This window comes from Lepidochelys kempii, chromosome 12, assembly GCF_965140285.1.
Source record: "Lepidochelys kempii isolate rLepKem1 chromosome 12, rLepKem1.hap1, whole genome shotgun sequence".
Classification (NCBI taxonomy): domain Eukaryota; kingdom Metazoa; phylum Chordata; order Testudines; family Cheloniidae; genus Lepidochelys; species Lepidochelys kempii.
In genome coordinates this window covers 2151123-2273018 of record NC_136391.1, presented here as the reverse complement: position 1 = coordinate 2273018, position 121896 = coordinate 2151123, and the positions used below count along the sequence as shown (strand labels likewise).

Sequence of the window (121896 nt, the reverse complement as noted above, 5' to 3'; positions counted from 1 at the left end):
CGCGTGCATAGCCAAGCAGGGCACTGATACCTTAAATCTCCAACTAGAAGCACAGGGGTGCTCGAATACCTAAAAGTGGAGCACCCACAGGGACATTCCTCGAAGAAGACTATCATCAATTGTCCCTCTAGGCAGCTGTCCATGCCTTCAGATTTTCCTGTACAATCCCCAATCATTTCTACGATATCGTTTTGCTTTGTCAATATAAAAATCTGCAGCAAAATTGAAAGATGGAGGTCAGCGTAAGACAAATTGAATTGATACTGAAGCCACCACAGGGGACTCAATTTTCATATTACATTCACTAGAAGCCTCTATTAGTAAATATACTTGAAACTCCCACATCCAACCTGGAAGTCCTATCAGATGAAGGGATCCTTGCCAGAGTACACGGAGCCTTGTTTATATTCATCTAGATGGAAGCACATCTCTGTACCACACATTTCACAAGGTCAGACAGTTACATCAGCAGAAGCAGGGTTCTATAATGATAAATGCTTTATTTTTCACATCACATAAAAAGATAGGAACAAACTATCACACAAAAATAGATACAATTAAATGGAGATGTGTATATTTTACATTATCTTGTTTTTAAAGAGAAGACTCAAAGAAAATTCATATCCCTGCAAGTTTTAGAAAGGAAAGTTGTTCTGTGGATTTAATTAGTGACACCCTGGATCTGGTAACAGAAAAGATGCCGTTTACACAGGCTTCATGCAAGGAACAGTGCCCAGGGACAGGTTCCCCATGCAGGGAAACTGTCTTGCAACTTGTGTAACATTCTTGATAGTTTGTCTTTGGCAAATACAAACATGGGGATGAACATGATTTACATTTCAAGTCAGAAAATGAAATGTCCTTACTCACAGGAACACATGTGGGCTGAGAATCAGTCTGCATACTTGGCACTCAAACCCTTGGCTCACCCCACACCCCACCAACTCTTTATGGGGAATTCTGGTTCAGACTCACATCTAGGATGTGAAGAATTGTGCCACAGACAAGGATGACGGGGACCACTCTGTGACCCTCTGGTGAATCAAACCTCAGGAAATCCAACAGTTTTTATTACATTTGGTACAAAGCAGCCAACATTTTCTCTTTCTTTCTTTTCAATTCAAATGCTGTTCAGCCACCTGAGCCTTAGGCAAGGTTAACATGAATTGCAACTAGCATCAAACTGCACAAAAGTCTCCCCACCCCACCCTATTGCCAACTTTCTCCAGACAAAAGACAGTTCTACGATGTTTGGACTGGGCTGCGCCTAAAGAGGAGGCAAGGTTCATACTATATGCATATGAAAATGCAGAAGAGAAGTGTTCTCACTCCAGTCCCAAAACTATCTTCTCCATGGCAAAGACTAATGGCATAGAGTTGGCTTTACCTGATTGATGGAAAAGCCCCACCAAGCTTGTTTTGCCCAGAAGCCTCAAAAAGCGCATAGGAACAGCTGAGTAAGTCCTTTACAGGACATGTCCACAACATTCCTGGGAAAATGCCCATCTAAGTACAAGGCAGCAGCCAAACTGCTACTTAAAGGCCCTTTCATCATGGAGCAAGGGGAGGAGGACTGCAAAGTACAGGGGGAGTCTCAGAAATTCCTTTCCTTTGGGTCATTCTATGAAGTGGTTTGCAAGTCCCAGCACTGTGTTAATGCTGGGTGGGGGTGGGGAAGAGAGAGAGAGTTATAACACTGTGCAGCTGGAGACAGGCCAAGAGTGAGCACTGCATTGAGGCAGGCTGCCAGTTTGCCTGAGAATAGAAAAAACTGACCTTGGGATCAACTGAAGGAATAAGGACAGATACAAATTAGGGTGGGGAGAAAAGACAAAACACCAGTGCTCCAGTTCCTGAATGCACCAACATGAGAGATGCCGTGGCAGTTCCTGTCCCATAAACAATTCAGGCAGGAAAGCAGAGCCTGGGGTTGTGCTGTTGTGGTGGGACAGCAGAGAATTTGTTGGAATTGGTAGTTTGTTAACAGCACATTTTGGAAGCTCCTCTCTGCGGAAGGCTTACAGAGCCTTTTTCAATCCCACTTGTAGAGCTTCACCATCTTCTCAGTGAGAGTGGCCAGGAAGTTATTGCGGTTCACCGTGAAAGGGCAGATGTCCAGCACAGGTAGGTCAGTTTGTAGCTTCTGCCGTAAGGAGCCACTTCCAGCATCCCATACCTGTGAAGTACAAAGGGTCAGGCACCATGGTGCTCTCCTCCCACTCAGTCTTGGTTCTAATGCTGTTGGTGGGAAGGAGCCCCTCCTCAAAGAAACATCCCAGCTAGCTCAGCCATTTTCCAACACCTTCTCCAGCCAGGAAAGACTCACTTCTGAGCCACTAAACTTGCCATTAGCCTCCTCTCGGGAAGGTCAGATAATCAGGGACATAGAATCATAGAATATCAGGGTTGGAAGGGACCTCAGGAGGTCATCTAGTCCAACCCCCTGCTCAAAGCAAGACCAATCCCCAACTAAATCATCCCAGCCAGAGCTTTGACAAGCCTGACCTTAAAAATTTCTAAGGAAGGAGATTCTACCACCTCCCTAGGTAACGCATTCCAGTGTTTCACCACTCTCCTAGTGAAAAAGATTTTCCTAATATCCAACCTAAACCTCCCCCACTGCAACTTGAGATCATTACTCCTTGTTCTGTCATCAGCTACCACTGAGAACAGTCTAGAGCCATCCTCTTTGGAACCCCTTTCAGGTAGTTAACAGCAGCTATCAAATCCCCCCATATTCTTCTCTTCCGCAGACTAAACAACTAACTCAGGGAAAATGGAAAGTGGGCAAGGCTGGTCATTTGTGATGAGGCAGTCTGAATTCCACTTTTAAAAGTTTTTCTTAAAACACGTCCCATGGCTCAGTAACCCTGTACAAAGTTCCTTTAGCTTGCATATATAAATGCAACACTTACTATTGCAAAAGTCATCTTCCAGACATGAACCAAATATGGCCAGTACGTGCTTCTCTAGAGTATTCCTGTTCTTTGATATAGGATTATGTGTACAGGTAACAGAAGATCTATAAACCCATGTAATTTAGGAATATTACATGCTTCATTAAGAAAAGATCTCTATTTATCAATAGCGTGTGTGTGTTCTGGTTACTCTTATTGGAAAGAATTTTAGTAATACTATTTAATGCATTAAAAAAAAGCTTGTGCACAGATTTTGCAAGGGGAGGGGATTTAAGTTAAAACTGATTTTTCCTAACCCCCACCACTGCTTTAATAATAGGATATGCAGCCTCTTACTTCTGTGACTAGTTTAATTTCAGCCTGGGTTCACTGTGACTATGAGCTACCAACTAGCAGCTCTTCCTTCCAAAGAGGATGGATCTAGACTGTCATCTGGTACCAGTGAGAACAGAACGAGGGAGTAATGGTCTCAAGTTGCAGTGGGAGAGGTTTAGGTTGGATATTAGGAAAAACTTTCACTAGGAGGTGGTGAAGCACTGGAAAGTGTTACCTAGGGAGCTGGTGGAATCGCCTTCCTTTGAAGTTTTTAAGATCAGGCTTGACAAAGCCCTGGCTGCGATGATTTAGTTGGGGATTGGTCGTGCTTTGAGCAGGGGGTTGGACTAGATGACCTCCTGAGGTCTCTTCCAACCCTGATATTCTATGATTCAGCCTGTGGGAGATAATGGATTGAGATGTACCAATTTCCCACCTGGCTGGGATCTACAAAGCCACCTGGCAGCAGTAAGAACCCTTGTTGTTTGTTTCATAGATATTAAGGTCAGAAGGGACCATTATGATCATCTAATCTGACCTCCTGCACAATGCAGGCCACAGAATCTCACCCACCCACTCCTGCAATAAACCTCTCACCTATGTCTGAGCTATTGAAGTCCTCAAATCATGGTTTAAAGACTTCCAGGTGCAGAGAATCCTCCAGCAAGTGACCCGTGCCCCATGCTGCGGAGGAAGGCGAAAAACCCCCAGGGCCTCTTCCAATCTGCCCTGGAGGAAAATTCCTTCCCGACCCCAAATATGGCGATCAGCTGAACCCTGAGCATATGGGCAAGATTCACCAGCCAGATACCCAGGAAAGAATTCTCTGTAGTAACTCAGATCCCACCCCATCTAACATCCCATCACAGGCCATTGGGCCTATTTACCATGAATATTTAAAGATCAATTAATTGCCAAAATCATGTTTCAGAGAAGACATGGAGAATGAACCATCTTCACTCCTAGAGATGATCCCTGCAAGTCAGTGTTTAGAAACAGTGGCAGGGTAATGTGGATGAAGCACTATAGCTTCTTGTGCTGTAACTGTTCTGTGGCTCGAGAACAGTAGTCTCCAACAGCTGTTAAGCCAGCTTTCCTCATTATTTTACTGCTCCCAAGGAAGGCTGGATGGACCAATTCTCTATCACACCCCTTATGTAACAAGAGGTTTGCTTTGGGGCTGTAGCCATAGCATTTTAACCATAGCTAAATGCCAAGGTACACTCTTACCTTGGAGGCTGAAGTCCTCCTTCAACCTCAGAACAGACACCGCACAGATGGCAGCAGTACAAGTCTTCCTCCACTGTCCCCTGCCAACCTGTCTCAACCCTAACCTGAAGAGACCACCTCTAGGAGGGAAGTTCACTCCCTGGTTTCCATAGACCAGATCATAAGAAGTGATGTTGCGACTCAACAGGCTTGAACTCTTCCCTGTGAGTTGGTATTGAGCTAGTGTGCCAGCATGCTGCTCCTGTAAGTGGCACTGTACTGGCCAGGTACCATTTGTACAACAGGACATTTTCTTTGGAGGAAAGTGTTAATTCCTAGGCCCTGGACAGAGTCTATCATGGCTAATTACATTCTGCCTACCTACATTCCTCAGGTAGGAAGCAGGCACAAGTTCACTACAGGGGCAACCTGCCTATATTTAAATTACCGTAAGGACACAGTATCTAGTTTTGTGCATTACTGGTTTACAGCCTGAAGCAGTATCTCTAAGTTGCCAGGGAGTTAGCCAGTCCCACAAGCAAAGTATGGAAAGTTAATGTACACACACACACAAACACCTCCCTGCCCACTCACCTGTTACCTACAATGCAAATTGCATCACACTGGATTTAACAACATGGGACAGATAAGGTTTCTCTCCTAAGCACTGCAATAAAACGCTGCCTGATGAAAATGAAAGGAAAAAAGAAATACCATGGCAGAGTTTGAGGCCTCATCGCCAGCGCACACCAAGATGCTGCCATCCTCTTCTGGACTCTGAAAGATGGCATTTTTGGTCAGCAGTTTGCAGGTGGGCCCAGCACTGAATGTCTGAACTGGGTGACAGGAGCAGACCATGTCGACAGATGCATCCGTCAGTTGGCTGCAGGACAGTTCCATCACCACACAATGCAGGCAATTGTTGCTCTTATCTGTGGGATGTAGAGAAAGGGTAACTCCACTGACAAGCTGAGTCACTTACCAAATACAGGTTTCAGAGTGGTAGCTGTGTTAGTCTGTATCAGCAAAAAGAACGAGGCGTACTTGTGATATCTTAGAGACTAACAAATTTATTTGACCATAAGCTTCCCTGGCTAAAACCCACTTCATCGGACGCATGCAGTGGAAAATACAGTAGGAAGATGTATATACACAGAGAAGATGAAACAATGGGTGTTGCCATACACGCTATAATGAGAGCGATCAATTAAGGTGAGCTAGTATCAGCAGGAGAAAAAAAAACCAAAAACCTTTTGTAGTGATAATCAGGATGGCCCATTTCCAACAGTTGACAAGAAGGTGAGAGTAACAGTGGGGGGTGGAAATAAACATGGGGAAATAGTTATACTTTGTGTAATGACACATCCACTCCCAGTCTTTATTCAAGCCTAATTTAACGGTGTCCAGTTTGCAAATTAATTCCAATTCAGCAGTCTCTCACTGGAGTCTGTTTTTGAAGTTTTTTTGTTGTAATATTGCCACTTTTAGGTCTGTAATCGCGTGACCAGAGAGATTGAAGTGTTCTCCGACTGGTTTTTGAATGTTATAATTCTTGACGTCTGATTTGTGTCCATTTATTCTTTTACGTAGAGACTGTCCGGTTTGGCCAATGTACATGGCAGAGGGGCATTGCTGGCACATGATGGCATATATCACATTGGTGGATGTGCAGGTGAACGAGCCTCTGATAGTGTAGCTGATGTGATTAGGTCCTATGATGGTGTCTCCTGAATAGATATGTGGAAAGAGTTGGCAACGGGCTTCGTTGCGATGATAGGTTCCTGGGTTAGTGTTTTTGTTGTGTGGTTGCTGGTGAGTATTTGCTTCAGGTTGGGGGGGGCTGTCTGTAAGCAAGGACTGACCTGTCTCCCAAGATCTGTGAGAGTGAGGGATTGTCCTTCAGGATAGGTTGTAGATTCCTGACGATGCGTTGGAGAGGTTTTAGTTGGGGACTGAAGGTGATGGCTAGTGGCGTTCTGTTACTTTATTTGTTGGGCCTGTCCTGTAGTAGGTGACTTCAGGGTACTCTTCTGGCTCTGTCAATCTGTTTCTTCACTTCAGCAGGTGGGTATTGTAGTTGTAAGAATGCTTGAGAGAGATCTTGTAGGTGTTTGTCTCTGTCTGAGGGGTTCTCGTCCCCTAACGCCCCTACTCTACTTGCGCTACATTGATGACGACTTCATCATCTGGACCCATGGAAAAAAGCTCTTGAGGAATTCCACCATGATTTCAACAATTTCCACCCCACCTCAGCCTGGACCAGTCCACACAAGAGATCCACTTCCTGGACACTACCATGCAAATAAGCGATGGTCACATAAACACCACCCTATACCAGAAACCTACTGACCGCTATACTTACCTACATGGCTCCAGCTTTCAACCAGACCACACCACATGATCCGTTGTCTACAGCCAAGCTTTAAAATACAACCGCATTTGCTCCAACCCCTCAGACAGAGACAAACAACTACAAGATCTCTATCAACTTATCCTTACAACAAAGCCCGTTGCCAACTCTGTCCACATATCTATTCAGGAGACACCATCATAGGACCTAATCACATCAGCCACACTATCAGAGGCTCGTTCACCTGCACATCTACCGATGGGATATATGCCATCATGTGCCAGCAATGCCCCTCTGCCACGTACATTGGCCAAACCGGACAGTCTCTATGTAAAAGAATAAATGGACACAAAACATTCAAAAACCAGTCGGAGAACACTTCAATCTCTCTGGTAACTCGATTACAGACCTAAAAGTGGCAATATTACAACAAAAAAAACTTCAAAAACAGACTCCAGTGAGAGACTGCTGAATTGGAATTAATTGGCAAACTGGACACCATTAACTTAGGCTTGAATAAAGACTGGGAGTGGATGTGTCATTACACAAAGTAAAACTATTTCCCCATGCTTATATCCCCCCCACATACTATTACTCTCACCTTCTTGTTAACTGTTGGAAATGGGCCATCCTGATTATCACTACAAAAGGTTTTTTTCTCCTGCTGATAATAGCTCACCTTAACCGATCACTCTCGTTATAGTGGGTACAGCAACACGCATTTTTTCATGTTCTCTGTGTGTATATATATATATATACATATATATATACACACACACACACACACCTACCTTCCTACTGTATTTTCCACTGCATGCATCCGATGAAGTGGGTTTTAGCCCATGAAAGCTTATTCTCAAATAAATTTGTTAGTCTCTAAGGTGCCAGAAGTGGCACCTTAGCAGATGACAGAACGAGGAGTAATGGTCTCAAGTTGCAGTGGGGGAGGTTTAGATTGGATATTAGGAAAAACTTTTTCACTAAGAGGGTGGTGAAACACTGGAATGCGTTACCTAGGGAGGTGGTAGAATCTCCTTCCTTAGAGGTTTTTAAGGTCAGGCTTGACAAAGCCCTGGCTGGGATGATTTAACTGGGAATTGGTCCTGCTTCGAGCAGGGGGTTGGACTAGATGACCTTCAGGGGTCCCTTCCAACCCTGATATTCTATGATTAAGTACTCCTCGTTCTTTTCGCCAAATACAATTTTTCCCCACTGTACAATAGCCTGTTCAGGAAAGGGCCAGAACTAAGCTGCAAAGAGACTAGAATCCTAATACAAACCCACTCAGGGTCACCACAGGGATGGAAGCCCTAGGCAAGAGGCATTGTGAGGCAAAAGGAACGGTCCATTTGCAGCCAGGCATACCAGGCTTCTCCTCCCAACCCCACTCTCAGCAGCATCTCTTTTGTATATGTGCAGCCACACAAAAAGCTTTACTGTGTCCAAGGGGAAGCATGGTACTAGTGTGTTATCCAGGCCTTCGCCTCTGAAAAGTAAAAGCATGATTTCTGCTATGCTCTCAATTCCCTGAGGCGCCAGCTTTCCAAAGCTACCACCAAACCCTGGCACCTCACAGGGGCTTATGTGGCAGGGCAGAATTACGGCAAACTGATAAAAGCACTGCATAAAGGGTGTTGTACTTGCACACAATTACTTACTAGGTCTGTAAGTTGCAAGGCAGTGCCGAGTGCTGATTTCAGTCTGAATATCGATGCAGCCTCCAGACTCTAGAGGCAGATGGTGAGGCCGGTAGGAGTTGGTGGCCTTCTGTTCCCAAAAGCAGCCTCCTTCTAAGGTCCCAGCTATTACCCCACCGTATGGCAGCGTGGTGGAGGCCATTCGGGGCAGGTAGGACAGGGAAACCACAGGACACCTGAAAGGAGAATTTGCAAGAGCGTAACGCCAGCACTTATAACAATAGAATACCAATTTAAATTTATTAAATATTTATGGATGTTCTTCTACATTTTTAATATTGATTTCAATTCCACAGAATACAAAGTGCATAGTTCTCACTTTATATTGCTATTTTTGATTACACATATATATGCACTGTAAAGTGATGAACCAAAAAATAGCATTTTTCATTTCACCTCATACAAGTACTGAAGTGCACTCTCTTTATCGTGAAAGTGTAACTTACAAATGCAGATTTTTTTTGGTTAAATAACTGCAGTCAAAAACAAAACAGAGTAAAACTTTAGAGCCTGAAAGTCCACTCAGTACTACTACTTATTCTGCCAATCTCTAAGACAAACAAACAAGTTTGCTTACATTGACAGGAGATACTGGTGCTTGCTTATTTACAATGGCACCTGAAAGTGAGAACAGGCGTTCGCATGGCACTTTTGTAGCCAGCGTTGCAAGGTATTTACATGTCAGAAATGCTAAACATTCATATGCCCCTTCATGCTTCAGCCACCATTCCAGAAGACACTTCCACGCTGACGATGCTTGTTAAAAAAATAATGCATTGAATTTGTGACTGTACTCCTTGGGGGGAGAATTGTATGTCTCCTGCTCTGTTTTACCCATATTCTGTATAGATTACATATTACAGCAGTCTCGGATGATGACCCAGCACATGTTCGTTTTAAGAACACTTTCACAGCAGATTTGACAGAACACAAAGAAGGTACCAATGTGAGATTTCTAAAAATAACTACATCACTCAACCCAAGGTTTAAGAATCATAGAATATCAGGGTTGGAAGGGACCTCAGGAGGTCATCTAGTCCAACCCCCTGCTCAAAGCAGGGCCAATCCCCAATTAAATCATCCCAGCCAGGGCTTTGTCAAGCCTGACCTTAAAAACTCCTAAGGAAGGAGATTCCACCACCTCCCTAGGTAACGCATTCCAGTGTTTCACCACCCTCCTAGTGAAAAAGCTTTTCCTAATATGCAACCTAAATCTCCCCCACTGGAACTTGAGACCATTACTACTTGTTCTGTCATCTCCTACCACTGAGAACAGTCTAGAGCCATCCTCTTTGGAACCCCCTTTCAGGTAGTTGAAAGCAGCTATCAAATCCCCCCTCATTCTTCTCTTCTGTAGACTAAACATCCTCAGTTCCCTCAGCCTTTCCTCATAAGTCATGTGTTCCAGTCCCCTCATCATTTTTGTTGCCCTCTGCTGGACTCTTTCCAATTTTCCACATCCTTCTTGTGGTGTGGGGCCCAAAACTAGACACAGTACTCCAGATGAGGCCTCACCAATGTCGAATAGAGGGGGACAATCACATCCCTCGATATGCTGGCAATGCCCCTACTTATACATCCCAAAATGCCATTGGCCTTCTTGGCAACAAGGGCACACTGTTGACTCATATCCAGCTTCTCGTCCACTGTAACCCCTAGGTCCTTTTCTGCAGAACTGCTGCCGAGCCATTCGGTCCCTAGTCTGTAGCGATGCATGGGATTCTTCCGTCCTAAGTGCAGGACTCTGCACTTGTCTTTGTTGAACCTCATCAGATTTCTTTTGGCCCAATCCTCCAATTTGTCTAGGGCCCTCTGTATCCTATCCCTACCCTCTAGCGTTTCTACCTCTCCTCCAAGTTTAGTGTCATCTGCAAACTTGCTGAGGGTGCAATCCACACCATCCTCCAGATCATTTATGAAGATATTAAACAAAACCGGCCCCAGGACCGACCCTTGGGGCACTCCGCTTGATACTGGCTGCCAACTAGAAATGGAGCGATTGATCACAACCCGTTGAGCCCGACAATCTAGCCAGCTTTCTATCCACCTTATAGTCCATTTTATCCAGCCCATACTTCTTTAACTTGCTGGCAAGAATACTGTGGGAGACCGTGTCAAAAGCTTTGCTGAAGTCAAGGAACAACACTGCTTTCCCTTCATCCACAGAACCAGTTATCTCGTCATAGAAGGCAATTAGTCAGGCATGACTTGCCCTTGGTGAATCCATGCTGACTGTTCCTGATCACTTTTCTCTCCTCTAAGTGCTTCAGAATTGATTCCTTGAGGATGTGCTCCATGATTTTTCCAGGGACTGAGGCGAGGCTGATTGGCCTGAAGTTCCCAGGATCCTCCTTCTTCCCTTTTTTAAAAAGATGGGCACAACATTAGCCTTTTCCCAGTCATCCGGGACTTCCCCCGATCGAATCTGAAGTGCCTTCCAAAATCTGAGAGGGACAAGGTATGGAGTATACTTTTAGAAGTCTTAAAAGAGCAAAATTCTGATGTGGAAACTACGGAACCTGAACCACCAAAAAAGAAAATCAATCTTCTGCTGGTTACATCTGACTCAGATGATGAAAATGAACAGGCGTCGGTCCACTCTGCTTTGAATCATTATCGAGCAGAACCCGTCATCAGCATGGAAGCATGTCCTCTGGAATGGTTTCTGAAGCATGAAGGGACATATGAATCTTTAGTGCATCTGGCATGTAAATATCTTGCAACACCAGCTACAACTGTGCCTCGTGAAGACCCGTTCTCACTTTCAGGTGACATCGTAAATAAGAAGCAGACAGCATTATCTCCTGCAAATTGTAATCAACTTTGTCTAAGTGATTGGCTGACCAAGAAGTAGGACTGAGTGGACTTGTAGACTCTAAAGTTTTACACTGTTTTATTTTTGAATGCAGGTTTGTTTGTTTTTTTAAACCACATAATTCTACATTTGTAAGTTCAACTTTCATGGTAAAGAGACTGCACTACAGTACTTGTATGAGGTGAATTGAAAAACACAATTTTGTTTTTTACAGTGCAAATATTTGTAATAAAAAATATAAAATGAGCACTGTACACTTTGTATTCTGTGTTGTAACTGAAATTAATATATTTGAAAATGTAGTAAACATCCAAAAATATTTAAAATAAATGATATTCTATTGTTGCTTAACATCACGATTAATTGAACAATTAATTTTTTAAATCGCTTGACAGCCCTACAATTTATTCCAGTGCTTAAACCACCCTGACACAGTTAGGAAATTTTTCCTAATGTCCAACCTAAACCTCCCCTGCTGCAATTTAAGCCCAGTGCTTCTTGTCCTAGCCAAAGAGGTTAAGGAGACCAATTTTTCTCCCTCTTCCTTGTAACATCCTTTGTACTTGAAAATGGTTATGTCCCCACTCAGTCTTCTCTTTTCCAGAGTAAACAAACCCAATTTTTTTCAATCTTCCCTCGTAGATTGTTTTCCAGATCTTTAATCATTTTTGTTGCTCTTCTCTGGACTTTCTCAAATTTGTCCATATCTTTCATGAAATGTGCGGCCAGAACTGGACACAATACTTCAGTTGAGGCCTAATCAGTGCAGAGTAGAGCAGAAGAATTACTTCTTGTGTCTTTCTTATAACACTCATGCTAATACATCCCAGAACGATGTTTGCTTTTTTTTGCAACAGTGTTACACTGTTAACTCATATTTAGCTTGTGGTCCAATATGACCCCCAGATCCCTTTTTGCAGTACTCTTTCCTAGGCAGTCATTTCCCGTTTTGTATGCGTGCAACTGATTCGTCACACTAAGGGGAGTACTTTACATTTGTCCTTATTGAATTTCATCCTATTTACTTCATAGTATTTCTCCAGTTTGTCCAGATCATTTTGAATTTTAATCCTATCCTCCAAAGCACTTGCAACCCCTCCCCGCTTGATATCGTCCACTATCTTCATAAGTGTACTCTCTGCGAAATCTAAATCACAGATTAAATATTGAACAGAACCAGACCTAGAACTGATCCCTGCAGGACCCCACTTGATATGCCCTTCCAGCTTGACTTTGAACCACTGATTACTCTCTGGGAACAGTTTTCCAACAAGATATGCACCTATCTTATAGTAGCTCCATTTAGGTTGTATTTCCCTGGTTTGTTTATGAGAAGGTTATGTGAGACAGTATCAAAATCCTTACTAGAGTCAAGATATACCACATCTACCGCTTCTCCACATCCACAAGCCTTGTTACCCTGCCAAAGAAAGCTATTAGGTTGGTTTGACATGCTGTTACTTATCACCTTATTATCTTCAAGGTGTTTGCAAACTGATTGCTTAATTATTTGCTCCATTATCTTTCCAGGTATTGAAGTTAAGCTGAGAGGTTTGTAATCCCCTGATTTGTCCTTTTCCCCTTTTTATAGATGGGTACTACTTTGCCCTTTTCCAGTGCTCTGGAATCTCTCCAGTTTTCATGAGTTTTCAAAGATAAGATAAATTGCTAATGGCTCAGATTTCTCCTCAGTCAGCTCCTGAACAAGTGAGACACTTGGCACTGATCACAGCACTAATCCCCAGGACCTAAGCACAAGAATAGCAGCCTCTGGAAGTCATTTACACAATACTACTCAACCTTTCTCGGTTATCCAATGCTAATTTTGGCTAAGATTCCTGTACTTCCCCACATCTGAACTAGCAAGGGTGAAAAAATCCAGAGAGGTAATGATCTTAGTGTTTCAGGGCCTTATGCAACAACTTTACTCTATCAAAAAAAAGAAAAAGTAGTCCCATAATTAGGGCCCTACCAATTTTACAGCCGTGAAATACATGTCACTTCCCTGTGAAATCTATCTCCCCAAAATCAGCTGGATTGGTTAGGGACAGGACTTGTCCTTCCCCTGCACGCCTGTTATCTGAGGGAGATAGGATGAACCTCCACAGGCAGCGCAGAAGTGAAGGTGTATCACCCTCACTTCTGTGCTGCAGTAGCTCCAGAGCTGGGCTCCAGGCTTCTACCCGCGCGCCCCACCCCCATGGCTCTGGTCGAGGCTGGGGACTGCAAGGGCTCTGGCTGGAACTTGGGGCTTCCACCCCTGGGGCTCCTGCCCGGGCTCAGGGACCTGGGCTGGGGGCTACCACCCCCCACAGCTCCAGCCCCCGCAGCTCCTGCCTGGGCTCTGGGTGCTTGAGCTCCGGGACCTCTGCTCCCTCTTACCCCCCCCCCACGCCATCTCTCCAGCCCAGGGTCAGGGACCTGAGCTGGGGGCTGCCACCCCCTGAAGATCCAGCTCAGCTTGTGGGGCTTCACCCCGGCCTGACTCCTTTCCGAGCTCCAGGGCTGCTGCTGCCAAAGTCTGTCCCCACCCCACCTCTTGGCGCTCAAGCTCCGGGGCTTCCACTCCCTCCTCCCCAGGGCGGCTGCCTGCCCCCCCCATGGCTCCTTCCCTGGGCTTAGGGAGCTTAGCTGGGAGCTGCCACCCAGGACTTGGGGCTTTTGCCCCGCATAGCTCCTTCCCTGACTCCGGGCCACCCAGGTTCAGGGCTTCTGTCCCCCCTTGGGGTTCCTGCCAGGGCTTGGGGCTTCAGCCCCCGTAGCACCTGCTGGGGTTCGGGGCTTCCATCCTTGGCTCCTGCCAGGGCTGGGGCACCCGTTTTTCAAATTATCCGGGGCCCCTGGGCATGGGCCCCATGGACCCATGCGTTAATCCAGTACTGGTCCTGACTAGTAGCTAGGAGCCCCTAGTTGGGGTGATCCCAGAAGCACTGGGGAGATCAGACCTACCTCCACCTCTGGGAGTCTCCTCCAGATGCAGGAAACTCAGCAGCAGCTGCCTTCAGAACTGGGCTCTGAAGGCAGCACAGACGTGCGTATAGTAATCCTGTAACCCCTCTACAACAGCTTTGGGATCCCCCCACAATCCTCTTTTAGACCAGGACCCCACAGTTACAACACCCTGAAATTTCAGATGTAAACATCTGAAATTGTGAAATTGACTAATTTTAAGACCCTGTGGCCATGAAATTGACCAAAGTGAACCCAGAATTTGGTAGGGCCTACCCATAATGATGGACATGTAGACATGCTATGTTCCAGAACTATGGGTAACAATTTACTAATCCTTGAAGAGGTGATCACAAATCAAAAGGCTGCAATGCCCAAAGAAGAACTTGCAAACACTTTAAAAAGACCTGCTCCACCATGGAGCTTACGGGAGCATCAGAGCCAAAACACTAAGGGAACCCTGAAGAAAACTATTTGTAGTTTGGCACTATTCCTGTGTGCTGGCTCTCCCTGGGAAAACCTTTTGTATGCCACTACGCATACACTCAGAACATGTCTATTAACGTGCTTAGGAACCAAACAACTTGTCCCTGCTACCTATGAAAGAACAAAGTAGGGAGTCACATTAACCCTATGCCCTTCCCAGAGTCTATTACCTTACACCAGTAGAAGTGCAATGTTGTGAAAAACATCTAATAGCACTCAAGTTTCCTGGTATAAGACTTCTCAGCATGCTCCAGCCATTGGCAAGCATGGCCTGTTTTAGTGTCCAAACTACACCACACAGCTCCCAGGGAATCCTGACCAGACATCTGTACTAACGTTTAATTCTCAGATGCAGAACTGCAGAGGTGACAGTATCTCAGATTGTTCCATCCCTGCTGCTAGTTCTGAATCTGCCCTGGTTAAGCCATGAGCCAATATTTTTACAGCTTACCGTTAACGTGCACAAAAGATGCTCTTTAATCAGGCAATTATACTCATCTGTTTAAGACGCTACATTTAATTGGCAGTACACTTGTGAAATTCTGGGATAGAGACTGAAATCATACCTGGACTTCTGAGGGGCTAGTTCCTGGACATGAGAGCTTGTGTCCCTTAGATCATACACCAGGATAGAGCCATTGACAAGCCCAGCATAGATATAGTTGGTATCATCAAGGCACCAGCAGCAGCTCCAGACAGGGCGGCCGGCATTGTACGTCTGGACCACAGTATTTGTTGTCAAACTGTGGAGGGAAAGGAATATAGTGACAATGCAAACTTATACTGTGGGATGAGAAGACTCAGTGTAACACACCCAGCTAACAAGTCTAGAATAAATCTCTGCCTAAGGAACTGAATAGGAGGCTGTTCCCCACTACAGATTTTAATCCCCATAGTCCAGAAAAGAATCTGAAGAATATAGATAGTATATCACTGTGAAACTGTCAAGATCTAGCATTCCACCAAAGCATATACAGATACTGAAAAAGGTAAAATAACTCCTTCTCTCTGACTTTTTGGTCTGATCCTGGGGAATAAAAATCACTTTATATTGGCTGCAGGGATAGGAGTATCAGACTGAGCTCCTAATTGCTTTGTTGGGAGAGCAGGGTTAAATTAGTTGTCTGGAAATAGTTAGGAGGAGAACGCATTGCACTGTGGTCCCAGAATACTGTATTTTCCAGAAATTAGGAGCCTCATTCATTAAGATTCTTCTCCCTGCTTAGTTATTCTCTTCTGCCTGTTTATCTGAGAGGGCTCAAGTTCTGAGAAACAGCATTTAACACCTAAAGGAACTGATTTAAGCTAGTGTTAGAGAGCAAATAGGGTAAACAAAACAGTATACGTACACACACACACAAATATGAATGTCAAAAAATTCTTAACAGTTTGCAGAACGCTGTCATTGGGGGAAGTGTATGCTGTGTTTGGGACAAGGCAGAGGAGCTGAAACAGCAGCTGAGGCTGGAGTCACTGAAGAAACTGGAAATTAAAATGGATTTTGCATGGAGGGACGTATCAGAGATATGTGGCAAATTGAGATTCAGTAGGGATGAAAGATAGAGATGATATCAAAAAAGGGAATCTGTAGAGTCATTTCACCCAAGACACCCACGACAAATATTTTGCACAGAAGGAACCACCCGGGGGCGGGCGGGGCAGGGCAGGAGGTCAGGTGACCCTGATGAAGATTCTAATAGTTAGGAACCAGACAACAGTGATTTATGCAGAGAACAATGTGTTATGTTTTCTTCCATGTACCAGAACAGGAGATGTAACAAAGGACAAAACACATCCTGGAGAATTATTAGGGATATGCAAATGGCAATAAGTGATTAGAAAAGGGAGGTTGACTTAGTCAAGCAACCTCAGGGACCAATGCAGGGAAAGCAAAGAGTAGGTTGAAGCAGGCAATCTTCTGAGAGAACATTCTGGTATCAAGCAAAAGTGAAGACTGGATACAACTTGTTAGAGACCAACTGATGGACGTATCAGTAGTGTAAAGGTTTGCGTATCAAGCATTGGTATAAATTCTGTGATGAGTGGCAACTACTTGCATTAGACTGTCTCCATTTATGCAAGAGTACCAACCTTACAGGCTCAGAACTTACACACTGGCTTTAAAGTAGGCAGGAAGGAGTAACTTGTTTAACTCAAAAATATCTGACATATTCCACCATATAGACAATAGGAATGGGAAAATTAGAATTAAATTAATCTTATTGCAAAACAACTCTACTTTTTTAATTATGTATACAGGTACGCCATGAGCATGAAGAACTGGAAGAGACATCAACCTCACAACCTAGAGGGCATAATTGTAGCCTGTCCTAACTGAAAAGAGAAACGTAAGTCGAGTAGCACTGGATCTCAAGATGTTTAGTCAGCCAATGAGAAATATCAATATAGGTAGTATGGAGTAAGGAGATAAGGAGTGACAAAAACCCCCAACACCACAATACTCAATGGGCATCTGCTACAGACCAGGACTGGAGGAATCCCACCTATCCTGTGGGATTCCTCTACCGCAGGGGTGGGCAAACTTTTTGGCCTGAGGGCCACATTGGGGTTCCAAAACTGTATGGAAGGCTGGGTAGGGAAGGCCGTGACTCCCCAAACAGCCTGGCCCCCACGCCCTATTAGCACCCTCCCTCCCACTTCCCGTCCCCTGACTGCCCCCCTCAGAACCCCGACCCATCCAAACCACCCTGCTCCCCGTCCCCTGACCACCCACTCCCAGGTCCCCTGTCCCTAACCTCCCCCCCCATCGAACCCCGCGCCCCGCTCCCTGTCCCCTGACTGCCCCAACCCCTATCCACACCCCCGCCCCCTGGGACTCACACCTATCCAACCACCTCCTGCTCCCTGTCTCCTGACTGGCCCCTGGGTCCCCTCTGCCCCTTATCCAACCCCCCCGCTCCCCACCCCCTTACTATGCTGCTCAGAGCACCAGGACTGGCAGCCATGCCGCCGCGCAGTCTAGGGCACTGGGGCAGGCTGGAGGATCTTGCAGCCCTGCCATCCAGAGCGCTGGCGGCTCAATGAGCTGAGGCTGCGGAGGACGGGGGGACAGCAGGGAAGGGGCCGAGGGCTAGCCTTCCCCAGCTAGGAGATCAAGGGCCAGGCAGGACAGTTCTGTGGGCTGGATGTGGCCCGTGGGCTGTAGTTTGCCCACCTCTGCTCTACCCCAACATGTCCTTTTAAGTCTCCCAGCACAGCTGTACAGATGTATTGTTCCTACATTAGTGGAACAGCAGTTCTCAGGAGTGCTGCTTAGTGCTCTTTCCATATACTTAGGCTGTGTGCAGCTCAACCTTGATTAGAAGTTTCAAATCAGAGCAACCTTCTGAGGAATAGGGGACAGAGGAAAACAGTAAAAACCCTGATCCTTGATCAAAGAGAATCAAGCAGGTAGTAAAAGTCACACTAGCAGATAATGCTACATCTGTGCCACAAGATACAGCTGATTTGTGCTGGCTTACTTTCAAAGCTGTACCCAACAGAGATGCCACTGAGAGGAGGCACCAGGAAAAGGTAGGGACATAATCCCTCCTTCATTAAAGGGACTAGGAAGTGAGAACAATTCATCACGATAATGCACACATTCCAGAGGACGGATGAAGTTCAAACTGAGATCTGTTCTCAACTCCCTGTGAGAAAGAAAAAATGGGTGCTCCAAAGCGCACACAGAGGTGAGCTAGAGATAAAGCCAAACCTGGAAAATGTGAAGGGCAGATAGGGCTGGCTGCCCCTGTTTAGCAGCACACACCTGGTAAGTTTGAGCGTATGGTCCAAAGCAGCAGACAGCAGCAAGCCATCTGTCCGATTACTGAAGGCCAGTCCCCGGATCTGCTTACTGTGGATGGGAATGTACTGACTGCTCTTCAGGTTGGCAGCACTTATCATCTTAAAGCCACAACCTGTCATGAAGAAAGGACAAAGCTGATCAGATACTATGTATGCTGGTGACTACATCAAGTTATTGGGGTGTCTGATTTTAAGCTATGGTCTCACTTCAGTATTTATGCTGAACTTGTGAAGTGTGCACAGGAAGGGTAGGTATCTTGTTCTGGAGATCAATCACTACAGAACTCCTTTTTCTGCTCCTCCATGCGTTCTGGTCAGTGAGACAGAACTCATGAGAATTTCAGCATTAGTATCATAATCTGTCAGTTGCTCTCGACCCAGGTCCTAGACATTCTAGCCAAATTAAACAAATCCCAATGTTCAGTGTGGCTGGAGCGCTATACAGGATGATAATGTACTTTCAAAGAATAGTTACAGGTAAACTGTTCACTTGTACTCTAGAAATGTCACTATACAGAGCTGCATTCCAATATTACTGAGCCAGAGAGCTGTCCCTACATAGAAGCTAAGATGACTAAGGTGAACTGAGAAGTTGTTCAGAAAGAGGAGGAAGTTACTCACCTTGTCCAGTAACTGACTTTCTTCGAGATGAGTGTCCTTGTGGGTGCTTCACTCCAGGTCAAGGTGCCTCCCTGTGCCTTCGATCGGAGATTTTCACAGCAGTTCCCATATGGGCCTCATGCACTGTCAGTGCTGGAACAGCACGTGCATGGCCCAGACTCCTCAGTTCCTTCTCTACAATGGAGCCTGCTCCAAACTCCGAAGTAGAGGGGAAGAGGTTGGGTAGTGGAGCATGCCACAGGGATGCTCATCTTGAAGAGCATCAGTTACTGCACAAGGTGAGTAACCTCTTGTCCTTTGAGAGACGTCCCTGTGGGTGCTCCACTCCAGATGACTGAAAAGCAGTATCTCTTATGATGGTCGGGACTGCGGATCTGGTAAGAAAGTGGTTGATAAGACAGCTCGACCCAGTTGGGTGTCTGATGAAGGACCATGCATGAAAGCATAACGTTTAGCAAACAAAGGTCCAACGCCTGAGTGGCCACCTTGCATATGTTGGAAAGCAGGACGTTGCGGAGAAATGCTATGGAAGTGGACCGGATCTAGTAGAGCAGTGGTTTTCAAACTTTTTTCCTGGTGACCCAGTTGAAGAAAAGTGATGATGCCCGAGACCCAACAGAGCTGGGGATAAGGGGTTTGGAGTGTAGGGGTGAGGGGTAGGGGGTTTGGGGTGCAGGAGGGGGTCAGAGCTCTGGAGTGCAGAAAGGGGCTCTGGGTTTAGGGGGAGCTCAGGGCTGGGGCAGGGGATTGGTGCGGGGGCAGCTCCCGGTCAGTGGGGTGCTAAGGCATACTTCCTGCCCATCCTGGCACCGTGGACCACACTGCGCCCTGGAAGTGGCCAGCAACAGGCCCGGCTCCAAGGCGGAGGTGCGCAAGTGGCTCCATGCAGCTTTCGCCTGCTGGCACAGCCCCTCCTCCCCCCACTCCCATTGGCCAGGAGCCAGTGCTTGGGGTGGGGGTAGTGTGTGGAGGCCTGTGGCCCCCCTCCTGCCTAGCAGCCGGACCTGCTGCTGGCTGCTTCCAGGGCACAGCGCAGTGTCAGAACAATTGGGGACTAGCCTGCCTTAGCTGGGCAGCACCACCAATGGAACTTTTAATGGCCTGGTCGGCGGTGCTGAGGGGAGCCGCCGTGACCCAATGCCTTACAGTACTGGGTTGCGACCCGCGTTTTGAAAACCACTATAGTACAGTGTGCCTTGATTGCCACAGGAGGTTGGACTTATTTCAATTGGTAACTGATGTATGCAGTACGATATCCATTTGGATAGTCTCTGGGTAGAGATCGCTTTGCCCTGAGATTGTTGAGCGATAAAGAGCCTAAGGATCTGTCTAAATGGCTTTGTTCTATCCTGATAGAAGGATAATGCTCTATGAACGTGAAGCATGTGCATTGCTGCCTCAAATACATTAGCATGTGTCTTTGGGAAGAATGTTAGTAGGTGAATAGGTTCATACAGGTGAAAAGATGAATGCATCTTAGGAAGGAATTTAGGATGTGTACAAAAGTGTAACTGTTTCTGAAGAAGGTAGTATACAGAGGTTCGGCCATCATTGCTCCGAGTTCCCCCATGCGTCTGCCAGATGTAAATGCCACTAAGAAAGCGGTTTTCATGGATAGGTGTAGAAGGGAGCAGATAGCCAAGGGTTCAAAGGGTTTGTACATCAAAGCTGTGAAGACCAGGTGTAGATCCCATGGCTCAGCCGGTGGTCTTATGTCCGGGTAGAGCGTTTGGATACCTCTGAGGAATCTTTTGGTGACAGGATGGGAAAAAAACAGTGGTGTTCTCTACCTTGTGGTGAAATGTTGTGTTTGCAACTCAGTGAATCTTTACTGAGCTAAGAGAAAGGCCGGCTACTTTGAGTTCTAGAAGGTAGTCTAGTATCAGTGGAAGGGGGTGGAAGCTTGAGGGGTGTGTCTGGCAGAACATCAAGTGATGAACCATTTCCATTACTGCAGAGAGGTAGTGAGCGTGGAGTGTGTCCTGCTATGTAATAAAACTGCATGCTTAGAACAAGTCCAGGCTAGTTTCTCAGAGAACCATTGAGTAGCCATGCTTTGAGGTGGAGCATCGCTATGTTGGGGCGATATAACTAGCCCCTGCATTGTGATAGTAGGTTGGGGAGTGGGAGAAGCAACATTGGGGGACGGACGGACATCCTTGTTAGAAAGGGGTACCACGGTTGCCTGGGCCATGTCGGAGGTATTAGAATGACCTGGGACTTGTCTTTCCTTATTTTCTGTACCACTCTGTACAGAGGTATTGGTGGGAATGCATACAGCAGTGTCGAACCAAGTGATCATGAATGTCTCTCCCAGAGAATGCTTTTCCAGACCTGCTCTGGAACAGAATGTTGGACACTTCTTGTTGACTGCAGTTGCGAAGAGATCCAGTTGGGGATAGCCCCAGCTCTGGAAAATGTCGTGTAGAGTGGTGTCATTTAGCTCCCACTTGTGATGGAGGGGGAAGGATCGACTGAGCTCATCTGCTGGGTGTTCTGAGAACCTGGGACGTGTGAGGCCGAGATGTGAATATTGTGTTGGAGGCACCAGTTCCAAAGTTTTATAGCCTTAGTGCACAGGAAGTGGGATCGAGCTCCCCCTTGACTGTTTATGTAAAACATACATTAGATGTTGTCGGTCATGACTGATCTTGTAGTTCTTGATGAGGGGAAGAAAATGGAGGCAGCCATTGCAGACAGCTTGGAGCTCTAGGTTTATATGAAGTGTGATTTCTTTAGAAGACCAGAGGCCTTGAGTTATGAGATGGTCCATGTGTGCTCCCCAGCCAGTGAGGGATGAATCTGTCGTGGTGATGATAGTGGAGGCAGGATCCTGCTGGAAGGGGACCCCAGAACACAATTTGAGAGGAAGGGTCTACCATATGAGCAAATCTTATACTTTTGAGGGGATAGTTAGCAGTCTGCTTAGTCTGTGCACTTTGGGTTTGTAAACTGTGGCTAGCCAGCCCTGTAGGCATTGCATGTACAGGTGTGTGTTCATGACAATGAATGTGCATGCAGCCATGTGGCCTAAAAGTTGTAGGCAGTCTTGAGGGGTGACCTGTGGGCTGCTTCTTACCCTCATGATGAAGGTTGCTCAGTGTGCAAAATCTGTCCTTTGGAAGTGATGTGAGACCTGTGGTGGAATCATGATGAGCTCCTACGAAGTCTAGCTGCAGGGTAGTATGTAAAGTAGATTTGTTTATGTTTATTTGCAGGCCAAGGCTGTGGAAGCAATGTACGGGTGTGTAGGTCGTTCGAATGTCTCCTGAACACACGGTTGGAAGCCAGTCATTCAGGTAAGGAAAAATAATTATTCTCTTTTTTCTGAGGTGTGCCATTACAACAGCTAGAATTTTGGAAAAAACTTGGGAAGCAGTTGAAAGACCAAAGGGCAAAACTTGTACTGGTAATGATCCATGCCCAACACAAATCTGAGAAAGTGTCTCTGGGGAGGGTGTATAGTGACATGAAAATACGCATCCTGCAGGTCGAGGGCTGAAAACCGATTTCCCTGCCCCAACACTGGAATCATCATTGACAGGGTAACCACCCTGAATTTCAGGATGAACATGTTTAGTTGTCAAATATCGAGAATAGGTCGCCATCCCCCACTTTACTTTTTGGTCAAGGAATAGTGGGGAATAAAATCCCTTCCCCTGCTGTGGAGTGGGGTACCTGCTCCACTGCTCCTGGTTGTAGAAGATGGTGCACCTCTTGACAGAGCACGTGGTTGTGAGAAGGGTCCCTGATGAGTGATGGGGAGCGAGGGTGGGTAGGGGGCATGGAGAGGAAGGGGATGGCATAACCCGATCGGATGATTTCTAGGACCCATTTGTCCGTAGCGATAGCTTCCCAGTTGGTGAGGTATAGGAGCAGACGGCGTCCAAAAGGATGGATGGTTGCAGTAGGCGCTGGAGTGGGTGGGAGGTCTTCTATACCCGCAACCAAAGCCTCAGATCTGCTGGTTTGATGGAGGGGGTTGAGGCTTCATTGGGTTCTAGGTCTATGGCGTTACTGTTGTTGTGGATCGTAATGTCTTTTCTGTTGCTGGGTGTAGGAGGGATATTCTGGGCCTTGGCAAGGCTGATAGCTGTTTTGTCTCATCCTTGTCCCTCTGCAACATATGCCTGCCACCTTAGTGTGGCACACGAGTCCTTCATGGTATGGAAGGCCTCATTCGTTTTTGCTGCAAACAGCTTCTCACCATTGAAAGGGACATCGTCAAAATTGTTTTGGTTAGGGTTAGGAAGGAGGAGGAGGTGAACCATGAGGATCACCGTGTGACAACAGCCGTGGCGGTGGATCTGATGGCTGTGTCAGCAGAATCAAGGGGAGCCTGAAGAGCCATACGGGATATTATCTGTCCCTCAGAGACCCCAGCTTTAAATTGTTGTCGCTTGTCCTCAGGAATGTCATTAATAAATTCCACAAATTTAGCATAGTTCCTGTGGTCATACTTTGACAAAAGAGCCACATAGTTCACCACCTTAATTGTAAGGTGGAAGATTAATACACTTTGTGGCCAAATAAGTCCATCCTCTTGCTCTCCTTATCAGGTGGGGTAGCCCGGAAATGTTGCTGTTTTTTTTCTGGTCGGCCGCCTCAACCACCAACAAATTGGGCGACGGGTGTGTACAGAGAAACTCGGAACCTTTGGAGGGGACGTAATATTTGCGGTCTGCTTTCCTGGAGGTTGGGGGTATAGTCGCGGGAGTCTGCATTATGGTTTTAGCTGGTCCCATGATGGCCCCATTGATTGGCAATGCTATTTTGGAAGAGGTGGTGGGTTATAAAATGTCAGTAAGCGCGTCTAGGTGTTCAGACACTTCCTCAAGAGTAATCTTGAGCTCATCAGCAACTCTTTTAAATAAGTCCTGGACGTGTGTGAAACAGTCAGCTGTTGGTGGTGGCAGAGGCATAATAGCCTTCTTGGGCGAGACAGATGAGTGTTTATTAGTTGGAGAGGTGTCAGGTGTGATATCCTCTGCTGGCTGAGCTGCTGGTTCATCTCGTAGCTTGGCATCATTGTTTGTGGCTGGGGGAGGAAATCTAAGATCCTCTCTGCATGAGGTAGGTAGAGTGCTACAACGTCTCTTATAAGATTCCCAGGGATTCCAGTATGGCCAATGGCTGGGGAAATGTATGAGTGGTCCCACTCAAGGGTGGCCATACTAGGGTGGGAATTCCCTGGAATATGAGGAGCAAGATCTAAGATGTCCCCCAGTCACAGGTGTCTTAACGGGAAGAATAGCATGGAGAAAAAATGCCGTCAATGTCCTCCTCACTCAAGAGGTGTGAAGGGGCAGGAGACAGTTGCGAGATAGTCCCGGTGAGAGGTCAGTGCCTAGTAGAGGAGAGACTGGAGTGGGAGCGATAGCTAGGTCTCTGTGGTGGAGAAACTGGGGCTGTGCAGTGGCTGGCAATGCTGAATGGTGAGTCACTATAGGCAGGTGAGGCGCCATGTATTGAGACTGTGCTGATGCAGGAGGTGCAGTCCATGCCGGCGGCGCTTTGGGCTGAGCTGATGTAGCTGCCAATGATGAAGGTGCTATAGACTCAGCGAGTGTCGTGCGCGAAGTCGGCGATGAGAAGTATGACCCAGGGAGCATGGTCGGTGGAGCTTGTGGTGTCGGCACCGCAGCAGTAGTTGGTGACATCAGTGCCATCACACTAGTTGGTACCGGGTTCTTGTTGGTGACCAACTGTGCTGCATTGGAGGCAGGCAACTCAAAGCCTTGAGCCTCGGCACCAGAGCGCGTGGCTGCTGACGTGTGGTTGGTGCCAGAGATGCCTGGAGAAGTGTACGTGCTAAGCCATGGAATGGCCAGCACTGACAGAGCCGAAGCAGTCAGCGATTGCTTGGAAGAGGTGTGCCTCCTGAGACGGGAGGAAGCCAGTCATTTCTTTGCCATTTTTTTATCCTGTGAGGATTTTGGTGGTGAATTCTATCGGAAAGAAGACTGCTGGCCTGAGTCCCATGAGGATCTGAGGGACTTTTCCAGGAGGATGAGCTTCAGTCTGAGGTCGCTGTCCTTGTGGGTCCGAACTTTAAGTTTACTACAGTGTATGCATTTTTGGAGTACGTGGGATTTCCCCAAACATTGTATGCACTGAGAATGGTCATCAGAGATGGCGTCTTTGCATTTTAGGCATCTCTAGAAGCCTGGTGAACCAGACATATTGGGAGTCACTAACTCTGAAGTAAAGAATTTTTTAAATTTTTTTTTATAGGAGGTAAGTAATAAACTTATCTAAATAAGTAACAAAAACTAATTAACTACTAGAACTGTATCTAAACAATGGCTATGAAGAGTGAAACTGATAAACTCTATCTCTGGACGGGGATGGTGGAGAAGGAACTGAGGAGTCTGGGCCATGCACACACTGTTCAAGCACCGAGAGCACGCAAGGCAGGCACTGTGTGTGTGCGGCCCATACAGAAACTGCTGCAAAAAAATCTGGGATCGAAGGTGCAAGGACGCACCTTCACCTAGAGTGGAGCACCCACAGGGACATCTCTTGAAAGAGAAGTTTAAGATCCCAAATCATTAACCACATAAAATAATTTGTACTTCAAGTGTCAGAGAATGTCAAAGCTCTTTGCAGTGAAAGCCGGTATGACTGTGTACCTATTTTACAGACAGGAAATAGCTCAGAGAAGACAAGCAACTTGTCCAAGGTCACACAGCAAGTCAGAAGCAGAGTTGTGACTACAATGCAAAGGGGTTCCCAGTCCTCTTCACCCACGGGGTAATACTGCCTCTGTACATATATGCACTTAGTTACAAACGCATTCAGAAACAATATTTGTTTGTTCCCACATTTACTGGCCAATCCACGCTTCCGAATCTGATGTTTTCTATATGAGAGATTGCATTTAAATCTTTTACCTGATTCCCTTAGGTGCTTGTCTCCAGCTCTTGCAAGGGTGCAATAGTCTCTGTGAGAGGCATCACACAGATCTTTCTGCACCCTTCCCAAGGGGATGGGATTTCAGAACGAAGAGGCAGAGCTGTAAAGATTAATTACTGGGAGAGTACAATTACCAGCTGCCAATGGGGAGGTAAATTACACTACTGGGAAAAAGCGGAGTAGGGGTCAGGTGGAATGTGGGAGTTGTATTAGTGAGGGAGCACCCCTAATCCACAGGGCGGTTGTGTGGGTGGGGTAGAGGAAGAAAGAGCAGAGAACATATTTAACTTTTTTAAGCCTGCAGATAAAATTTTTTTGATTCTTTCTATAAAACCCAGAGTGTCTTTAGTTATTTGCTGATTTACCAGGAATAAGTGTGGCCTGCGGAGAGGGCTGTGACACCACTAGACAGCTCAGTGAGTCACAGTAAGCCATAACCCGGCAGCTCCCTGACTGAGAAACCAGGAAGGCCTTCTCAAAGTGGTATTTGTGCTGGCTCTGACTGGAGGAGACGCAGCCTGGGAAACAGGAACGGGAGCTGCCAGGTTGCTGAGAGGCGCTAGCGCTGTGCTGGGCCATCAGTGCTTTCAGCTCCTGAAAAGAAAGGACAGAGTTTTACTACTCCCTTAAAGTTGTAACTCAGTGTGCTGTGTATTAGGGTTAGTCTACACTAGAAGTGCTGCAGCTGTGCCACTGTAGCGCATCTGGTGAAAAAACTTGATGCGGATGGGACAGAGCTCTCTCATTGGCATAATAAATCCACCTCCAAGAGAGGCAGTAGCTATGTCAGTGGGAGGTCTCCCACCGACAGAGCTGTCCACACTGGTGTGTAGGTCGGTGTAATTTCCTTCACTCAGGGAGGTGGCTTATTAACACTTGAGTGACACAAGTTATTAGTGTAAACTTGGCCTTTGTTTCTGCTTGCAGATACAGGAGTCTGATACGCCTCAAAGGCAGGGATGTGGGAACATGGGCTGTTCCATAACAATGAAAACTACTGTACTCCATTTCCATGCTATTACTGGAGTGCTAGATTTCCAGTTTACTCTGACTGTAAGTACAATAGAAATCTGCAGACTACTCCAGCAAGCTCTGTTGAAATCTTTAGTCAAAATCTCTTAAAATTATGTGTATTAGAACCAGTAAGAAAAGGGACCCATGGGCACCACACAAAATCCAATCACCACCAGGTCAACAATGTTTAGAAAAGAATGGAGTCACCATTAAAAAAACCCACAACCAATTAGAACCATTTTCAGGAGTTTCTAGAACATCCCAGATGGAATGAAAATCCTTGGTTTCAAGGTTAGAAGTGTCACAGGAATTCACCACCATGAAGATAGTGCAGATTAAAGGAACTGACCTACACACTGGTCTTTATAATCCTGGCCAGCAGAGATTCCAGGAATGATTGAATTTTGTAAGAACCCAAGACTTGTTCACTTTCTCCAAAGCCGAAGAACTATGGTTCAAAATGTTCAGTACTGTAGCTCTCAAAAGAGTGACTTTTAATCCAACAAAGGAAGAGCCACTTTCACACTACTGAAAGGCAAAGACTCACAGTGTGTTAACAGATGTTCACTGGATAATTTTCCTCCCCACAAAAGATCATCCACAGAAAGTATGAGGGTATGGCAATTTTGAACATTATAACTCTGACAAGAATTCTGCCCAAATGGTTATAACCCAACCCAAAGTCATGACCACCAGCACTAATCCCATGATTCTATACTATTACATAGATATTTACAAATACCTAAAGCAGACAGATAAAGAGAGATGGGGCCTGCTTTCCACAGCTTGGATAACTTAAGATATACTCCAAATACAGTATACTGTCTGCAAAACAATTAAGCACCATAGAAATGATATTATAGATTTAAGATCTCCAAGCTCCTAACGTATGCATAAACTAGCTTTAATAATTGCACCAACTAATCTTGCTCAAACCAGAAATAGTCAACAGCAACAGTTCTAAAAAGACAAACATTAAAAGAAAATAGGAGTTAAGGTCAAACTAATTTATAACGATCCTCAAGCCAAAACACAACAAACAAACAAACAAACAAAAAAAACAAAATAAAACAAAAAAACCCTTTTAGGAAAAAGGATTTGAGAGCTTAAATATGGTTTCACTTCACATCTCCCAAAAACCTTCTCTGATTTGCCTCAAAAGCCCAGATTCTACCCCAGCATAAGACCAAACATGTGATGTTTCAAGGGGATTGGAGTAGCAATAGGCAAAGACAGGAGGATTTGGGGAGGGAAAGGAGGCCATAATGATGTTAATGGAATTTCATCCTTAACTAGAGAGAGTGGTGTCTTTCAGAGAAAGATGCAGGTAATTAAAAAACAAAAAACAGAAATGACAAATTTTCACCACATTAAAGACTTTATTCAAAAGCCTCACCAGTTAATTTTTTAAAGACAGGAAGATAAGGCAACTGGGGAAGAGAGGGGATTCAACAGATTTTCCACAACAAGCAGCTACCAGACCCTGTCTATCACCTGAGTTTAGCGGAGTGAAAAAGTAGATACTGCTGTCAAACAGGAAGGGACCCCTGTAAATGAGCTGCAAACACAGTTGGGGTAGTGGAGAACAGAGGGACCAGGATAATCTCCCCGTGGCAGAGGCCGGGGTTGGAGAGGTTGTGGAATGAATAGAGGCGGAGGAATGAACTGAGAGAGCAAAGGAGTGTAGTCTGGAGTGCTGAAGCAGAAGAATCAAGATCTTAAAGGAGAGAATGAGAAGTTAGGGGCACAGCTGCAGGCATGAATGATTAGCAAAGAGTGTCAGAAGAAAGAAAATAAGGCTCTAACAAAGGTTGCTAAAGCGACTGTTTTGGCTTCCAGATTGAACGATCCTGTGGTTAGCGACCAGCTAGCATAGGACAGCCCTCCCAGAGACTCTGAATGTGTTTTTCAGCAACCCATGACAATAGATGTCGGGGGCACCCGCTCTTAAGCATCCGAGTTGGGGATGGGCTTGTAAATTTTCTACTGGACATGGGGGCAGGAATCCCCATAGTAAAAGACATATGTAGTGCATACCCAGTTATAGACTGTACAAATACAGGCAATATCAGGAAACAAGCAAAAAATGTAAAAACACCTTCTCTACAGTTTGGTGCTCATGCCATTCAGGAGAAGTGTGCTATCACAGGGAGAGAACATTTAGTGGAGCGGAAACAATAGAGCGATTGGGAAATTTTCCATCAAATAATTGATATGTTAAAGTAGTGGTCACCAACCAGTCGATCGTGATCGACTGGTCGATCCTGGAAACTCTCCCAGTCAATCGCGATCTCCAGTGGTGCAATGGGGTTGCCAGCTGCTGCTAAGGCAGGGTCCCTGCCTATCCTGGCCCCACGCCGCTCCCAGAAGTGGCCTGTGGGGTGGGGGTGGGGGCTCAGGTTTCAACATGCTGCTCCTGCCTGCAAGCACTGCCCCCAAGGCTCCCATTGGCCGGGAACAGGGAACTGTGGCCAATGGGAGCTGCGGGGGTGATGCCTGTATAGGGGGGCAGCGCAAGGAGCCATATGCCCCCCCCAGGGAGAAGCATGGAGCCGGGGCTGCCCAAGTTAAGTATCGCTCCCTTCAATGGGCAGGTGCTGAATGGCTCTGAAGCATTAAGACCAGAAGTAGCATGAATACAGCAGGCCCAACTATGCTGGATCAGCACTTCTCTTCTACCAGCCAACCTGCATCCTCCCATACTTCCTTCTGCACCCCAAGACCCAGCCCTGAGCCCCCTCCCAGAGCCAGCACCTCATACCCCCTCCTACACTCCATACCCCCTGCACCAGCCCTGCCTCCCTTTCCAGAGGCAGCACTTTGTACCCCCTCCTGCACCCCAACACTCTGCCCCAGCCTAGAGCTCTTTCCTGCACCCAAACTCCCTCCCAGAGTCCACCCCCTGCACTCCCTCCTGCACCCCAACCCACTGCCCCAGTCTCAGGCTAGAGCTCCCTCCCACAGTGAGCCCTTTGGCCCCAGCGCAGAGCCTGCACCCCCTCCTGAACCCCAACCCCCTGCCTGGTGAAAGCAAGTGGGGGTGGAGGAGAGCAAGCGACAGAGTGGGGGGATGGAGTGAGTGGGGCAGGGCTTCGGGGGAAGGGGCAGGGTACCTCCTGGGTTGCCCTTAAATTCAAAAAGTTATCTTGAGCGTAAAAAGGCTGGAGACCACTGCGTTAAAAGTGTCATCATTGGGCTTAGCATTAACAGACCAATGTGATAAATAGGGACAGAATTCACATCTGTTAGAGCTATTGTTGCAATCTCTGTTTGCAGACTCAGGAAGACAGCACTGCATCAGTTCATATTTGGTTCATTGCTGGAAGGTCCCGTCCCCCCCCTCTCCCCAGGACATCTAGAAACTTTCAGGAGAATATTTTAAAAACTCAAATCTCAATCTGTCATGTGAGGCACAACATATATACCCAGAGGGTTGGCATTTGACACCACTGTTTTAGATGTACATAAGCAAGGTGCTGTATACTCTGTCTTGTGCATTGTTCGTGGGATCTACCCATTGCAACAGAACTGTACTCCACAACTTAAATTTTCATTAAAAACCTCCACGCATTTCCAGCCCTTACAGGTATGACAGTAACTCTGAAAATATAAATGAAGCAAGGCCATCGTTGTGAGCCTGAAACAATAGCTTGAGAAGTGTGAGCTGCCCCGTTCATCTCAAAGGACTGAAAGCGCTGAAATCTTGGGATGACAATTTAAAATGTTAACACTAATTATTATTAGTGCTGATTATTTTAGCAAAACTATCCAGATGCGTGCTTAGTTTCACACTCCCACATACACATTTCCTGATTTGCAAATGAAATTGCTGCACAATTTTCAGTCTGTCTCAGAATGCCACAGAATCCAGGGACCTTGCTAAAGAATTAAGTTTCAGCTTGCCACAGTGAACAAGGGGCTATGCACTTAAGGTAGCCTTTTCTGACTATAAATGCGCAAGCAGCTAATTAATATGCTTTTAATGAGAAAGCCACAAAATTTTATTATATACAGTGGTTAAACTACAATAAAAGCCAAGATACATTGCACATATGCACTCAGTAGCTCAATTTTAATACCAGAAGTATGACTTTATAAAAACTGAAATGCTTAAGAATTTCTGTTTAAAGCAAGAGTACTATTTAATCTTAGAAAATTCTAATACCAAATGTACATCTATTACTGCATAGGGTTTCAACACTGATTTTGATAATGCAGTTTAAAATTATGGATATTAGCAACAAAAAAAACTAGCTTACACAGTAATTTTAATAAGGGGAAATTTACATTAGTTTCCATTAAGATTCCTAGAAGTATATGACATTGTTCTATATCTACTGGTTTTGTACCATATCCCCCAAGAAACTTCTATGCAATTAGAGAATTTGCTATTATTGAATATATTCTTCATATTTTTAAATAGATTCATAAGAGCTTGTGTTTACATTATACTTAATTTTATAAGCTTAATTACTTCATAGCTTTTTATGTCATTTAGATACATCTAAGTGTTCAGTAACACTATTCTTATTAAAATATAAATTGCATATTTCACTATATAATCTCAAATTAAACATGTAGCACTCTTATTCCATATACTTCTAGTATAAGGCTACACAAATCACATAGGACTCCAATTCCGAACTTTCCGCCAAATGTTAATTTGTTAGTGACATTATCCTTCACTTCATTCAGAATGTAAAGTACGTACAGTACTGCACTTTAATGTTGGTGTGTAATTTTAGTCACTTTGATGCCCCAGTGAGGAATACAGTATAAATACGAAGATATGGCTGGAGTATGTGTGGTAATAAACCTGTATAGTATTTCTGACTTATCCTATTGGCACTGTTAGTCTGTATACTTCATCAATGTAAAAACTCAACAGAACTGCAGAAAGACATATTACACTGTGGAATCTAAGATTTATTGCATCCATGATTTTCCTTGATCAATGTCCATGGTGAACCAGATCCTCTCATTAGCTCAAGTGACATGCAATCTGACATAGGAAGTCAGCCAATTAATTTGTGAAGCCTTGTGTCATGGTCTTGCTGGCAGACTGTAGCACAGCAGGTGCCACCTAACCCCACAGACAAGGAGAACATAAAAACAGGAGAAATTCAAAAAGCAAAGAACAAAAACAAAAGTGAAACTAAGTGGAAGGCTGAATAAAATATTTGTATCCCTTGATACATCAAGAAATGAGTTGACAATGGAACAGATAACCTTTTTTTCCCCTCTCCTGCTGGTAATAGCTCACCTTAAGTGATCACTCTTGTTATAGTGTGCACGGTACCACCTATTGTTTCATGTTCTCTGCGTATATAAAATGGTCCTACTGTATTTTCCACTGCATGCATCGGATGAAGTGAGCTGTAGCCCACGAAAGCTTATGCTCAAATAAATTTGTTAATCTCTAAGGTGCCACAAGTACTCCTGGAAGCTGTGTGTTTGTGTTGACAAAGATTTTTTCTTGCTTGGAAGAACACACACAAGCTCGCTCAGACAACACATGGGAGGAAGGCAGGCACATCATGAGGCAGGGGCTGGAGAGAAGGAGGGCAATGAAGAGCCCATCATCAACAGGCAGCAGCTGAACTTACCTGGACCTGCTTGCGAAGTTTACTGCATTCATCTGTCAAGACCTGCAACTGGAGACGGCTCTGTGCGGATTCCAATTCCGCCTGTCTCCGCAACAACTGCTCCTTTTCTAAAGAACTAAATAGAGGAGGAAAAAAAGAAATGATCATGGGTGGAGACAACTTAGGATGTTCCTCCCGGTTGCAGCTCTATCACCAGTGTAGGTTAAAACACAGCCCGCTCAGGTAAACTTAACAGTTTCAGTAAATCCCACTTAATGGTCTTGCACTCTATCTCCTTGCCCTGCCTCCTGGCCATTAGCAGGTAGCCAGTGTGACACTGGACCCCATAATGCTTTATAGAAATATGCTTATGAATATAAATATGACATAACTGGAATATGTTTTATGCTACATATGCCATGTAACGTAACTTTTCAAAAGTTATGTTCTACTGTATTCATCCTATTTGTATGCATGTATCATTTTTATATCTGAAGTTATGAGCATTGGCTCTATGCTTGTATTTAAAGTGTTTGCTGTAGGAAGCACAAGAGACAGATTTGGTCAACATAGTGTGAAGGGGTTATTCAAGTAATTGGGAGTACTTAACTAAATGAACATTGAAAGATGCCAATCCACATCTAAGCTTTCCTGGAGACGTTCAAACTAACATGTAGACAATGTAAAGAACTGAGTCATGCATGAACATGTGACTTTCCCATGAGACTCCAAAACTCCATCTTGTAGCTGACAGGTTTCAGAGTAACAGCCATGTTAGTCTGTATTCGCAAAAAGAAAAGGAGTACTTGTGGCACCTTAGAGACTAACCAATTTATTTGAGCATAAGCTTTCGTGATCTACAGCTCACTTCATAGTCTCTAAGGTGCCACAAGTACTCCTTTTCATTTTGTAGCTGTGATTCTACTCAGGAGAAAGAGGGGTTTCCACCCACAAGAGAGACTATAAAAGCCCCTGGAAACCCCTCCATTTTTCTTCAGCTGGCTCAAGAGATAGCCTCTCCACCCCAAAGAGATGCCTGAAAAACTGGAACAAAGGACAGTAGCTACAGGGGTGAGAGTGATTGCTGGAAGGAATCTAGTCTAGTCTGTCAAAGAAGCTTATTGGAACACCTCTGTGGATGAGATTTACCTGCATTTAGTTTCCTATTGTATTAGGTTTAGACTTGTGTGTTTTTGTTTTATTTTGCTTGGTAATTTACTTTGTTCTGTCTATTACTTGGAACCACTTAAATCCTACTTTTTATATTTAATAAAAATCACTTTTTACTTATTAATTAACCCAGAGCAAGTATTAATACCTGGGGAAGCAAACTGCTGTGCATATCAGTGTTATAGAGGGCGAACAATTTATGAGTTTACCCTGTATAAGCTTTATACAGAGTAAAAGCTATTTGGGGGGTTTGGATCCCATTGGGAACTGGGTACCTGGGTGCTGGAGACAGGAGCACTTCTTAAGCTGTTTTCAGTTAAGCCTGCAGCTTTTGGGGGATGTGGTTCAGACCTGGGTCTGTGTTTGTAGCAGGCTAGCATGTCTGGCACAACCAGGCAAGGTACTGCAGTCCCAAGCTGCTAGGGAAAAACAGGCTCAAAGGTAGTCCCAGCACATCAGGTGGCAGTCCCAAGGGGGTTTCTGTGACCAAAGCGTAACAGCGAGTTGGGTTTATTTTTTGGGGGGTGCATAAACAACTCTCTCATCCGAGTTGCCCTCCTAATGATTTATTGGAGGGGAATAGCAGAGGGGCCTTAGTTATGCTCTCAGTTATGCATAACAGTAACTGTGACCTTTTATCTAGTGGTTCACAAGGACTGTTTGATTACTTTTCTAAAGCAGATGAGCCCTTTCCATCAATCCCAAAATAAAGCAAATACGGAGGAAAAAAATATTCTGTACATTTTCTATGTAAGAATTCAACAGGTACTGAATATTAATAAGCCTACAATACAGCCAGACACTCACTTGTAATAATACTGTGAGCCTCGGGTCCTTTTTTCTATTACAAGTGACCCTAATACTAAACAGCAGGAAGATGTTACTAATACAGCTACATCAGAAAGTAGATACTGTTGTGATGCCTAAGACATTGTCCAGAGATGTCATAAACCACCTCTCAGACTAATCTATGCCATGTTGTATATTTAGTGATAAGTTTTTGACAGTAACACATTTGTAACTTTTCTTTTAAGTGTCCTTTACATAAAGGGGGAACAAGTATGTAGCATATAGGAATAGAGTAGTAACACTTTAAATAATTTGGGAGTTTTTAGTGCTACTGTGTTCTGTTTCAGAAGCTGCTGCAAACCAGTCAGAGCAGCAGCATGTGCATACATAGGCTTTCATGTTTGCGTCTGTTTAGTAAACACTACTATGTGGGACCTAACTGCACCTCTGTGATTTTGTCACATGATTTTTGTTGTGTAAAAAGCAAAATACAACTGCATTTGTTTTAGTATCGGGGCTGATATTAAGGAAGTTTCCATTACAAACATCTATAGCGAATATCTATATTGATGATATTATGAGTTACATATCATAGAATCACAGAAGATTAGAGTTGGAAGAGATCTCAGGAGGTCATCTAGTCCAACCCCCTGCTCAAAAGCAGGACCAACCCCAACTAAATCATCCCAGCCAGGGCTTTGTCAAGCCAGGCCTTAAAAACCTCTGAGCCCCTAATCATTTTTGTTGCCCTCTGCTGGACTCTCTCCAATTTCTCCACATCCTTTCTGTAGTGGGGGGCCCAAAACTGGACACAGTACTCCAGATGTGGCATCAGTGCCAAATAGACGGGAATTATCACTTCCCTTGATCTGCTGGCAAGGCTCTTAACAATGCAGCCCAATGTGCAGTTAGTCTTCTTGGCAACTGTGGACTCATATCCAGCTTCTTGTCCATCATAACCCCGAGATCCTTTTCTGCAGAACTGCTGCTTAGCCAGTCAGTCCCTAGTCTGTAGCAGTGCATGGGATTCTTCTGTCCTAAGTGCAGGACTCTGCATTTGTCCTTGTTGAACCTCATCAGATTTCTTTTGTCCCAATCCTCCAATTTGACTAGGTCACTCCGGACCCTATCCCGACCTTCCAGCGTATCTACCTCTCCCCCCAGCATAGTGTCATCTGCAAACTTGCTGAGGGTGCAATCCATCCCATCCTCTAGATCGTTAATGAAGATATTGAACAAATCTGGCCCAAGAACCGACCCCTCAGGCACTCCACTTGATACTGGCTGCCAACTAGACATGAAGCCATTGATCACTACCCATTGAGCCCGACGATCTAGCTAGCTTTCTAGCCACCTTATAGACAATTCATCCAATCCATACTTTTTTAACTTGCTGGCAAGAACACTGTGGGAGACCGTATCAAAAGCTTTGCTAAAGTCAAGGCATATCACGTCCACCGCTTTCCCCATACCCACAGAGCCAGTTCTCATATAGAAGGCAATCAGATTGGTCAGACATGACTTGCCCTTGGTGAATCCATGTTGACTGTTCCGGATCACCTTCCTCTTCTCCAAGTGCTTCAAAATGGATTCCTTGAGGACCTGCTCCATGATTTTTCCAGGGACTGAGATGAGGCTGACCGGTCTGTAGTTTCCTGGATTCTCCTTCTTCCCTTTTTTAAAGATGGGCTCTATGTTTGCCTTTTCCAATCGTCTGGGACCTCCCCCGATTGTCACAAGTTTTCAAAGATAACGGCCTTTAGATACACGGATATGTATCTAGAGGTCAAAGAACAGCTTTACTGAATTTGAGAAATCAAATATGAACACAAACATAAGACTAAGAGCACATAGGTGCAAAGGGGCAGAGTTAAGGATGTGTATTCTATCAACTTCTATGTTCCTACCCTGGCACTCTGAGCCTAACGAAAGAGAGGAATTCAGATATTTTGGATGGATTGTGACTACGCTGGAAGAAAGGCAGCAGTGAAGTGTGTGGGGGGAGTGGGGGAGGAAGAGACATGAATGGTCAGTGGGGGAGGGTGGTGGCAGCAGCAGAAAAGGTACAGCCTGTAGGGAAGATTTTCAAGGACACAAAATAGCAGTTAGTCTTTCAGTGGGAGTTAGAAGCCCGACAGTCATTTGTATTTAAAATCTCCCCGATATTGTGCTTTGCAACATCACATCCAGTGTTCACAATGAATTGTAACATTACAGAGATCAAAAACACAGCATCAGGCAATGGCACGTGAGACACATGGCCAGAAAGGGTTAAGCATTCTGCAGGATAAATTACCCAAATTCAACCTTTTGGGACATATTGGTAGATAATATTTGTGTTTTTACACAATATATTGTTAGAGGTTTACAATGTAACCCAAGAGTTCCTATCTATGCTGTATTCTGTTACTTCAGAGATCAAAAGAAGATCTTAGCATTTAAATGAACTGTAAATAGTGATATCACTTTATTGATCTCTTTGAAATGCATAGAGAATCACCTGCTAATGGTGGAAAACAGGCAATTGCTTTATATTAATTCATGTAGCTAATTACCAGTGATACTTAGGAAATAGGTCTACTTCAAAAGCTCAATGATTGCCTATTGTTCGCCTAAGGACTCTGCTGTCAAGAGAAGGCCTGGAACTGTATAAAGGTCTCTTGGGTCCTGATCCTTTTTATCTCAGATTTGCTTGATGCTTCATGCAGGGGAAGCTTGAGTTAGAAGACCACGATCTCCAGTCCCACCTGGATCACCCTGAATATGAACACTGGACTATAACCTGTGGACTAATTCTGAAAGAACTCTTTGCAACTACAAAATTCATTTTCTCCACTATGAAACTAATCTCAGAACTGTACTCATGTCTACATATACTGATCTTTTAACCAATACTCACTCTCATTTCTTTTAATAAATTTTAGTTTAGTTAATAAGAATTGGCTGTAGCGTGTATTTGGGTAAAATCTGAAATATTCATTAACTTGGGAGGTAATGTGTCCAATCCTTTGGGACTGCAGAACTTTCTTATATGATTAATAAGATTTTCAGTAATCCTGATCGATTTGGGTGTCAAGGCTGGGTTGCTATAAGGGAACTGTGTTTTGGCTTCTGTGAAGCAAGTAAGGTACTGTAGAAGCTGGTTTGTGCTGGCTTGGTAAACCTAAGTATTGGAATATCCACCAGCTTTGGAGATTGGCTGCCCCATTCTTTGCAGTTTGCCCTAATTGAGTACCCTCAGTGTGGCCCTCCCAGGACCTCGGTCACAGAATGCCAGTTAAAATTCCTTCCTCACCCATTTCTGATTGGCAATTAGGGTAATGCAGGAAAGCTATATTAGGAGATAATGAGCTCACTTGGAAGTTTCACCATGGTAGTGGTATTTTAAATAAGTACTGAGTTGAAAAAAAGAGTCTGAAAGTTTCCTGAAAGGGGAAATGATCTAAGGAAGCTGAAATGATGTTTTGCTCAGCAATACTAAGATTTAGGAAGGACCTGGGATTCTGCAACCTTTAACCTTTATTGGATTTTACTATACTAGTTGTAGTTGCGTATAACAGAAATTTAACACTGTACATGAACTTACACCATAGAAATTACAATGGCTAATTTTGTCCTGGTTTTTGGTTTATAATGAATTCTAAATGTTCAGCTTAGATGTCGTCAGACTGACTTCAGAATATCAGTTTCCATATCATAATACATTTCTGACAATGAGATGAGACCACTTTTTAATTCATATCTAAAGAGATAAAGTTAAAGTCTACTGTTCACCCTTGTCATAAATATAAAGGGAAGGGTAAACCCCTTTGAAATCCGTCCTGGCCAGGGGAAAGCTCCTCTCACCTGTAAAGGGTTAAGAAGCTAAAGGTAACCTTGCTGGCACCTGACCAAAATGACCAATGAGGAGACAAGATACTTTCAAAAGCTGGGAGGAGGGAGAGAAACAAAGGGTCTGGGTCTGTCTGTATGCTGGTTTCTGCCAGGGATAGACCAGGAATGGAGCCTTAGAACTTTTAGTAAGTAATCTAGCTAGGTATGTGTTAGATTATGATTTCTTTAAATGGCTGAGAAAAGAATTGTGCTGAATAGAATAACTATTTCTGTCTGTGTATCTTTTTTGTAACTTAAGGTTTTGCCTAGAGGGGTTCTCTATGTTTTTGAATCTAATTACCCTGTAAGATATCTACCATCCTGATTTTACAGGGGGGATTTCTTTATTTCTATTTACTTCTATTTTTTATTAAAAGTCTTCTTGTAAAACACTGAATGCTTTTTCATTGTTCTCAGATCCAAGGGTTTGGGTCTGTGGTCACCTATGCAAATTGGTGAGGCTTTTTATCCAACATTTCCCAGGAAAGGAGGGGGTGCAAGTGTTGGGAGGATTGTTCATTGTTCTTAAGATCCAAGGGTCTGGGTCTGTAGTCACCTAGGCAAATTGGTGAGGCTTTTTACCAAACCTTGTCCAGGAAGTGGAGTGCAAGGTTTTGGGAAGTATTTTGGGGGGAAGGACGCGTCCAAACAGCTCTTCCCCAGTAACCAGTATTAGTTTGGTGGTGGTAGCGGCCAGTCCAAGGATAACGGGTGTAATATTTTGTACCTTGGGGAAGTTTTGACCTAAGCTGGTAAAGATAAGTTTAGGAGGTTTTTCATGCAGGTCCCCACATCTGTACCCTAGAGTTCAGAGTGGGGGAGGAACCTTGACAACCCTCACTGCATTTCTGGACAAGGTGCTTCATATCACATTTAAAGATGAATTAGCAGTTAGTTTGGGATTTTTTGGAAGGACTTGGCACATTCTTCAGCTGTGGTGTTTTAACATACACCACCTAAGCTTGCTTTAGTCAGCTCTCAATAACATGTGCAAGGACACAAAACCCAAGAATTCAATTATAATAGGGATCCTTGTTCCAGATAACAAATGCTGAACCCAGCATGATCTCCATATTTAAGGCAATCCATAATACTGGTACTCGCAGTTAAGACAAAGTGCATAGCCAGTTTCAGGGAGCATAGCTGAAAAAAGGCTTAGGTAAGAGTCACGCTACATGAAATCAGTTTTCTTTCTTAGGCATTGTGAGGGAAATTGCTATTAACCTTGCTGTTGAAACTGACTCCATCCCATTCTGCAGCAAAATCTATGCACTATATGCAACATATGCAAGAGCTGTAAAGCAAGAGGCCTATAGGCCTGTATCCTGTAAGACTTGGCTTAAGCTAAAGCATTTACGTATACAAGGCTGTGGCATTTGACCCAGATAATGGACTAGGCCAATCTCTAACTAGAAAAGAGCCAAAGGGCCTCCGGAAAAGTCCCTAGCCGTCCATTATATGTACCCTCCACCCTGCAGAAGTCCCTAGTCAAAACGCTGCCATAGCAAACCGTAGATCCTGATAACAACACGGTGCGTCAACACTATGCTAATTATGAAACTGCCCTTCCATTAATTCCTTATAAGGCTTTATTAAGAATGCCTGAGTGGTAAGGAAATGTATCATTTGGCTTGAATTTGGACCTACATAAGTCTGGTATTATAGGGGCAGAGCAGAGAGACCAGGGTGGCACCCGTGTGTGACCATCTCTATCTCCCTCTCCCTGCATGCTTGTATTCAATAAAAGACCTCAGGCTGTTTGAGCCAAGCAGATGGTCTAACTTGTTTTCCACAACAGCATGTACATGTGGGACAGTGATGGTACATCTGAGGTGTATGCTCCATACCTTTTCATGCGTTCCTGTTCGCTGGTGTCCAGTGCTTTCAAAGTACGGGCATACAGGACCACAACGTCTGAGCGCTTTGCCTTCTTATTGCACTAAAATAAAAAGTGGGTTCAGTTTATCCCTGGGAAATTAACATTCAATTCAAACCCAAATTAAATATTCCCCACTCTGTTAAACCCAGATGTTAAATATTTTGAAATTCCCCTTCAAACATTGCTATCCATGGGTCATTAGAATCTTAATCAGGATTGCTATTTTGAAATTTTAGATCTGATTTTCCAGTGCAGCATTCACCTTTCAGAAAGCATCCCTCTGCTGCCCCGGGTCTTGTGATTCAAAACCACCAAGTACCCAGGACTGCCAGACAAATCCTGTGATCAATTCAAATGCTCATGCAAACAGACAGTCCCCACCTCTACTTTGAGAGCAGCACAAATCAGGTACTCCTTGAGTCTATTCACAACTTTATCTTGTACGTGCTATGTGGTGTTGGCAAAGTCACTTAACCTCTCTGTACTTCAGTTTCCCCATCTGTAAAATTGGATTAATACCACCCTGATGGGGGGATTGCAAGGCTTAGTGTTTAGAAAATGTGTTGTTGGCATCAGATAAAGGGGATTAGAGACAGACCATATCAAGCAGCCTTTGGGGAATCCCACATTACTTCATGTCTTTTAAATGCAAGTATATTTACTGTTTAGTAGTATAAAGACATACATCATGGTCACGGTTTCCATGTCTGGCAAAAGATTGAGTGTGAAGAGCAGTAAATGCTTACGATTGCTTCTCTAGCACCCAACAGAGGTCACTAGTAGGATCTAGAATGTTAAAACTATAATAGTAACTTGCACTCAAACCACCTTTTCTACAAAGCCACATGCACAGCAATTATGTACAAATCAGTTAAAGAATATAGCAACTGGGACTGCAGAGTAAAAACCCCAAGGCTAGCTCATCTCTTCTTTAGAGCGAGAAGCCCATCTCAGACACTTCTCAGGTAGCTGTGTCACTAGAAGACACTCAGCCAGCCAGCCTTAGGCATCCTTAAGATCATCACACAAAAACACATAATGCACCACTAGAATGTTTAGCAGAAATATATAATAGACACCAAAAGTCTAATCACTCAGGATATCAACTACTGTGTTTCCTAGAGCATCTCTCCTCCTCCCTTTGAGAGAGAAGTAAGCGATAGTAAGAATGAGAAATCACAGAAGTTTAAGAACAGAAGTCCAAGTCTGAGGAATGCTCTGAGGATTTTGTTCTGAAAAAAGTTACACAGATTTGACAAGGATGAGAAGCGAGAGGCAGATCTGAAGAATGAATCCTTTTGTTTAACTACAGTGTAAAACACCAGACTGCTTCAGCAGGAATCCCACTCAAAAGCAAGCAAATCTAAAAAACTATACAATGGCTTTTTCATTTGAGAGCTAATGAAACCTTAGCCCTCAGGTAAGAAGGCTAGGAAGTGACAGTTGGCTCTTTGCATTGTAAATTGAACACTATTCTTGATCTAAAAAAATAGTTTTAACAGAGTTAGGAGTGAAACTATGTTTCAGAGGAGTGCAGCTAACACCGACACAACATTACACTCTGCAAAATCATAACAAAACCCCCAAACCCAACCAACTTTACAGCTTTATAAAACCTCAAAACATTAGGACCACCAGAAATGAACAGTTAAATGATCCAGCCTGTTTCCCAATACCACGTAACTTCATTCACTTAGAGTACTATGTCTACTGTGCAACTAAAGACCTGCTGCTGGCCCACGCTAGCTGACTCAGGCTAAGGAGCTGTTTAATTGTGGTGTAGATGTTCGTGCTTGGGCTGCAGCCTGGGCTCTAGGACCATGCAAGGAGGGAGGGTTCCAGAGCTCAGGCTGCAATCTAATCCTGAATTTTTACACCACAATTAGACAGCTCCTCAGCTTGAGCCCCACAAGCCCAAATCAGCGGGCATGGGCCAGCCACAGGGTTTTTTTTATTGCAGCATAGACATACCCTTAGGTTATACCTACACTTAACACACTATAGCAGTGCAGCTGCAGCGCTTCAGTGTAGATACTACCTATGCTGATGGGAGGGGTGGGGTAGGTAATCTACCTCCCCAACAGGCAGTAGGTAGGTCGATGGAAGAATCTGTCTACCAATGTCTACACCAGGGGTTAGATCAGTATAACTACATCTCACAGGGGTATGCATTTTTCACACTCTCAAGATGTAGCTATACCAATGTAAAATGTCTAGTGTAGACCAGGGCTAAATCCCACACAACTTAATCCTGCCCAAACTTAATACTGCCCTGTTAAAAACTGGAAAAATATATGTTAAGGTCAAAATAAATCAGATATTGGAAATGATCTCTCAAATGGGTGGGGAGAGAGTATAAGGAATGAGTGAGTGAAAGGCTAGGTGAATAGTAGGGAAAAGGCTGAATCCCTTAATTGTTAATTTACAAGCATCCAATCACAAGACATTAATGGTTTAAGAAGTTGATGGTTAGGTTTTAACCTCTCTCTGGTATCTGATAGCTCAAATGCTATCAAATATCTGAGGCTATTTGACACCGCATTTCTAAGGGAGCAAAAGCTGAGGTGGTTTGTTTTTTTTACTTACAATTAGGTTGACTAAAGTACTTTTTCACCCTTTGAAGCAGTGATGGATATTGGAGTGCAGCAACAGCAGACAAATGCAGCAGCAATCCTGAACTTAGTGATTCTCGCACAGCCTTGAACCTTAGAACCTCCTTTAGGTGCCTGACCAGGAAACCAGAGCTCTCAGCCATTAATTTAAAACACTGCCAGACATTTCCATTAAGGGTAATTAATCTTATCCGACAAATGGCACCAAACTGGGCAGTCCCCTCCACGACTGCACCGGAGTGTCCTGACACCAAGTTGTTGAACAGGACTTGAACTCTGCCATTTGCCCCACATGTGATGCTGCTACCCACTGAGCAACACTAATACTCTAACTCATTTCAGCAAAATTGTGTTGAATTAGGTTAAGAATTTAAGTTCTCCTTCAGAGGAACAGAGCGAGCTGAACCCGGTGAAAATCACTTCAAAGCAGTGGAGATTTTATTCATAGAATCATAGAATATCAGGGTTGGAAGGGACCTCAGCAGGTCATCTAGTCCACCCCCTGCTCAAAGCAGGACCAATCCCCAACTAAATCATCTCAGCCAGGGCTTTGTCAAGCCTGACCTTAAAAATATCTAAGGAAGGAGATTCCACCACCTCCCTAGGTAACGCATTCCAGTGTTTCACCACCCTCCTAGTGAAAAAGTTTTTCCTAATATCCAACCTAAGCCTCCCCCACTGCAACTCGAGACCACTAATCCTTGTTCTGTCATCTGTTACTACTGAGAACAGTCTAGAGCCATCCCCTTTGGAACTCCCTTTCAGGTAGTTGAAAGCAGCTATCAAATCCCCCCTCATTCTTCTCTTCTGCAGACTAAACAATCCCAGTTCCCTCAGCCTCTCCTCATAAGTCATGTGTTCCAGTCCCCCATCATTTTTGTTGCCCTCCGCTGGTCTCTTTCCAATTTTTCCACATCCTTCTTGTGGTGTGGGGCCCAAAACTGGACACAGTACTCCAGATGAGGCCTCACCAATGTCGAATAGACGGGAACGATCACATCCCTCGATCTGCTGGCAATGCCCCTACTTATACATCCCAAAATGCCATTGGCCTTCTTGGCAACAAGGGCACACTGGTGACTCATATCTAGCTTCTCCACCACTGTAACCCCTAGGTCCTTTTCTGCAGAACTGCTGCCGAGCCATTCAGCCCCTAGTCTGTAGCAGTGCATGGAATTCTTCCGTCCTAAGTGCAGGACTCTGCACTTGTCCTTGTTGAACCTCAGATTTCTTTTGGCCCAATCTTCTAATTTGTCTGGGGCCCTCTGTATCCTATTCCTACCCTCCAGCGTAACTACCTCTCCTCCCACTTTAGTGTCATCTGCAAACTTGCTGAGGGTGCAACCCACACCATCATCCAGATCATTTATGAAGATATTGAACAAAACTGGCCCCAGGACCAACCCTTGGGGCACTCCACTTGATACCGGCTGCCAACTAGACATGGAGCTATTGATCACTATCCATTGAGCCCGACAATCTAGCCAACTTTCTATCCACCTTCTCGTCCATTCATCCAGCCCATACTTCTTTAACTTGCTGGCAAGAATATTGTGGGAGACCATGTCAAAAGTTTTGCTAAAGTCAAGGAATAACACATCCACTGCTTTCCCCTCATCCACAGAGCCAGTTATCTCGTCACAGAAGGCAATTGGATTACTCAGGCATGACTTGCCCTTGGTGAATCCATGCTGACTGTTCCTGATCACTTTCCTCTCCTCTAAATGCTTCACAATTGATTCCTTGAGGACCTGCTCCATGATTTTTCCGGGGACTGAGGTGAGGCTGACTGGCCTGTAGTTCCCAGGATCCTCCTCTTTCCCTTTTTTAAAGAAGGGCACTACATTAGCCTTTTTCCAGTCGTCCGGGACTTCCCCCGATCACCATGAGTTTTCAAAGATAATGGCCAATGGCTCTGCAATCACATCCGCCAACTCCTTTAGCACTCTCGGATGCAGCGCATCCGGCCCCGTGGACTTGTGCTCGTCCAGCTTTTCTAAATAGTCCCTAACCACCTCTTTCTCCACAGAGGGCTGGTCACCTCCTCCCCATGCTGTGCTGCCCAGCGTAGTAGTCTGGGAGCTGACCTTGCTCGTGAAGGCAGAAGCAAAAAAAAGCATTGAGTACATTAGCTTTTTCCACATCCTCTGTCAGTAGGTTGCCTCCCTCATTCAGTAAGGGGCCCACGCTTTCCTTGACTTTCTTCTTGTTGCTAACATACCTGAAGAAACCATTCTTGTTACTCTTAACATCTCTTGCTAGCTGCAACTCCAGTTGTGATTTGGCCTTCCCGATTTCAATCCTGCATGCCCGAGCAATATTTTTATACTCTTCCGTGGTCATTTGTCCAATCTTCCACTTCTTGTAAGCTTCTTTTTTGTGTTTAAGATCAGCAAGGATTTCACTGTGTAGCCAAGCTGGTCGCCTGCCATATTTACTGTTCTTTCTACACATGGGGATGGTTTGTCCCTGTAACCTCAATAAGGATTCTTTAAAATACAGCCAGCTCTCCTGGACTCCTTTCCCCCTCATGTTATTCTCCCAGGGGATCCTGCCCATCACTTCCCTGAGGGAGTCAAACTCTGCTTTTCTGAAGTCCAGGGTCCGTATTCTGCTGCTCTCCTTTCTTCCCTGTGTCAGGATCCTGAACGTGACCATCTCATGGTCACTGCCTCCCAGGTTCTCATTCACTTTTGCTTCCCCTACTAATTCTTCCCGGTTTGTGAGCAGCAGGTCAAGAAGAGCTCTGCCCCTCGTTGGTTCCTCCAGCATTTGCACCAGGAAATTGTCCCCTACACTTTCCAAAAACTTCCTGGATTGTCTGTGCACATTGATATTGCTCTCCCAGCAGATATCGGGGTGACTGAAGTCTCCCATGAGAACCAGGGCCTGCGATCTAGTAGCTTCCGTGAGTTGCCGGAAGAAAGCCTCGTCCACCTCATCCCCCTGGTCTGGTGGTCTATAGCAGACTCCCACCACGACATCACCGTTGTTGCTCACACTTCTAAACTTAATCCCGAGACTCGGGTTTTTCTGCAGTTTCATACCGGAGCTCTGAGCAGTCATACTGCTCCCTTACATACAGTGCAACTCCCCCACCTTTTCTGCCCTGTCTGTCCTTCCTGAACAGTTTATATCCATCCATGACAGTACTCCAGTCATGTGAGTTATCCACCAAGTCTCTGTTATTCCAATCACATCATAATTCCTTGACTGTGCCAGGACTTCCAGTTCTCCCTGCTTTTTTCTCAGGCTTCTTGCATTTGTGTACAGGCACTTGAGGTAACTCGCTGATCGTCCCTCTTTCTCAGTATGAGGCAGGAGCCCTGCCCCCTTAAATGCTCCTGCTTCCTCCCGGTATCCCACTTACCTCAGGGCTTTGGTCTCCTTCCCCTGGTGAACCTAGTTTAACAGGCTGAAATGGTGGACTTTTTACACAGTATTTAAAACCCTGATGTCATTCCCTTCTGAATAATAACTCTCTTAATTATGGTCACATTTGGACCAGAGGCTGAGAGCAAGTCTGTTCCAACACAAAAGGGTGCACTTTACCTGAGGGCATTTTCCTGCCTGTCCCTTAAGCCACCTTACGATGCAAGTATATCCAAACAGGTGTCCACACCGCAATGCTGAGAGCCGGTGCTCCCCAGCATTAGTCCATTGCTCAAAGCAGATGGCACAGGTGTCCCCTTCTTCCTCATCCAGTGGTACAGTGGGAACTGTCACATCAGGTTTCTTTAGTGGAGTTCTCTGAAACAACAACAACAAAGATCAGACAAATGAAATATTTGCCATCTTTATTCTCTGTCCAATGACTGTTGGTTCACTTTACCTGTTTGTGCTGGACTTCTGCTTCTTCAGCATCACGACCTTCATGCTCTGGTGGGACCTGATCAGAAACTTCAGAGCAGACATGAAAAAAAGGAAGAATAATTTATTTGAACTGGTGAACTCTCTTCCTTGGGTTCTAGTCTGAATTTTCTTTTGCAACTTTAGTATTCTAGGACATCAGAACAAGCACTGATGCAGTAACTAATGTGGATTGCAAACAAAAACTTTACTCCACATACTAGAAGTATAAATGATGATATGTACTGAAGCAAAAAGATAATTAATTAGCACAATCAACAAAGTGTTTTTGTAACACCTTCATAAATCATTGAAATGTAAGGCTGGAAAGGACATCGAGAGGTCATCTAGTCCAGCACTCTGTGCTGAGGCAGGACCAAGTAAATCTAGTCCATCCCTGAAAGGTGTTTGTCCAACTTGTTTTTAATCCTCCAATGATGGGGATTCCATAACCAAACACTGAAAGCCTATTCCAGAATTTAACTACCCTTAGAGATAGAAAGTTTTTCTTAATATCTAACCTACATCCCCCTTGCTACAGATTAAGCCCATTACTTCTTATCATACCTTCAGTGGACATGGAGAGCAATTGATCACTGTCCTCTTTATAAGAGTTTTTAACATATCTGAGGAGGTATCAGCCTTCCCCCATCAGTCTTTTCTGAAGTCTAAACGTGCCCAGGTTTTTAAATCTTTTCCCACTGGCCAGGTTTTCTAAACCTTTCATCATTTTTCTTGCCCTCTTCTGGAATCTCTCCAATTTATCTACATATTTCCTGAAGTGTGCCACCCAGAACTGAAAACAGCACTCCAGCTGAGGCCTCATCAGACCTGTGTAGAGTGGAACAATTACATTCACGTGTCTTACCTACCCTCCAGAATAATATTAACCTTTTTCACAATCGCAGCACGCTGTTGACTTGTTCAATTTGTAATCCACTATAGCCCCCAGATCCTTTTCAGCAGTACTACCATCTCATCAGTAACTCCCCATTTTGTAGTTGTGGATTTTATTCTTACTTTTAAGAGTAGTACTTTGCACTTGTATTTATTGAATTTAATCTTGCTGATTTTAGATTACTACTTTAATTTGTTGAGGTCATTTTGAATGCTAATCCTGTCCTCCGAAGGGCTTGCAACCCCAGTGTAGTGTCACCCAAAAGTTTTATAAGCACACGCTCCACTCCATTATCCAAGTCATTAGTGAAAATGTTGACTAGTACCAGACTCAGGACTGACTCCTGCAGGACCTCACAACATACACCCTCCCACACACAATTTAATAACCAACAACTGATCTTATTTTTACTGATCCTAAGTGTTCACTCTGGAATTTGGAGGTAGAGTAGGGATGTTATGTGGGTACCTGAAGATTAAATAAGAGGACAGCAAAAAAAAGCAAGCTCTGGAAGGGAGAACAATAGAGAGCAAAAGAGGGGGGAGGGGCAAAATGATGCAGCTATCCCTTGGTAATGAGATAGGTGGGTTAAGATTGATACCCCGTAAAATTTCCCAGGAGACAATTGCAAGGTGTTTGCTTTTTGTGTAATAAAATTTAAGAATCTCATTCCCCTACTGCCCACATCCTCTTACCTTTCAAGATCAAGTATTTTCTGTCACTCTTGAAACGCACAAATTGTATAGATTGAGCATTATTATATTTATTATAAAAGAGAAAAACTAAGGGGTTCATGAACATTTTTGAATAAGGAACACCAACCTGAAAAGGTTGAAAAACACTGAGTGATCCACTAAGTAAGCCACTATCCCCAAAGCAGCTAAGGGAAGGGAAGTTACATGGAGCAAGGAATAACCACTTGAAGCAGATGAATTCCTCAGCAATAAAAAATCCTGGGCCAGATCCTCCACTGTAAATTGGTTTCGCTGGTTTACAATAATTAATTGAGGCCTTCTGTTTTGGAGACGATCCCTGATAATAAAGATCGGGGTAGGAAGGAGAACTGCAGAAAGTAGAAAACAGAATAATCTCTAAATCAGCTATTTTGAAGAAGATTGCCAGGAGGCATCAGTGGGTATGTAAACAGCTTTAAAAAAAAAAAAAAAAAACTTGTTCAAGATTATATTCATGCACTGCTGCATTATGGCAGCAACCCATCCATGTCAGCCATGAGCATACTGATCTTAGACCTTTGAAGCTCTGTTGTAAAGCTTGAAAAGATTCTCTATGAAATGTTGTCCTGTCTGACAGTGGAAATGCAGTGACAGGAATTTCTGGCATTTCAGAGCGCCCAGTGATGTGAAACCAGCACAAACCTCCCAAACTGGCAGTTATGGGTGCCGCCTCCTGGGGTACTGCCACATCCTCCTCCTCAGTGGAGCTGCTGCTGTCAGAGTTGCTCAGCTCCAGGGTCTCCTCTGAGCTGTGACCACTGTTGCCAACTGGAAGATGCAAAGTCTCCAGTGGTGGAGATGCTGCTGTGGTTGATCCTTGGGTCCTGCTGACCATGAAATAACTATCCAGTGGTGCCCTGGCTCTGAAAAGCAAGGAGTAAAACCTACAGTGTTTCTTCATATTGATTATTGCAGGTAAAACGTACAGGAGAAAATTCTATCATTTCTTTGCCACAAACCCAAGACTCTGTTTATCAACATAAGGGATACAACCAAACTGACCAAGAAATGTCTCACCCAGAACAGCATCAATCCCCAGGCAAGGCAGTGAATTAACAATTCTAAGAAGCAAACATAACATGCAGCTAGGATAGTGCTTCACCGCTTGGGTCTAGAAAATGCAGGTGCCTGATCTGCCTCTACTTAGAAGGAATATTTTTTTTGCAGGGTTGGAAAGGAGGAAAACAAGATGTGGTACACTTGACTCTGTTTGTGTCATTATCTAGCTCTTATGAGCAGATCTTAGAGCGCTTTACGAAGGAGGTCAGTATCATCCCTCAGTGCCTTATTTTCCCCATATGTAAAATGGGGGTAAAGTGACTCAAAAGGCAGGAAGTATGGTGCATGAGTTATTTCCCAGCTGAGCCACCTTGGCTGATTTCTCACCACTAGACTTTGCTTTTTTTGATTTATCAAATGAACTCATCACCGGGTCCCCAGATGAAGTCACAGTATTTAGAAACAAATTGGCTGCTTATAGTCAGACTCCCATCCCTTAAATTAATTTATGCCCCTCACAAAAACCCATTTTTTCCTTTAATCAGCATTGCAAGATTGTGGCATGGCAAAAATATGTACAAACTACTTTACAATAATGATTAGACTGAAGAAAGCTTATGCTACTTTACTTGCCAATCCAAAAAAAAAAAAAAATCGTTCAGTTGCAAGTACAATTTTGCAAGACTGCGTAATTGCCCAGCGGCCTGCGTATGCGGAAGTGAATTACGTCCACAGGAGAACCCAGAGCATACTGTACAGCTGTGTTTAGTCACTTGGGGTGAGATCCTGGCCCCAGTGAAATCAATGGCCAAACTTCCACTGACTTGAATAGAGCCAGGATTTAACCCACAGTACTTAGAATGGATCTGCACAGCCAAAACGTAAAGAAAGTTAAACATGAAAATCTCTGCTGATGGGCCCCCCATGAAGCTAAGATACAGGTGACGCTCAGCATAGAATTAAGCTTTAAACTTTTTCAAATTTGTTTTTTTGCGCTGTTTGCTGAAGGGGACTGTCATAAGCATACAACTAAGGGTAGTATAAAATCCCTCCTTTACCTGTAAGGGGTTAAAAAGCTCAGATAACCTAGTTGGCACCTGACCAAAAGGACCAATAAGGGGAGAAGATGCTTTCATATCTGTGGGGGAAGGTTTTTGTTTTGTGTTTCTGTGTGTTCTCCCCGAGACAAAGAGAGAGCAAGTAATCCAGCTCCTACTGAATGATACATCTAAAATTACAGAAACAGTAAGCAATAGCAAGGAAATGCATTAGAGTATGTTTTGTTTTAGTTTGTGAATTTTCCCTAGGCTAAAAGGGAGGTTTATTCCTGGGGATTTTTTTTTTTTTTTTTGCAACGAAGTTTTTGCTTAGAGGGGAATCCTCTGTGTTTTGAGTCTGATTACCCTGTAAAATTACCTTCCATCCTGATTTTACAGAGGTGCTTCTTTTACTTTTTCTTTATAATAAAGTTCTGCTTTTAAGAACCTGATTGGTTTTCAGTGTCCTAAAAACCCAAGGGTCTGGTCTGTGCTCACCTTGTTTACCTATCTGGTTGGTAGATTATTCTCAAGCCTCCCCAGGAAAGGGGGTGAAGGGGCTTGGGGGGATATTTTGGGGAAACAGGAACTCCAAGTGGTCCTTTCCTTGAATCTTTGTCTAAGTCACTTGGTGGTGGCAGCAGTACTCATCCAAGGACAAGGAAGGATTTGTGCCTTGGGGAAATTTTTAACCTAAGATGGTAGAAATAAGCTTAGGGGGACTTTCATGCAGGTCCCCTCATCTGTACCCTCGAGTTCAGAGTGGGGAGGGAACCCTGACAGGGACACTGAATGCTGTGCTTTACAAGCATAAAGCTATGTCTGTAAGCATTTCTGGAACATTTATCACAGTATCTAAGCAGCAAGTGAAGAGTCTTGCCAAAAAGCATGGATTCCCAGAAGAGAGTCTAAAGAGCAGATGAGAAGAATCACACTACTACCTACTAGGGTTATTGAAAACTTGGGATGCACAGGTGGGCTGGACTGAGCTTTCCAGAGTGCAGCATAACATAGGAAGCATGACACTTTAGATTTCACCTAAAGTGAAATCATTAAGTTGGGGGAAAAAAGCACTCAGACTTGACTCCATTTCAGTTTTACCTGGTACTGATTGTCCTCTGGGATCCACCACCTCTTCGTCGCCGGCGAGTTCTCCTTGTTGGTGGCTGTCGTGTGATCTGTTGTGCAGCCTGTAGTTGAAACAGCTCCAATACCCCATGCAGCCTCTGCAGCCCATCCAGGCTAGGGGCAGCATGCAACTGGGGGTCAGACTCAGCAACTGTCACTACTTCATCAGCACCAGAGACCACAATGACTTCCTCATCAGCAGGAGGAACCATAATGCTTTCTGCCTCATCACTGGGTACTGGAGAGTTGGATGGCAGTGACAGTAGAGCATGACCGGAGGCCTCTGTGGGAAATGCCTCATGGTGCTCCACAGAATAAGTAACTGCTGGCTGGAGATCCACTTCCATTTCTTCCTGTGCCATTTCTGAGAAAGGCATGGGATGGAGAAAACAAAGATGTGGGATTAGTGCAAACACTTGTACACAAGTCCACACTTCAAGTAAGGTACAGACACATTTGACTCATGCCAGCATAAAGACACACGCTGACTGCAATATCCTTTAGGATTAAGATCCAGTGCTTCTTAGAGTCCATTTCTCTGGCAGCTGAGATGATTTGAGAATTCCAGTTTAACATTGGATTTATATCTCAGTTGGTTGAGGGCTAGACAAAGCATTTTCAGAATCCTCGACTCTGGAAGTCTCTGACCCAACACAGCCTGAGTTCTCTAGCCTCATGGACACATTGCAAGTCCTGTCTATTCAAATTAGCCTTTTAATGGGAGTAGGTGAGTTAGGAAGTTCTTCCTGGTATCTTTGTTAGCTAATACGTATTTACAGATTATTTTTGTATTTTGGGGTAGAGATTTTGGCAGATGCTACGTATTTAAACCCCCCTTAAAAATAATAATAATAATAAAAAAGAGTGCTACATTAGTCTACAGTGCTTAACAAATAATAATATATATGGCCCTTAGTATCTTTAATCTATGATCTCAAAGGACGTATCTGAGCATCTCAATATGATCATCATCACAGAAATGGCTGTAAATAAATATTAATAGAGCACCACACACATGGCAGAGGACTCACAATGTTCATTTTTGGGATAGATTTCTTTTTTTTTCTCTTTTTTTAATAAATAGAGTTTCCTAGTAAATGAATGAGATTCAGTTAAGGTAACAAGTTCACCATGAACCTCACCTGGCTGCGCCATCTATTGTGCATATACCACCTTACGTTCACTAGTATTGCATAAACCTAAGCAGTATACTCTAGCAATACCTCCAATCAGGACACTGTTGATACATCAGCCCCTTTATATGCCATATGTAGGTACATACTCCTATTGAGAGTGAATTTCATTGCAAAATTTCATATATATCAATGTAGGGTTTTTGGAAGCAGGAATGTTAGTTAAAAACAATCATATTAAAAACTCAGGAAATGCAGATTTCTGATTAACTCTCAAGAATGAGCATACAGACTACTTTAACTCTGTTCCCATAGCTATGCTTTAAAAAATTAAGGAACTTGTTAGGATATAGATATTCAGGCCTGTCTGTAAAGGCCTATACTCTAAGAATTTAGGTGTATTCTTATCACTTGGCTAGTTATAGAGGTATAAAAGAAAGAATCAAAATCACTGTCTGCCAGTGTAAGGGCCTTCTCTTACTGTGACAGTCTGAGGCCCTGTTCTTAGGCTAAGGCCTTTGGCTAAGCCATAAGCTGGGAAGCGACCGGTCACATCCTCACATTTCAACCTAGTCACATTGAAATAAGGTGCTATTGGGCTGTTAGGAATACAATCCTGTCCTGATAATGCCGATCGCCTCCAGAGAAAGGGAAGTGCCTAGAAGATGTAAAAGGAAACTTAGTTTGATAGCATCCTGTCTGGCAAGAACCCACTTATCAATAGCTGGGATGTGAAATCCTCCCTTTTGTATTGTTTTGCCATTATAGTTCCCACTTTGCTATTGTTTGTCTGTATAATCTCGGTCTGGTTCTGTGATTGTTCCTGTCTGCTGTATAATTAATTTTGCTGGGTGTAAACTAATTAAGGTGGTGGGATATAATTGGTTACATAATCATGTTACAATATGTTAGGATTGGTTAGTCAAATTTCAGGAAAATGATGGTTAAGTTATAGCTAAGCAGAACTCAAGTTTTACTGTACAGTCTGCAGTCAGTCAGGAAGTGAGTGTGTGTCGGGGAAATGGGAACAGGGAATGGGGGTGAAGAAATTGGAATCATGTTTAGCTAAAGGGAACAGGGACACAGGTAAGGCTCTGTGGTGTCAGAGCTGGGAAGAGGGACATTAAGGAAGGAAACTGGAATCATGCTTGCTGGAAGTTCACCCCAATAAACATTGAATTGTTTGCACCTTTGGACTTCGGGTATTGTTGCTTTCTGTTCACGTGAGAAGGACCAGAGAAGTAAGTGGGTGAAGGAATAAGCCACCTAACAGAACTCATTCTATTTTATTTATGGAGACAAGCTGGGTGAGGGAATCTCTTTCAATGGACCAACTTCCGATGGTGAGAGACAAGTCTTTGAGCTTACACAGAGGGTTAGGGTTTTGATTTAGTTGGGGTTGGTCCTGCTGCGAGCAGGGGGTTGGACTAGATCACCTCCCGAGGTCTCTTCCAACCCTAATCTTCTAGGATTCTCCAGTTTCATTATATTAGTGCACACAAAACCACATTGTGACTACGGCGTTTTAGTTCATATTAATTCTGGATTTCTTCATGGTCGTAGAGAGCACAAACAAGAATTTTAGAAATTCCTGGTTAGACAAATAGCATACTTAAGACAATTTATTAAGGGCCCCTGTCAAGGTTTCTTCCCCACTCTGAACTCTAGGGTACAGATATGGGGACCTGCATGAAAGACCCCCTAAGCTTATTCCTACCAACTTAGGTTAAAGACTTCCCCAAGGTACAAACTTTGCCTTGTCCTTGAACTGTATGCTGCCACCACCAAGCGTCTTACACAAAGACCAGGGAAAGAGCCCACTTAGAGTTGTCTTCCCCCAATATATCCCCCCCAAGCCCTACACCCCCTTTCCTGGGGAAGGCTTGATAAGAATCCTCACCAATTTGTACAGGTGAACACAGACCCAAACCCTTGGATCTGAAGAACAATGAAAAATCAATCAGGTTCTTAAAAGAAGAATTTTAATTAAAGAAGAGGTAAAAGAATCACCTCTGTAAAATCAAGATGGTAAATACCTTACAGGGTAATCACACTAAAGCATAGAGAATCCCTCTAGGCAAAACCTTAAGTTACAAAAAGACACAAAAGCAGGAATACACATTCCATTCAGCACAGCTTATTTTACCAGGCATTAAACAAAAGGAAATCTAATGCATTTCTAGCTAGATTACTTACTAATCAATAGGGGCTCTGAGGCTGCATTCCTGATCTGTTCCCGGCAAAAGCATCACACAGAGACAGACACCTTTGTTCCCCCACTCCAGATCTGAAAGTATCTCGTCCTCTCATTGGCCATTTTGGGTCAGGTGCGAGCGAGGTTACCTTAGCTTAACCCTTTACAGGTGAAAGTGTTTTGCCTCTAGCCTGGAGAGATTTTATAGCACTGTATACAGAAAGGTGGTTACCCTTCCCTTTATATTTATGACACGCCCCCCAAATCACAGATAGGGTGAAACACTGGCTGTGATTTTTTCCTGGAGCTCTAGGAGAAAACAGAGTTAATAAGACACATGCACCTCTAAATAGACTACCAACAATATTTTCCACATCTCAAGGACGATTTTAACCAGTTGATTCTGAGAAATTTTCACAGGAGACTGCATCAGCCACTTTGCTAGAAGCTCCTAAAATGTATTGTAAGTTGAAATAAAAATTTGGAGACCTAAACTCCACCGAATAAGTTTTTTGTTATTTCCCTTGGCGGTATGAAGCCACTGTAGCACAGCATGGTCGGTTTGCAGGTGGAAATGCCGTCCCCAAACGTATGGGCGTAGCTTTTCCAGAGCGTAGACAATGGTGTAACATTCCTTTTCACTGATTGACAGCTTCTTGCTTAGAAACACAACAGGACGGAACTCTTGATTTGGTCCTTCCTGCATTAAGACTGCTCCCACACCATGCTCGGATGCATCTGTGGTTACTAGGAACGGTTTGTCAAAGTCTGGAGCCCTTAGCACAGGGTCAGACATGAGTGTCGATTTAAGCTGGTTTAAGGCCCTCTGACACTCTTCAGTCCACTGAACTGCATTTGGCTGTTTCTTTTTGGTTAGGTCTGTCAGTGGGGCAGCGATTTGGCTGTACTGAAGTACAAATCGCCTGTAATATCTGGCCAAGCCTAAGAAGGATTGGACCTGTTTCTTTGACTTTGGGACAGGCCACTTTGGCCTGTAGGTGGTTGACAGTTCCTTGACCCACCTGGTGTCCAAGGTAAGTCACTCTGTTTAGGCCTATTTGACACTTCTTAGCCTTAACAGTTAGTCCTGCCTCCCTTATGCGCTCGAAGACTTTTTGTAGATGTTCCAGGTGATCTGCCCAGGAATCCGAAAATATGGCCACATCATCAAGGTAGGAAACTACATATTCTCCCAGTCCTGCTAGGAGACCATCTACAAGTCTTTGAAAGGTGGCTGGTACATTCTGCAGCCCGAAAGGGAGCACATTAAATTCATACAGCCCGACAGGTGTGATGAAGGCTGACCTTTCCTTGGCGGATTCATCTAGCGGTACCTGCCAGTACCCCTTGGTTAAATCCAAGGTAGAGATGAACTGGGCTCATCCCCGTTTCTCCAATAGTTCATCGGTACGTGGCATTGGATGGTTGTCTGGGCGAGTTACAGCATTTAGCTTACGGTAGTCCATGCAAAAAAGTATCTCCCCATCTGGTTTGGGAACTAGAACCACTGGAGATGCCCATGCACTGCCAGAGGGGCGGATTACATCCATCTGTAGCATATCCTGGATCTCCCAGTCTATAGCAGTTTTAGCTTGAGGAGACACCTGGTAAGGTTGGGCTCTAATTGGGTGAGCATTACCTGTGTCAGTGGAGTGGTATGCCCGTTCAGTCAGCCCTGGGATGGCTGAGAATGTTGGCGCATAGCTAGTGCACAGCTCCTTGATCTGGTATCGCTGCATACGCCCCAGGGTCATGAAGAGGTTCACCTGTTCCACGCCACCATCACTTTTCCCTTCGTAGTAGGCACGTTCAGGCCACTCAGTGTCATCTCCTCCCTGGGCTGTAAACTGACAAACATTTAATTCTCTGGTATAAAAGGACTTTAGAGAATTAATATGGTACACCTTAGGCTTTCGGTTTGAGGTGGGGAATGCTATGAGATAATTAACAGCTCCCAGGCGCTCTTGGACCGTGAATGGCCCTTCCCATAACGCTTTTTATGGGCCTGGAGCACCTTTAAGACCATGCCCTGATCCCCTACTTTGAAGGAAAGCTCTCTGGCATGTTTATCATACTAGGCTTTTTGCTCTTTTTGAGCATCCTTTAGGTTTTCTTTAGCAAGGGCTAAAGAGGTTCAGAGGGTGTTTTGTAGGTTGGTTACAAAGTCCAGAATGTTAGTTCCTGGAGAAGGTGTAAATCCCTCCCATTGCTGCTTCACCAACTGCAATGGCCCCTTAACCTCGTGATCATATACGAGTTCAAATGGTGAAAACCTAAACTGGGATGGGGCACAGCTCTGTAGGCAAAGAGCAACCACTGCAACCCTAGGTCCCAATCATTGGAGCACTCATTTACGAATTTACGTATCATGGCCCCCAAAGTTCCATTAAACTTCTCCACCATGCCATTTGTTTGATGATGGTAAGGGGTAGCAACCAAGCGATTCACCCCATGAGCTTCCCAAAGACTTTCCATAGTTCCTGCCAAGAAATTAGTTCCTGCATTTGTGAGGATGTCGGAGGCCCCACCTACCCTGGCAAAAATGTCCGTTAGTGCCCGACACACACTTTTAGTCCTCGTGTTGCTTAGAGTTACTGCTTCTGGCCATCGGGTAGCAAAATCCATGAAAGTCAGTATGTACTGCTTTCCTCTGGGTGTCTTTCGGAGAAGGACCCAGAATACCCACAGCTACTCGCTGAAATGGAACCTCAATGATGGCGAGTGGCTGGAGAGGGGCTTTGACCTGGAATTGGGGTTTTCCCACTCTTTGGCACACCTCAGAAGACCGGACATAGGTAGAAACATCCTTGCCCATTCCCTCACAGTGGAACGACTTTCCCAAATGGTCTTTGGTTCTGTTCACCCCAGCATGGCCACTAGGATGATTGTGGGCTAAGCTTAATAGCTTTCTGCACTACTTAGTTGGAACTACCAACTGTCTCTGAGGATGCCAGTTTTCCTGGTGTCCACCAGAAAGAGTTTTCTTGTATAAAAGTCTTCTTTCTACAACAAACCTGGATCAATTAGAAGAGCTGAGAGGCGGTGGGTTGCACCGTGCCACTGTCCAAGCTCTCTGCAGGCTTTCATCTGCTTCCTGTTCAGTCTGGAACCGTTCCCTTGATGCTGGAGACATCAGTTCCTCATTGGATTGTGGGCCTGGGCTTGGTCCCTCGGGAAGCGATGCAGGTGATGGGGCTGTTTCCGTTGACTGTGAACCGCTCTCCGCTGGTGCACTATGTTGGGGTTCAGGCTCTGGCTGAGCCTCTTGTGTAGGGTTATCTGCTGCTGCCGCCGGTGCAGGTTCGGTGGGGCCTTCTGGTGTTGGGGTTGCAAGTACTGGATTCAGTGCTGCCAATGGTTCTGGTGCGGGTTGTTCTGCCGGTTCCGGTTCTGGCTCTGTCTGGGTCTCTGGGACTGGATCCACTACTGCTGTTGCAGACGTGGGCATGGGGTCCGGTTCCACCATCCCTGACTAGGTCCTGGTAGAAGTTTCCGGACTACAGCTAGGTGTGACAGCTTGCTTAGCCTGGCTGCGGGTGACCATTCCCACCCTCTTGGCTAGCTTCACATGATTGGCCAAGTCTTCCCCCAACAGCATGGGGTTGGGATAATCATCATAGACTGCAAAAGTCCATGTTCCTGACCAGCCCTTGTACTGGACCGGCAACTTGGCTGTAGGCAAGTCCAAAGAGTTTGACTTGAAGGGTTGAATCGTCACTTGGACCTCTGGGTCGATTAAATGGGGTCCACTAAGGAAGTATGGAAAGCCGACACTTGTGCTCCATTGTCCCTCCACGCTGTGACCTTCTTCCTGCCCACACTCACAGTTTCCCTCCGCTCTGATGGTATCTGGGAACTATCGGGGCCTGAGAACCTCTGGTGTGATTCCGGTGCAACGAACTGTAATTTGTTGCGGTTCTTGGGGCAGTTGGCCTTTACATGCCCCAGCTTGTTACATTTAAAACATCGTCCAGCTGATGGGTCACTGGGGCGAGGTGGGTTGCTGGAGAACGGTGTGGCGGGACGATAAGGTATCTGGAGTGTTCCTTGGGGTGTAGTTGGAGCCTTGGGCTGCCCCTGGTAGTAGGGTGTGGTCTGAGGTTGTCCCTTCTTGTATCCGCTCCAACTGCGACCAGGGTTGTTGTTCTCTCCTCTCGTTTTGTTCCGGTTTGCCCCGCCTCTCTGGCGGTCTGGGACTGCTCGTATTGATCAGCATAAGAAGCAAGACTTCCTCCTGAGTCCATTTTCTTATCCCATAAACACTGTTTTATATCATCTTTGGACATATTCAGGAATTGCTCCTGTAACATCAAATCCCGCATTCCTCCAAAGCTCTCCTGTGGGCAGCATCCTGGGCTTTCTTATCGAGTCGTTTTAATTCAACCATTCTCTTTTGCTTCCAGTCTGGTTAACACCAGTTTATGTTGTGCCTTGCTTTCTGTCATCCTAGCCTCTCTGTTTTTAAACTTTCTTTACACCTGAGGGTTAGAAAGAAAAACAACAAAACAAAAACCTGGCTTGGAAAATTTTGCTGTGCTGTAACCTGATATCCCTGCCCCCCCCCTTTTTTTTAAACCTTTCTGATAGTTCTTCTCAGCCTACAGAAAATCCTTTTGTTATGCCTGCTGCTCTGTCCCCCAGGCAGACAGACTCTACAGCTGCAATCACCTTTTACAAAACCTTTTAAAATCATGCTGTCCTTCTGGTTCAAAATGATCCCGCCGCTCTGCCACCATGTCAAAGTTCCTTCCCCACTCTGAACTCTAGGGTACAGATAGAGGGTCTTTCATGCAGGTCCCCACAAGCTGATTCTTACCAGCTTAGGTTAAAAACTTCCTCAGGGTACAAACTTTGCCTTGTCCTTGAACCGTATGCTGCCACCACCAAGCGTCTTACACAAAGACCAGGGAAAGAGCCCACTTGGAGTAGTCTTCCCCCAATATATCCCCCCAAGCCCTACACCCCTTTCCTGGGGAAGGCTTGATAAGAATCCTCACCAATTTGTACAGGTGAACACAGACCCAAACCCTTGGATCTGAAGAACAATGAAAAATCAATCAGGTTCTTAAAAGAAGAATTTTAATTAAAGGTAAAAGAATCACCTCTGTAAAATCAGGATGGTAAATACCTTACAGGGTAATCACATCCAAAACACAGAGAATCCCTCTAGGCAAAACCTTAAGTTACAAAAAGACACGAAAGCAGGAATATACATTCCATTCAGCACAGCTTATTTTACCAGGCATTAAACAAAAGGAAATCTAATGCATTTCTAGCTAGATTACTTACTAACAGGGGTTGTGAGGCTGCATTCCTGATCTGTTCCCGGCAAAAGCATCACACAGACAGACAGACACCCTTTGTTCCCCCACTCCAGATCTGAAAGTATCTCGTCCTCTCATTGGTCATTTTGGGTCAGGTGCCAACGAGGTTACCTTAGTTTCTTAACCCTTTACAGGTGAAAGGGTTTTGCCAGCAGGAATTTTATAGCACTGTATACAGGAAGGTGGTTACCCTTTCCTTTATATTTATGACAGCTCCAATTCTGCAGGATATTGAGGGCACTCTGCACTTTTCTGGAGGTACTCAGAACCTCTCTGATCAGGCTCAATGATCCCAGATGTCATGTCATTAGGCAGCTCTAATGTCTCTCCATATACACACTACATACATGCTACCCAGGATCCTGAAATTAATGTACTTACAGGGAGAAAGCAAAGATTAGCACTGCAAAAGCATAGCACACTTTGTTTTACACAAATCTCTCTCATACGAACTAGAAGATCAACGCTCTATGTTGCACATTTGAGATTCTCTCCATGCAAAGGAGAGAAGATGGGAGGCTGGTATTTCTACAAAGGATAGAAAGGTATGGCAGTTTGGGTCTTTGAGAATTGCAACATTGCATGTCCTGTGTTTCTTATAGCTTGTCTGTTTTAATACTAAGGTTCTTGAAAGGCAATATGTATTAAATCTACATATACATTCCTGCAACCTTAACTTATCCAACAAAAAACTTTACCTTTAAATAATGACAGGTTCCAGAGTTGCAGCTGTGTTAGTCTCTAAGGTGCCACAAGTACTCCTGTTCTTTGTGCGGATACAGACTAACAAATTTATTACAGCCCATGAAAGCTTATGCTCTAATAAATTTGTTAGTCTCTAAGGTGCCACAAGTACTCCTGTTCTTTTTACCTTCAAAGTTAATTCAACTGAATTAAACAGTCTCAATTCATACAAGTGTATGTAGAGGAATAGGATGGAATCCTCTTCTATATGATATAACTTCGGCTATATAATACGGATGATTCCATTTTAGAATAAAGGAATCCATAGTGAAATTCAAACAATATTTTAAATAAGTTGTCTTAGAGGGAAAATATAAAAACTTGTTAGATCAGGCATATCCTTTATGACACTTGCTATTTTCTTTAATGCAATCCAAACACTGCCTCAATAGGACTTTGAAACACTCAGTGTTGTAAATATTTTAAACTCCTCTTCAGTAAGAGGAAGTTCTCAGCTTGACCAATGCAGAAAAGTTACTATGTTAAAATAAGTTTCAGAGTAGCAGCCATGTTAGTCTGATTCGCAAAAAGAAAAGGAGTACTTGTGGCACCTTAGAGAAATGCTCAAATAAATCTGTTACTCTAAGGTGCCACAAGTACTCCTCTTCTTTTTATGTTAAAATACAAATTCCATGGCTTTTGCTGTATCCTGCAAGACATGACTAGATTAGACCATCAACCTAGAAATGAATTTCATCTTAAAGTTAAGTCTACCAACCTGTTGTGAAGAGCCTGTACAATGTAAACACAGAAGGCCTGGCAGAGCTAACTCCATGTCACTTCAAAAGTCACTTCTATCTCAGAAACTGATTGAAGCTAAGTAACTGCATGTAAGAACAGGCACATGGAATACAAATGTTAGGAAAAACTCCCTATATTTTCCACTGACCGTGATATGTAATTTTAGCTACCTTTAGAAAGGGAGAATTGAGCACCACACATAGAAAAATAGAATATTAGGGTTGGAAGAGACCTCAGGAGGTCATCTAGTCCAATCCCCTGCTCAAGGCAGGACCAACAGTTGTTTATCATCTGTCCAATGGATATTTCAGTGCAGCCAGCTAGCACTGAAATACTTCAACAAAGTTACTTTGGCACTCTGACATTGCACTCCATGTTTTATTGAAATAAGCTAATGAGTGCGAATATAATGTAACTGGAATAGGTTTCATGCAAATGGTCTCTTTTAAGGTATCATTACCAAGCTTATAATCTACTGTGTTATTCCTATTTGTAGGGTTCATCCTATTTGAAGGGTTTCTACAGGTATGTTACCAACAAAAAGGTGGTCAGGGAAAGTGTGGGCCTCTTACTGAATGGGGGAGGCAACCTAGTGACAGAGGATGTGGAAAAAGCCAATGTACTCAGAGCTTTTTTTGCCTCTGTCTTCACGAACAAGGTCAGCTCCCAGACTACTGCACTGGGCAGCACAGTATGCGGAGGTGATGACCAGCCCTCTGTGGAGAAAGAAGTGGTTCGGGACTATTTAGAAAAGCTGGACAAGCACAAGTCCATGGGGCCAGATGCACTGCATCGGAGGCTGCTAAAAGAGTTAGCAGACGTGATTGCAGAGCCATTGGCCATTATCTTTGAAAACTCATGGCGAGCGAGGGAAGTCCCGGACGACTGGAAAAAGGCTAATGTAGTGCCCATCTTTAAAAACGGGAAGGAGGAGGATCCGGGGAACAACAGGCCAGTCAGTCTCACCTCAGTCCCTGGAAAAATCATGGAGCAGGTTTTCAAGGAATCAACTTTGAAGCACTTAGAGGAGAGGAAAGTGATCAGGAACAGTCAGCATGGATTCACCAAGGGCAAGTCATGCCTGACTAACCTAATTGCTTTCTATGATGAGATAGCTGGCTCTGTGGATGAGGGGAAAGCAGTGGATATATTGTTCCTTGACTTTAGCAAAGCTTTTGATACGGTCTCCCACAGTACTCTTGCCAGAAAGTTAAAGAAGTATGGGCTAGGTGAATGGATAGAAAGATGGCTAGATGGTCAGACTCAACAGGTAGTGAGCAATGGCTCCATGTCTAGCTGGCAGCCGGTATCAAGTGGAGTGCCCCAGGGGTCGATCTTGGGGCCGGTTTTGTTCAGTATCTTCATTTATGATCTGGAGGATGGCGTGGATTGCACCCTCAGCAAGTTTGCAGATGACACTAAACTGGGAGGAGTGGTAGATATGCAGGAGGGTAGGGACATGATACAGAGGGACCTAGACAAATTAGAGGATTGGGCCAGAAGAAATCTGATGAGGTTCAACAAGGACAAGTGCAGAGTCCTGCACTTAGGAAGGAAGAATCCCATGCACCGCTACAGACTAAGGACCAAATGGCTTGGCAGCAGTTCTGCAGAAAAGGATCTCAGGTGGACAAGAAGCTGGACAGGAGTCAACAATGTGCCTTTGTTGCCAAGAAGGCTAAAGGCATTTTGGGCTGTAGGAGTATTGCCAGCAGATCGAGAGACGTGATCATTCTCCTCTATTCGGCATTGGTGAGGCCTCATCTGGAGTACTGTGTCCAGTTTTGGGCCCCCCACTATAAGAAGGATGTGGAAAAATTGGAAAAGTCCAGCAGAGGGCAATAAAAATGATTAGGGGGCTGAAGCACATGACTTATGAGGAGAGGCTGAGGGAACTGGTGTTATTTGGTCTGCAGAAGAGAAGAATGAGGGGGGATTTGATAGCAGGCTTCAACTACCTGAAGCGAGTTTCCAAAGAGGATGGATCTAGACTGTTCTCAGTGGTAGCAGACGACAGAACAAGTAGTAATGGTCTCAAGTTGCAGTGGGGGAGGTTTAGGTTGGATATTAGGAAAAACTTTTTGATTAGGAGGGTGGTGAAGCACTGGAATGCGTTACCTAGGGAGGTGGTGGAATCGCCTTCCTTTGAAGTTTTTAAGCCCGGGCTTGACAAAGCCCTGGCTGGGATGATTTAATTGGGGATTAGGTTCTCCTTTGAGCAGGTGGTTGGACTAGATGACCTTCCGAGGTTCCTTCCAACCCTGATATTCTATGATTCTATGTATGTATCATTCTTGTATACAAAACTAGAAATATCAAGTATTACTCTAAAGTCCTATTATAACTATGCAAAGTGTGGGCCATTAATAATGGCTTGGTATCTTGATGGCTCCCATTAACCAGGACAATTGGTTGTAAACGGCTCTATTTACTCCCAAACCTTCCTGGCAGGCCAACCCTGAAAGAATGGAGAATGAGGTCTTACAGTGACACATGATCATGTCACCTGATTGATTTTCAGTGTCCTAAAAAACAGGGATTTGGTCCGTGCTCACTTTGTTAACCTGTTGGTTGGTAGATTATTCTCAAGCCTCCCCAGGAAGGGGGGTGAAGGGGGGGGAGATAGGGCTCCAAGTGGCCCCTCCCTGAATGTTTGTTTAAATCACTTGCTGGTGGTGGCAGCCATACCGCCCAAGGACAAGGAAAGGATTCGTGCCTTGGGGAAGTTTTTAACCCACGCTGGTGGAATACAAGCTTAGGGGGTCTTTCCTGCGGGTCCCCACATCTGTACCCCAGAGTCAGAGTGGGGAGGGAGCCCGGACAGACACAGCCAGCCCAGGCTCCGCTCAAACCCCACCAGCCAGCAGGGGGCGAGCAGCCACCGCACGGTCCCCCACCGTCGGTTCGCCCCCAGGCCCCCAGAGCCCGCAGGGCCCCGATCGTCGGCTGCAGGGCCAGGCGCAGGGCCCGCCGTACGGGGCGCCCGATCCGCCTCCAGGGGCCGCGCACCGCTCGGCGACGGGCCCGCGGACGTTACTGGCCGGCCTGGGGGCGCTGCGAGGGGGAGAGCCCGGGGGCCCCCACGGGGCACAGTGCGTCCGCGCAGGCCCGGGCCCCGGGGGCGCCGCACTCACCTGCAGCCGCGGGAGCGGGCAGGCTCGAGTTACCAACCGCCCCTAGAGAGGCGCCATGGCCTCCCGCCCAGCTCAATCTCCCCGCCGGCGCCCGACAGCCCGCCCCGCGGCCTCATTGGTGGCTACCGCCCTCCCTGGCGTAACCCGTATTTCTATTGGGCGGTGTAATCTTACGTTATCAGCTCTTATTGGACACATTGGCTGCCAGTTTAGCGGGGGGGGGAACGAGAAAACTCAGGCGCTCCATTTTTATTGGCCACAAGTCTGTCAATCACCTGGAGTGGGGGCGAGAATTCCGCCTGTGCCCCTTTGTGACTAGATGATCGGCCTGTCGATCAGAGGAAAAAGGAAGAGGCGGGACAAGGCCTCAGGAAGCACCTTTTGACGGGAGCAATGAACTGCCTGTCAAATAAAAAGAAGGGGAAAGGAGCAAGTTCGAACGTTGTTGGCGGTAGAAAAGGCGCCGGGGGGGAGGGGCTAGAACCCCCAGCCTCATCCCGCCCTCAGGGCCGAGGGGGAAAGGGGGCAGGGCCCAGGAGATAGCCACCGGCGAGAGCGCCTCTCCCGGCATGCAGCGCGCCCGGCGGGCAGCGGTAGCTCCCGGCATGCCCCGCTCTGCCGGAGCGCGCGGCCGAGGTGAGGCCTCCCCGCAGCGCTCCGCCGCCGAGCCGCCCCCGCAGGCAGCCGGGGCTGGGCCCGTCCGCCGCGCGGCCGGAAGCGGGAGTGACGCCGCCGCACCCCGGGCAGAGCTGGCGCTGGCGGCTGGGCGGGTTCCTCCGGCGGGGCAGCGCCTCCGTTGGCGCGAGTCCGGCCGCCGCCCCGTCGGGGCCCTGGCGGGCGGGCAGGGGCCTGAGGCCGCTCGCGCGTGGCTTCCTTACCGGCCGCTTTTCTCCGCCGGCCCGGCCAGCGGGAGCCCAGTCGCTCCCCAGGTTCTGCTTCTGCGGCTCCTCAGCTGCTGCTCGCCGTTTCCTGCCGAGTCGGAGCGGCTGCCCGACCCCCAGCGTGGCCGGCCGCGCGCGAACGTGGCCTCGGAGCCCTGGCCGCTGGCGGCCACGAGGCTGAATCATAGAATCTCAGGGTTGGAAGGGACCCCAGAAGGTCATCCAGTCCAACCCCCTGCTCAAAGCAGGACCAATTCCCAGTTAAATCATCCCAGCCAGGGCTTTGTCAAGGGTTGTGCTGCGTGCGTCTCAACGGAACGTCTAAAATGTCCCTAAACTCCCCGCTAAATTGCTACGGCCGGGGGCCCATGCCGCACTTCTTAAAGTGGTTCAAGACCTAGGGATGCGAAGCAGCGTGTGGAAGCGAATGACTCTTATTATTTATTGAGAGGCTGTAACACACAGTTGTGGACTTTCCAAATATAAAAAAGTGCCAACTTTTTCTTCTTTAAAATTGAGGTACAGCTCTGCTCTCTTTCTGTTGGCGCCATCCCCTTGCAAGGTTAGCCTCCGCTGGGAGAGTGGGTAAGGTGATTTTTGGCAAGGGACTCCCAAGTTGAGAGAATTTGTTTGGGAGGGTTAACAAATGTATTTGATGCTAAGCTTCGAGGAAAACACTTTCAGGACTTTGCAGGAGCTGAATTTAGATTTCCTGATGATAGGCACCTTTATAAATAAATATGATCAGTGCCCACCAGTCCAGTATTCCCACCAAGGAATTGTGACATCGGCTCCTTTGCACAGTCAGAGCCAGAATCATTTTTTTTCCCCATGGGTCACAGCAGGAGGCATCATTGGTTTTAGTTTGGAACTATTTTTAATTGGGCTGAAACAACACTAACTGAGGAAGAGTAGAGTGCACAAACAGAGGGAGAGCAAAAGTAATTAATTTAAAATAATTTATTTGCTAATTACTCAACCTCCTTGAGGCTTCTATACTGTGGATAACCCTGCACAGGAAATTAATTAAATTTGAGTATTCCTTAAATGCCTGAAGTGTTACTGACAGGTTTCAGAGTAGCAGCCCTGTTACTGACATGCTGCCTCCACCAAATGGCTGCTGCCCTGGCCTGTGTGTCCATGCTGCAGTACTCTGAGTTACCACAAAACTATTGGCACTATTTTGGGGATGGCCAAAGAAGGAAATAATACTGTAAAGAGCTGGCTGGCTGTGTGAAGTTAAACTTCTCTGTGTCATGGACCCTATAATGTTAACAGAGATTCTCCCATAGCTCAGTTGTTATGAGCTAGTGCTTTTGGATAAAATCCATCAGAGTTTTAACCCTGTTACCACCATGAAGTTCTGAGTAATCATGCCTAGCAGTATAGTGACAACAAGAGAGTCTCAGGAGTGCCACTGATGTGTTAAAACCTCTGTGTTTTTTATGCTGTTCTGTTTCAAATTCAACAGACAGACTTGGCCATCACTGACAGTTGGTGGTGCCTGATGCGTGGCTACAAGTGCCTCAAATAAAGAACATTTATTTAAAACACACATTTCAATAGCAGCATTAACATACACAGCGCTTTGCAAATGCCTAGATCAACTCCTGCATTTGGAATAGAGTAGCTGGACAGCCTGTGTCTTGATTTTACAAGAATGACCTAATTTCTCAGCTCATTATATTCACATGGGTATTTTGTCCCAAACTCTACTGCCCCTAACCTTCCTAGCACCCAGGGGTTATAATTTCCAAAGGCAGATTGACCTAGGCTACCTGGGGTGCTGATAGTATAGCTATTAAATGTTGTTGCTTTTTCTTGCCTGGGCTCAAATATTTAGTTTTGTCCAACCAGGCAAAGATGGAAATAATTGGCTAAACACTGCTCCACCCTTTTGGAGCAGAGGTGTCTGTCGCAGTGGATCCAGCAAAGGCCAACTCCTAATGTGGGGCAATGAGGGTCTCTCTGCAGGGAGCAGGGACGGGAAGAGGAAGATGATAGTTGAGCTTGGGGTGGGGGACTACTAGGGAGGGGAAGATTCTATACTAGTAGTAAGGATGCCTAGTCTGACATGTGATCCACTGTGTCTCTGGTCATGCAGGCTTCTGCTGCATTCCCCTTTCTCTTGCAGTGCTGGCTCAGAGGTGGACTTGGGTCCCAGATACTTATCCATTGAACTGTGCATGCTTCGAGGGACAGCGGAATGTGGGGCATGCCACAATCTGATGCTGGACTCATCTTACAAGTCTACAGTTTGGAATGTTACAGACTCTATGGCATGCCAGGCCTCACAACGGGGGAGGCATTGTGCTGGAGCTGAACACGAAAGTAGCTGGGCCCCACATAAATTTCTGCTGCTTAGGAAACTAGCTAGTCCACAAGCAGATGTCACGTGGGGCTGGCAACTGTCTAAGCTTTGGGAAAAGTTGCTGGGATACTGTGCCTGGAACGGAGGGGGAGGGGGAGGTTTCTGGCTACTGGGAAATCTAAGTTCACCTCCCACATGGTGGGAACCACCTGACTTTCCTGACCTGCCCTTCTGACACCCCTGCCACCAGCCCCATCCACTCCTGGTTCCCAACTCCTCCCTCCAGCTGGGAAATCAACAGAGGAGAGGCAGGTTCTTCTGGTTGCTGAGTAACAGCCAGCATGGAGGGTCCCCTCAGCTTGGGGTGCTCTGGAAGTTCACCTTGTTTGCGGGAGGAGAGGTACTACAGGACACTGAGGATGAGTATACTAAGTTTAATGTAGGGAGGGGCACTGCAGGGGAAGGGATGGAGGTCAGGAGTCCTTTGAGGGAGAGAGGCTAGAAAGTCATTTGGTTGTTGGGGAAGGGTAAGGGAAGATCACATATGATAACTCCCTCCAGTAACAAACACCTTCAGACTGACCCCCCTACCTAACCTGCTCCCTATCTCAGCTACAAAGCCCCCCTGCAGTGCCAGGGACAAGCACCTGCACCTCAGAGCCTACCACCATTTGCCAAACTCTCTCAAATTTCCACATCAGTATTAGCCCCAAACCTAAAGCCAGCGCTGCAGCTGTCACAGCCTTACCTTGACTCCCCCTACTCTGTTGACAGTACTAAGGGAGCTTCCCTTCAGGATTCTAGGCTGGTCCCCCCTACATGAAATAAAAATGGCTTTCTAATCTTGGGAGCATGCTCAGGAAGGGAGATGTTTAAGTGCTATAAACCATGTCCACAGTAAATTGCTGATGCAAAATTGCAGGCACAACTATTTAAAGGCTCAGAGTTGCACCCTCGAAGTTGGAGGGCAGGTCAAGATGCTGTTTAAAAAAAGCAGAGTATACAGATCTGGCAAAGTGTAACAAACTTCATGCTAGAGTGTCATGGTACACAGGGATGGAGCAGCCCGTGCTTTGCTCCTAAACACGCTTGCCTCTTTTCTTCAAGGGATGCCTTGAGTTTGTGTCTTGTAGCTAGCTTGCTGTATTTATCTTGCCATAGATGGCTATCAGCGAGTCCACAATCTCTGCAGAAGACAAACAGAATTTGTTTTCAGATTAGAATACTCAGATTTTTTTTTCCTGGCAAGATGATTGATACGTACTCAGTAATAGTATACAGGACTATTACTGAGTACGTATCACTGGATCACTTCATTACAGGCTCAACCAAAGAAAATGAAATCTGACTGCTTTATACTGTGCAAGAGCAACAAAAGAGGAATAAGCATGTACAGCAGAGACAGATCCACATGGCGAAGGGATTGGGAGAGGCTGCAGAAAGTTTTTTTTTTTTTTTTTTTTTAAATAATGTAAGCCAGCATGATGGAGCTATCAAGAAGAGAGGGTAATGTAGAATACTAAGCACCTAGGGCCAAATGCCAGAAGGGGCTGACAAATTTGATGTTCTTGAGTGCCCTTTAGTGGCAACTCTCATTATAGTTCTCAGCACAGGAAATTCCCTGGTCAATTATGCTACCGAAAATCTTTGTGCCTTTGGAGAGCATGGTGGATTACTAATGGCAAACCTTAAGGTCTCACTCTTTCCTTACAAAAGACTACTGAAATGGCTAGTGTATATGCCCCATATGGTGGGATGGTAGTGATTTAAAGAAAGTTGCCTCCTGCCTGATACACCGAGTGGGAGGAGGGGACAACTTCCCTATCACACAAGTCTTCATGGACAACAGCGGGTCCCTGCTCCCTTTTGTGCTGCTGCGTCAAGTATAAGAAGGATCGGTCATTTATTTTTGTATGTGCTAAAAGCAACAGCAGTAAGACATTCCCAGAGACAGAACAGCTCCTGCTACTAGGGACCATAAAATTAATAGGCAGCAGGTTTAAAACAAACACAAGAAAGTATTTCTTCACACAACATACAGTCAACCGGTGGAACTGTTTGCCAGAGGATGTTGTGAAGGCCAAGACTATAACAGGGTTCAAAAAAGAATTAGATAAGTTCTTGGAGGCTATTAGCCAGGATGGACAGGGATGGTGTCCCTAGCTTCTTGTTTGCCAGAAGCTGGGAAAGGATGATGGGATGGATCACTTAATGGTACCTGTTCTTTTCATTCCTTCTGGGGCACCTGGCATTGGCCACTGTCTGAAGATAGGTTTCAGAGTAGCAGCCGTGTTAGTCTGTATTCGCAAAAAGAAAAGGAGTACTTGTGGCACCTTAGAGACTAACCAATTTATTTGAGCATAAGCTTTCGTGAGCTACAGCTCACTTCATCGGATGCATTCAGTGGAAAATACAGTGGGGAGATTTTATATACACAGAGAACATGAAACAATGGGTGTTACCATACACATTTTAACCAGAGTGATCACTTAAGGTGAGCTATTACCAGCAGGAGAGCTGGGGGGGCGGGGAAACGAACACCTTTTATAGTGATAATCAAGGTGGGCCAGTGACGTTCTTGTCAACAGCTGGAAATGGCATCCGATGAAATGATCTGTAGCTCACGAAAGCTCATGCTCAAATAAATTGGTTAGTCTCTAAGGTGCCACAAGTCCTCCTTTTCTTTTTGTCTGAAGACAGGATACTGGGCTAGATGGATCTTTGATCTGACCCAGTGTGGCTATTCTGATGTTCTCATATACTGCAGTTTATTGCTCAGAGTGAAAGGCCAAGCCCCAGATTCCATAGCACCAAGGAGCTGCTCTCATCAGAGCACAGTATTTTTGATGCTGTTGATCTCAGAAAACCAGTGTGTTAAGCTGGGGTTTCCCCCAGCTCTGAGTATGGCAGTGACTATGCGAATGAGTAGATTTAATGAGAGGACAGGTATGACTATGCTAACACCCATGTTAAGCCTCTGAACAAGCTCAGTGTGACCTTGATGTGAGCTGGCGGTTCCATAGTTAGCAGAAGTGTCCTCTCCCCTGAAAAACCTGCTTGCTTCCTGGCTGATTATTAAACATTTCATCTTCCTCTCCATTCTTCTGCAGTTTTCCCCTTGTCTGGTCCTTCCTCATTCTCTCATTTCATCCCTTGCTCTTTCATTGTTCTCTATTTCCTCCAGTCTCCATTTCTGATCTCTTCCTTTAATTCCCCATTTCTTCTAGCTCAGCAGTTCTCAAACTGTGGGTTGGGACTCCAAAGTGGGTCATGACCTGATTTTAATGGGGTTGCCAGGGCCAGCATTAGACTTGCTGGGACCCAGGGCTGAAGCACTAGCTCCAGCTCCACCTGGGGGGGCAGGCTAAGGCTGTGGCCCCCTCTCCACCCTACCTGGAGCAGCAGGGCTTGGGCTGCTGCCTGCTTCTCACCCCCACCCAGGGTGGTGGGGCTTGGGCTGTGCCTCCCTCCCAGGGTCATGTATCAACTTTGTTGTCAGAAGGGGGTCATGGTGCAGAGAAGTTTGAGAACCCCTGTTCTAGCTCCTTTTCTCTCCCTATACCTTCACTCTCCCAGAAGATGAAGCTTGACAAATTCAAACTGGAAACAAGGTGCACATTTGTAACAGTGGGAGTCATTACTAAGGCTGCGAGTTTGTCACTGAGGTCATGGATTCCGTGACTTCTGCACTGGCCGGTGTGCCTGGCTCAGGGGCAGCTCAGGCAAGCCCCTGCATCAGTCACATGGGCCACTGCTGGGCCACTGCTCTCCCCCCCCCCCCGCAGCAGCAGAGTTTGGGTGTGGGAGGGGGCTGGGGAGCAGGATGGGTGAGGCAGCTCTGGGCAGTGCTTACCTGGGGGGCTCCCCGGAAGTGGCAACATCCCCCTTGCTCAACTGCTAGACAGAGGTGTGACCAGGCAGCTCTGCACACTATCTCCACCCAGAGCGCTGGCTTCACATGGCTGATGGGAGCTGTGGGAGCGATGCCTGCAGGCAGAAGCAGCGCGCAGAGCTGCCGGGCCACGCCTCCGCCTAGCAGCTGAGCAAGGGGGATGTCACTGCTTCCGGGGAGGCCCCCCCCAGGAAAGTGCCGCCCAGAGCCTGCCTCACCTTGTCCCATGCCCCAACCCCCTGCCCCCTCCCATACCCAAACTCTGCTGCTGGAGGGAGGGGGGAGGCATGGAGCCAGGTAGGGAGCTTGCTGGCCCCACCAACACCCACTGCCTCAGCACCAGCGGGGGTCCTGGTCTGTGCGCTGCCTTCTACCCCCACCATAGTACCCAGCTCCTCCCCACCCCCCGCCCATATAGTAAAAGTCATGGACAGGTCACGGGCTGTGAATTTTTGTTTACTGCCTGTGATATTAAAAATACCTGTGACTAAAACGTAGCCTTAGTCATTATCCACTGGAACAATTTACCAGGGGTGTGGGGGATTTGCCATTACTTGAAATCTATCAAGCAAGACTGGATGTCTTGCAAAAAGATCAACCACTAGTTGTTATGCTTGATGCAGGAATTACTGGGTGAAGTTCTCTGGCATTTGTTATACAGGAGGTCAGACTGGATCATCACTGGCAGTTTCAGGATTAAACTGCACTTGACCCACCACCCTGGTTTTCCTCAAGGGCACCCACTTAAAGGTTTCAGTCTTTCTAGCCATCTCCTCTTTCAGGCAGAGACCCCCATCCCTCTCCCTCCAGACTGGGGGTTTAGGCTTGCAGTCCCTCCACTCCTCCCTGGGATTTCCTCAGCAGGTCTGACCGGGGACAAGCAGCGATCACCTGGTAGCTAGTATTGCTGTAGAGTAAAGGGAAGCAAACATGGGACTCCATCCTACCTTCAGCAGAAGGACGTTGCAAAGGCTCAAAGGCCCGGCACTGATTGATGACATCCTGCAGGTGGGAGGGGCAATCTTCCCCAACAGGAGCCTGGTAACGTTGCTCATAAACTTTCTGATAGATCTCTTGGGAAGTACAGCCTAACACAACACACACAAATTGGGAGTCAGGAGGCACCGACTTGTTTTGGATTCCACAAGAAGGTAGCGGAGAGGGAACCTAATTAAAGCATTTAAATAGAGCCTCATGCGGCCTGCCAAGCCCACAGCAGGGAAGAGGCAGGATTGAAATACTCATTATGCTGCGTCTATGAAAAACTCATCTGCTATGAACCCTGCCTTAAGGCCCCAATTCCACAGCACTTAACTTCAATAGTAGCGAAGCACATACCTAAGTGCTTTGTTGAATACAGATGGCATTACTTATTTGCTTACAATTAAGTATGTGTCTTTGTAAGTGCTTTGCTGAATTGGAGCCTAAATTCCAGGAAAGATTCCAGAGTTAAAGCTACTTTGCTACCTGGTCCAAGTGGCTACAGGCATGTTGGACAGTCATTCAGTCATTTCATAGCCCCTCTGGATCTGAAGCTCCTGAGCACTAGGTAGCAATAGGGAACATTTGCCAAGAGGTGCATTTGATCCCAAATATCACCCTGCATCAGCAGAACACATCTGGACTGGACCCTGGGCCTTTACCCAGGTGCTTGCAGTATGACAGAAAACAAGCCCTTGTTGCCCACCTTCAAATGGAATTTTGCCGGTCGCGATCTCCCACAGGACGATCCCAAAGCTGAAAGGACACAAACAGGCCTGCTGAGCATCAAAAAAGCCTCCTCAACCTCCCTCTGATCCCTCCTCCTATGCTCATCAGCTCTGCTGCTTGCTGGATAGTGTTGGAGAAGGAGGGTGAACCACACCCTCAGCCACCTAACAAACACATCATCTCTGAGCACTCCCTCCTTCCCCGTTTAGGAATCAGCATGTCAGGCTGATTTGTGAGCTGCTCTCCCACACAGCAGACTCATCTTCCACTCCGGACCCACCGGGCTGGCTCCTGTGATTATTCCAGAGAGTCCATCTAACTTAATATTGACTTCTGCCTACCTGTGTGCCCAATCCCTTTGGGAAGAGACCTTGCCAAGTGAAATGTCAAAAGCTCTTCCATTTCCTATGTGGTATTAATTTGTACTTTGGTAGCAGCCTCCATCCACAAAGCCCTATACAAACATTAATCAAGCTCTGCCCTCCCTGTAGGGTGTCTAACACTGTTCCCTTTTAACAGAAGGGAAAGCTAATGGAGAGAGAGGTTAAGTTAGTGGTAGAGTCAGGAATAGAACTCAGTCATAGAATCATAGAATATCAGGGTTGGAAGGGACCTCAGGAGGTCATTTAGTCCAACCCCCTGCTCAAAGCAGGACCAACACCAACCAAATCATCCCAGCCAGGGCTTTGTCAAGCCGGGCCTTAAAAACTTCAAAGGAAGGAGATTCCACCACCTCCCTAGGTAACGCATTCCAGTGCTTCACCACCCTCCTAGTCAAAAAGTTTTTCCTAATATCCAACCTAAACCTCCCCCACTGCAACTTGAGACCATTACTCTTCGTTCTGTCATCTGCTAGCACTGAGAACAGACTAGATCCATCCTCTTTGGAACCCCCTTTCAGGTAGTTGAAAGCCGCTACCAAATCCCCCCTCATTCTTCTCTTCTGCAGACTAAACAATCCCAGTTCCCTCAGCCTCTCCTCATAAGAGATGTGTTCCAGTCCCCTAATCATTTTTGCTGCCCTCCGTTTTCCAATTTTTTCACATCCTTCTTGTAGTGTGGGGCCCAAACCTGGCCACAGTACTCCAGATGAGGCCTCACCAATGTCGAATAGAGGGGAGCGATCACATCACTTGATCTGCTGGCAATGCCCCTACTTATACATCCCAAAATGCCATTGGCCTTCTTGGCAACAAGGGCACCCTGTTGACTCATATCCAGCTTCTGGTCCACTGTAACCCCTAGGTCCTTTCTGCAGAACTGCTGCCTAGCCACTCAGTCCCTAGTCTGTAGCAGTGCATGGGATTCTTCCGTCCTAAGTGCAGGACTCTGCACTTGTCCTTGTTGAACCTCATCAGATTTCTTTTGGCCCAATCTTCTAATTTGTCTAGGTCCCTCTGTATCCTATCCCTACCCTCCAACGTATCTACCTCTTTTCCCAGTTTAGTGTCATGTGCAAAGTTGCTGAGAGTGCAATCCACGCCATCCTCCAGATCATTAATGAACATATTGAACAAAACCTGCCCCAGGCCTGACCCTCGGGGCACTCCACTTGATACCGGCTGCCAACTAGACATGGAGCCATTGATCACTACCGGTTGAGCCCGACAATCTAGCCAGCTTTCTAGCCACCTTATAGTCCATTCATCCAGCCCATACTTCTTTAACTTGCTGGCAAGAATACTGTGGGAGACCGTGTCAAAAGCTTTGCTAAAGTCAAGGAAGAACACGTCCACTCCTTTCCCCTCATCCACAGAGCCAGTTATCTTGTGATTCTTGGTTCCCATCATTTTGTGCCAAGCAAGTCACCTACAGAACCTGTCTAAAAATCTGTCTTCTGTAGGAAACTGTCTGCAGCAAGAAGAAAAGGAGTACTTGTGGCACCTTAGAGACTAACCAATTTACGAAAGCTTTTGCTCAAATAAATTGGTTAGTCTCCAAGGTGCCACAAGTACTCCTTTTCTTTTTGCGAATACAGACTAACACAGCTGTTACTCTGAAACCTGTCTGCAGCAGTGCATCCAACCTTTATGTATTATAGTCCAGCATCCCCATACCTGTATATTTCACTGGGCACGTCATACTTGTGGCTCAGGGAAGCTAGGCCCAGGGGAGAGATGTAAGCCGAAGAAGGGACATCTGTCAATTTCTTCTTGCAGCTCCTCTTAATGGATGACTCAGTTTTACTCAATTCAAATCCTGACAGCTGATCAAGGGAAGGAGAGAAAGACAAAGGGAGGAACAGCATGAGCTCCATGCAATCAGGGCCATGCAGCAATGATTACATAACTGGTCCTTAGCTCAAGGTTAATGAGCTGACTTCCTTTGGGTTATATGGTGGTCTTTTCATTGCCAGGGGACCAAGCAGACCACTGCAAGAACATGTTGCAGGGCCCACCTGTTCTGCTGAGTCCTCTGCTTTGTCATGCAGGAGGTCATGGGTTTGATTCCCACTCCTGGGTCTTATAAGTGTAAGGCTGATGTGCTTGACCCCATATTGAGAAGGGAAGAAACAAGGGAGAGGGCGTGTTTCCTGGTGCACCACCATGATCCCCTCTGGCCAACTGATGGAAAGAAGCTGTCTTATCTAATCCTTGTGTGGAGATATGATGGCCACAATATTGGTAAGATTAAAAAGGGGGTAGAAGCAGAGATCCTCAAGGATGCAGATAAATCATAGAAATGTAAGACTGGAAGGGACCTTGACAGATCATCTAATCCAGTGGTTCCCAAACTGAGGTTCGCAAACCCCTGGGGGTTCACAGAATATTACAGGGGATTCGCCAGAAAAATGTCACTCATGGCGGCCAGAGGATCCCGGGCATTGGAGGCAGCAGGTGGGACCTGGTTGCAGGGCAGACGGCCCGAGCCCCAGGGAGAGCGGGGCTGGGCAGTCGGGGCCGGCAGCCTGAGCCCCGGTGGTCAGCGGGACCCGCAGCCCGAGCTCAGTGGAGCTCAGTTGACTGGGGCAGTCAATGCGGTCCAGCAGCAGGAGCCTTGTGGAGTGCAGAGGAAATTTAAACTTAAAGGCCCTGGAAATATTCATTTTTAGGAGGGGGTTCACAAGATTTCACAATTTAGTGAAAGGGGTTCGTGGGCTGTTAAAGTTTGGAAACCACTGGTCTAGTCCAATGGTTTTCAAAGTGGGGTACGCATACTGTCATCAGGGGTACACGAGAAAAATCCTGTAATGGCAGACAGCTCACTCTAATTAGAAAGAATTGGCAATCTAATCATAGGTATATTATGACCCTATCTCAGATGGGGGTATGCAGCAGACTACATTATTTGGAAAGGGGTTCACAGCCTAAAAAGTATGAAAACCACTGATCTCGTCCAATCCCCTGCACTGAGGTAGGACTATCTAGACAATCCCTGTCTGTTAAACCTGTTATGAAGGAGATTCTGTGACCTTCTTAGGTAATTTATTCCCGTGCTTAACTATCCTGACAGGACATTTTTCCTAACGTTCATCTTAAATCTCCTTTGCTGCAATTTAACTTCTGTCCTCAGTGGTTAAGGCGAACAATTTATCACCCTCCTCTTTATAACAACCTTTTATGTACTTGAAGACTGTTGTGTTCCCTCCTCAGTCCTCTCTTCTCCAACAAACCCATTTTGCCCCCCAAATCTTTCCTCATAGGTCATGTTTTCTAGACCTTTAACCATTTTTGTTGCTCTCCTCTGGACCGTCTCCACATCTTTTCCAAAGTGTGATGCCCAAAACTGGACACAATACTCCAGTTGAAGCCTTATCAGTGCTGAGTACAGTGGAAGAATTACTTCTTGTGTCATGCTTACAAGACTCCTACTAATATATTCCAGAATGATGTTTGCTTTTTTTGCAACAGTATCACATTGGTGACTCGTTTAGTTTGTGGTCCACTATAACCCCCAGATCCTTTTCTGTAGCACTCCTTCCTAGGCGATCATTTCCCACTTTGTATTAGTGCAACTGATTATTCCTTCCTTATTGTAGTACTTTGCATTTGTCCTTATTTTATTTCATCCTATTTATTTCACGCCATTTCTCTAGTTTGTCGAGATTATTTTGAATTCTAATCCTGTCCTTCAAAGCACTTGCAACCCTTCCCAGCTTGGTATCGTCCACAAACTTTCTATTTTCTATGCCATTGTCCAAATTGTTTCTGAAGATACTGAATAGAACCAGACCCAGGACAGATCCTTACCAGACCCCACTTGATATAGCCTTCCTGAACCATGGAAAGGGTACATGCTTGGTACCAGGGATGGGGCTCTTAGGATAGGTCTACATTGAAAACATCCCACTGCAGTAAGTCCCAGAGCAAGGCCTACAGACTCGGGCTCACACTACAGCGCTAAAAATAGCCATGTAAATGGTCAGGCTCAGGCTGGAGCTTGGACTCTGAAGCTCATCTCCCTCCTGAAGCTTCAGAGCCTGAGCTCCAGCTGGATCCAGAATGGCTACATGGCTATTTGTAGTGCCATAGTGCGAGCCCAAGTCTGCAGACTTGGGCTCAGAGACTCATTGCCGTGTTTTTTGTATTTTTTAAAGTGAAGACATACCCCGAGGTGGGTACTGTGTGTTTTAAGATCCCATGTTGTTATGACAATACTCTGTCATTCCTCAATTCTGCTTCTCCTCTTCTTCATGCCGTTCATCCTCACCTTGCTTGTGGCAGCTTGTCTTTAATCAGCCACTATCCCTGCATGAAGGGCTGATGGAAACATTTTCACTGAGGCTCATATTTGCAAACCTGGGGGCTTAAAGCTAGACACCCACATCCATATTTAGGTAGCTACATAAGTGTGGGGCTGGGGCCATCCTTTTGTTCTGTGTTTGTATAGCACCTAGCATGAGGGGTCCTGATCCACAAGGAGGGCTCCTATGCGCTACAGTAATAACAAATAATAAATAACAACGTAGCCGGCTTTTCAGAGATGATGTTCATCCAATATTCCCATTAAAGTCAAGAGGGAATTCCCCGTCAGAGTCTGCAGTGCAGCAGTGCATTTTCAATATAAAAAGCAGCTGCGTGTTAAAAATTTTGGGACTGTGTAGAACAGCCTGAAGTTAACATCTAAATAAACACACAGACTCCTGTGCTGCTCATACTGTCCTGGGAGGAGGGCTGGAAAGGGGAAGAGGTTTTAAGGGGGGTGGGGAGGAAGACTGTGTAATGGTAGGGGTTTTGGCCATATAATTCAGGTGTCCCAGCTGCATAGTAAATTAGCACTGAAAGAATAGATGCTTGAGGTGTTACTCCGGAGGCCATGGCGTCCTGGGAGGCAGGGAGGGAAGGTGAGATGGAATAGATACCCACAAAAGCTTTCAAACCTCTCAAAAAGTCTTCTCACAAGACAGCTCTTACCTTCACACAGTAACCTTTAGCAACCAAAAACTTGGTACTATTGATGCATCCATGCAATTTAGACTTCTCCCCCGTCTGGTGCAACCTACGGCCAGTCAGAACCAAGAGCAGAAAGCATTAGTAATGGATCCATTGCCACCTTCCCTCTCTCTGCTCCCACCCAGAACAGCGACAAGGACGGACCTTTGGATACTACTGAGCATTCAGAAGCCACCCCTAGTGTGCCCAGTTATTCTGGGACAACAGCCACAAATCAGACCTTTCCAATGGCTACAAGATAATCATTTTTTGCCTGTAAAGTGGCAAGCCAGTGAATGCCATTGTCAGAGCCGCCTAGGAACAGTAGGCAGTAACCAGTCTGTTACTGGGTGGTAGTCCTAATGATTTAGTGATGTTCTATAAGGTACTTCTGGAAACAGCAGCACCAGGTATCTCAGGAGAAAGGCTCTTTCTACCAGGCTTCAGGCCAGATTTGCAAGCCAAGGGCATCTGAGAATCTGGGCACTTTCTTATCTAAACCCAGCCTCCCATCAGTTTTCCCACTGCCTGTTTCGATATCATGGGATTTGTGGATGGTGAGGGTGACTTTAACCACGGTACCTACAACCCATCCACCCTTGCTCTTCTATAGACGAGACCAATTCAGGCATATAGTGGGACATCAGAAAATGAATTCATTTGTCTTCAGTCATGCTTGGTACCTTGTCACAGACCTAGATGCCATGCCATGCTTCCGTTTCCCCTTTTTATCATATAAATAAATCCGTCTTTGCCTCTCCCTTATTCAGGGGAATCTTCGTTTACCCACAACCATTGAGCCTACATCAGAGAATAGTCCAAAGCTTTGTTTCTTCCTTACCAGAGTCTCTTGCCTCTTCTGACCACGCATTTGCCAGAAGTCCCTCTTGTCTCTCAGACTCCACTGCTCTGGTCCTGCCCATGCTGGGGTTTAGTCTCTGGTTTAGCTACTCTTCCTCAGAGCACTAACTTTTCAGTAACTAGCCTCACTCTAGGGCAGTGGCTCTCAAACTTTTTCACTGGTGACCCCTTTCACATAGCAAGTCTCTGAGTGTGATCCCCCTTATAAATTAAAAACACTTTTTTATATATTTAACACCATTATAAATGCTGAAGGCAAAGCGGGGTTTGGGGTGGAGGTTGACAGCTCATGACCCCCCATGTAATAACCTCACAACCCCCTGAGGGGTCCCCAACCCCCAGTCTGAGAACCCCTGCTCTAGGGGGTCTCTTTCCTTCTACAGCCTACCCTTCAGCCGTCCTACTCCCTTCCCAGAGCTAGGCACAGACTGTCAGGGACAGATTCCTTTCCCACTGGCACTTTCCTTTTTATACTATCATAGCCTCCTCCTAATTCAGCTGTTTCAATTCTAATTAACTAAAGGGCACTCCCATGAGCATCTGATTGCTCCCAGGTGCAACCCATCGGGTCATCATGGGTCAGCTGGGCTCTAATTCTTCTAAAGGGCCACTGGCCCCATGACATACCTGTATAGGCCTCTGGCCGCATCCAGCGCCATCCGAATGCGAGTCTCCCAGGGGAGCTGGGGTTTCCTTGTCAGCACGTCCCGCAGGGTCCCCTTTTCACAGTATTCCATGACAATGGAGAAACAAGGACTTGAACCTGATCAAAACAGAAGCCCAGTGAATGGTGACCTGAGCTGAGGCAACTCACGTGTTTACTTCATTCTCCATTGGAAATGCAGAATCCTGATTAATGCAACTTTAACTCTGCACAGTTCAAATCAAGCATTGTCAGGAGATTCAGGAGTGACAGTTCTTAAGGCCCTTTGATGTGCCCACGTTGTGGGCAATAAAAAATATAGGAATGGCCATACTGGTCAGATTAATGGTCCATCTTGCTCAGCATGCTGTCTTCCAACAGTGGCCAATGCCAGGTGCTTCAGAGGGAATGAGCAAAACAGACAATCACCAAGTGATCCATCCTCTGTTGTCCACTCCCAAGAGACCAGACCTGACTTCTGCAACCCATGCAATCCCTGGAGTTGCTCAGATGTAACTGGGAAGAATTTTTTGTAAGGTTTACACATGGCCACCTGATGAGCAGTCAGAAATGCCCCAGGTAGCCAACGAAGGGATTTAATATTGCTATCGCTAAAAAGCCTCCACAAATTATTGATTGCACAGGCCGGGCTGACAGGAGGGGGAAAAAGAGAGCACGATTGTTTCGAAAACCCGAGCTTGGGGGGCCTCCAAAACATTTGTAACATCTGTGTAAAAATAAAGTGAAATGGGAGAGGGTGGGACCCCAGTAAACATGATGTGTCAGGGCCTGAGGGCATGTGCAAAAACCCGAAAGCACACCTTTTTAATCTCTTATGCTGCCATTTAATTCCCCGTCCCCAATTTATCAAGGGCCCGATTCTGCCACCCTCCATTCACTCCGCACAGTCCACACAGGCTGAGCTTCCCCCTTAATTTACCGATTAGCCATATTTACCTGGGGCTAGACCTGCCTTATAGCTGTGAGTAGGGGTGGTACGGAGCTGCACTGACCCAGTGGGAGCACAAGGAGGCATTGTGCTCAGGGAAGCAGTGCCTCCTGAACTTCCCACCAGGCAGGGAAAGAACACCCATTGTGCCACTCCTTGGGAGGGTATGATCCCTTCCATGGCTAGCCAGCTTCATGGACTGGTGCAGGGGGATAAGAGTGAAACTATTGGGCTGCCTCCTCCCTCCCCCTTGTGGGGTGGCTTGAGCCCCAGAGGGAGCTGGCAGGGAGCAGCCCCTGTGCTCAGTAGAGCTCAGAGACTGCAGCTGTGGCTGGCCCAAGAGGAGAGAGCACTGGGGTGAAGGTGCGTAGTGACCATGGACCAGAACTGAGGTCAGTACTTGGCTGCTGGAGTTTGCTTCACCACCATGGCTGCCACCCCCACTGTTTCCTGGGCTCTGGAGCCTTTGTCAGCCTGATCCTGAGCGATGTCCTGCCCAGACGGGCCAGAGAGAGGGACCCAGACGACGTCGCCCCCCTACTGGCTCCAGCTGAATCCCAGCCACACCCGGGGTGACACAGGATCAGATTGTAACAACAACAACTCCAGCCCATTGCAGGTAACTGCTTCTCTTTTTCCCCAGCACGAGAGTTATTACCACCTTTGATACCTTCTAAGGGACTGTCAGACACTTGGCTTTGCCTTCTCACTCCAGCTAAAGGGAAAGGGAACAAAGGATGTTGTTACAACAGAACCCTTATTTAATGCTTTTCCAAGGCTTCAACTGCTTTTCCTTCTTTTCTGTATCGTTAAGAAAAAAGGTTCAAGGGAATTTTAAAGGTGTGTTTGCCATGGTATTAAGCGGGCTGAGGTCTCTGTATCCCAACCTTGTCTAACCTTGTTTAATGCTGGACAGTGACTGGGTTATGTTTGGCCCATATATTCCATCTATATTCCATCTATATTCATACAACTTTATTGGGTCAAATGCTAAATGACATTTAGTATAAATAAGAATGCTAAAGCAGCTTTTATTTGAGGTGAAAGTGCACTGCTATGGGCCATGCACTCACCCTGGGCTTGGTCCCCCGCAGTGTCCACTTTCCCTTGGAATGCTTTTGGTCACAAGGAATGAATGGAAATGCATGAAAGAGTAATTGATGATGAACCTTTAATTATATTTAGCAAAATACTATATTATATATAATTTTACGTAGCCTTATTCCGTTAAATGGAGGTCTGTTTCCAACTCCTTCTCCCATTGGCCTCTCACATGTCCTGCTTAGAATGAGGGCATCTGCTTGTGGATCTCAACAGGTTTTGCCAGAAAATGTACATCTCAGACGGGAATCTTCTACTATGTCCTCAGATCAAGAAACTGAATTATTGGTCCATGATGAGCTACAGCTGACATGCTGGAATCTCTGACTGGACAACAGTGTCCCCTGTGGCAGAGTAGGTGATTCAGTGAGCCCCACAAAACTTAATACTAACTATGCAGAGAGAAGTGTGTGGGTGTGGGGGTGTGGTATCTCTCTTGTACCACCAATGACATTTGGAGTTGTATCCTGCTCTCTTCCTGGCATTGGCCATCTAGAGAAGGGGAAGTGAAAGATTCCAAGTCTGAAGTACAACTCAGAGAGAGAAAAGACCAAACTTGCCACACTGCATGTAAAAGAGCTCCAAGTTACATCTTATCATCAATAAAGCCACTGGTAAAAATCAACTTTGTTCCAAACTAAGACCAATCACATGAGCTAAAGAGTTTGAGAAGGAAAAGGTGCGAAAACCATTGTGGAGCAATTCAGAGAGGCTTGAATCACTTCAACACCCTTTAGAGTGTGTGCGTCTCTCTTTGCAGATCACTTAACTGTCCCCCAAAGTAGACACTACATTCCTAAGGCTGTTATTTAAACAGTAAGAGATCTCCAAACCAGGGTTGTTCTAAAGCCGCTACAAGTGTGGGACTCTATCAATCATCCTGTGTCTGTGCCAGGCTGTCAGAAAGATGCAGGCAAATGTGTTAAAATGGGGAGGAGAAATAAACTAGATCAGGCGTTCTCAAACTTCATTGCACTGCAACCCCCTTCTGACAACAAAGTTACTACATGACCCTGGGGGGCAGAGGGGAGCAGAGCCCGAGCCCCACCTCCCTGGGTGTGGGGAGAGAGGGGCCCACATCCCAAGCCTCACCACCCCAGGTGGGGGTGCAGTTCAGACTTCAGCTTCTGCCCTGGGTCCTAGCAAGTCTAATGCAAGCCCTGGCGACCCCATTAAAATGGGGTCACAACCCACTTTGGGATCCTGACCCACAGTTTGAGAACCGCTGGACCAAATAAACCAAAGTTTGATGTAATTTCTGTGAAAAGTGAAGTTAATGGAAGAAAGCAGTTTGAGAAGGAAGTTAACTGGCAAATCTGTTTAAGAGCTGTACTTCCTTAAGGGCAAGTAACAGGCTCTGAGCTAACTCGCTTAAATAAAAGGGAATGGCCTCTCCCCTTAACTTTCCTCTAAAACCCGAAGAGAATTGTTTTCTAAACTTGTTCAATATGAATTCATTACTAATTGCAGTAATTGGCGAGCCAGATAAATTGAACCAGTGCGTTATCTCAATTACAACCTTAATTTGACCATTGTAAATTAGGTTAGGACAATTATAAGTTAAATTAACCAGAGACATGTTGCTTAAACTGATATTTGTTTGCCAACTACTTGCTTAATCTTTTAGTGCATTCATAAGAGATACACTGAACTGGTTTGTATCTCAAAACTTCAATGCAGACAAAGTAACCTACATAGGGGAAAAAGGTAAAATCATTAAAGATCATTCCTTAGCCTGTACTATAGTTTAGTTACTTAAAATAACATTGCATTGTTCCTGCAGGAGACAGCTCCCAGTGTCTTCCTTCTTGTGGAATCTGAGCAAGGTTCAGCCACAGGCTGGCCCCATGTCACTTAGGGGAATGAAAAGCAGACACAGCTCAGCTCCACTTTGCTGGATATGTACTATTGGAGTCATGAATTCCTGCGGAAAGTGGAAAGGGGTGGCCAGAGCAGGACCCTATCCCTTCAGGTATTTTCTTGGCCATGCCAGCTGTGGTATTACATCATGGGCCTTCCATCCCTGTTGGCTGGCTTTGGCCATATCTCATCATACCCATCCGGGCTGTGGCTGTGTCACGTTTGATGTGACAAGTGTGGGCTGATGTCTGGACTCGTACATTCAGGCACCTCCACTTGTGCAGCAGCAGGGGTGACAAACGCTGTGCTAGGAGGTGGGTGCAAAGAGGTGACATGGGAGCCTGCTGTGGAGAGTCAGTGACTGAGATCCCACCACACCGGGGCCCCTTACCGCTCTCATCGATGCAGATCCCGTACATACGAAGGATGTTCGGAGACTCAAACTTCTTCATGGTTTCAATCTCCTTCCTGAAAATCTCCCTCACCTTCCTGCAACAGGCAGTAGAGCAGTCAGGCCTCTGGCCAGAGTGAGTCTGTGAGAGCTGGTGGGGGCAGGGACAACCCCCTCCTCCAATACAGTCCAATGTGGGCTAATCTTGGTAACATGGCCTCCAACCCCATTCCAGGCTTCCTCCCCAAGCTTGAACTATAGCAGAGAGCAAGCACACAAATCCCCCATTAACTGCATTTTGCTATCTTTGTAGTTCTCTAAAGAGTAGCCACCTAAGGATACCAGTGGTTTCCTGCTCTGTGAGACTTCCCAGCATGCACCTTGCTAGCAATGTGGCAGCCATCACTCATTGGCACTGGAGCCTGGTGTCCATGCTTGTGAGGAGTAATGCACGTCCATTCCCCTAGCATTCCCCTAGCATTTTCTTTTCAGTACCCTTCACCCACCAGGGTTCCTTGAAAACCGCAGAGAACCTCTGAATATTGGGAGGAAGAAAGCAAACAGCTCTGTCCCACACCCCCCACCATAGCAAGACGCCATGTCTGAAGATGAATGGCAGATGTGATGGCACCAGCAGAAGGAATGCTGGGATGTGTCAGCTGGTGAGTACTTGGGGCCTGATCTCTGGGGAAGGAAAACTAAGTTAAAAGGAGTAATGGGCTTAAATTCTCCCACAGCCTGTCAATTTGGGCCTTCTGCATCCAACGAGGATGCCTATTTGTGTGTAAACTCCAATGAAGTCCCTTGTGTCCATCTCCAGGAGCTGCACTTTTGGGAATCAGATCCCATTGCATTTTCCAGGCAAACTAGGAGACAACCCCAGGATCCTGCCCAACATGCCCTCTCCCCACAGGACAAATTCTAGTGTTTAAGTCATGGGTGGGCAAACTTTTTGGGCTGAGGGACACATCTGGTTATGGAAATAGTATGGCGGGCCATGAATGGTCACAAAATTGGGGTGCAGGAGAGGGTGACAGCTCTAGCTGGGGCTGTGGGCTCTGGGGTGGGGCTGGGGATGAGAGGTTGGGGATGCAGGAGGGTGCTCCGGGCTGGGACTGACGGGTTCGGCAGGCAGGAGGGGGATCAGGGCTGGGGCAGGGGGTTGGGGTGCAGGCTCTAGGCCTCAAGCAGCTCCCGGAAGCAGCGGCATGTCCCCCCTCTGGCTCTTATGGGGAGGCATGGCCAGGCAGCTCTGCACGCTGCCCCATCCGCACGCACCATCCCTGCAGCTCCCATTGGCGATTCCCAGCCAATGGGAGCTGTGGGGGCAGCGCCTGGGGCAGGGACAGCATGCGGAGTGGAGCCCCCTAGCTGCCTCTACACATAGGAGCCAGAGGCGGGGCATGCTGCTGCTTCCGGGAGCTGTGCAGAGCCAGGGCACGCATGGAGCGGGGCAAGCTCCCGACCCCGCTCCCTGGCTGGAGTGCCAGAGCAGGGCAAGCCCCGGACCCCGCCTCTTGAGGGGAGCTCGAGGGCTGATTAAAACGTCTGAAGGGCCAGATGTGGCCCCTGGGCTGTAGTTTGCCCACCCCAGTTTGAGTTATTATAGTTAGATTGCTGCTTTTGGTTTCCCTCATCTTTGTGGTTCTTACTCCGCCTTCCCTGCATAACACCAGACCGGCGCACACAGAGAGCAGCATGTTTTGCTATCAACTTTAGCAGGGAGAAAGCAAAGCTACTTTGTCAGTGCCCAGTTTGTCTCCCTGCTGAAGAACCCCCTTTCTTCAGTGTCAAGGCCTTTCTCAGTGATTGAGGGAGAGGATGACAGCAGTCCCCTCCTCAGTAGTTACATTCTTGTTGGGACCTTTGCTAAATAACTCACTCAGTGGAGGTAATCACAGGGTTTTTGAAGACTTTGATAGCAACAGGGTACTTGTAGAATTCTCCTTTGTAGAGCGTGTGGCTTTTGGATTCCATCAGGAAGGTCCATGAGGTTTTAGTGAGATCCTCCATCCTAATCTCAGTGATTTCCTCTCTTGGAACAGCATTGTCCTTTTTCATGACTGCGTCCTGCACTGGGACAAAGGGAAACAAAGAGGGGGTTTTAAATGATGCTCTTGGTAAGAAATCTCTTCCTCTGGCTATGCTATGGAGTCCATGCCAGCACACTGCCCTTTTGTTGTTGCAGTGTACAACGACAGAAGGAGTTTTTCTGCTGGTGTAGAAATACCACCTCCCCAAATGACATTAACAGCTTTCATAAGCATAGCTGTGTCTATACTGCGGTTTTTGTCAACATAGCTGTGTCGTCAGGGTGAGGTTTTCCCCCGCATATCCCCGATTGATGTAGCTATGCTGCTGTAACTTCTAAGTGCAGACCAAGCGTCTCTCTGCCTTCCCAGCCTGTAGGAGAAATAACTTGCTTATTTCATAATTTGTTGTATGGATGGAGGCACTTGACCTAATCTAGCCAACGAGTTTTTTATACGTGCTCATCACCACAGCATCCAGATTTAATGATTCAATGGCATCTTCCCACATATGTCCTTAGTTTGGAGACACAATGGCCTGTCATAATTTGTCTCTGGATAAACGAACGTGGGGTGGAGGGAGCTCCACATGTCCTATAAAGCTGCTATATGGCTTCCCTACGGCTTGTTGCAACTGTGCCATAATGGAGAACAAGGCCTATGCAGTGAGATTTCAGGGCTTTATCTCATAGACTGAGACTTTAAGACCAGAAGGGACCATCATGAGTCATTATGAGTCAGCAATGTGCCCTTGTTGCAAAGAAGGCTTACAGCATATTGGGCTTCATTAGTAGGAGCATTGCCAACAGATTGCGAGAAGTGATTATTCCCCTCTATTCGGCACTGGTGAGGCCACATCTGGAGTATTGCGTCTAGTTTTGTTCCCCCCACTACAGAAAGGATGTGGACAAATTGCAGAGAGTCCAGTGGAGGGCAACAAAAATGATCAGGGGGCTGGGGCACATGACTTACAAGGAGAGGCTGAGGGAACTGGGCTTGTTTAGTCTGCAGAAGAGAAGAGTGGGGGGGGGGGGGAGGGGAGATTTGATAGCAGCCTTCAACTACCTGAAGAGGTATGGATCTTGGCTGTTCTCAGTGGTGGCAGATGACAGAACAAGGAGCAATGATCTCAAGTTGCATTGGGGGAGGTCTAGGTTGGATATGAGGAAATACTATTTCACTAGGAGGGTGGTGAAGCACTGGAATGGGTTGCCTAGGGAGGTGGTGGAATCTCCATCCTTAGAGGTTTTTAAGGCCCAGCTTGATGATTTAGGGATGATTTAGTTGGGGATTGGTCCTGCTTTGAGCAGGGGGTTGGACTAGATGACCTCCTGAGGTCTCTTCCAACCCTAATCTTCTATGATCATCTAGTCTGCCCTCCTGGACATTGCAGGCCCATAACCTCTGGCTGAGTGACTGAAGTCCACAAATCTTGATTTAAAGACTTCGTGTTACAGAGAATCCACCATTTACTCTAGTTCAAACCAGCAAGTGACCTGTGCCCCATGCTGCAGAGGAAAGTGAAAACACCCCAGCGTCCCTGCCAATCTGACCACAGGGAAAATACCTTCTCAACCTCAGTTATAACAATCAGTTAGACCCTGAGCATGTTGTTGAGACCCACCAGCCAGACACCTGGGAAAAAATTCTCTGTAGTAACGCAGACCCATCTAGTGTCCCATCTCCTACCCTTGGAGATATTTGCTAACAGCAGTAGTGAATAGGCCATATGCTACATTGTAGGCTGTCTCATCACACCATCCTCTCCATAAATTTATCAAGCTGAGCCTTGAAACAAGCTAGGTTCTTTGCCCCCACTGTTCCCATGGGAGGCTGTTCCAGAACCTCACTCCTCTAATGGTAACAAACCTTTGTCTAATTTCAAACCTAAACTTGTTGATGGCCACTTTATATCCATTTGTTCTTGTGCCAACATTGACCCTTAAGTTAAATAACTCCTCTCCCTCCCTAGTATTTATCTATCTGATATATTTATAGACAGCAATTATATCTCCCCTCTGCCTTTGTTTTATTAGGCTAAAGAAACCAAGCTCCTTGAGTCTCCTCCCTTAAGGTAGGTTTTCCATTCCTCGGATCATCGTAGTAGCCCTTCTCTGCTCCTCTTCCAGTTTGAATTCATCTTTCTTAAGCATGGGAGACCAGAACTGCACACCGTATTCCAGGTGCGGTCTCATCAATGCCTTGTATAACGGCAGGTTTCAGAGTAACAGCCGTGTTAGTCTGTATTCGCAAAGAGAAAAGGAGTACTTGTGGCACCTTAGAGACTAACCAATTTATTTGAGCATAAACTTTCGTGAGCTACAGCTCACTTCATCGGCAATAACACTTCCCTGTCTCTCCTGGAAATACCTCAACTGATGCATCCTAGGATTGACTTAGCCTTTTTCACTGCGCATCACATTGGCAGCTTATAGTCACCCAGTGATCAACCCATACACCCAGGTCTTTCTCCTTCTCTGTCACTTCCAACTGATATGTCCCCAGCTTATAGCAATAATTCATGTTGTTAGTCCCTAAGTGCATGATCTTGCACTTTGGACTATCAGATTTCATCCCATTTCTATTACTCCTGCTATCATTAAAAGTGCATCTATTCCCACTTTCTCTCATACCATGAGTCACTAATGCCCAATACCAAGAAGGTACCAGAACTATATTGCAGGAGCTGGGTCTCAGGAGCTAGCCAAGTAGCCTGGGGGTGACGCTGTGCCCTGCCAGGTGGGAATTGCTGAGTCTGCGTGTGTCTGGCTCTTAGCGCTTACAAGACATAAAGGAGCAGACTGAAATCACATCATTGACGACTCAGGGTGGCCAGTACGTGAGCAGTACTGAAACTCCTTGAAGGTGGTTCAGCCCTGCCCTCCTGGAAGGGGTGGTGGGGAGGGATGCAAAGGCAGCACAGAGATGCTTTGTCGCAATGGAGAGATCTAGCCTTTAATGATTCCTCCCCTCCCATTCCACACCAAGGTAACCCCTCTGGGGAAGACTTCTGCTGTGGGGAGGATGAGGACCCTGGATGGATGTTGTGTGGGGTTTTGCAGGCTTGACAAGGTAAATAAGGAGCCATCCAACATAGGAAGCAGAGCTGAACTTGAAAGGAGCCTGTGGAGGCACCAAGTACTCCACCTATTCTTAATCCGATCCATCAGGACTGCAAATCCCTCCACTGAACTTGCTTACCCTGAGCCTGGAGGATGATTATTCATTGTCAGCAGTTCGCAGCCCACCCTTGCCCTGGGAGGGGTATTCCGGAGGGGAGAGAGGCCTGATGGTAACTTACATTTTTGCATCATTTGGCGAACTTCTTCCACCCTGCTTCCCACATCCTCCACCTTTGTTCCCACATGTCTGACATCATTATGGACATTATCCACTGCATCTTTGGTCTCTGTACTTCCTAGGGGAAAGGAAGAAGCAGAAAGTCAAAGTCATTAAAGGAACTTGTGAGATGGATGCTTGTTGAGCACCATTGGGGTTTGTTGCATGGCATAGTCTTCCACATGGTCTGGGCACCAGGGGACTGACTGAGTGTACCCTGAGACTGGGCTGTGTGCCAGAGAGGTTTAGTGGGACTGGCCTTTCATGCTGTTAATTTTTCACCCGGCTTAAAGTGCAGTTCTGCTCTGAAAAGTGACTCCATGAGAATGGCCCTGCCGGGCTCCTTGTTTATTTTCTCTTAGCAACTCTAGAGCCAGTGTGCTTAGTGTACAGGGGAAAACATCTGACCTGCAAACTTGGATCTGAGAGTCACGCTAGGCTCTTCCCTTCTTCCATGTCAACACTGAGACTCAAATTAGGATCTCAGCAACACCTGTCCCAGCCCAATTGTCTTCAGTGTAACTGTCTGGGACGTAGTAAATAATGCAGTGGATCTATCCATTTTCTCAGACACCTATCACCATGGTACCTAAGCACTGATGCAGAAGAAGGAATCAACTTCAGCTCCCTCTCCCATAGCTGTGTTGACTCAGCAGAGCCAACGCAGGAATAAAAAGCAGAAGAACGTATCATTGTCAGCACAATAACCTGGCAGCAGATCTGCTGAGTGTGAAGAGGCCATTTTTTCATCATTGCTTTTCAGAGTAGAACAGTGCTGTATAAGGCAGCTATCGCCCCCTCCATCGCTGTGCCAGGTCTTAGAATGCTGCCAGCCCCCAATATCTTTTGGAAGGTTTGAGGGTGGCATTTTTAGTTGCACTTTTGTAACTATGGGACTTGGATCGCCTAGGTTACATAGACGCCTGTGAAAATCCCACCCGCCAGCACCAGTCACTTCCTGGTTCACATCAAACAAACACCTCCTCCTTGTGGACCATTATTTTGCTACTTTGAAACCTGAATCTGCGGCTGCAAGGTCACAGCTCTAGCGCTGCCCTTCCCACCACTCCAGGTCCAACCCCAGCCCCTTCTGTACCTGGAAATGTATCACTTCAGAGAAGCCAGAGCCCTGAGGTTTCTTTTAGATTCAGAGATTCCAAGGCCAGGAGGGACCATTGTGATCATCTACTCTGATCCCCTGTAGAGCACAGGCCAGAGACCTGCCCCACAATAATCCCTAGGGCAGATCTTTTAGGGAAACATGCCATCTTGGTTTTAAAATGGTCTGATGGAGAATCAACCACAACCCCTGGTAAATTGTTCCAATGGTTAATTAGTCTCGCTTAATTAACTCCTTATTTCCAGTTTGAATTTGTCTGGATTCAACTCCCAACCATTGGATCGTGTTAGACCTTCCTCTGCTGGACTGAAGAGCCCATTATTAAATATTTTTTCCCCATGTAGGTACTTATAGATGGTAATCAAGTCATCCCTTAACTTTCTCTTTGATAAGGTACACATATTGAGCTCCTTGCGTCTATCACTATCAGGCAGGTTTTCTAATCCTTTAATCATTCTTGTGGCTCTTCTCTGACCCCTCTGCAATTTATCAACATCTTTCTTCCATTGTTTGGCACTAGAACTGGACACAAGATTCCAGCAGCGGTCACACAAGTGTCCTGTGTAGTAGGTGCCGGTGCCCACTAGCCTGCCAATAGACCTGCTGGTATGGTTAGATCAAGGGTAGAGGAATAGGTCTGGGTCCTGTGTTCTTGAAGGGCTCACAGAAGTGGTAGAACTGCATCAGCCAATATCACAACATTGTGACACAAATGGCACATCATTGATCTGGGTCCCTTGTAGGCTTAGCCTGTTCCTGTTTGAATGTGCAACCCTTGGGCCAAAGCTGAACCTTGCAGCAGAAAGAGGAAGTGGAACCAGACATGCTGGCTCCAGCCATCCCAGCTAATTCCCAATTGTAAGGTATGTGAGAGTCTTAAAAATGCATATTCACTTGTGAGCAGCTCCTCCCAGAGGGCTTTGTCATCCTTGGTGTCCTGGCTGTCCTCCCTGCTGCAGGTGTCTTGCTGAAAGGTCTCGAGGAAGGACTGTTTATTCTCAGCCTGCAGCAGGAGGGAGAGCCCTTGAGCAGCATCCCCAAGGCGCTCGTTCACTCGCGCAAACCCCTCCACGACATCGTTGGCTTTCAGGAACTTCTGCAGCCAGTTCGTCTGGCTGTACTTCTTCACCAGCTCCTGGGCCTTCTCCAAGGTCTCCAGCAGCTGCTGCAGCGTCTCTTCTACCTGGGAGGAGATTTGTTTCGGAGGCTGTGCCCTGAGGACCTCCACAGGCCTCAGCAGGATGTGAACGCGGTACACGAGACGGCGGCACTGGTGCTTACAGCACTTCACTTGTTCGCACTGGGCGTAGATGATGTGGGCCACATTCAGGACCTTCTCCACTACCTCCATATCTGAAAGGAATGGGATTCAGCTATCAGTAACATGGCACGCCCTGTGCTGGGGATTCCTAGCTCCCAAGACCATTATGACCATCTGCTGTGACCTGCTGTATCCCACAGGCCTACCCCCTAATAGCTGCTGTTTGAGCTAGAGCCTCCATCCAAGCTTGATTTAAAAATGGCCAGTGATGGCGAATCCACCACCCCTTTGGCATGGGAAGGGGATGTTATTTTCCTTTATTGCTTTTGTTTTGAAGTGATAGGATTTATATTAGATAAATCCCCCCTTAGTCTCTTCCTACCCTTAGGTGCAAGAGCCTTCTCCTCTGCAATCCCTGCCAGGTGGGACAGCATCCCTGTACCTCTGCCTCACTGACCAGTGACAGATGAACCTCCCAGGGAGCTGAAATTCAGGCCTATGCAGAGGGCTAGCACTAAGCCCCAGTGTTCTGTTTAAGTCCAGCTTAAGTCCTGAGGGTGCCATGGGCTTGTGCAGGCTTTCTGCCACAGGGATGACTTTCACCCCAGGTTCGCAGTTGGGGTTCATTTTGGATGAGCATGTGAGCAGTCAGCTTCTTGTGCCAACTGAGTCTGAGCCACCCAACCTTTCTGAGGCTGGTAGTAGAAGTCCTGTGCACCAACTGAGGCCAACTGAGGCAAGGGCCAAAGATGTGTCCAAATATTTCAGAACCTTAGATGCAGAACTGGACAAGGGTCAGACTGGGTACATTGTGCAGTTACCACATTGGCATACATACACATACACAGAGAGAGAGAGTCACACTTTTTGCAAGCTCAATTCTAAAAATCAGGCCCCAGAGATTAGAAGGGGTGAAAGGGCTTCTGATATTTGTGTTTTCCCAGACCGATCTGCCCATCCCTCATAGACTTTTCCAACAGACTCTGAAAATACCTTTGCCTAACATATTTTTATATTTCTCCCTCCCTCCCTTATTCTTCTTATAACAGGGCACTTTATTTACCATACGTCTTCACGCAGTTGCGTTTTAGATATCGTGTACTATGTTCTGTCATTTCTCACCATGTTTAGCGCTGCTCCTAGAAAATATGCTCTCTGTAGGAAGGCTATTCATTAACATGTGAATGCATTGTACTCTATAGCTGACACTATGCTACACCAATGAGATGTCAAGGTTACTGAGTTACATTCTCAAGACAGACACATTTGCTGTGCCTTGGACATTCCCTCCATGAGGCTGCACACCCTGCTTGCCACAGGATGACTTTATCTTTCATTGTTCAAAGCAATAATAGTCTCCAGGGGCCAGATCCTCAGCTGGTGTAAATCAGCATTGGTTTCAATCAAATTACGCTGATTTAAACTAGTTGAGAGTCTGGTCTGATTTGCCCCAATCTGAGCTCCCCACTCATTTTTGTAATTCAGCCTTTACTTAGGTGAAACTCACCGTGGAGTCAGCGGATGTTTGGCCTGAGTCAGTACAGAATAAGGACCTCAGGGACTGGCCCATCATCAAAACAAATAGACCACACGTGCCCTTCTATTGGAGGGCCTGCTTTGCTGCCACCCGGCCCACCCCTCCGCCCAGCCAAATATGCACTGGGTGGGGAGAATTCCCTGTGAAGCCTGTCACTAGCAGGCCATACGGTCACAACTGAGTAATGCTTTGTTCCCCACTGGCCCTCTGAGGGCACAGTGTGACCCTGCTTAGCCACCCCTTTTCTGAGCATCCTTGCAGTCAGCGATGCAAACATGGACCGCAGAAATCTGCATATTCGGAGCCCACCCACAGAGACCGGGTCACCAGAATCCCAGGCAGCCTTTCTGGGTACTTTCCCTTCTGTTGCCTGTCTGCCTTCTCTTTCACTTTTGAGGCTAGCCAAAGGGCTTGCAGTCAGAAGATGACGCCTCCAAAGCTGGGCAGAAAAGAGAGCTGTCTGGGAGCAGCTGTAGCCTATCCCAGGAGCCTGCCTGGCTCTAATAACTCCATACTTTGTGTCTCGGTCAGGGCAGAGGTTCAACAAAAGCATTTTAAAATTGTAACCAGTTTCTCTTCCCTTCAGAGATCAGCCTGGCACTTCCCAGCTCAAAGCTCCTTCCTCTCTTCAGTGTAGCAATCAAACAGACAAACTTACCTGATCCCCTGCCAAGCTATTTCTGTCCTTGATCCCTTCTCTTGTCCGAGAGACCTACCGAGTATCATAGTAAACTTTTGAGAAAGTCCCTCTGCTTGTCTCTCTCCCAGTTTGGCCCCTCCTCCCTGACGAAATTTTAGGATTATGCAATTCTGCAAATCTGTTTCCTCTTACAGCCATCTCTGCATTGGACGGAAGTTAGTGGCTTTTCTTTTCATGCAGGAAATTGTCTGTGGCTTTTCTCGCTCTGGCCCTCAAGAGAAAAGGGATAGGGCAGATCGCATCACTTGTTCGTTGTTATTGTTTTTAAATAAAAGAGCGCAGAAATAATAATGCAGGAGGAAAAGCTAAATTTAACAAGGACCTAGTTGGTGGCCAAGAGACCCAAACTCTCCAGAGAGATCAGCCCCTCTCTATGAGCTATAGCATGTTCTGATGTAGCTTAATGTCATTTTAAACTTCTTTAAACAGTAGGGGGCCAGGATTCACCAGATCAGTCAAGGAGCAGCTGGTGCAAGTCCTGTGGGGGTGGGCAAAGATTGATTTTAAGCCACCTCAGTGCCTCTCCAGTTTTGGAGCTTCTAGACACTGGGTCAGTTTCCTCTATAAATTAGAGCAGACTTTGGGCTGCTCTGCTGTATGCCAGTTACCAATGGCCCCTGAGGACTGATCCAGCAGCAGCAGATAATCAGCAAGACACAAGGGTGCCCTGTGCCAGGAGGGAGGGAAGCAGAGGGGGTGCTGCTGTGAAGAGTCTCCTGAACAGATCCTCCATCTCTTGGGCTGCTTTGCTATTGGGCACTGTAGGGTGAAAGATGTGGGTAAGGCTTGAAGTGGGCTGTTTCAAATGGGCTCCCAGACACAGGACAAAAACATAGGGCCAGATTCTGATCCCTTTACTCATGTTGGGTAGCACCTTAATGCACAGGTAACGCCACTGACCTCAGCAGCCTATTTGTGGGTGAAGAGACAACCCTATACAAGAACAGGTATCAGCTTCTGACCTACAGGGCACACTGGATCTGAAGTGGCTTGGCAGCTGTCAAAAGGCATATAACATCCATTTGAAGAAGTTATCCTAGTTCTGCGTGTTTGTTCTGAACACATGAAATTTCAGCGTGTCCCTGCACTTCTCTAGATCCACACCGAGCACTGGCCACGGGCAGCACGTCTGGACTGACTGCTTGGACAGCAAGTGGGTAAACAGCCAAAGAGGACCACACTCCTGACATGAGAGATGGTAACAGGAAAGTTACATCCACAAACATAGTGCATGGGATTTCCCAAAGCTCCCACCTCACTCAGGAGCACCTCAAATTAATTACTTCCAAAAATCTCATGGTTTTTTAAACCAGTCCTGTTATTTTGGGGGTGGGACTCATGATTTTTGAACACTTGGCATTGGCAACACTGTCATCCCAGGCCCAAGGGGCTGAACTTGGAAGCCTTAGGGTTCAGGCAACTACATCCATATTTGGGCACACAGCTACACAGCATGACTTTCGAAAGTGCCGAGCTGCTCCCAGCTCTGTTGCTTCGCCCTGCCGAGAAGTAGGCTGAATACCGGGCAACCCTCCTGTCCGCAAAAATACAGCGGAAAGGAAACTTGCTAGACCCTACTCTTATGCTTGTTGTAGCTAGTGCATAAGAAAGAGGTTGCGCCTACAGAACCAATAAACATGCCTTTACTGGTTGCACCAGGAACCCAGTTCTCAGCAGAGACCAATTCCTGACACACGTGACCTGAGCTCATCCCTTTTAAAGGGACCATGGCTGACAGTGCAGAAGGTCCTGTTCAGTGGTCAAAGCACATAACCAGGAATCGGAGCCAGGGTCAGAGCCAACACTGGAAGTCAGGAGTCAAAGCCGAGGCTCAGGCCTGGGTTACCTGGAGTGAGGCGAGGTAGGGCTAAGGTTGAGGCAGAAGCAAGGCCAGGAACAAGCAAGCTCAGGTGCTCTCACAGCCATGAGTAAATGCTTTGAGCAACCACTGAATGGCTGCTGCTGCTGGGCGTAAGAGCCGGTCTGCTGACTCATCCAACCAATCAGGCAGACTCCGACCGGCCAGATGCACTCATTAGGTTGCTCAGAGACTAGCTCTGCTGCAGGCCCTGATTCCAGGTCCCGAGTTGTGAAATGCGACAGTTGAGTGCAAAAGTGAGTCCCAGCCTACAGTAGCAGCCTCCATAGGTGACCACTGAGCTGTCTCACTGGTCCTCATCTGCATGTGCTGTACGATGCAGTGGTTAAAGATGTAATGAGCAAATTATTAAAAAGAAAGAAGCAAAACCCAGTAATTCTCTGTGCAACACACACACTGCTGCTATCTGCTGAGATTCTGTCCATTAACCTGCGTGGGGGACTGTGGTTCCCAGCTGAGGAAACCACCCCTGTTCAGGACACTCTTTAAGCACTTTTGGGCTTAGTTGCTGTCCTGAAAAGGGGTGGACTTGAGCACACGTTTCAGGACTTTCCAGGAGCAAGGCCTATGTAAGGCTGGCAGAGCCCAGGGTGAGTCTTAGAGAGGTAGTTAATCATTCCCAGGTAGGAGGCCAGACGTTGGATTCTGAGGCTCCGCTAGGTTATAAACAGTATGGCTATTGGAGTGTATTGGAGAACAAGCCTGAAAGTCAATACCCCGGCAGGCTAACTGGCCAGGTTCTGGGCTGTGGGGAGGGGTGGCACCTGTTGGAAGGCCATGCAGATAAGCATCATTAGGAGACAGACTCCACTAGCCCTCAGGGGTGGATCGAAGGGGTCCGATCTCATTACTGATGTGTACTCCCGGAGATCCACTGCTCCATGGGAGTTTTAAATGCTGATCTATGTAGCCAGATATCGTGTCAATAAGGCTGGTTAGTCCCCTCCAAGCCCAGCTTTCACCAGTGAAGTTGCTTCTTGTGTTAAGGGCAATGGCAGCACTATGAGGTTCAGTCAACGCATGTCATGTCACCTGCGGGCCTGCGCGCTTGGCTCCTTGCATCGACGCTGTGCATCCTCACCGCCAGTCTTCGCCTCAGTGTAAAATGCATTTCATCACAGACAGGCATCCCAGTGTGTTACCAGCTGCAGTCTGGCTCAGGGCCTTGTGGGATATTTTTGCAGTGCTTTGTGGGATGCCACTCATTCATTTAGAGAGTTTTGGGAGGGAGGAGGTCAAGTTCTCACCATGCCACTCTCTCCATCGAATAATGCCTATTCCATCCCATCATTTTTGCACCATTTTTTAAAAACTCCCATCATCCTGCATGCAGATTTTTGGTCTCTGCCATTGCTCTGGCAGAAGCATGGACCCTGCACAGCTCAGCGCAATTCACATGAGCAATGCTAACACGGGACGTATAAGTCCACTGTATTTGCAGGTCCTAAACGACTACTGCCACAACAGAGGAGGAAGATACAGTAAACCTGAAAGCTGATGAACACAACAACATTAAAATGCCAGGCTGTTGCAAGCATTCATGGAGCAGCTGCACACAGCGGGTTGCTGCTTCTGAGAAATGAGCACTGCTTGGTGGTCCCTTTAAAGAAAGACTTGGGGGGCGGGGCGGGAACAGAACGAACAGACAGAGGCTATTGGAGTGAGTTTCGCTGTTATGGCTGCCACCCTCACTGTTTCCTGGGACCCCAGACTCTCTCTGTCCTAATCTTGAGGGATGTCTTGACCAGATCAGGCCAGACAGAGGAATCCAGATGACATTGTCACCCCTACTGGCTCCTGCTGCATCCCAACCACAACCTGGGATGAAATGGGATGGACTTTAACAGCAGCTCCAACTCATCGTAACTGACTTCTTTTCCCCAAGCAGACCATTATTACCATATTTGATACCATCTAAGAGTCTGTCAAACCATGGGAGGTTTCTGTCTAAAAACTTTACTCCTGGGGGAATTCTGCACCACTGTGCAATGCAGAATTTTGCAGAAATTAACATGCACACAGAATTTCCTTTCCCATGACAGAAGTGGGCTGCAGTGCTGCTAGCCGCCACTAAGGGACACTGGACCTGGCAGAGCCCAGCTCCAACATAGAAGAGACTGGCGGGAAGAGGGAGCCAGAGAAGGGGTGGGGAACCTCTGGTCCACTGCTTAATTTCATATGGCCTGCGGCAAGTCTCCATGCTGTGGGCAAGAAGCCCCAAACCTCAGCGCCCCCCTATGGGGCTGGAGCCGTAAGCACCAGCTCACCCTGCTGCGGGGGGAAGCTACGGTTGCCAGGCCGTTAAAAGTCCGGTTGGCTCCGTGCAGCTCCTGGAAGCGACCACATGTCCCCAGCGCTGGCTCCGCAGCTCCCATTGGCTGGGAACCACAGCCAATGGGAGCTGTTCGGTTGGTGCCTGCAGGTGCAGGCAGTGCATAGCGCGCAGAGCCCCCTGGCCCCTCCACCTAGGGGCCAAACATGCCAGCTGCTTCCTGGAGCAGCACGGAGCCAGGGCAGGCAGGGAGCCGCCTGAGGTAAGTGCTGCCAGGCCGGAGACCACACCCTGAGCCCCCTTCCCCAGGTTGGAACCCCATCCCACACCCTAACTCCCTCCCAGCCCCGCACCCCCACCTGTATCCCCTGCCCCAGCCCAGCTCCCCCTCGCGCATCTTGAAGCCCTCATTTCGGGCCCCACCCTGGAGCGTAGGGGAAGCTGTGCACCTCTGTGTCTCCCCACCAGGCTGGAGCCACGAATGCTGGCTCACCCCCCTGTGACTGATTTTTTCTGTGGGTCAGTGACCCCCTGATAGAAAAATGTTCCCCACCCCTGAGCTAGAGAGTTCGTGGCAGTTGCAGTTCCCAGCATGCCCTGAGGGAAGGAGAGGGCGGCCCACAGGAAACTCTGTGCAAGCCTGGACCTGAGCATCAGACTGTTTCTCCCTCTGGATCCCTGGGCTCTGGGGGAAGGGACTGTGAATATCTGGGCCGGGGGAGGGAGCGCCACGGCTGAGCTCTGGTGTGTGGGGAGTGTGGGTATCTGGGCCAGAGAGGCCCTGCAGCTGGGCTTTGTGGGGGAGGGGGTTTGGGTGTATTGGCTGGGGGGAACCCCACAGTTAGGCTCCTGGAGGGAGGGGGTGCAGGTATCTGGGCTGCGGGGGGCCACCAAGCCTGGGCTCTGGGGGTAGGGGGTTCAGGTGCATTGTCTGGGTGGCCTCGCGGCTGGGCTCTTGGGGGGGAAGGGTTGTGGGTGTCTGGCCCGCTGGCTGGGCTTGAGTCGGGGAAGGGGGCAGAGAAACAGGAACTGGATGAGCAATGCTAACACGGGGAACTAGGGAACATGGGGGAGGGATAGCTCAGTGGTTTGAGCATTGGCCTGCTAAACCCAGGGTTGTGAGTTCAATTCTTGAGGGGGCCATTTAGGGATCTGGGGCAAAAATTGGGGATTGGTCCTGCTTTGAGCAGGGGGTTGGACTAGATGACCTCCTGAGGTCCCTTCCAACCCTGATATTCTATGAGTCTATGGATTGTCATAGGGGTTTCTTTAACTCTCTACTTCTGGGGGGATTTTTGTGTGTGTCTGTACCAATATATACTTGCCGACAGGTATTTTGAAATAAATTACCAAAATAATTGAAACTAGCTTGATTATGTAGTGTTATTTTGACAATAAAATTTGCAGAATTTGAAAATATTGTGCGCAGGACTTCGAATTTTTTGCCACAGAATTCCCTCAGGAGTAAAACTCCCTCTAACTAGGGAACAAAACAAGCTGCTAACATAGAAGCCTTACTTAAAGCATTAGAGATGTAAAGCATTAACTGTTTTTTCTTCCTTTCTGTACCTTTAGTAAAACATTAAAACAATGTTTGAAGACGTGCCAAGGTACTAAGGTGGCTGAGGTCTCTGTTTACCAAACCTGGTTTAATGTTGGACAGTGACTGGGTGATATTAACTGCTGTGGCCCATATATTCCACCTAAATTAATACAACAGGGCCACTGTCATCCAAATGTGTAAGCCAACTAATTGCCTCTTGTCACCCAGGTTTGTGACTCTCAGTAATGTGCAGGAACTAGTGGATGGCTTTGCAACAGTAGATTGCTGAATAGCAGTGGGACAATAGATAGCACACATCTCCTTATTCTTGCACCATGCCACCTTGCCCCAGAGTACGTCGACAGAAAGGGAGACTTTTCCATGGCAGTCCAAGCGCTGGTGCTCACCAGGGATGCTTCACAGGGATGGCTTGTGAAGGTACATGATCCTTGCACCTTTAAGGGTGTGAGATTGTTCAGAAAGCTGCAAGCAGCAACATTCTTCCCCAGCTGGCACATTCACACTGGCAATGTTGAAATGCCGTTAGTGGGGACCCAGACTAGCCCTTGCTCACGAAGCGCTGCATTGGCCTGCTCAACAGTGCCAAGGAAAGATTCACCTGTGGTCTCATGTGCAGGCTGAATGTGCTTGTGGGAGCTTGAAGGGTCATTGCTGATGTTTGTTCAGTTAATAGGATCTCAGAAAGGCCATTGTTATCGCTGTATGTGCTGCACAGTAGCTGTGAGGCAAAGGGTGGGGTGGAGGGGAAGCTACCGCCGCGGTGGAGGAACAAGCTGGACTGGCTGCCTGCGGGGCTATTGGAAGAGCTCACTGTGGAGCCAGGCACATTAGTTTGTGTAACGCTTTGTGAAACAGTGTTCCGGAGTGTATTACTGCCTCCTGCTTCAAAATGGGCAATGCTTGAGTAAGCTTTTGCAAGAGGTTGATTATTGCCTCCTGTTATACATTCTGTAATGTTTGCTGCACAGTCATAAAGATTCTCAGTTTCCAACAATAAAACTTTATTATGTGCAAACAAACAGCACAAGGGCAAAACACAAGGGTAAAGACAGTCTAGCAACAGTGTTAAAGGAGGACCATACTTTAAAATCCCCACCCATAGTTGACTTGTGCCTCCCCATACTGTGCGGGGGGGGGGGGGGGGGGGAGGAGGGAGAAGGGAGGTACAGTCTAAAGGGGAGGACACATGAATATGCTGTGTGTCTCCTCTGCCCAGTGATCCCCCCATTCTGGCCCTGAACCCAGTCTTGCACCCGGCCTGGGGCCACCGTACTCTCCCCACCCCACCAGTTACCTCTGTGTGTGTGTGTGTGGGGGGGGGGGGTTGTCCTTCTCCCGCTGTGCCTCCCACTTGGCACATTCAACCACTCTCCCTGGACAGCTGGGCCCGGGCATGGGGCCAGATGGAGCCGCTTCTCATGCCGGCCGAAGCTGGCCACTCCGGGTCGATGCTCTGTGCAGCACAGCAGCTGCCTGGGAGAGAGCCTGGTTGGAGTGGTGGCGGTGATGGGCCACCCAGCTCCCAGGCCTGGCTGCCAAGGACAGGGGCCGAGTGAGCCAGAAACGTGGAGGGGGGCGGGGACTCTGGCTCACTCATAGGCACCAACTCCGTGGGTGCTCCGGGGCTGGAGCACCCACAGGGAAAAATTAGTGGGTGCTCTGCACTGACCAGCAGCCAAGCTCCCCACCCTGTCCCACCTCACCTCTTCCCCCGCCTCCTCCCCTGAGCGCGCTGCATCCCTGCTCCTCCGCCTACCTCCCAGCGCTTGCTGCCGCCAAATATCTGTTTGGCGGCGTTACAAGCTCTGGGAGGGAGCGGGAGGAGTGGGAACGTGGCGTGCTCAGGGGAGGAGGCAGGGCTTTGGGATCTGGGGAAGGAGTCGCAATAGGGGCAGGGAGGGGGCGGAGTTGGGGCAGGGACTTTGGGGAAGGGGTTGGAATGGGGGTGGGAGGCAGGGGCAGGAGGGGCAGGGGCAGAGGGGGGTCGAGCACCCACCAGCATGAGCAGAAGTCGGCGGCTGTGGACGCACTTGGCCTCTGTCCCCAGCAGCCAGGCCCAGGCCAGGGGTAGACCGTCGTCACCACTTCCCCAGACAGGCTCTTGCAGGCAGCCACTGCCCTGCACAGAGCAACGATCCGGAGCAGCTGGTGTGAGAAGCGGCTGGCCCTGCCCTTTCAGCTCCCCGCCCAGGCCTGGGTGCCAGGAACAGGGGCCAAAGGTGCCAGAGGGCAAGTGCAGTGGGAGAAGGACAGAGCCCCTCTCCCTCCCTCTTAGCAGGCCAAACAGAAATCTGGCAGGGCACTTGACACCACATGCCGCCCCACATCCCCATCTACAAAATGGAATGAAACAAGTATTGTCTGATCCTGTGGTTTTCACATGTCTGTGTAGCTGTGGTTCTCCTTATTTCCCCCAGTCATGGAGTGGTCTGGTGTGCCTGTGATACCACCTGATGTGTTGGGGGCGTAGGGAGGAGTGACCATGAGTCTCGAAGACCTGGAAAGACTGCTGTGGCAGTGTTCTTTGGGCATGTAGGTCAATGCTCTGCAACATTCATGTTCGATGGCTTGGTACATTTCCCAATGAGCCTTTCAGTTCTTTTCCCTCTCCTGCAGCAGCTGATTCCTCCATTCTCAGACCTTCTCCATGGTCTCAGTCCTGTGGCCCCTCCAAGCCCTGTGTTCCCAGTCTGAAGCTGTAGAGGATTGGAAGAGTTGGCTGACCATATCCTTTCTGGTCTTCTTTCTCCTCCATTCTGCAGGTAGGAAGGGATGCCTATCAAGGCCACCACGCCAAAGGCTACTGATTGAGACAGATACAGCATTAGATTTATAGACACAGAGAGGGAAGTCAGATCTCAAAGGCCCTTGCATGAGTCCTGTAGACAGCTTTTATTAGGCAAGGCTAACTGTCACTTTAGCTTTGGATTGCTTTGATTCAGCACCACTCCGCAGCTCGAGCCATAGCAATATGGCCTAGTCTACTATGGTATGTGTGTGTGTTCTCTTGCATGGAACCTTCAGAAGCTGGGTATAGGGCAAGTGCAGTGAATACTGACAATTGTCACACGCAGTGGTGATCTTCGCTGAGGGTGACAAAGGCACAGAGAACCTGGCTGCCACTGGGGTCCTGAAGCTGCCCTGGCCCCTATGCTGCTATCCCATTGCAGTGGTGCCAGCTGAATGCATTGCAGAATGGAGTGGGAAAGTCTATTGGGGGGGAAGACATTCAGAGGGCGAGAATTTCAGAGTATTTCCATAAAAGTTCCAGCAATCTCCCTCAAAGGACAAAAGGGATGTCCCTCTTCACGTGATAAGTGAACTCTACATGGCCTGTCACTGCACAGCCCAACCAGCCAAAGAATTGAGAAGCGGACACCAACCATCTGTTTCTTCTATCTGTCCAAGCACAAGAAATTCCATCCTTAGAGGTTTTTAAGGCCCAGCTTGACAAAGCCCTGGTTGGGATGATTTAGTTGGTGTTGGTCCTGCTTTGAGCAGGGGGTTGGATTAGATGACCTCCTGAGGTATCTTCCAACCCTAATATTCTGTGATTCTATGATACTATGATTAACCGATGTGGGTGTGTAACTGGACTGCCTGTTATCTTTTGGAATGGATTCTAGGTTGCCTAGGGAGGTAGTGGAATCTCCATCACTGGAGATTTTTAAGAGCAGGTTAGACAAACTCCTGTCAGGGATGGTCTAGATAATACTTAGTCCTGCCAGGAGTGCAGGCAGCTGGACTAGAGATCTCTCAAGGTCCCTTCCAGTCCTACAATTCTATGATCTCTACAAATTTTAATTTCTAACACACTAGTAAGTGAGTCAGTCAAAAAATGAGTGCCTTTGTTCTCTAAAGCTGCAGATAGGATGGTGAAGGGCAGTGGAGGGAGCATGGGGGCGGAGGAGGAGGGAAGTGAGATTTCAGGCAAACAAAAATGAGGGGAAGTTACTATAAGGATTAATTCAGGCACAAGCTTACCTCAAGGTCCTGTTCCCTTCATCAGCCAGCTCATCTGCTTTCATCTGGAGGGCCAGGCTTGATTTCAGAGGAATTTCAAACAGCTCCCTGCTTGCATCATGGTTTGAATCCCCTGCCACATGCCTCCCTGCCCCCCACCCCCACACAAAGGACAGTAGCCACAGGGGGTGAGAGTGATTGCTGGACCCAGACTAGAAGGAGACTAGTCTGTAAAAAGAAGCTTACTGGAACACCTCTGAGGGTAAGGTTTTATCTGTATTCAGTTTCCTTACTGTATTAGGCATAGATGAGTGTTTTATTTTATTTTGCTTGGTAATTCAATTTGTTCTGTCTGCTATTACTTGGAACCACTTAAATCCTACTTTTTGTATTTAATAAAATAATTTTTCACTTATTAATTAACCCAGCGTATGTATTAATACCTGGGGGTGGGGGAGGACAGTTGTGCATATCTCTCTATCAGTGTTATAGAGGGCGAACAATTTATGATTACCCTGAACAATTACCCTGTATAAGCTTTATACAGCACATTAACTACCTATTTCATATCTAGGCATGCATGCAGCCCTAACCCTCCTTGCCCCAAGAGCCCGCACCGAATAACTTCCTTCCCAAAATAAAAGCCACTTACTGGGAACCTCCTGTGGTGTTTGTCCTTCCTCAAGCACCGGCCACCGCCACTGGCTACCTTCCTCCTGGCTTGAGCACAGCTCCCTCCTCCTCAGCACTCTTGCTCCCACTTTGCTCCTCCTTCTCCTCCTGCCTTGTTGGACTGTGCTCTGAAGTGTCTATGGTGGTACCCAGAGTGGAGGTGGGGCCGCCCCCAAGTATCGCGTCCAGTTCTTTGTAAAAATGGCAGGTCGCGGGGGCAGCACCGGAGCAGGGGTTTGCCTCACGGGCTTTGTGGTAGGCATTCCGCAGCTCCTTCATTTTAACCCTGCACTGCAGTGCATCCCGGTCATGGCCCCTTTCCAGCATGTCCCTTGATATCTGCCCGAAGGTATTGTAATTCCTACGTCTGGAGCGCAGCTGGGACTGGACAACTTCTTCCTCCCAAACTCTTACGAGGTCCAGCACCTCGTAATTGCTCCATATTCCTTCCAGTTTTTCCACATCCTTCCTGTAGTGTGAGGCCCAAAACTGGACACAGTACTCCAGATGAGGCCTCATCAATGCTGAATAGAGGGGAACGATCACGTCCCTTGATCTGCTGGCAATGCTCCTCCTTATGCAGCCCAAAATGCCATTAGCCTTCTTGGCAACAAGGGCACACTGTTGACTCATATCCAGCTTCTCGTGCATTGTAACCCCTAGGTCCTTTTCTGAAGAACTGCTGCCTAGCCACTTGGTCCCTTGTTGAACCTCATCAGGTTTCTTTTGGCCCAATCCTCTAATTTGTCTAGGTCTCTCTGTATCCTATTCCTACCCTCCAGTGTATCTACCTCTCCTCCCACTTTGGTGTCATCTGCAAACTTGCTGAGGGTGCAATCCACACCATCCTCCAGATCATTAATGAAGATATTGAACAAAACTGCCCCAGGACTGACCCTTGGGGCACTCTGCTTGATTCCGGCTGCCAACTAGACATGGAGCCATTGATCACTACCCATTGAGCCCAACGATCTAGCCAGCTTTCTATCCACCTTATATTCCATTCATCCAGCCCATACTTCTTTAACTTTCTGGCAAGAATACTGTGCGAGACCGTATCAAAAGCTTTGCTAAAGTCAAGATATATCACATCCACTGCTTTCCCCATATCCACAGAGCCAGTTATCTCGTCATAAAAGGCAGTTAGGTTAGTCAGGCATGACTTGCCCTTGGTGAATCCATGCTGACTGTTTCTGATCACTTTCCTCTCCTCTAAGTGCTTCAGAATTGATTTATTGAGGACCTGCTCCATGATTTTTCCAGGGACTGAGGTGAGGCTGACTGGCCTGTTGTTCCCCGGATCCTCCTCCTTCCCTTTTTTAAAGATTGGCACTACATTAGCCTTTTTCCAGTCGTCCGGGACCTCCCCCGATTGGCATGAGTTTTCAAAGATAATGGCCAATGGCTCTGCAATCACAGCCGCCAACTCCTTTAGCACCCTTGGATGCACCGTATCCGGCCCCATGGACTTGTGCTCGTCCAGCTTTTCTAAATAGTCTGAACCACTTCTTTCTCCACAGAGGGCTGGTCACCTCCTCCCCATGCTGTGCTGCCCAGTGCAGTAGTCTGGGAGCTGTCCTTGTTAGTGAAGACAGAGGCAAAAAAAGCATTGAGTACATTAGCTTTTTCCACATCCTCTGTCATGAGGTTGCCTCCCTCCTTCAGTAAGGGGCCCACACTTTCCTTGACCCTCTTCTTGTTGCTAACATACCTGTAGAAACCCTTCTTCTTACTCTTAACATCCCTTGCTAGTTGCAACTCCAGGTGTGATTTGGCCTTCCTGATTTTGCTCCTGCATGCCTGAGCAATATTTTTATACTCCTCCCTGGTCATTAGTCCAATCTTCCACTTCTTGTAAGCATCTTTTTTGTCTTTAAGATCAGCAAGGATTTCACAGTTAAGCCAAACTGGTCGCCTGCCATATTTACTATTCTTTCTAGACACTGGGATGGTTTGTCCCTGTAACCTCAATAAGGATTCTTTAAAATACAGCCAGCTCTCCTGGATTCCTTTCCCCCTCATGTTATTCTCCCAGGGGATCCTGCCCATCCGTTCCATGAGGGAGTCAAAGTCTGCTTTTCTGAAGTCCAGGGTCCGTATTCTGTTGCTCTCCTTCCTTTCTTGTGTCAGGATCCTGAAGGTGACCATCTCATGGTCACTGCATCTCAGGTTCTCATCCACTGTTGCTTCCCCTACTAATTCTTCCCAGTTTGTGAGCAGCAGGTCAAGAAGAGCTCTGGCCCTGGTTGGTTCCTCCAGCACTTGCACCAGGAAATTGTCCCCTACACTTTCCAAAAACTTCCTGGATTGTCTGTGCACTGCTGTATTGCTCTCCCAGCAGATATCGGGGTGACTGAGGTCCCCCATGAGAACCAGGGCCTGCGATCTAGTAAATTCCGTTAGTTGCCGGAAGAAACCCTCGTCCACCTCATCCCCCTGGTCTGGTGGTCTATAGCAGACTCCCACCACAACATCACCCTTGTTGCTCACACTTCTAAACGTAATCCCGAGACTCTCAGGTTTTTCTGCAGTTTCATACCGGAGCTCTGAGCAGTCATACTGCTCCCTTACATACAGTGCAACTCCCCCATCTTTTCTGCCCTGCCTGTCCTTCCTGAACAGTTTATATCCATCCATGACAGTACTCCAGTCATGTGAGTTATCCACCAAGTCTCTGTTATTCTAATGACATCATAATTCCTTGACTGTGCCAGGACTTCCAGTTCTCCCTGCTTGTTTCCCAGGCTTCTTGCATTTGTGTATAGGCACTTAAGATGACTCGCTGATCGTCCTGCTTTCTCAGTATGAGGCAGGAATCCTCCCCTCTTGTACTCTCCTGCTCGTGCTTCCTCCTGGTGTCACGGAGTCCCCGGGCGATGCTCTGGAACTGCTCCCTACGAAGCCAGGCAGAACTCTGGGGAAGTCTCCTTTCTGTGAGCAGCCTGTCTTCAGGGCAAAAAGCCCACACAGCTTCCACCTTCCTGGGTCTGACATTGGAGCATTCAGCATCCTCTGCCCCTCTGTGCGCTTCCCACAGCGAGTCCACCCATGTAGGGTCCTGGGGAAGCCAGAGGGTCCTGCACCCCAACTTTGCAGTCAGACATGACTCTTAGCCAGCCAGTAAAACAGAGGTTTATTAGATGACAAGAACATGGTCTGAAACAGAGCTTGTAGGTACAGAGAACAGGACCCCTCAGCTGGGTCCATTTTGAGGGGCAGTGAGCCAGACAACCACATCTGCACTTCACTCCTTGTCCCCAGCCAGCCCAAACTGACTCACCCTTCACCCCCTCCTCCTCTTGGCTTTGTCCCTTTCCCAGGCCAGGAGGTCACCAGATTCCTTTGTTCTCCAACCCTTTAGCTATCACCTTGCAGGGGGGAAGGGCCCAGGCCATCAGTTGCCAGGAGACAGAGTGTCGGCCATTTAAGTACACTGATCCTTTGCTCTGCAACAATTACACCCCTTTATCCCACCACCTCGAGACTTAAGAAATGCACAGGGGAAACTGAGGCACCCCACAGTATTCAGAGGAAACATTAAGAACAGTCCCACTTCATCACACCTGGTATCCCACTTCCCCACTTACCTCAGGGCTTTGGTCTCCTTCCCCCAGTGAACCTAGTTTAAAGCCCTCCTCACTAGGTTAGCCAGCCTGCTTGTGAAAATGTTCTTCCCTCTCTTCGTTAGGTGGAGCCCATCTCTGCCTAGCACTCCTTCTTCTTGGAACACCATCCCATGGTCAAAGAATCCAAAGCCTTTTCTCCAACACTACCTGCATAGCCATTCGTTGACTTCCACGGTTCGACGGTCTCTATCTGGGCCTTTTCCTTCCACAGGGAGGATGGATGAGAAGACCACTTGCGCCTCAAACTCTTTTATCCTTCTTCCCAGAGCCACGTAGTGTGCAGTGATCCACTCAGGGTCATTCTTGGCAGTATCATCAGTGCCCATGTGGAGAAGGAGGAATGGGTAGTGATCCGACGGCTTGATGAGTCTCGGCAGGCTCTCCGTCACATCGTGAATCCTAGCTCCTGGCAAGCAGCAGACTTCTCTATTTTCCTGGTCGGGACGGCAGATAGATGACTCAGTCCCCCTGAGGAGAGAGTCCCCGACCACCACCCGCCTCCTTAGAATCATAGAATCATAGAATATCAGGGTTGGAAGGGACCTCAGGAGGTCATCTAGTCCAACCCCCTGCTCAAAGCAGGACCAATCCCCAATTAAATCATCCCAGCCAGGGCTTTGTCAAGCCTGACCTTAAAAACTTCTAAGGAAGGAGATTCTACCACCTCCCTAGGTAACGCATTCCAGTGTTTCACCACCCTCCTAGTGAAAAAGTTTTTCCTAATATCCAACCTAAACCTCCCCCACTGCAACTTGAGACCATTACTCCTTGTCCTGTCCTCTTCTACCACTGAGAATAGTCTAGAACCATCCTCTCTGGAACCACCTCTCAGGTAGTTGAAAGCAGCTATCAAATCCCCCCTCCTTCTCTTCTGCAGACTAAACAATCCCAGTACCCTCAGCCTCTCCTCATAAGTCATGTGTTCCAGACCCCTAATCATTTTTGTTGCCCTTCGCTGGACTCTCTCCAATTTATCCACATCCTTCTTGTAGTGTGGGGCCCAAAACTGGACACAGTACTCCAGATGAGGCCTCACCAATGTCGAATAGAGGGGAACAATCACGTCCCTCGATCTGCTCGCTATGCCCCTACTTATACATCCCAAAATGCCATTGGCCTTCTTGGCAACAAGGGCACACTGCTGACTCATATCCAGCTTCTCGTCCACTGTCACCCCTAGGTCCTTTTCCGCAGAACTGCTGCCTAGCCTTTCGGTCCCTAGTCTGTAGCAGTGCATTGGGTTCTTCCGTCCTAAGTGCAGGACCCTGCACTTATCCTTATTGAACCTCATCAGATTTCTTTTGGCCCAATCCTCCAATTTGTCTAGGGCCCTTAAGTATCCTATCCCTGTCCTCCAGGGTATCTACCACTCCTCCCAGTTTAGTATCATCTGCAAATTTGCTGAGAGTGCAATCCACACCCTCCTCCAGATCATTTATGAAGATAAAAACTGGCCCCAGGACCGACCCCTGGGGCACTCCACTTGACACCGGCTGCCAACTAGACATAGAGCCATTGATCACTACCCGTTGAGCCCGACAATCTAGCCAACTTTCTACCCACCTTATAGTGCATTCATCCAGCCCGTACTTCTTTAACTTGCTGACAAGAATACTGTGGGAGACCGTGTCAAAAACTTTGCTAAAGTCAAGAAACAATACAACCACTGCTTTCCCTTCATCCACAGAACCAGTAATCTCCTCATAGAAGGCGATTAGATTAGTCAGGCATGACCTTCCCTTGGTGAATCCATGCTGACTGTTCCTGATCACTTTCCTCTCATGTAAGTGCTTCAGGATTGATTCCTTGAGGACCTGCTCCATGATTTTTCCGGGGACTGAGGTGAGGCTGACTGGCCTGTAGTTCCCAGGATCCTGCTTCTTCCCTTTTTTAAAGATTGGCACTACATTAGCCTTTTTCCAGTCATCTGGGACTTCCCCCGTTTGCCACGAGTTTTCAAAGATAATGGCCAATGGCTCTGCAATCACAGCCGCCAATTCCTTTAGCACTCTCGGATGCAACTCGTCCAGCCCCATGGATTTGTGCACGTCCAGCTTTTCTAAATAGTCCCTAACCACCTCTTTCTCCACAGAGGGCTGGCCATCTCTTCCCCATTTTGTGATGCCCAGTGCAGCAGTCTGGGAGCTGTCCTTGTTAGTGAAGACAGAGGCAAAAAAAGCATTGAGCACATTAGCTTTTTCCACATCCTCTGTCACTAGGTTGCCTCCCTCATTCAGTAAGGGGCCCGCACTTTCCTTGGCTTTCTTCTTGTTGCCAACATACCTGAAGAAACCCTTCTTGTTACTCTTGACATCTCTTGCTAGCTGCAGCTCCAGGTGCGATTTGGCCTTCCTGATTTCATTCCTACATGCCCGAGCAATATTTTTATACTCTTCCCTGGTCATATGTCCAACCTTCCACTTCTTGTAAGCTTCTTTTTTATGTTTAAGATCCGCTAGGATTTCACCGTTAAGCCAAGCTGGTCGCCTGCCATATTTACTATTCTTTCGACTCATCGGGATGGTTTGTCCCTGTAACCTCAACAGGGATTCCTTGAAATACAGCCAGCTCTCCTAGACTCCTTTCCCCTTCATGTTAGTCCCCCAGGGGATCCTCCCCATCCATTCCCTGAGGGAGTCGAAGTCTGCTTTCCTGAAGTCCAGGGTCCGTATCCTGCTGCTTACCTTTCTTCCCTGTGTCAGGATCCTGAACTCAACCAACTCATGGTCACTGCCTCCCAGATTCCCATCCACTTTTGCTTCCCTCACTAATTCTTCCCTGTTTATGAGAAGCAGGTCAAGAAAAGCTCCCCCCCTAGTTGGCTCGTCTAGCACTTGCACCAGGAAATTGTCCCCTACGCTTTCCAAAAACTTCCTGGATTGTCTATCCTTCTCTTGGGAGTGGCGGTCGTGGAACCCGCATCTCATACTTTCCAATTGGTGGAGTCTCCTTCTGTTCCCTTCCCTCAGATGTATCATCTAGTCCACTCTCCGCATTAGTACCTATGAAGAGACTGTGAAAACGGTTGCTCACCTGTATCTGCATTGCTGGTACATGGATGCTCCTCTTTCTTCTTCTGGAGGTCACATGCTGCCAATTTTCTTCACCGTTCTCCTGTCCCCACAGTGCAGCCTGCTCTGAATCTTAAGAATGTTGTGCCCGCAGAAGCATATCCTGACATCAGTCCAGGAAATCTTCGTTTTCTCTTATGCAACGCAGGGTTGATACTTGTTTCTCCAGACCTTGAACCTTCTCTTCCAATATGGAGACCAGCTTGCACTTTGTACAGACATGTCGCTTCTGTCCTGTGGAAGAAAGACAAACATGGCACATCCTGTACAGGTCACAACAGCTGATCACTCACCATCCATATTACCTTCCTTCTACAAGCTTCTTCAGCTATTGCAGTAACTACTCAGAGAAGCCTGCAAGACGAAAGCCTCAGTGGGCTCTCCCCAGGTGAACTCCTAGTCACACTCCCGCTGCAGACTCTCCACTGTTTGCCGCTCAGCTGACTGCCTTTTTATAGCAGTCAGGCCCACTCAAGGTCCCCCTGGAACAAAGCACTCTCAATTCACACTTTTCAAACAATCAAGCACATGATCAAACTGACAAACTGTCCCTGCAACAGACACTCAGATACTCACCAGCACAGCCCCCTTACCACAGCACTTAGTGTACCTCCTCTAGAAATTTTATTTAAACTATAATACAATGGATGTAGAATAGGAGTGGGGAGCATTGGAGGAAATCCCTAAACCCCCTTGCCTAATGGTAATGTAGCTAGGTTTGCCTCTTTATTTCTAGTATTAGGGGGGCTGTGTTGGTGAGTATCTAAGTGTCTGTTGCGGGGACAGTTTGTCAGTTTGACTGTGTGCTTGATTGTTTGAAAAGTGTGAATTAGTAGTGCTTTGTTCCATTAGTTTGTTTGTTAGTAATAAAATTACTAAAATAATTTAAACCAGTGACTATATTGCATTATTTTGATAAAATATACAGAATTTTGCAGAATTTTTAAATATTGTGTGCAGAATTTTTAATTTTTTGGCACAGAATTCCCACAGGAGTAAGATTTACACCTCTGCTGGAAAAAAATTAACTACCTAAATCTTGGCTTGTTAGCTCACTAAAGCCTTTCCCCCATGTGGCTTGTGTTGCTTTTTTTGTGATATAAAGGATCATTGATCAGAATTGCTTGTAGCAATTTTGATCTCCTGGGATCAGCAGGATTTATTGTGGGCTGACAAGGCTCTGGTGCTATGAAAAGGAGACTAAAGATTTCTCTCTGCCCTCACAATGACAGCCTAGCTGACTGCCCAGTGCTAGCAGAAATCCATGATAAGGCAGCATTTGATGGAATTAACTGAGGCTATACATATTTAAGATAATGTCCTGCATCTCAGTGAGATGTTATGGCCCAGTCATAGTGGATATGGCACTGGCTTGGGAAATGGGCAGCCTATGTTCTATTTCAGGCTAGCTGCGTGACCCTGACCACGTCCCTTCCTCCCCTCTGTTCCCCCCCAGTCTTTTTTTTTGGCATGCCTTGTCTATCTAGATCAGAGGTTCTCAAACTGTTTGTACTGGCCACCCCTTTCCACTCTGCCAATAGCCAGAACTCACAGCTCTGACACCAGCGCCACCGCCAGCAGCAGCGCAGAGGACAGTCTGCTGTGAAATGTGATATTGACAAAGTTTCTTTGCCTGCCCTACCCCCACTCCTCCTGAGAACCTCTGGCGTGACTCCCAGTTTACACACCACTGGTCCCACCTCAGCTCCCACACTGGGAAGAGCCTGGTGCTGCTACGGACTCACAACCCCCTGTGTAATAACCTTGTGACCCCCTAAGGGGTCATGACCCCCAGTTTGAGAACCCCTGCTCTAGATAGGGAGCCAATTGACGGTGGTCCTCTCACTATGTATTTGTGCCTTACAGTCTCACTTCAGGCCTTTAGGTGCTGCTATAATACTACTAAGAAGAATACTGCCTAACTAAGTTTCCCTAAGTTATTTGTAAAAAGAAAAGGAGGACTTGTGGCACCTTAGAGACTAACCAATTTATTTGAGCATGAGCTTTCGTGAGCTACAGCTCACTTCATCGGATGCATACCGTGGGGTGGGAGGAGGTATTGTTTCATATTCTCTGTGTGTATATAAAGTCTGCTGCAGTTTCCACGGTATGCATCCGATGAAGTGAGCTGTAGCTCACGAAAGCTCATGCTCAAATAAATTGGTTAGTCTCTAAGGTGCCACAAGTCCTCCTTTTCTTTTTGCGAATACAGACTAACACGGCTGTTACTCTGAAATAAGTTATTTGTAACTCACATGATGAACTCAGCTTCACTGGCACTGGTTACAAAACTCTGCTTACTTCCTTTTACCCTCAAGCCATAGCCAAAGCTGTGCCCTCCCACTGAGACGATTTGCTTTGAGCCATTTGCTGCTGCTGCTTTACAGCTGTCATTTTCAATTGTTCACTATTGTGCGGCAGACCAAGAACATGTAGTTGTGCTGTGAGGACGTGCTGCTTCACCCTAGTGCGATGGACAGCTCTGCGTGGACACGGGGATCATGGTGGGGAGGGGAGGGGAGGACCGACTCACTTCAGTTGCTATGACATGTCACTCCTAGTAGATAGTTAATGATTAATGTCCACGTGTCTTATGTGTTCTGACCAGCAAGGAAATACTTGATGATTATATTGTCTTCATTAAACTTCAGAGTCAACATCTCATGGTGATAGTGGGCAGCTGACCTCTCTCAGAGCTATTGTTTTAGGTGGTCTGTTGACTTAGGCAGATCTCTACATTGGTTTATGCTTGGTTCAACATTCTGAATGTTTTATTCCCAACTTAGAGGTTATATTTCACAGAACACAGAAATTACATAAAACCAAGATGATCTTGCTGGAAGATTTTAGCGTAATATTATTTTCTTATGTAACCCTTGTGCTAGGTGGAGCCAGCAGCAACCAGGGCTGGGTTCAGTATCTAGGGGTTCCTTTTCAACAATACAACACAAAACCTGCTTGAGCCCCCACCCAGTGACCTGGGACAATTACACACCATCCCCGGGGTGCCTCTTAAGAGGCGATACTTCCCCTTTCACAAGCACAGAGCCTGAGTGTAGCAAAACTTTTAATAAAAGGAGGGAATTAACTCAACATTAATTTGGGAAAACACCTCAACTAGGGTTCATAAACACAAACTGTGAGGTTGCACCCCATAATGCTTTATAGGAATATGCTTATGAATGTAAATATGACATAACTGAAATAAGTTTATGCTACATATGCCATGTAACATATCTTTGCAAAGGTTATGTTTTTCTGCATGTATTCATCCTATTCGTATGCATGTATCATTTTTATATCTGAAGTTATAAGCGTTGGCTCTATGCTTGTATTTAAAGTAATTGCTGTAGAAAACACCTACGGTAGATTTGGTCAACATAGTGTGAAGATGTTATTCAAGTAATTGGGAGTACTTGGCCAACAATGGACCTTGATAGATGTCAATCCACATCTGAGCTTTCCTGGGAATGTTCGGGCTAACATGGCATCCGCCTGTAAAGAACTGAGTCATGCATGGTGTCATAAATATAAAGGGAAGGGCAAACCCCTTTAAAATCCCTCCTGGCCAGAGGAAAAATCCTCTCACCTGTAAAGGGTTAAGAAGCTAAAGGTAACCTCGCTGGCACCTGACCAAAATGACCAATGAGGAGACAAGATACTTTCAAAAGCTGGGAGGAGGGAGAGAAACAAAGGGTCTATGTCTGTCTATATGCTGCTTTTGCTGGGGATAGACCAGGAATGGAGTCTTAGAACTTTTAGTAAGTAATCTAGTTAGGTAGGTGTTAGATTATGATTTCTTTAAATGGCTGAGAAAAGAATTGTGCTGAATAGAATGACTATTTCTGTCTGTGTCTTTTTTGTAACTTAAGGTTTTGCCTAGAGGGATTCTCTATGTTTTGAATCTAATTACCCTGTAAGGTATCTACCATCCTGACTTTACAGAGGTGATTTCTTTACTTCTATTTCTATTAAAAGTCTTCTTGTAAGAAAACTGAATGCTTTTTCATTGTTCTCAGATCCAAGGGTTTGGGTCTGTGGTCACCTATGCAAATTGGTGAGGATTTTTACAAACCTTTCCCAGGAAGTGGGGTGCAAGGGTTGGGAGGATTTTGGGGGGGGGAAAGACGTGTCCAAACTACGTTTCCCAGTAAACCCAGTTAAAGTTTAGTGGTGGCAGTGGATATTCCAAGGAAAAAGGATAAAATTAATTTGTACCTTGGGGAACTTTTAACCTAAGCTGGTAAAAGTAAGCTTAGGAGGTTTTCATGCAGGTCCCCACATCTGTACCCTAGAGTTCAGAGGGGGGGAGGAACCTTGACACATGGACATGTGACTTGCCCATGTGACTACAAAACTCCATCTTGGAGCTGTAATTCTACGCAGGGGGAGAGATGGGTTTCCACCCACAAGTGGGAGGCTATATAAGCCCCTGGAAAACCCCTCCATTTTGTCCTCATCTGGCTCAAGAGATAGCCTCTCCACCCCAAAGGATGCTTGAAAGAACGTGGAACAAAAGACAGTAACTACAGGGGTGTGAGTGATTTGCTGGACCCAGACTAAAAAGAGGCTAGTCTGTCAAAGAAGCTTATTGGAATATCTCTGAGGGTGAGATTTACCTGAATTTAGCTTCCTACTGTATTAGGCATAAACTTGTGTGTTTTATTTTATTTTGCTTGGTAATTCACTTTGTTCTGTCTGTTGTTACTTGGAACTACTTAAATCCTACTTTTTGTTTTTAATAAAATCACTTTTTACTTATCAATTAACCTAGAGTAAATATTAATACCTGGGCGGGGTGGGGGTGGCAAACAGCTGTGAATAGCTCTTTATCAGTGTTATAGAGGGCTAACAATTTATGGGTTTACCCTGTATAAGCTTTATACAGAGTAAAATGGATTTATTTGGGGTTTGGACCCCATTGGGAGCTGGGTACCTGAGTGCTGGAGACAGCAGCACTTCTTAAGCTGTTTTCAGTTAAGTCTACAGCTTGTGCGGGACATGGTTCAGACTTGGATCTGTTTGCATCAGGCAAGCATGTCTGGCTCAAACAAGGCAAGGTACTGAAGTCCCAAGCTGGCAGGGAAAACCGGCTCAGAGGTAGTCTAGACAACACAGGTGGCAGCCAAAAGGGGTTTCTGTAATCCAATCTGTCACACAAACAATGAGCAAACTACCTACTCCCAAGTAAGTTGGGCAGTGTCCTTTTCCCCCTCAGGATCTTAAGTCCAGCAACCCAAAAGTCCCTTTAACATGCTTGTCCCTTCTCCACACCCATTCAAAGTTGTTGTCCTTGGCCAGTACAGCCCCAGAGTTCAGAGATTCATCCACAGAGTTCACCTCCCATCGTGTGGAAGGCAGGGGGTGGGCAAGGAGGCACCTTACACGCTGCACTCCTCGAGCACTCGCTCGTCACCCCAACGGCTGATTGCCACACCTCTGCGGAGTTCTGCTCTGGCCCTCTCCACCAGCCTCCCAGCTGGCTGCTTGCCACGCCTCTCCCCAACACGAACCCTAACCTCTCCACCAGCCACCCACTCATCAAGATGACTTCAGGCCCCACCCGCACACTTAACACAGCTCTCCGTGATTTTGGCTGTTAGTGGGGGAGCCTCGCTGCTGGTGCACACTGGGCAGTCTCTTGCAATAGAGAAAGTAGGTCTAATGCTTAGAAGTAGGTATTACTGATTTCAGCTCTGCAGTATGTAACAAGACTCTCAATTGAATCTAAATTAGCTCTTTTATTATACTATGGCAAGGTGGGGGGACTCAAATGCTGTCTAGTACCCTTAAATAGGACCCCACCCTCTCTCAATTCATTGGGCTTTGGAACCCATGTCCCCTGCCTAGAGAGTGCTGTTCAGTTGAGGGTGATTCACAAGTCATACCCTCCACTGGGGTATGCCAGGTACAGTTCTGCTGCCCTAAGTTCACAAAACAAAGATAGCAACTCTTTATTACTCCTGTCCCAATAACAAGGAGACTGGGCATCCAACACCAGGCACAAGTGATCATTCCGTCAAGCAGTCCTATCATGCTGAGCACCTAGGCAGGGTGGGTGTGTCCATGAAAATGAGATCTGCTTCTGAAGTCTTTTTCCACAGCTGGATGTCAGGGGAGAGCTCATACAGATTGCTTACACTTAGAATCTGAATGATAACACAAGAATCCCAGAACAGAGAGACAAAGCAGGCTTCTCCCTACAACAGGACTCCAATCACACACTTTCCCACAGAGCATCCTGCCTGCATGTAGGAGAAGGAAAACTCCATAGAATTTAAAACAATAGACCACTGGTTTTCAAACTGTGGGTCATGACCCGGCACTGGGTGGTGGTGGCTCTGGTCAGCACTGCTGACTGGGCTATTGAAAGTCCCATTGGCTGTGCTGCCGGGCTAAGTTAGGCTAGTCCCTAACTGTTTTGACACCGCGCTACACCCCGGAAGCGGCCAGCAGCAGGCCCAGCTCCTAGGCAGGGGGACCATGGGGCTCTGTGCACTGCCCTGACCCCAAGTACTGGCTCAGCACTCAGGAGCTGTAGGGGGTGGTGCCTGTGGGTGAGAGCCACACAGAGTCACTTGCGTGCCTCCGCCTAGGAGCCAGACTGCTGCTGTCCACGGTGCCAGGACAGGCAGGAAGCCTGCCTCTGCACCCTGGCTGTGCCACTGACTGGGAGTGGCCTGAGGTAAGCCCGTGCCCCAATCCCCTACCTGAGCTCCCCCCAAACCCACAGCCCTCTCATGCACCCCAAACACCTTATCCTCAGCCCCACCCCAGAGCCTGCAACCCCAGTCCAGAACCCTGACCCCATCCCATACCTTGAGCCCCTCATTCCTGGCCCCACCCCACAGCCTTCACACCCCAAACCTCTGCCCCAGCCCTGAGCTCCTCCCACACCCCAAACCACTCATCCCCAGCTCTGTGGGGTCACGGGCATCAACAATTTTCTTCAACTGGGTTGCCAGAAATAGAAGTTTGAAAACCACTGTGATAAGACCACAGCTTTCAATACACCACATTAGAGAGAATCAGATCTTTTTTTGACATGAAAACAGATTCTGGAACATGACAGAAAGCATCAGGGGAAGCATCTGTTTGCTACACTGCCCTGAGCCAGCTCTATTATACCCTGCCTGAGCATCTAAGTTCCATATAGCCCCTGAAAGCTGCTGTCCCACCCCTTAAGGGAGAAAGTGCAGATTCCTTCTAAAGAGACTCCTTCACGAGCAGGGGCTGCAGGGAAGGAGCGATGATCTTTCCTAAAAGTCATGTCTATTGAGATAATACAGCAAGACAGGAAGGAGTCCATGGGAAGAACAGAGAGCTGGAGATGCTCCCCTCTCTATGGGTGGCAGGCATTATCTGTGGAACAGCTCCTCAGCCTGGGTGAGGAGCCCATTTCCCCAATCCCTGCAGAGAAGCCTGGGTGGGTGGGAGGTCATGATTCAGCCCATGTGGTTTTGTTAAGGAAATCTCCTCTGAAAGCATTTGTACTTCAGGTGCCAAAGAGGACACTGCTAAACCCCACAGTCTGGTAAGGCAGACTGTGACCTTATTAGTGTAATATATCTCATTGAAAGGTGACATAGAGCCAGAAAGAGTTAATTAACTCACAGACTGACCTGACCCATGGCTGAACTTTAAAGACTTGTTAGGAAGAGATGTAAATGAATAGAGCTTTGAAATGCAAGCATCCCCTACAGCCTCCTGAGAAAATGAGATCCTAGCTGCCTGGTTCTTGCCACACTCTTCAACCAGTGCAAGCAGGTCTGCTGGACTCCCAGCTCCTGGAAGAAGGCCATGACGGTGCTGGTATACAAGAAGGGCGAGTGGGACGACCCCAGCAACTGGAAGCCCATCTCCCTCTGCTCCACGGTGTACAAACTGTATGCCAGCTGTCTGGCGTCGAGGATCATGGAGTGGTCAGTGACCTGGGGAGCCATCAGCTCCATCCAGAAAGACTTCATGTCCTGCGAGGGCTGCTACAAACACAACTTCATCCTCCAAACCACCATCCAAACAGCCAGAAGGGCATGGAAGCAGTGTGTGGTAGCGTGGCTCAACCTGGCTAACACCTTTGGGTCCATGTCCCACCACCACATCTTTACCACGCTCCAGGAGTTTGAGATGCCATAGAACTTCCTTCGTGTGATCCAAGAGCTGTACAAGGGGTGCAGCACCACCATCCACTCAGTCGAAGGGGAGACTGCTGAGATCCCGATCCGAAGCGGAGTAAAGCAGGGCTGTCCTCCCAGCACCATCATCTTTAACCTCGCCATGGAGCTGTTGCTATGAGCGATCTCCAACAGCACAGATGGTTTAAACGTCCATGGTGAGAGGGTGAGCATCCTGGCTTACGCAGATGACCTGGTCCTGACCACAGACGACCCAGAGAGCCTCCAACATGTGCTAGATGCCACCAGTCAAGCTGCCAACTGGATGGGGCTCCACTTCAATGCAAAGAAGTGCGCAACTCTCCACATTGACGGTAGCAAAAGGGACCTGGTGCAGGCGACGGAGTTCCAGATCTAGAGGGGAAGGCATACCAGCACCTTGGCACGCCGATGGAATTCCGTGTCCTGCAGACACCCAAGGACACCATCCAAGAGATCTTGCAGGATGCTACCAAGATCGACACCTCCCTGCTGGCATCATGGCAGAAGATAAATGCCCTGAACACCTTCCTGATCCCCCACATCTCATTCGTCCTAAGAAGATCCGCCGTGGTGCAGGTGCCCCTCAACAAGGCAGACAAGATTGTCTGGCAGCTGATGAAGAAGTGGCTGTTGCTTTACCAGACAGCCAGCAATGAGCTGGTCTACATTGCTCACAGGCATGGCGGCACCAAAATCCCCGGCATGGGCGACCTGTGTGACATCGCGGTGATCACCCACGCCTTCCGCCTGCTGACGTGTCCCAACTCCATGGTAAGAACATGGCGGCAAATGCCCTCCATGACGCGACAAAGAAGCGGATCGGCAGAGCCCCCTCCAACCAAGACATTGCCACCTTCCTGAGCGGTTCCCTGGATGGCGAATTTGGATGGGACAGGCGTCACATTGCTTCACTGTGGTCCCGCCCTCGCAATGCCACACATCGCCTGGGGAAGCGCATCGGCTGTCACTGGGAGTTGTGCGAGGAGCACCAAGTGCTGGGAGTCCTGGTGCCACAGATCAGATCCGACAACACCATCATCACCCTGAGCCCCGGAGCATGCTGGAGAGGACCCTGAAGGCAGCCAGCCATTCACTGTATGTGGAAACCCTGAAGCATAAACCGGACCAGGGTAAAGCCTTCGAGTTGACCAGCAAGTGGGACGTCAGCAACCACTTCCTCACTGGGAGCGGCTTCACCCATTTCACTGACTGACGGTTCATCCACCTTGCCCAGCTCAACTGCGTCCCGCTCAACGGAGCCGTCCGCCACAGGAACCGAGACAAGCATTGTAGGAAGTGCGGCTACTCCAACGAGACCCTGCCCTGTGTATCTGCAAGCCCCACTCCAGAGCCTGGCAGCTGCGTCACAATGCCATCCAGAACTGCCTGGTGAAAGCCATAGCACCATGCCTGGGGGAGGTCTCTGTGAACTGCGCCATCCCCGGTACTGACAGCCAGCTGCGACCTGACGTTGTCATCACCGACAAGGCTCAGAAAAAGATCATCCTCGTCAACGGCATGGTCTCCTTTGAGAACAGGACCCAGCCTTTCGCGAAGCCCGAGCTCGTAAGCTGGAAAAGTATGCCCCCCTGGCCTGAGAGCGAAGGACTATGGGGTGCAGATGGATGCTGTCATAAAAATAAAGGGAAGGGTAACCACCTTTCTGTATACAGTGCTATAAAATCCCTCCTGGCCAGAGGCAAAACCCTTTCACCTGTAAAGGGTTAAGAAGCTAAGATAACCTCACTGGCACCTGACCAAAATGACCAATGAGGAGACAAGATACTTTCAAATCGGGAGCGGGGGAAACAAAGGG

General features: G+C 46.9%; 2 protein-coding genes across 14 annotated transcripts; both read right to left on the bottom strand.

Moving 5' to 3' along the window:
* Positions 1-480: 480 nt before the first annotated feature.
* Positions 481-65979, bottom strand: RFWD3 (ring finger and WD repeat domain 3). Of its 10 annotated transcripts, none has more exons than XM_073307085.2 (14): positions 64920-65040; positions 60999-61868; positions 51623-52013; positions 49128-49348; positions 46837-46904; positions 46557-46754; positions 40361-40452; positions 32703-32817; positions 26448-26676; positions 18509-18659; positions 15306-15482; positions 8451-8665; positions 5157-5374; positions 481-2176 (listed from the first exon to the last, which is right to left on the bottom strand). In XM_073307085.2, exons 3-14 carry the CDS (start codon positions 52009-52011, stop codon positions 2033-2035), a joined length of 2217 nt encoding a protein of 738 aa, XP_073163186.2. In that variant the 5' UTR covers positions 52012-52013; positions 60999-61868; positions 64920-65040; the 3' UTR covers positions 481-2032. The 10 variants fall into 10 exon arrangements, with proteins under 10 accessions (XP_073163186.2, XP_073163191.2, XP_073163189.2 ...); XM_073307090.2 differs by lacking the exon at positions 60999-61868 and adding an exon at positions 57991-59454; XM_073307088.2 differs by lacking the exons at positions 60999-61868; positions 64920-65040 and adding an exon at positions 65798-65979.
* A 708-nt stretch (positions 65980-66687) lies between these two features.
* MLKL (mixed lineage kinase domain like pseudokinase) lies at positions 66688-94951 on the bottom strand. Of its 4 annotated transcripts, none has more exons than XM_078848066.1 (12): positions 94836-94951; positions 92274-92732; positions 90222-90338; positions 86773-86965; positions 84891-84988; positions 82200-82253; positions 80574-80709; positions 79068-79152; positions 75771-75919; positions 73691-73740; positions 72951-73091; positions 69162-69297 (listed from the first exon to the last, which is right to left on the bottom strand). In XM_078848066.1, exons 2-12 carry the CDS (start codon positions 92728-92730, stop codon positions 69245-69247), a joined length of 1533 nt encoding a protein of 510 aa, XP_078704192.1. In that variant the 5' UTR covers positions 92731-92732; positions 94836-94951; the 3' UTR covers positions 69162-69244. The 4 variants fall into 4 exon arrangements, with proteins under 4 accessions (XP_078704193.1, XP_078704192.1, XP_073163194.1 ...); XM_073307093.1 differs by having other exon boundaries at positions 82209-82253; XM_073307094.1 differs by lacking the exon at positions 82200-82253.
* Positions 94952-121896: the final 26945 nt, after the last annotated feature.

What these genes read in the sequence shown, in the direction of transcription:
- RFWD3 (XM_073307090.2), bottom strand. Translation starts at nt 58,063, where the DNA reads ATGAAAGCCTGCAGAGAGCTTGGACAGTGGCACGGTGCAACCCACCGC. An exon ending in CAGAAGTCCAGCACAAACAG is followed by an intron (nt 46,755 to 46,836) that starts GTAAAGTGAACC and finishes TTGTTGTTTCAG; the next exon opens with AGAACTCCACTAAAGAAACC. An exon ending in AGGCAGGAAAATGCCCTCAG is followed by an intron (nt 40,453 to 46,556) that starts GTAAAGTGCACC and finishes TTTTTATTTTAG; the next exon opens with TGCAATAAGAAGGCAAAGCG.
- MLKL (XM_078848066.1), bottom strand. Translation starts at nt 92,730, where the DNA reads ATGGAGGTAGTGGAGAAGGTCCTGAATGTGGCCCACATCATCTACGCC. An exon ending in GCGGCCAGAGGCCTATACAG is followed by an intron (nt 79,153 to 80,573) that starts GTATGTCATGGG and finishes GACTGGCCGTAG; the next exon opens with GTTGCACCAGACGGGGGAGA. An exon ending in GCAACGTCCTTCTGCTGAAG is followed by an intron (nt 69,298 to 72,950) that starts GTAGGATGGAGT and finishes TGTCTTCTGCAG; the next exon opens with AGATTGTGGACTCGCTGATA.